The 118,690-nt window shown below is 43.6% G+C and overlaps 3 protein-coding genes across 3 annotated transcripts; 1 reads left to right on the top strand and 2 right to left on the bottom strand.

The window, feature by feature from the left end:
• Positions 1-7,785: 7,785 nt before the first annotated feature.
• Positions 7,786-19,486, bottom strand: RSAD1 (radical S-adenosyl methionine domain containing 1). The gene is made up of 9 exons (XM_056861914.1): positions 19,358-19,486; positions 13,852-13,985; positions 13,124-13,328; positions 11,629-11,994; positions 10,860-10,923; positions 10,482-10,629; positions 8,399-8,453; positions 8,007-8,110; positions 7,786-7,908 (listed from the first exon to the last, which is right to left on the bottom strand). The coding sequence occupies exons 1-9, from the start codon at positions 19,484-19,486 to the stop codon at positions 7,794-7,796; spliced, it is 1,320 nt and encodes a 439-aa protein (XP_056717892.1). The 3' UTR covers positions 7,786-7,793.
• Positions 19,487-30,046: 10,560 nt separating this feature from the next.
• On the bottom strand, positions 30,047-98,565 carry ACSF2 (acyl-CoA synthetase family member 2). The gene is made up of 16 exons (XM_056862369.1): positions 98,471-98,565; positions 82,823-83,018; positions 80,634-80,762; positions 77,733-77,786; positions 73,597-73,715; positions 71,064-71,226; positions 68,177-68,272; positions 66,465-66,613; positions 65,304-65,395; positions 62,362-62,438; positions 32,154-32,261; positions 31,843-31,994; positions 30,988-31,129; positions 30,674-30,784; positions 30,342-30,410; positions 30,047-30,245 (listed from the first exon to the last, which is right to left on the bottom strand). Exons 1-16 carry the CDS (start codon positions 98,563-98,565, stop codon positions 30,195-30,197), a joined length of 1,803 nt encoding a protein of 600 aa, XP_056718347.1. The 3' UTR covers positions 30,047-30,194.
• CHAD (chondroadherin) lies at positions 50,696-59,025 on the top strand. The gene is made up of 4 exons (XM_056862380.1): positions 50,696-51,481; positions 57,283-57,446; positions 58,384-58,530; positions 58,931-59,025. Exons 1-3 carry the CDS (start codon positions 50,696-50,698, stop codon positions 58,523-58,525), a joined length of 1,092 nt encoding a protein of 363 aa, XP_056718358.1. The 3' UTR covers positions 58,526-58,530; positions 58,931-59,025.
• Positions 98,566-118,690: the final 20,125 nt, after the last annotated feature.

Below are 118,690 nucleotides of genomic sequence, written 5' to 3'. Positions count from 1 at the left end.
TTCACATCACCTACTTGCCTAGTCCCTTTAACTGGAGATGCTGGGAATTGAACCTGGGACCTTCTGCATGCCAAGCAGATGTTCTACCACTGAGCCACAGCCCCTCTTGTTCTGAAACCCTCTCTTTTTCCCACATCTGTTCAGTTTTTACTGTGACTTTAGCAATATTCCCACTGACCCCCCACCCCAAGCCTCATCTCTCACTTGTCTCCCATTAGAATTTCTCTCTCTACTTAATTTGCCTCCAGCTCAACCCCATATTTCCTGTTTGAATTTCCTTCTCCCATATCTTCCTCATGTCTCGTGTCTTATCCACATTACAGTGTAAGCTGGTGGGTCAGGGACTGTATCTACTTATTGGTTCTACATTCAGTATCCAGCTGCTGCAGCCACCTGAGAAATATGAATTACTATTAGTCACAGTAAAAAACATTGGTATATTGCTTTAAGAAGCTTTGTACACATACAAGAGTGGATGGAAATCCTTTGTAAGAAGCTACAATTAAAGGAGCTATAATTATTCTCCTGCTTAAAGTTTCATTCCTGCCCTAGCAGTTTACTCTTGCCTCCCAGGGTGATTTTAATGGACTTTAACTGCTTTACTGATTTTAATCAGCCCTTATATAGATGCGTGTTTGTCTCTTTCTCTGCATTTGCAAACAACTGCAGTCTTACATGAAAGAGATTATACATAAATGGTATTGGTATGGCAGCTTGCCCAACTTCTGTGTAGTTGCCCTGAGTTGGATAGCTTATGGAGGCCTTTGCACATGGTCAGGAACACTGGTTGTTGCAGTATTTCTACCTACATATTTACCCTAGAACAAGAAGAAAACTGATTACATATCTTTTCCTCTTTACCATGGGAAAAGCAATGGCAAAGTGGAAACCCCTCTCCCCCCTTAGTAGCCACTTGGATTCCTAATTAAGAACTTCCAATAAACATCTGCAGCAGTAAACTGTCAAATGTATGACCATGGTGAATCCAAAGTTTTCCTTCAACTTGCACTCTTCTGCTAGCAAACTTCACATATTTTAATTATTTTATGGCTCACAGTTAAGTACAAAGTTTCTACCGACTTCATCACAGTCCAAGCTAGGCAAGGAATCTGAGCCCAGCATGGTGTATGTAGTGGTTTAAGAGTGGCAGACTCTAACCTGGAGAACTGGGTTTGATTCCCCATTCTTCCATGGGAAGCCTGCTGGGTGACCTTGGGCCAGTCACAGTTCTCTCAGAACTCTTCCAGCCCACGTGGAGGCAGGCAACGGCAAACCACCTCTGAATGTCTCTTGCCTTGAAAACCCTATGGGGTCGCCATAAGTCAGCTGTGACTTGACAGCACATTCCACCACCAAGGCTTGAAACGAAGTAGTACAGAAGGCTGTAGATCAAATTAGACAAGATGCTGGGAGTTCTGTGTTTAGACCTCCCCAGTGTGTATTTCTTTTTAATAGCAGGGGTTGGCACTCCATTGTGAACCAGGGAGGGGCTTTAACATACTTGAACATGTTAACACTTTCAGAGTACCCCACTGTTCTAAAAATGTTATATCTGCCCTCTTCTTTTGTTACCATTAATTCTAATACACTATGCACATTAATTTAATTTATTCTGATTGAATGAAATTACTTGCAGTAATCTGAATTTCATTAAAGTCCTTGTAATGTGCGACTGTAACATCCACCCTCCCCCACTGTCATATTTGGACAAACCTTGAACTCATTTAATACAACCCTCTGCAGTTGCATAAGTCCTAGTTTTAAGTAGCCCCTGAAATATATTCCCTCTGAATCTGGTATTTTGAACATGAACAGTGGCTTTTTGGAGCACGGCAGTTATCATCAGCCATGTGTCTAATTAACAATGGTTGAAAATTTCATCCTGTGTAGCTGGATCAGCCTGTTGAATCAGTAGCAGGATATGTCATCTGAGGACAACTAGGCCCTGCCCAGATCAATATGCTGCATTCCATTTGGTTGCCTTATTTTCCCTTCCTTCATACTAAGAGTACGAGAATGCTATAGTATAGCTTCATAGTGCATCTTTCATCTTCAGATCCCATATTCATTATCCATCTTTTAGTAGGTGGAGAAACCAAAGTCAACACTGGCTAAATTAGTAGCCAAGAACAGGCAGTGAGTCATCATGCAAGGTGGAACATTCCATATGCTTCATCTCCTACCAACTAAAATTCTGTCAGGATCCTTTTCTTCCTCATGATCCTATATAAAGCTGTGGCTCTTTCATTCAAGGTTTTGTTCTTCCTTATAACTCATGTAGGCCACTTAATATCTCATATTTTCTTTTCTTTACATATTTTCTTTTCTTTACATTATTATATATACCCACACATGAATGCGGAGGGGGGGACCGTGTCTCAGTGGTAGAGGATCTGCTTGGCATGCAGAAGGCCCCAGGTTCAATCCCGGCATCTCCCATTAAAGGGACCAGGCAAGCAGGTGATGTGAAAGACCTCTGCCTGAGACCCTTGAGAGAGCCGCTGCCGGTCTGAGTAGACAATACTGACTTTGATGGACCAAGGGTCTGATTCAGTATAAGGCAGCTTCATGTGTTCAATTTCCAGTCACATTATGCTTTTTCTTCCCCATTTTTATTTTTTCAATTTTCTTCATACGCTGCTCTTGTAGGCTGTAAATATTTTATCCGCAGATTACTATTGCTTGTTTTAACTATGTAAATATACAATACATAGATAATAGAACCACAGTCATTACAAGAATTGCAGCAGGTGCTCTGTTTTGTCAACCCTGATAGTGAGACTTCTCTGGTTCCTCACGATTGCTTTTGGCATGCTCTAACGCCAGACGTTAAGGTAAGAGCCATGCAACATTCATTTTTTTGCATTCTACACAAAGAGGCATATTTAGCCTTCTATGTATCGGTTTTCAACAGGTCCTGTTAACCAGAGGTGCTCTACAGAATGTAAGGGATATCTTTCATGTGCCTCCTCTGTTCTATAGCACTGCAGAGAAGAGGTTGTATAAAGCTCTATTTTGCTCTGTCTTCTCTTTTTGCAGTTTTGATCTGGAAGAACCATAAGGTGGGAGTGGAGAGGAGCAGGCAGCCTCTTTACCCACAGGACAGGTGACACAGAAACTAGGTTGGGGTCATGCTAGGGCTCTTTCCCCTCCACAAAGTCTGTTCTCCGTTTATAACTGATGGTCCTCTGTATGTTTTGCCATTTAAACTGGGGTATGGGGGTATTTAAAAACTCAAGAGGGTATCAGGTCTTGGGTGCTCCACAGGATATTTTATTTGTTTACAAAATGCATTCCTCACCTTTCTACTCTCATCAGAGCCACAAAGGTGGCTAACAGGTTTAAAAATACATAATAAAAACACATCTTTAAAACCATTAAAAGCAAACAGAAACACATCATTAAATCATTAAAACACATACATACAATACACATACATGAAAACAACAATTAAAACATAAAGCAGGAAGGAGAGATCACTTAGGGAGTGCCAAAAAAAACCCCTTCCACACTTGCTGGTGGAAGGCAGCAACAGAAGGGGACAGGTGAGTCTCTCTGGAGACAGTTTCTTCTTGCTATAACAGACTAGCATGGCTACCCTCCTGGAATTATTACCATGGAAGATTCGTCACAGCTTCTCATCTGAATTTGGGGCACACGGATGGCAAAAATCACTCTGGCGGATGACCTTCAATATGCGAGAGTCGGGGGGAGTGCAGCTGTGTTCTTTTGCTTGGACCTCTTGATGGATTTTCATACGCTCAACCATGGGACCCTTCTGAATTGTTAGCTAAGGTGGGTATTAGGGACACTGCACTCTAATGGTTACATTTCTATGCACTGGTTCCATAAGATGGTATGGAGACAACTACTTGAGCCCATGGCATCTGAAATATGGGGTTCCACATATTATCATCTACAGGAAACCACTAGCAGAAGTCACTCCAAGATTTGGACTGAGGTGTCATCAGTTTGTGCATGATGCCCAGCTCTTCAGTAGAGTAGGTGTGGCAGTGGATGTCTTGAACCAATTCTTGAGGCAGTAATGAGCCAAGAAATTGAACTCTGCTCCAGATAAGACTGTGGCGCTATTTGTCAATAAGTTCAGTTGAGGTTTGAACTCCTATTATAAGAAGCAGGTTCACAGAGAAGGTTGATCAGTCCTTTTAGACCTTTTAGGACTACAGATGTAGGAGAACATCTTGCCTGTAACAATAAGTACTTTTTAACCAGCTTTTTGTGGTTTGCCAGTTGTATCCCTTCCATGAGAAGTGAGATCTGGGCCACATTTATCAATGCTCTAATTACAGTCAGGTTGTGCTACAATGCATCCTGTGTGGGGCTGCATATGAAGACAGGAAGCGTGACATGGTTCAAAACACAGGAGCTAGGCTGCTGTGAATACTCATAGAGATCTCACCAGTTTTTAAAAAAATCTTCACTAGCTGTTAGTCTGCCTTTTGGAACAATACAAGTTGTTGATTTATCATGTATTTAATAGTGATGGGTGGTCCTTCCATATGGATTTTTAAAAAATCTTCAAGAGGCCACCCAGGGTAGGATATGTGTTTCTGCAAACCTGCAGTAATCTCCAGCTTTGCAGAAAGAACAGAGGTTCAAAATCATCCCTTTAGAACATTTTCTTCTTCTTATACCATATCATATTACAATTTTTACATTTTCCCCTATTTTTATCTGATTTAACCAGTGTTAATGAAATTAGTTGTGTGTCATTTTATCTCATCTTATCGTGATTTTTTCAGCTTTGGCTGGTTTGCCAGTTCTAGCCCTCCCTGGAGAGGCATGATTTGGCCAGTTACCCGTACTTTGCATTACAGTAGCCCAACATGGATGTAATCAATCTTATTTATTTACTTAGAAAAAATTTATACCCACCTCTCCAGGAACCTGTCCTAGACAGCTTACAAAATAAAATTAATAAAAACAAACTATTAAAAGATACTAATTAAAATCCAGCATTAGAAAAAACCCAGCCCAGCATAAAAACAGATGCATACATCTTAAAATAGATTTCCAGATGAAAATAGGGTTTAGAAATCAACCCCTTTATTAAAAGCCAGAAGAAATATTAAAGAGAAACATTTTGGTCTGGCGCCTAAAAGAAAGCCAGTTGAACCTCAAAGGAAAGAGCATTCCACAAGCAAGGTGCCACTACAGAAAATCCCCTGTCTCTACATCATTGAGTTATTTGCATGTGATAAGCTGCCTTGTAGATATTTATATGGAAAGGCATAGTATAAATATTTCAAATAAATAAAATAATAAAGAGAGTTATTTTAAAACCTATTATAGGTTATTTATTTAACTGCGCCAACCAAAATAACTACAGCCAGGAAGTCAATCTGATTTTCATTTCCATTGGATTCCCTGGGAAACACACTTCTGGGGTTCATCTTCCCTTCCATACCCAGCTGGAATGAAATGCTCAACGATTATACCCCTTATCCAAAGGATGCTCTCTCCAAAATCCCAGGCACATAAAAGAAGGAATTCTTATTCTATGGGCTATTAAAATTCTCACTTGTCCATCAATCACTGAAAGATGTGTGTGAGCTTTTCTCTCATTTCTTGGGATCTTCAACTAGGAAGGGTGAAGAGGGATTTTTATTTCTGAAAATTGTGTAGGTGAGGGGAACAGAACATTTCCACACACCTTACATTCCTATACTCTATTTCTTCCATAATTTTTATCGCACCCAGTAGACCTCCCACTGGCCAAAGCAAAATGTGCTTCAAAGCTCTCCCTTTGCATTCACATGCCTGTTTATTAAACTATTCCCACCCCCTCCCCCTGCTTGCCTGCACAGGCAGAAAAATCCTTTGTCTCCTGCAGGGCTGGCAGGCAGATTGGCTGTTTATCCTGGAGGGGTAAGCCTGGTCTTTCCTTTTCTCCACTATCTGTAGAATTTGCTATATGTGTGAGGGGGGAACAGCTGATATCATACAGCTAGGATAGATTGAGGGGCTTACCTCCTCTCCAATTTGTCCTGTCAACAAGTATATGCAAGCAAAGCTAGAATGTGCAGCCCCAAAGTACGAAATAGCTCACACAGACCTAGGACCCAGTCATATAGAGAATCAGCCCTCCAAAGCTGATGGGATGGTACAATGATTGGCATTTCTGGGTACAGCAGTTCCACTTTCTGCCAATCCTGTTTGGGAAGATTAGCCATCTTCTGATTAGACAGATCCCTGCCTGGCTCATAACTACTGAATCACTCTTTCTCCTTCCTGCCCAATCTGCCTCTCAGGAAAAGTAAACCAGACAGATAAAACATCAGAATTGATGTCAAAATGGAAGGTTTCCAACTGCTCCTGAATGTCAGAAATAATTCTGTTCAGACTTGGAGCATTTTCTGTATAAAACAATGAGCATGGGTCAGTTGAATCTTGATTAGTAAAATTCTGACCGCACGCCCCTAGTTATTACGGCCCTAGTTATTACAGTTATTATTGTAACATCCCTCTACCAAGCCAGAAGGTTCACATTCCTTCTGCAGGCATTCCACTGGTGTGGAATCTGTGCCAGTTTTCAGGAAGATGCTACCCAACATGAATTAATGATACATCATTCTATGACCTGGTTATTAGGATACTGACAATGGGCCAAGTTGTGCAAAGCCAGAAGGTCAGATCTGACATGAGCTGTTATCAAGCCCACGTGCAACGTCACATTCATGGTCAAAAGCAAGCCCAAACCAGGTAACAAGGAGAGGTGGAACAAGAACTACGATCAGATGCAGGTTATGGATTAGGTTATGATAGCTGATAAACAGAGGAAGCCCAGGAAATGGGCTAGATCCAGTTCGGAATCAATGCATGGTAGAAGGCAGAATGGAACAGGAATATGGAATTTGAAGCTTAAAGCCCATGGTTGCAACAAGAAACTGTAAGGTTGAAAGTAAAGCAAATTCTTGATTCAGGAATGTAGTAGGATGCTGAACAGCAAACTGCTCTCTAAGGAGCATTTCCTGCTCTTATGCAGAGAGTCACTAAGGAAAAGGCACATTCACTCTCCCAGTTGTGCTCCGTAGCACTGACCCATGGGGGAGGAGGAGGAGAGCTGGTTTTTATATGCCAACTTTCTCCACCACTTAAGGAGGAATCAAACCAGCATACAATCGCCTTCCCTTCCCCTCCTCACAACAGATACCCTGTGAGGTAGATGGGGCTGAGAGAGCTCTAAGAGAGCTGTGACTAGCCCAAGGTCACCTAGATGGCCTCATGTGTAGGAGTGGGGAAACAATCCTGGTTCTCCAGATTAGAGTCCACCGTTCCTAACCACTGCTCTTAACCACTACCCCATGCTGGGGATACAGTGTTCAAATCTTGGAAAAAGTGGATACAGTGTTCAAATCTTTTATTTTCATGATAAATTCCTGACACAAAAATACTTCTTTATTATGCAGTCATAAAGGAGAATCCTTTGTTAATGAAAACCAGTTCACATTTAATCTATTCACTATGTAGCCTGAAAATATTTCACACTTCATTTATTTCCTGCACAAGGCACAAAGGCCTCAAAACCAAACAATCTTACACATTGGTAACAAGAGGCAAACAATTCTTCAACTTCTATATCCGATGATATGCAAGCACTATCGGCTCACCAACTTCATTTAATAACTAGCATGTTTCTCTGAATTCAGTGTTGCACCTGAAAAACTGCCAAGATTGCAAGCAATGTTCAAACACACTCTTCAGCCTCCAGCTCAGAGCATTCTCTTTCCCTTCTGCACTGTTGCCAGTTTGCAGACAGCAATGTATAGGCTTCAGGTCCCACCTGATGTTTCTTCTTTTTCTGCCCAAGCTTGCTGAAGTTGGCTAAGAAGCGTCAGCAGTAGAGTATCCAGCGCAGCCAGACCTTTCCAAGAACACCTGAGGCCCCTGCAGAAACCATTGATTCCCCCCCACAAATGACATGGATTAATCTTGCCCAACAAACAACCACTATGCTTCCCCGAGACACAACGGGTGGCCCTTACCTGTCGTCTAGAATCAGCAAGTCTTGCTCTTCCAACTCTTTTACTTCCTCTGATTCCCCAAACACATTCCACAGACTGAAAGTGGGGGCAAACTGAAGCCAGTGCTGTAAGCAGAAAATCCTGTTGTCAACACTGCCTCTTGGTATTTTGAGAATTTACAGCAGTCTGGAGTTGTTTACTCAGGTTTACCTATTTCATTTCCCCACTGCACATAACTGGCTGCTATTTAGGTAGAGAAACAACAAGGATAAGTCTGACTAAACATTACAGGGAATGGGGGATAGGATATGACACAGGGCTGCTATTTTCAGCAGCAGCTGAACAATGAATTTATTTCTGAGGTTGTGGGGGTGGGGGGGGGGAAGGATATGGAGATCATAGTAGAATCTTACCTGATGTGAAATTCCTACATCCATACGGAGTCCAAGCATCAGAACCTCTTCTAATCTATAAAAGCAACACAAGACAAAGTGCCTAGAACTCTCCAGTAACATAAGAACAGTCGTTTAGAAATCTGGCTGGGTACATTTTCACCAAAATATCCCAAGAGGCTTTCTTTTACAGGAAGACACATGCAGTAATGAGATTTCACAATAATATCAATGTACTTGGCATGTATTGAAGTGCGCTAGAATGTTCAAAGCATTCCACATACTTTTTTCCAGTAATCATTACAACAGCTAACCTTGCAAGGTAGGCTGGTATTATTTATTTAAAACATTTATATGCTGCCATTCAAACCCAACTCAGGATTTCAAAGGTGGTGAATATTGAAGACGAAGAAGATGAAAAAGAACGGGCTTTTATACCCCACTTTTCTCTATCGTAAGGAGTCTCAAAGCGGCTTACAATTGCCTCCCCCACCCAACAGGCACCTTGTGAGGTAGGTGAGGCTGAGAGAGTTCTGAGAGAACTGTGACTAGCCCAAGATCACCCAGCAGGATGCTTGTGGAGGAGTAGGGAATCAAACCTGGTTCTCCAGATTAGAGTCCGCCGCTCTTAACTACTACACCACGTTGGCTCTTTCAAACATAACATTTAAAATACAAATATTTTATATATAAAACAAATATATATAAATACCTATAAACACACAAATAGGGAAGAGGGCTTATAAGAGTTAGTGAGAGAATGCAAACCAAGAAAGGCCAGCAAAAGACAACTACAGAGGTACACAGAAGAATCTTCCTGAAGAGGGAGTTCTGAAGTTTGGTGCCATGATCAAGAAGGCCATTTCTTGGGCTGCCACCCATCTAGCTTCAGATGGTCTGGGCATCTGAAGCAGGGACACTGGAGATGATCGGAATAGTCAGATAGGTTCATATGGGAACAGATATAGGCAGTCCTTAAGGTATGCTGACCCCAAGCTGAATAGGGCTTTAACGGTCAATACAAGCACCATTAAATTGGGCCCGGAAGCCAACAGGCAGCATTTTGTACCAACTGTAGCTTTTGGACTGTCTTCAAGGGCAGCTCCATGTAGACAGCATTGCAGTAATCTAATCCAGATGTTACCAGGGCAAGATCTTTCCTACCCAGGAACGACTACAGCAGGCTCACCATCCAAAGCTGGTGAAAGGTGCCCCTGGCCATCACTTTCACCTCTTTATCCAACAGGAGGCCCAGGCTGAGCAGCACCTGTTTTTTTCAGGTAAGTCAACCCCCATCCAGAACAGGAGACAACCCATTCCTAAATCAAACCGTCCCTATACTAATAAGCACCTCCGCTTTGCTCAGATTAAGTTTCAGTTTTTATCCTTCATCCATCCCGAAACTGCCTCCCAACCCCTGTTCACAGTTCCATAATTCCCTGGGATCTGCTAGAAGCATGAGATAGATGAGTGGCGTCTGCATATCTGTGGCAGCTCAGCCCAAATCTCTGGATGACCTCTCCTAGCGGCTTCACATAGGGGAGGGACTATAGCTCAGTGGTAGAGCCTCTGCTTGGCATGCAGAAGGTCCCAGGTTCAATCCCTGGCATCTCCAGTTAAAGGGACCAGGCAAGTAGGTGATGTGAAAGACCTCTGCCTGAGACCCTGGAGAGCCGCTGCCAGTCTGAGTAGACAATACTGACTCTGATGGACACAAGGTCTGATTCAGTATAAGGCAGCTTCATGTGTGTTCATGTTAAAAAGCATGGAGGACAAGATGGAACTTGCGGGACTTTGTAGACCAGACGCCAGGGGGCCAACAGCAATCCCCCAGCACCATTCTCTGAAACCTACCTTTGAGGCAGGACCAAAACCTCCACAAAACAGTGCCTACCAGTATTATAAACCCACATATCAGAGGAGAGGCTTTGGCTCAGCAGTTGTGGCAGGCCTAAGGCAACTACCGAGTTTATAGCAAAGCAAAAATTTGAAGTGAAGATTTTCCCAGGTTATCCACTAACATTCTAGCTTTCAAAAACACCATGGAAGTATATGGAAAATATATGAGAAACCCAACCTTGAAGCACTTCCCTGTTAGGCTTACCTGTCCAGTTTACTCAGTGCAGTCCGCTTTCGGGTCCCATGACCAAAGGCCCGCACCTCCTTCATCCATATATCTGGCTCCAGGGTCTGTATCCTGGCCTCTTTATGGGTTTTGCCATCTCCCCATGGCACAAACCTCCCATGGGCTCCTAGGACAGAGGCAGTAATCACTGTGATTTATCCCTCATCTCTAGATAAAATAGGCATGAAAAATAATCATTGTATGGCTAACCAGCAGTAGTTAATTGCTCAGAGATGGCTTGCAACATCGTTCCCAAACTCCTCCTGTTTATCTGCAAAGTACTTCAGGGAACCCAACCTAGGAAGCTGTTCTGACAATACAGCACTTGGTCTGTATTATCTCCCCATGCATACTTACCTGGTCCAAGCCCAATATATTGACTGCCTTGCCAGTAGGACAGGTTATGTGCACTAAGTGCTCCCTGGAGGGGGGGAAAAACATAAGAACATAAGCCTCTAAGAGACTGTTCTGAATGCAAGTATTACCAGACACTGGGCAGCCTTCAGTAACTGATTCCTAAGGACACTGAGCAGCTCACTTGGTCCAAAATTGTTTAAAGCTAAGCCTTCCTTTTTCTGGGAGAAGCATCCTCACCCACTCTTAGATGAGAACCTGGTGTTTCTTGTCTCCTTACTCACTCTGTCTTCCGCTACCAGCTAGGCCTCCATCAAACATGCTCACTTCTTGTTAGGGTACTCTCAGGGTTCCAGTGTATTAAGACAACATTGTTTATACCAGAGGTTCCCAGCCTTTTAGAGCTTGTGGAATTTTGGAATTTTGACACAGGGTGGTGGGCGCAAAGAAAAATGGCTGCCATGGAAGGCTGAGCCACACAGAGGAAGCCGAAGTACAGGTGAGAAGAGGGGTAATTTTAAAAACTGAGAAAGAAGAGCGAGAGAGAATAAACCACTGAAACAACATTATTTTAATCTGCCTTAGCCAATCTGATCTCCAGTGGCCCTGCTGGGCAAATGCCCCACCTGGCCCATCCACTTTCTAAAAACCATGTTGGGTACCCCTGCTTTACATTCATAATACCCCCCCCCCAATTTTAGCATCATGAACTACTTAATTGCTTTAGCTTCTTCCTCTTTACTTAGGCTACACAGAACAGGAAAAGACTTACATTTCTAGCAAAACTGGAGACCTCATACTGACGAAAACCTGAATCCTGCAGAATGTGCCGTGCACACTCATACATCTCTGCTACTACATCCACATCTGGCGTGGGCAGGTAACCATGGTAGACCTGTTTGAAGAGAGAGGTACCCCTCTCCAGGGTCAGCTGGTAGAGAGAGAGATGGTCATCACACACGGAGAGCAACCTCTGCAAATTCTGGACCCATGAGGTAACTGTCTGACCCGGGAGACCAAAGATGAGGTCAACAGATGTATGGCCTGGAAAGAGTCTCTTGGCTTCTTCTAAAGTTCTCAAGGCCTCGGATGCTGTGTGGTTCCTTCCAAGGAGCTTCAGGTCTGCATCATTAAGGGACTGTGTGGGAGAAAAAAAAGAGAATGTATGGCTCCCTTTTAAGAGGAATAATAGGAAAGTAAGAGTCTTGGGGAAAGGCATAAATTGGGTAGGGTATCTATGGAATAGCTAAAAAAAGTGGCCATTGTCCAGCCATCCAGTTGCAAAGACTTAAGGGCACTTAAGGTGCTGAAAAAAGATCCAGAGATGACACCAGGCACAGAGGAATGGAGTTCCATAGTCAGGAGATGACAGCTGAAAAAAGCCCTATCTTCATGGCCTCCGCACCTTTGAAGGGCAGGAATCAAAACGTAGGGCCTGTGACAATGAAGACAGCATCTATACAGTACTATATGGGTGGAGTTAATCTTTTAAATTCCCAGGTCCTAGCTGTATAGGGCTTTACATGTGAGAACCAGCACTCTGAACAGACGTGTTCCTCTGCATATAAACATGGCCTGCATTATACCATGCATAAAGCCAAGTTTGAAGCCTAGCTCCTTAGACTGGTGGAACTTCCTCCAGCCTAAGGTATAATACCACCCCTTGAATATGAGAATCAGCTCTGGGCTTGTGTAAAAGAACTAAGTGCCTTTATTTTCCTACTGTACCAACAATTTTCTATTCCCCATAGCTTGAAAGGAAAGTCTGAAAGTGGGTAGTGTCGGCTGTAAGATTAAGAAACAAGTGGGTTAAGACAGACAAGTCAGGGCCTCAGAACACAACATGCTACTTTACAGTCTCCCTTTCTTTCAGGGCTTCCCCTCTTGTCAAATTTAGATTAAAAAAATGGATATGGCAAGATTACAGATTCACCAAGGAGGAATCTTCCCACATTTGTGGCTGGGATAGTTTTACCTTCACCAGCTGCATGAGACCAGCTTTTTTGCATGAGTTATTCTGAGGTATTTGTCCTGTAAGTAGTATGTTATGTTATATATCAGTTTTCTACCTGTCTAGTTAAGATTCTGCAGTTGAGAGATGGTGGTTGAAGCAAGAGAGAAGGTGTGGCACTAGATGACATTTTGGTCTCTTTCAGCTTTCCAGTTCCACGTAATAAAGTTTATTACAATTTGAGTAAAAGAGTTTAAGCATAAGTTAGGCTTTCTTCAACATACAGTTTTAATTTTATTGGCACAGAGTTTCTCACCTGTATGCCAATGGAGAGGCGGTTGACACCAGCTCTCTGGAACTCTGCAAGGCGTGAAGCATCAGCTGAAGTGGGGTTGGCTTCCAATGTGATCTCTGCACCTTCTGCTAAATGGGCACATTGAGAGATGCTGTCCAGGACATCACCAACTGTGAGTGGGCTGGCCATGCTTGGTGTCCCTCCACCAAAAAATACTGAAGTAATTCTGCAAAGCCACGGTAAGAGACAAGGAGACACATGAGGAAACCAATGTTGAGCCACTGGGGTGTTTGCCAGGTTTGCCACAGAGAATAATTTTTTTGTCATGAAATTCCTCTGATTCCTATAGGTTGTCACTGAAATCGCTGCCTTCAGGGTGAAGAGCATTACTATAAAACATTCCAGTGGAGCAGCTGTGTAAGGTCTCTTAAAGCAAAATTAAACGAGTCCAGTGGCACCTTAAAGACCTATGAAATTTATTCCAGCATAAGCTTTCATGAGTCAGTTGAAGTAAACTCTGGCTCACAAAAGCATATGCAGGAAAATATTTTGTACATCTTTAAGGTACCGTTGGACTCCTATTTAATTTTAGAATTAAATGTGTTGGCCCCATTCCTGTAAGTTCTGACACAATAACTGCCAAAGGCTTAGTTATAAAACTCCACCTGCCATTCATTCCCAACCCTTCCAATCCCCAGCTATGAATCGTAACTTATAGAACTGTCCTTATCTCTTTGCGTTGAACCAACCTCTGGACTTGGCTGAGCTGAATCAAGGTTTTGGCCTCCTGAATGAGGCAGTCTCTCATTCCTGGCTCATCAATGCTACGGGGAATGTACTTGTTGAAGTTGCAATAGCTGCAGCGTTTTTCACAGTAAGGCCACTAGAAGGTCAAGAAAAAAAATAATTTTACTTAAACAGCAAAAAAGTCTTCTAGTGTTTCCATCCAGCTATGAGGGCCAACAAACACTCAACCTATGAAAAGGCAGAACAGCGTGCCTTTTATTTTATTTATTTAAATCTGTACCCTATTCTATCTTACAATTTCATAGTACTTGGCATGTTTTAAAAAAGATAACATTCAAAATGCAAAATATATTATATTACACTGTGGATATACCCCAAATCACAACATAAAGGTGATTCTAACAAGGTGGAGAGAACAGTACAAGCTACTTTGGGTCCCCACTGGGGAGAAAGGCTGGATTTAAATAAAGTAAGTAAATAAGATGTTGAATCTCTAGTTTGGCTTAAAGTTGAGGGGCTTTCTACAGCTCTGGAACAGCTTTAAAATACACCATATGTGTTACCTCACTATGTGGTTTTGGTCTGCAGATTACATACCGGTAGTTAAAGGGCACTTCCATTTATTTTTCAAGAATTCAGTGTGTCATGAGGTAATACATTTCAAATTTATAAACAGAAAATAATGTTCAGGCATCATCCCCAAAATGAATTATCCTCAGGGAAGGTGTGAGAGATGGTAGAAGTGCTGCTTGAGGCAAGATGGTTTTGTATACTTCCTGTGACAACGCCCCAGGATATTGTCAATCTAAAAATAAATCCAGTACAAAGCTTGGAGGGGTCCTGACCTCTTATTTGAATTAGGGGTGCATCGCAGTATCCATAATGCCATTCCAAGGCAGGCCTAATTCACAGAAAGTCAGCACAAGTGGTATTCTAGGGCCACACAGATAATGAAGCTAATCTCTGTGTGTGTAAAGTGCCGTCAAGTCGCAGCTGACTTATGGCGACCCCTTTTTGGGGTTTTCATGGCAAGAGACTAACAGGTGGTTTGCCAGTGCCTTCCTCTGCACAGCAACCCTTGTCTTCCTTGGTGGCCTCCCATCCAAATACTAACCAGGGCTGACCCTGCTTTACTTCTGAGATCTGACGAGATCAGGCTAGCCTGGGCCATCCAGCTCAGGCTAACCTACACCTGAAGCTAATCTACACACCCAAAAATATCACAAGGTAAAATCACATACTACACACTGCAGTAGGTGGAGAAGGAGGAGGCTTCACATCTTTGAAAGCTCTGTCATACAGGGGGGGGGGGGGAACTATCTGAACATGGAAAACTAACATGTTTCGGAACAAACTAGGCCAAATTCCTTTCTTCTGACCTAGTTTCTATGCCCAGGATTTTGGTTTTCACATAGGGAGCATTGAAAGAAGCAATTCCTCACCTTTAATCTGAAACCTTATGACTAAGAAGTACCAAGTAATGTTATGAATGAAGAGCTTGGCTCTTCACGAAACAAAACAGGAGAGACAACCAAAAGTGGAATAGTTGAAAAGAGTACTGACAGTTGAGTATGAGAGACCAATGTTCAGGATTCGGAATAAAATGCTGGCCTACAATGCCATCTGGAGTCTGTTCAAAGAAATTTCTCAGAGAGAAGTAATCTTTTGAAGGTGCCTGACACAGGGCCTCTCTTTATCTACTTTAAACTCCTACTCTCCCTTAACGATATCCTCAAGCGACTGCAGTGTCAAAACAGCTGCTCTTATTTTATGTTCTCTTTCACTCAAAGCAGGACGCTGACATGTTAATGAATTATTACAATCTTTTATTACTTACGTTTTTACAGACTATGGATAAAAGGCTGGCTGTAACAAAAGAAGTCAGCAGGGCTTACAACAGTCACATTGCTTAAATCAGAGGAACTGATTTGCCTGTGGGTAGTATTCAAATTTTGAAAACATGCCATGGGTACCTCCACAAAACAGCTGCCACGGGGCATCACCAACCACAACATCATCAATATCGGGGCTGGAGCCAATCACAAAATGTTGTAAGGGCCCAGGCCAAGCATTCTTGCGACAGAGGAAGCTACTTTTGAACAGGTACTCCCTAAAGATTCAAAGGGACTCCTGGGGCCTTCTGCAGCATCTCCTGATCCACTGAGGGGGAAGAAAACCAGGATTGGCTCTTTGCTTTGTGGAAGAGATGCTTTGCAGGAAGACAGATTAAGATACCAGGAAACACATTGGCAAACACAATGGCGATCACAGACTTATATTAACAATTTGTATAGGCTGCAGAAATTCTACTATTTAGTGCTATCCTTTTGTATAAGAATTGGATTTTTATTTGTCAATTCAAGGATTTTAGAGTGACCCTGCTACATATTTGCAATGATTGGGGAGGGGCTGTGTCTCAGTGATAGAGCATCTGCTTGGCATGCAGAAGGTTCCAGGTTCAATCCCTGGCATGTCCAGTTAAAGGGATTAGGCGAGTCGGTGGTGTGAAAAACCTCTCTGCCTGAGACCCTGGAGAGCCACTGCCAGTCTGAGTAGACAATACTGACTTTGACTGAGGGTCTGATTCAGTATAAGGCAGCTTCATGTGTGTTCGTGTGTGATATGAGTTTTTTTAAAAACTGCTATGGCCTAGAATTAAGGCACCTTATACAACCTATTCTAAATATTAAGATTCTTGACTATTCTCAAAATTACAGTAAGCAACTTAGGGAGCCAGGGGAAAAGGAAACAGTTTGAGTTTTTAGGAACAGGGTAACACCAGCTGTTGAGAATTCAAATCAAAGCTAAAACCTTAAATCTCAATCTAGACCAGAGGAATATACAAACAGTTGGTGTTGGTCTAAGATCTGGGAGACCCAGGTTTGAACCCCCACTCTGCTATGGAAGCTTGCTGGATGACCTCAGGCCAGTCACACACACTCAGCCTAACACCCCACAGGGTTGTTGAGAAGATAAAGAACGTAAGCCATTTTGGGCACCCATGGGGAGAAAGGCAGAGTATAAAGAAAGCAAATAAATAAAAAGGAGTACTGGTATGATGTGCTATCAAAGGTTTTTTCTTGTCGGCAGACAAACTACGGCAAGCTTGAATGTTTTCCGCAATTTGATCATATTTTTAAATAATTTTCAGAAGAATGGATCACACAACCTTCTTGCCTCGTGCCCCCTCCCCCCGCCATTCCACCTTGTAATCCACTTTCTGTATTTCCCTTCATGGAATGTCTAGAAGACTGGACGCACTGCTTCCCATAACGGTAAATGCTTTTTATCTCCTTTTCAGATTTAGAACAAAGGACTTTAGAGTAATAAAAAAGCAGCCCCCAGAAAAGAGTCCTGTTTAAGCAACTATTTTGAAGTCTACCCTGCTTTCTTCCTTTCATGAAAGGGGTGGGTGGGGTGGAGAGGTATCCCAGGACATTGCTGCCTCATATATCAAAGCAGTTTGTCTCCTAAGAAGACAGCAATATACCAATACTCCAATACATCTCCCCAAAGAACAATCGCATTTAAGACCAGGCTTCATTGTGGAAATAACATTATAAGTTACTGAGACATTTACAGTTCTGATCACTATCTTTCCTACCAAACGACTGCGTAGGGCTAAGAAGCACAGTCCTTTTTTGCTTTCTATGCAAACTACTGGCAAATCAGGCCGGACCCTTTGCCACTCACTCAGCCCATAGGGTCTTCCCTCCAGTCTCCCAGCACGTCTAGCCAGAGTGCTTGAGCTATAAAAGCAGCATGGGCTGAAGTGAGAAACAAAAATCCTCAGCGGGTCAGCTGAGATGGGAAAGAAGTAGGGTTGCCCGCTCCAGGTTGGGAATTACCTGGAGATTGTTGGGGTAGAGCCTGAGGAGGGCGGGGTTTGGAGAGGGGAAGGGACGTCAATGCCATAGAGTCCAATTGCCAAAACGGCCATTTTCTCCAGGGGAACTGATCTCTATTGACTAGAGATTTGTTGTAATAGCAAGAGATCTCCAGCTACTATCTGGAGGTTGCAATCCAAAAAGAAGGCACCTCCGTGCTAGTACCGTAGGTTAAGAAAAAATAGCATAGGAGTCTCCAAGTACAAAAGTATCAAAATGCTTATTGGTGTTTAAACATATAACATCTACAGAACACAGTGGGATACATAAACATAGATTTTTGAGAATATATACAATATATACACGTGTGAGTTTGATGCAGTCTCTGCAATACAAATTGGTGTTGAAATCTTCTGGGTATATGTCTCTCAATTGATCTTCAACAAGTCCATGAATGGTACAATATTCCCCAAAAGATGCTTTTTTTCTTGGGGAAAAGATGGGGGACGGCCATTTCAGATTCTTTTCTTCAGCCCCATTTAAAGTTCCATTTTCAGTTGTAAAATAATCAGTTATATATCACACACAGTATTCAGTTCCGCATAGGATACTCTTCAAAGTTTAACTATTTGGCTACACCGGAGTTCCCAACCTTTTTTTGACCAGGGACCACTAGGACTTTTTTGTTCGGTGCAGGGACCCCAAGGTTCAAAATAAAAATTCCGATAATTTGAAAATAAACTTTAATATAACTGTTAGTTAAACATTAAACTTAGAATAATATCTGAATATATATTTTTATAATAGAGAACTTTTAATTGAAAATATTAATTTATTATGGGTTTATAACTTTGTTTTGCGGACCTTAATTTAGTTCTCGCGGACCCCTGGGGGTCCGCAGACCCCCGGTTGGGAACCAGCAGGCTACACTTTGAAGAGTATGCTACGTGGAACTGAATACTGTGTGTGATATATAATTGAAGGTCAATTGTACTTGGAGACTCCTGCGCAATTTTTTCTTAAAACTATCTGGAGTTTGGCAACCCTAGAACAAAGGGATCAACTCAAGGGATTAAAATGAGGGCACCGGTGGCTACCTCCTGAGCTAACATCATTGGCTCACTACGAGAGAAGGGGAGAGGACGTCAGTGCGATTTTCCTATTAGCACTTCTCTCCCTAGGAACCCGCAGCTTTCCCCGCCGTTCTCTGCACCGGCAGGGAGAGGATTGACACCCTCGCTCGCCCCGCCCCCTGGCACATGCGCAGAGCGTGAAAAACAAGCTGATGCTGTAGCCCCTGAGCAGGCGTGGCCTGGTTTTGGGCTCGGGTGTACGCCGCAGAGAAAGGAGGTAGACCGTTGATGCCCAAAGCACCAAAGTTAGCATTAGCTAATTAGCATTAGCTAATTAGCATTAGCTGTTAACTACGAATTAGCATTAGCTAATGTTAACTACGAATTAGCATTAGCTGTTAGCTACGAAGCTGCTAGACTTTCAGGAATCCAGACTGAAGCCCCGAGCCTCAGAAGCTTTACTTCAGGGTCACTCCGGATCGTCCCGTCCGTTAAACGGCACGACGGGCCTCACGGCGCCTGCGCAAGAGTTTGAAAGGCGCATGCGCAAACCCAAGTAAGCTTGCTTTCCGCGATTTTCTCTCTCTACCAAGCGGGCGAGGACTCACGTGGACGTAGAGAGCGGCTTGCTTCTCCGGCGCCAGGGGGCGGAGTCGGGCCAGGCTCCGTGGCGCGGCGGGTCGGGCCCTGCGCAGACCCGCGGCGGTCCTGGCGCGCAGTTGGCGCAGGGTGCGCATTCTGCTGTCGAGCGCAGCTCCGCTGAGCGCGGCTTGCTCGGCGATTCCCCTGGAGCCCAAGACCCGCCCCTGTCTAGGAAAGGGGAGGGAGGAAGAACGGCCCGACGCCTATGGGGAGAGGGGAAGGCGCGTTTCCTCCCCTCCGCTCAGCCCCGGTTGTCGAAGGGAGGATTCAGCCCGACAGCGTGCGGACTAGTCACACAAGCGCATCTAAGCAACTTTTTAATTTCCTTTACAAAGAAACTGATACACGTTAATTGGGAGTCTCTTTGGGAACTAGTCTAGCTAGGGTTGCCAACCTCCAGGTGCTAAACCAAAAAATGCACTGATAAGTAGATAAGCTGTATAAAAAAGTAATACCGAGCTCAAGAATTTTCTATGAAAGCTATATTCTTAACAGTGAGTATGTGCAAAAGTGCTAAACAACAATAAAGCGACAAATGAAACTTAAAGATATATACAACAAATAAATTACAACAAGTCAAGGAGACACACAATAGCTGTACAAAATGCTGCAATGCGCTACAATGTTCTATGCGGCAACTAGGCTTGCAAGGTAGGTGGAAGATGCATAGTTATCACGGATAATGTCCGTAATTTTCGTTTTTCCTTTCGCTTCAGGTTGAAGTAGTGTGTAGGAACGAAGAAAGGAATGGGACGAAGAAAGGAACGGAACATGGTCCGGATGTCCCAAACGTTTTCACTGCCTACCAGGGCAGCTTCATCAGCTATTCGTTCACAAAAAGACAATGCTCCTAGAAGTGGAAAGATCATTCATTAAAATTTCATCTTACTCTGCGCAGACAAGGCTGTTCCACTATCAGATGCTTCACTTTATTGTTGTTTAGCACTTTTGCACATACTGTTAAGAATATAGCTTTCATAGAAAATTCTGGAGCTTGGTATTACTTTTTTATACAACCTCCAGGTACTAGCTGGAGATCTTCTGCTATTACAACTGATCTCCAGCTGATAGAGATCAGTTCACCTGGAGAAAACGGCTGCTTTGGTAATTGGACTCTATGGCATTGAAGTCCCTCCCCAAACCCCGCCCTCCTCAGGCTCCACCCCAAAAATCTCCCACTGGCGGCGGAGGGACCTGGCAATCCTAAGTCTCACTGAAAAGGCAATCATAAATACATTAAGTACTAACTGGAAGGGCATCCACCATGTATTTGTTGGATTTTTATCTTGCCTGTGAGCCACAGGTTGGCTCTCAAAACAGCTGGCAATTTTTTTTTTTAACCTGTACCTTACAATAGCCCTGGCCTGGATGGCCCTGGCTAACCTAATCTTGTCAGATCTTGGAAGGTAAGGAGGGTCTGCCCTGGTTAGTACTTGAATGGGAAGCCACCGAGGAAGCCCATGGTTGCCACACAGACAGGCAATGGCAAACCACCTCTGCTCATCTATTGCTGTGAAAGCCTCATGAGAAGTTGGTATAAATTGGTTGCAACTTGATGCCGTTTTCTATCACCACAAATACCAAATGCACCTCTGGGAGATGTGAGGTCAGGGTCTGATCCCTCTGATGGCCTCAGAGATGATAAGTGAAAACCCTACAAGGTCATCATAAGTCAGGTGTGACTTGATGGCACTTTACAGAGAGGGGAGGGGCTGTGGCTCATTGGCAGAGCATCTGCTTGGCATGCAGGAAGTCCCAGGTTCAATCCCTGGCATCTCCAGTTAAAGGGACCAGGCAAGTAGGTGATGTGAAAGACCCCTGCCTGAGACCCTGGAGAGCCGCTGCCAGTCTGAGTAGACAATACTGACATTGATGGACCAAGGATTGAGTAGAAGGCAGCTTCTTGTGTTATCTATCTAATCTATCTAATACTAATTGCTATATCATATATTATTGTATGTGTGCACTTGGTGGAGTGTTGCACAGGGCATACAGTAACAGCGCATTCCTGAGAGGAATGCCTGCGCCGGGCTTAGGCGGCAACCCGGCAGGGGGCTGTGGCGGCGGCCAGGGACCAGCATCCAGGCCTGCATGCTGGCGCTGGGGCCACACACGCCGGCGTGCGCCTTCCAGGTGCTAGCGTTGTGGGCCTTTGCGCCAGCGGAGGCCTTCGTCGGACTCCAAGGGCCTTTGGGTCGAGCCGCCGGTGTGGTTCAGGAATGGGCTGTAAGTAGTCATGTGGGTCTTGTGGTTGCTGGTAAATGTGAACGTGGCTTTCTGGAAGCCACAGAGTGAGTACCACTGCCTTAAATAGCTTCAACTAAGCAGCAGATGGCACACCTATATTATCTATTAGGCCTGTTGATACATGTAACCACAAGAGAGCAACCTTATCATTTGAAAGTTCTGCTTGGAAATAATTCTGCTGGCTTTCTCCCAAGTCAGAAAGCTGAATGGGATAGAAATCACATACGAAGGGAACAAAAACTAACCTTCCTTCTTTCTCTGAAGTAACTGATTTTCATTACAAGTTGAGAGTGGGATGATAACGGAAAATTGATTGTGAGGGAGAAGTGTTCAAGTGGGGAGTTCCACCACACCATGGTTAGTATTTTTGACTCCTTCCATAGGATCAGAAGAATCAGTATAAGGCAGAACTGTTTAAGAGGGCCTTTGGTTCGGCTTGTTGTGTTGTTTCTCACACTGGTATTTTATTTGTTTTAATAAATATTTCCAGCTGGTCCTGGAATAAATTGTGTTAACCTAACTCTGAATTGTTAATGAATAATTGCACTTCTTAATTATCGATCTATTATCTATGAATAATTACACTTTTGACACTTGTCAAAAGTATTTTAAAAATACTGAGCATGATCTCTAAATGTTTCAAATTCACAAGTAAATTCTTCAATATTTAAGTCCTCTGAATTTTTTTTTTGCCAAATGTGCTGCAGACACCATTAAGTCTGTGCTATTCTCGTTCTGTCTTTAGGAGGCAGTTGAAGATCGTTTTATTTAGGACTGCACTTGGTTAAGTTTACTAGTAGTTGTGAATTGTGATTTTTATGTTTTTATGTATTATATCTATGTTGTAAGCTGCCTTGAGCTCTGTAAGGAAAAGGCAGCTAATACATTTTTAAATAATAAAAAAATCACACTTTACAGTGAACAGGCTTTCCAAATGGAGTAATGGTTAATATGTCAAGACCAGATATCAGCATCTGTAAATTAATAGACAAGTTAAATTATGCAGGTACAGTAATCTGCCCTAGCTAACTTTGGGAGGAGATAGTTCAGAAGTGCCTCTGTATGCGGGCCTTTTCTCTATTCCAACACAGATTTAAAAAAACAGTTTCTCTAAAATTATGTTAAATATTAAGGCCGGCCTATGTATGCAAACAGCTCTATACCCTCTCCCTACACACACGTTTAGGTATGTAGCCATGCAACTATATGGTGAAATCCTAACAAGATCCAAAAAGTGAAAATACACAGTAACAGACATTTCCAAGATTGTGATATTTGGGGAAGCTGGAATTGCTGCAGTTTCTATGGATATCTTCCCCTCCATCCATGCAGTTGTGTATATGCAGTCATACATGGTAGCACTGAGACAGAAAAAAAGCATTGACTCAAATGTGTGAGACAGGAAGAGTGTGGGTTTCACACACTGGCAACAAAGCTGTGGACAGAGAAAATGTCCCATGGATAACGACAACTTTTCCCAAGACACCTTGGTGTTCATCACTAGAAATCCAGCCATGAACACTCAAGTGCCAACATTTAGACCAGTTCCTTCCTGATCTTTGTAGACCACAACATATCTATATCCCAGTTTTTCTTCAGTAGAGGGGAAGGGCTGAGCAATTCATCCACACTCTCAGGCCACACTAATTAAAAAACAATCCAAGCAACTGTGATTAGATGGGGTCCTGGTAACATCCTAAAATCGAACTGGAAAACTAGGCGAGACTGTTACGGTGGAGGCAAGTGACTTGATCCGCAAAATGCCTTGCAAATGTGTCACAGCGAGCTACCAAGAGTTCCAACTCAACTTCATCAGGGGTCAGATTTTAAAGCCCCCCCCCCCCCATGACTTGGAACAGTCCTTCCACATGGATTTGCCCAGACACAACAGTGGCAGAGAAGTTTGTCTACTTTGCTACCATCACCATTGCTGAGTATGCTTGATAATGAACTGAAATGCATATTCGGTCATGCTCATCCTAGGTTTCCTCCACCTACACTCTAGCCATCTTCCAGTTCATTTCATTGTTCCCAGCTCTTCAGTAAATTAAGGGGGTAAATGAGCTCTACGAGACTGAACAGGGGTGTCTGGGAGCAAATGTTGTAACACCTCAAGTGATTTCCTGACTCCAGAGGTTGATCAGGCATTAATAGGAGTGCATGCCATGCCGCTTGGAGCCAGTGTGATATAGTGGTTAAGAACTGCGGACTCTAATCTGGACAACCGGGTTTGATTCCCTACTCCTCCGCATGAAGCCTGCTGGGTGACCTTGGGCCAGTCACAGTTCCCTCAGAACTCTCTCAGCCCACACAGAGGCAGGGCAATGGCAAACCACCTCCAAATGTCTCTTTCCTTGAAAACCCTATGGACTACCCTAGTGGAGTCGGGACCTATGAAATAAACAGCTTATCCAGCTGCCACCCATATTATATGGTACAAATCACTGTGCTGCACCATTTGGGCCTGCACAGCTATATTTATTACTAGTCCTTCAAACCCCTGTGATTCCCAAAATGTTAATCCATGTCCTGTCCAATTTCTGTGTTTGCACACGGCCTTTGACATAACCAAATGTAAAGGGCTGTTTGGTCAGAGAGTTCAGCCATGATCACATACGCAGTTAAAGCAAACATCTCTTCAAACTTTTGACATGTTCAGAGCTGTGTGTTTTCCATGCCTGTCTTGTGTGAAATGGATACTGGGTGCAGAACATATAATCATAAATGCTGTGGGATGCAATATAGGATAAAGTATGTAATCTTCAAGGTCAATATGGCTGGAAGAACGGGAGAATAAATTAATCATTTTTTTCTATAGGATGTGTGAGCATTCTCACACAAGACCTCTATCACAGCAGCAGAAAAAAACACTCACATGCTTGCACCTATGGCAACTGCAAACATGCTTGCAACTACGGCAATTACAATTTTATTTGTTTACTTATTAAGACATTTCTATACCCCTTTTGTCCCCAAAGGACCTTACTGAAATTTCCGAACCATATCAAATTAAACAATATAATTTAAACAAGCCAGGCAACAAACAACTAAAACATCCTGGGTGGGTCATATTTGTTGGGCTAGCAATAACTGTAACCTGTTTTTCTTCCAAAAAAGGTGACCCATACATATTCAACTTAAAATATATATTTATACCAGCAAGAGAACATTTCAGATGTAGAGAAGTGCCATGCTATAATTGACATTTGACATCATCAAGTATCCGCCCCTGCCTTTCTATACCACATCCTGCAGAGAATGGGAAGAAATTCTCAATATGGAAAAACCAAACCAGATTGCAGTTTCTTCATTAGTGGCCTTAGATTCACATCTCCATTGCAAAAAGATTTGGGGGAAGCGGTTTCTGCTGATGCTGCATGAAGAAAGAGAAGTGGCGAGATGATGGGGGCTGACTTCCTTCTAGTAGTGACAGAGCGATGATCAACCTGATATTTCCCCAAACCACTTGATCCTCCTGGGAATTTCCTTCTCCCAGGCAAGCATTATAAAATAATGACAGCTGGAAGAAAAACAGCATCATCTATCCTTCCAGAGCAGGCAATGCTCATCTTTATGCTACAGGTAAGGAAAGAGGTCATCAGTGGGGCTGTGGGAGAATGGATATGAATTTGTTGGGGAAAGTAATTGTGACACGAAGCTGTTAAGACTGTAAAAGCACCTTTTTTGTTTGCATGCTGCCTGGAGAGGGTGAAATTACTTACGGAAGGGTTGATTTAAGGGAGAGATTCTTGGGAAATACTGATACTTTCCTACTGCCAGCATGACCCAATGCATGGCCATAACATGTCATGTGCAGTATCGGTTTACATGGCAAGATGACAGTGAACTTTGGATGAGTTGGAGTGGCTCTCATGCCTGTGTACTGTTGGGTTGTCTTTGGTATTAACATGCCGGTTATGCTGAGTATGCCCTAGGATAATCTCGCTATTAAAATCTCAAGAAAAGTTTGCCAGAGATCCGGCATGGTGAATCTTGCCTCTTGGCAAGGGTACAAGTACTTTGAAGAGTACAAAACTGGCCTAGCTCAGCCCAACGTGGACTAATTTTTTAAAAGAAACATAAAGCTTAAATAAATAAAAACGAATGAGGCCAATTTCCAGGTACTTTATCAAGGGAAACTACATGTTGTTCCATACTCTGCTTCACTATGTCACCCAAGGATAGAAAAGACCATAGCAATTTGCTTTCTCACCATTTGCACAAATGTCTTTAGATTAACATCTCGGGCATACACCATCAGCCACATCTCTACCATATGACAGTTAAAGCTTCTCTGGATGGGGCTACCATTCCATAGCCACTTCAGTGTGCATAGGCAGTTATGTATGGACTGGGGATGTGATGTGTATTACATAGCACAGATTTCATTCTAATATACTGATTCTAACTGGGATTTCTTATAGGGCAACAAATCTGTTCCTGGCTTTCTTCCTCACCAAGGCAGCAATTTCTCCCATGCAAGGGAATACAGCAGTGTGAACTCTTCCATGATAGTAGGTAACACAACCACTTGCAATTATTGCTGATGAACTTTAACAAACAAGTGTAGGTTTCTTACGGATGAGTTTCTTAACTGTATGCAATGGAAGGGCAATGAAAAGTGCACCGGTTGTCTTTCACGTTTTGGCTAAAAATATATTGCATATTTGAATATTGCAGTATACAAGTGATCACTTGTTCTGGAATGATAATGGCTGAATGCTCTGCTGAGGCAGATGAGTTCTAATTAGGAGCCATCTCACATATACTGGATGCCCATGTTTCTGGGCATGATTCAAATGGCTGGTTCTTACTTTAACAGTGCATTCCTAAGGAGAGTTACTCCAGTCTAAGCCCGTTGAAATGAATGGGCTTAGACTGGAGTAACTCTCCTTAGGAATGCACTGTTAGCCCCTAAACAGCTTAGGGCCAGGGTACTTGAAGGACTGCCTCCTTCCATATTGTCTAGCCTAATTAAGATCCTCTTCTGAAGCCCTGTTCTCTGTGCCTCTGCCTGCATAGGTGAGGAAGCAGGTGGCAACCAAAGGCAGGGCTTTTTCAGTGCTGGTATCTTGCCTTTGGAAAACCCTCCCTCTTGAGACTTAGCTGGTGCCTACCTTACTTTCCTACAGGCACCAGGCCAAAACATTTCTTTTAACCAATGCTTTTAACTGAGAACCTCCATCTCTTGTGGAATATGAATAGGCAATGGCTTTTCCCCAGCTAGGCTTTGGATCTTATTCCCCTCTCCGCTCTGTGCTCATTCAAGAACACCTAGGTTTCTTGGCTGATTGTTAGGATTGCCAACCTCCAGGCAGTATCTGGAGATCTCCTGCTATTACAACTGATATCCAACCGAGTTCAGTTCACCTGAAGAAAATGGCCGCTTTGGCCATTAGAATCTATGGCATTGAAGTCCCTACCCTCCTGTTCCCAAACCTTGCCCTCCCCAGGCTCTGCCCCAAAAACCTCCTGGCGAAGAGGGTCCTGGCAACCTTACTGATGGTGGCATGAGAGCTGTATGAATGAAAGACTGGGGGGAGAGCTTCCCCCCTCACTAAAATGTCCATGTGGAACCCTTTATCCAATATACAGTCGACATCACTGTTATAAAAGCCAGGGGCAAACTTGGAGGACCGGGCCCACCTCCCAATCTGAATGTAAGCCAATCTGAATGGCCCTGTCCATACATCACTTTTTTAAATCAATCTGAGCATGACCAAAACACACTGGGCTTTTATAGATCAGATAAATACAATATGCTTAAAAATTAATCATTCATGCACATTTCTGAGTGAAGTCCTGTCGATCTGATGAGGTTCTCTCTCTCTCTCTCTTTTTTTTCCAGTTACAAGTAAGGATCCAGAGTCTCAGCGGAGGCTCTGCTTCCATGGGTAGAGGCCACCCACAGCTGTAACATCCAAAACTGATGACAGGAAGATAACCAAGAAAACATGTCCTGACTCCGTCTCTTCCTACCCGGCTGTTACTCTAGAGATGGCAGCCTATGAAGGGAGCAAAGCAATTAAAGCCGCGTGCATAGGTTTTCAGTAGTAAGCCAATCTGTAATGGGAGTAGGACATCAGGAATGGTCACAGCAGTAGGGTCAACAACCACCTTGCAAAGCTAACAACAACAGCAGCAGCAACAACGAAACAGCTGGAGTGGTGCACTGCAGCCAGAGAACACATGGTTTGTCCATCATCTTCTGTGGCACAGTGTGGCATGGTTGGGAGGTGCCAAATGCTCCCGTAAAAAACACCATCCTTAGAGTTTTTTCCTAGGATTGGAATTTTGGCGTTTCTGTGATGTATGTGTAACTGTTGCAACCAGAAATAAACAGTTGTGAAATCTTCATATGTGCAAAGGCTCAGCTTCATGACAAAAATACACAAACTATCTGTTTCCCCAGTAACTATGAGCTGGTGACCTATATATGAATGTTCATGCAAGGGATGGAATAGTTGACTTCCTAAGTCCTTTTCTAATGTCCTTCATTCTCCTGAGCCAGCTGTTTCTTCCAAGGGCAGGTAGACTAGGGTAGCTTCAATGTACTGGAGGCTCTGAAACATCCTTTCCCCTTCCCTTTTGGTCACATGTTATTATCTTATGTTAACTCTGTTCATCTACTGAACTAAACAGAGGAAAGGATGCGGGTCAGATGTTACATTTAAGTAAGGAACAAAAACAGGAAGTAAACCAGCCCCATTGTCATATCAGGGTGAAAGAGTACTAGCTCTATCTTGCATGTTGTCCAAGCACTCTTAGTGCGTTTATGACCCACCCCAGTTAATGGATGAGAATTCCTATGACTGTGATCTAGGGCTGCCCCACAAAGAACAATGCAAAAGGAAGCAACAGTGCACAAAAAAAGGATATATTCTGTGGATGCACACAGTTGAATTAGCTATCTGCGTTCACAGGTTTCTAACAATTTAGATGTACATCAGGGGACCCCAATATGCCCATGGATGCCATGGTGCCCACCAAGCATGTTGAGAAAGTAGGTGGGGCCAAGTGGGGCTCTTGCCCAGCAGGGCTTCTAATTGGCCACGGGATCTGATTAGACTGTGCAGATTAAAATAACATTGTTTTAGCAACAGCTGCTTACCACAGTATTGGTTTTATCCTTTCTCCTATTTCTCAGTGTATTTTTAAAAAATTACTCCTCTTCTCCCCTGTGCTTGGGCTTTCTCTGCGTGTGTGGCTCTGCCTCCAGTGGCAGCCATTTTGTGGTTGTGCCTGCCACCCTGAGTCAGAATTCCAAAGGTGCCCGCAGACTGAAAAAGGTTTGGGACCCCCAATGTACCTGTTTCTCAACATAAATGGTATTTGCTTTCCCCTGGAATGCTTAACAATTTATGCCATAATAGCTCTGACTGGTTACACAAAATGATATTAGGAACACATTTGTTAATTTGCACTCTAGCATTATTATCCCTTTTGTATATCTTAAACCATAACATGTCATAAAATCACCAAGAATACAATACAATATGTGTAGGTGCTTGATGTAGGGGACAGCCCTCTTCATAATGTGCTGTAATCTCATCGGGGAAAAAGAAGGGGGAGAAACCTCTGATAGGAGACAGAGAAAAGAATGTGCAAAGCACCAGAGCTTACACAGTGTTTATCTAATCACTTAGCTACTCCACAAAGTTTTACAAAATAGTAGTAACAACAAAGGTTCAATTAAATTGCCAAACATGTATTACTAATTGAACCTTTGTTGTTATTACTATTTTGTAAAACTTTGGAGTAGCTACAAGTGATTAGATAAATGCCTTGTAACCTCTGCTGCTTTGCACATTCTTTTATCTGTAATATCATCAGGAACAACAAAAATTATCTTAGAGTTACCCTTCCTGGAAGGAAGATATGATGGGCTGGATCCAGTCTAAATTGGCAATATCTAATGATTCCCCCTTTCTGATGCAGATCCCCCCCAATATCATTTATCAGAGTCCCCTATCGCTCTGGAGCAGCATTTCGTGGTCATCAGTGAGTTATAGTAGGAATGGGGAAAAGTTCACTTCCACTGATGGGAAATTTAGTCTGGATCCAGACCAAATATAACTAGGTGCCATTCCCAGAGGGATGTGGAATGGTACAGTATAGCCCGATCTTGTCGAATCTAGGAAGCTAAGCTGGGTCAGTACTTGGATGGGAGACTACCAAGAAAGTCCCTGCAGAGGACGGCAATGGCAAACCACTTCTGCTTGATCACTTGCCTTGAAAACTCTACGGGGGTTGCCATAAGTCAGCTGTGACGGCACTTTACACACACCATTCCCTGAAATATGCACACTTTTTGTTGGTGACATGTGAGCGAATTTAGTCATTGATTTCTTTACACAAAGAAACACCCTCGATTAAAGGAAAAAAATGTTTTTTTTAAAGAGTATTATTTTCAGCAGATGTTGCTTGGCTGCATTTAGACTAGTGCATCTCAAAGCAGGCTGGTAATGGCAGCTTTCTAACAGTGCCTTGCTCAAATGTAAATAGAGTTGGCAACAGACTTGTTCATCTGGTGTTTATTTGGGATGTCTCTGCTGTTCAAAGCAGAAGGTGCTTCTCCATCCGCTGTCTCAGTTTGTATTTCTGAATCTAAGATTGGAACAGAAATGAAAGGAGAACAGAATTAATTTTGAGTGTGTGTATGTGTGTGTGTGTGCGCGCCTAAGGAACTGGGCTGTCACTCACCTTGCCTGAGACAGTGAGTGGAAAATCCTTCACAAACACAATGTACCGAGGGATCTTGAAATGAGCAATCTGAAACAGAAAAGCCAATAGCTAGTGCTGGCAAAATCTCTTACATGGGTGCTTGTAGTTCCTGTACTGTTAAACAGGGCTCAGAGCATACTCAAATCCAGAGCATTCAATGAAACCTAAACTAGAGCTAGATAATCAGTAAGAAAGTGCTGAAATACACTGACCTCTATAGACTTTTATCAACAGACTCCATCTGAAATCTAGTTTTCCCTTTTTTTTGGAAAAAGCATCATAAACACATACATATATCTGGAAGCTCTTACCTTCCCTTTGCAAAATGCTTTGACTTCTTCTGCTGTACACTCCTCTCCATGTTTCACTCTGATGGAGGCACAGATCTCTTCTCCCATTCGCTCATCTTTCACGCCTACCACCTAAGTGAGAGAGATGGAACAAATTGGTTCTTGGCAGCACTACTGATTAGGCTTCTTGGCACTCAAGTTCTTTTTTTTTCTTCACCTTTTCCTGCAGTTCAGTGGGTCCATGTGTTGTCTATCACAGACCTAGACACTTAAGTAACTTTAGTTTTTAAGTATCTACACAAACTGCAGTTGTCTTTCCCCAAAACCCGCCTCACCTGCACCTCCTGAATCTTAGGGTGGGTGTGTAGAAACTGTTCAAGCTCTGCTGGGTATATGTTCTCCCCTCCTCGGATAATCATGTCTTTGCAACGGCCTACAATCTTGCAGTAGCCATACTCGTCAAGAATAGCAATGTCCCTGTAATGATATCACAGTTATCCTAGTCTGACACTGCCATGACCTTCACCTTTTCCCACTCAGACGCTCAGTATTTTCAAGTATAATCCTCTCTGTTGTATAACTGGGAGATTGCAAATGGGCCTCCATGATAGCCACATTATGAAATACTAGATTATGCAATGAGTAAAGTTATTACATGGTAATGTTACACATGCAAAGGGACAAAGGCCCCCTTCGCATACACAAGGATGTGTGTGGGAGCTGCTTCCCAGTAGTACTTTCCCATAAGACAGCAGCACATGAAAATACATCAACTACATGGGAATGACTGATTGAACAGATCTTTCCCAATGAATCACCATTTCATCTAGGAGGATGGTGATCAGATGCAAAAGACCTATATGATTAGTCTTCCTCTTGTGGTTTTGTTATACATATACAGAAGTCACACGAATAGGAAACCACCACAGCTGTACCATTTATCATCTGATAAAGCAGCTCAACAACCGTCCTTTTTCTTCAAGTTCACCCAGGTAAAAACTTCATGTGGTAGATAAGTTGTTATTCTTCCCCGCCCTTCATTTTTCACAAATGCAGGACAGCATTGATTTCCTCAAGGACACCCAAGGAACATGTGGCTCTGAATTTCTGCCCAGTTCCTCATCCTGCTACCTCCACTAGATAACACTGATTTCCAAAGACTAGTCCAATTAACCAGTTTCACAACTTACCCAGTCTGGTACCATTTCTCATCATCAATCACTGCATTAGTAGTGTTGACATCTCCCCAGTATCCCAACATGACACAGTAGCCTCGAATCTGAAGTTCTCCTGGGGTGTTTAGTGGGAGGATTTCCCCTGTTTCAGAATCTTCAATCTTTGCCTGTAATGTAGAAGAAACCAATGCTTTAAATATGGAGCCAGGTTACAACTCTGGTAACAAAATGAGGGAGATGGATAGGAAGGAAGTTGGAAGAGGGTTGATGGGAGATGCAAAGATGTGGTAACGGAAGGCAACAGATTAGACTAGGGTATTAGTCACCTCTGTGTGGGGTAAAATACATCCCACAGTTTCTGTTTTCCGCCTAATATTGTCTTGTGGAAACCCCATGAAGGTGACGGGGCTGTTCTCTGTAGTTCCATAACCAACCTGCAAACAAACAGAAAAGCAAGGAAAACCCATGAGATAAAGTAAAACAACACATTTCCAAATATGAGCGAAATGAGCAATAACAAAAGGACAGAAGTTTTCTTGCTGTGCAAGCCAGTAAATCCTCCATCTCTATGCAGAGCAACATCTAGGCACCAACAATGTGGTGACTACCATTGAGGGCTGTGCGTTGTACCGTGCCCCAATAAATTCCACATTATTCAAGCAAAACAAATAATGTATGCACACTCACATAAACTGATTTAATTTGCAAATTTCATCTTGCTTTTGGATTGCTACAGAACGTCTTTAAGAACTGGGCTCGGGATGGGAGAATTGAAAAGTACCAGAAGAATGGAGGACTCGAAGAACAGAAGATATATAAGGCACAGAAGTGTTGTCACGACTGGCGGGGCCTGATGCATATGGTAATAGATTTAGGAATTACAAGAGACTCTGATCCATTGCCTTTAGGAAAGGTTCTGTCTGAGCTGGTGCAGGAAAAGGGCAGGGGGGCAATTTTTACATGGTCTGGGGCTTCTAAATAATCTATGAAGTAGGGCACAGGAATATACCCCACCATGAGTGTAGCTTTCCCCTCTTTTCATTCTGCCAGACACCAAAAGTATGTAGAAATCATGGTAGAATGCATGAACACATGAAACTGCCTTATACTGAATCAGACCCTTGGTCCAGCAAAGTCAGTACTGTCTACTCAGACCGGCAGCAGCTCTCCAGGGCCTCAGACAGAGGTCTTTCACATCACCTACTTGCCTAGTCCCTTTAACTGGAGATGCCGGGGATTGAACCTGGGACCTTCTGCATGCCAAGCAGATGCTCTACCACTGAGCCACAGCCCCTCCCAGGCCCATTTTATGCTGCAGAACTCATACTTGGCAATGGTCCTGAAAGCAATGAATTATATTGGTTTTGGTCCTCGTACTTTCATTATGTAGAGAAAACACAGGATGGGGCAGGCAACCTTTTTGGCCCAAGTGTTAGGGGTGGGAGAAATGCAAATGTACCTGCAAAGATATCACTATACTGGCAAACATGAGTGGGGTTGAGGACAGGGCAACTAGTGCCTCAGGGGTCCAGCTTGGCTGGGAGGTGTACATGTCCAGGAGATGATGATAGGCATTGTTTTGACAAAGAAATGCAAGATACCTTAATTAACACACAAGGAGACCTGATCTCAGAAATAAACATTCATTTTCTAAGAATGGAGCCACAAATCTCCTCAGGCTGCAGGCTGAGAGGAGATGAGTTTCCTTTCTGGAGACAAATAGGCAGGATGGAGATGACCATTAGTCCACCTGCCAGGAAGAGCCAAGATAGACAGCTATTTGGATGCCTGAAGCTGGACTATGAAGGTTTTGGAACATGTGCCTTGATTTGATTGGAGAAAATGATGGAGAGTGGTACACATGGGACTAACTCCCAAACTGGTGATAGGATCACTGGTTTACACTCTGGTTACTATGTATGGGTGTGAAAGCTGGACAATGAAGAAAGCTAACAGAAAGAAAGTGGACTCCTTTGAAATGTGGTGTTGGAAGAGAGTGTTATGGACACCATGGACCGCCAAAAATAAATAAATAAGTGGGTTCTAGATCAAATCAAGCCTGAACTGTCCCTAGAAGCTAAAATGACTAAATTGAGGCTATCATACTTTGGTCACATGCCGAGAAGACAAGAGTCACTGTAAAAGACACTCATGCTAGGAAAAGTTGAAAGCAGCAGGAAAAGAGAAAGACCCAACATGAGATGGATGGATTCTATAAAGGAAGCCACGGCTCTCAGTCTGCAAAACCTGAGCGAGGCTGTTAACAAAAGGACATTTTGGAGGACTTTAATTAATGGGGTCGCCATGAGTCAGAAGTGACTTGAGATTTAAAGTTGAGCAAAGTGAATTTCTCATAGTGTGCACAGCCAGACTGCAAAGCCATATAACTACAAACCAAACAAGTTGACCTGTGGAAACGCTGCATGTTAAGAAGAACTAGACCTAACAAGGTAATCTGTGCCTGTGGGAATCCTGCAATTTGCAGAGCATTGCCGGGAAGACATTATGCTAGATGGGCCTAGAGGGCTAGCTTGACTGGCCTGCAAAGACTTTCCTTAACCAAATAAACTCCCTTGGCAATTGGTTCCAAACCCTGCAGAGCCCTGGCCTACAGGTGAATATATCATTCTAATGGCTAAAATTACATGTTTACATCATTTGTGTGCTAGTTTAAATGCAGAGAAATCTATGGGTTCCCTTCAGTTTGAAGGACACCACAGAGAAGATAATCATATATTTGGTTGAAAATAATTTTAACCCACAACTATTTAGCAAATGGGTTCCCTTATTCAGAGGAACTACCAAGAATCGTTTTCAAATATTGCAGTTTTGGCGACAAGCACTTCTTTCTTGGAGAATTCTGAGCCCCTGGCTAAACTGGGAATAAGCATCTTAGCAGAACTGTTTTGATTCTACTAGAAAATTTCTCTTTGCTAATATTGTTTCAACACTGGCCAATGGATGTTTTCAAAATAGAATGAAATAAACATGTCTGGAGTCTCAGAAAGTGGCAACTTGGAGGCACCTTGACTCACTGGGCAGAGCTGGTCACAAAGATGCCTGGATTCTATTCCTGGCTCTGATACTGAGTGTTTGTACTGGTAGAAAATTCCTCCAGGTATATGAGGGGCAATTGTTTCCTGGTGATGTTGAAGGTGTGTGAAGTGATGTTCTACCACCTGGGTCACAGGCCCAAGGCCAAAAGCTGATGCACTTCCAAATTACTCTTTGCTGTAATAAGGAAGCCTAATTGGTAACATGTTCTATGTACTATGGATTATTGCTGGATGAGCGAATGACTCTGCATAAGCACATGTCCTCTTTGTATGAGCTACTCCAATGCCTGGGGCTGCATTTGCTAGCCAGGAATAAAATGTTTGGCTTGTACCTGCTAGAAGCAAGACAGAGCTGTCTGGGGAAAAGAGGCTACGGCATGTCTCCAGCTGCAATATGCAGCTTGCCTACAGATTGGGGTGGATAGTTCCTCACAATGACAGTAAAGATCAAATGCACTCTCACACACACACTCTTAAGAGACGTGAGAGGGGTCACCAAAGATGATCTACATATGAACTGCTGATCCAGGGTCTGAGATCTCTTGTACATCTGTGGCGGTGCAAAGTGCTATCAGGTAGCAACCAACTTACAGCAACCCTGTAGGGTTTCTAAGGCAAGAAATGAGCAGAGGTGTTGTGCCATTGCCTGCCTCTGCATAGCAACCTGGGGCTTCCTTGATGGCAGTGCCGGATTTACGTATAAGCTAAACAAGCTATAGCTTAGGGCCCCACTCTCTTGGGGGCCCCCAAAAAATTTAAAGGAAAAAAACAACTGGATGTACTTCAATTACTTTGATAAAATACATATTTTGTTATGTGCAAATGGCTTTAGATACCTATTAGGTCCATAAATTACCATATAGCATATATTCAACACAAAAAACAGCGACAATTTGTTGTTGACAAAGGACAGCTGGACGTATAAAAGGGCCCATTACCTTCAGTAGCTTAGGGCCTCATCAAACCTAAATCCGGCCCTGCTTGGTGGTGTCCCATCTAAGTACTAGCCAGGGCTGACCCAGCTTAGCTTCCTACATCTAAAAAGACTGGCTAGCCTGGGCTATCCAGGGACATCTTTACTATACTTAAAAGTAGCTATGGAGAGACCTGATATGCATTAGTCTGCCAGTTTAGAAGCAGAGCACAGTCCTCTCCACATATTAAAATGAAATTTGAATATACAGGAGAGCAGACCTAACTATATTTTTTTCCACCACATTATCTTGTTGTGCGGTTTTTTGTGTGTCTGAAGTACATTTTCACTTCAGCACTGCAAGTAAGGATGAGTTAGGAGGGGGGGGAAACTATCATTGACTGCAGACAGGTAAGCTGTGTGTGGGAGGGGAAGGGTTTAGCACCTCTCACTCACAAGCTCCATTTTTATTTTTAAAAAATACTTCCCTCCTTTCCTGAGATCCTGAGAGTTTACTTCACATGTCCCTGTGCCTGCTCTGAGAAAATGAATTTCTTACTGAATGGGTCCATTTCCTCTTATTAGCCTGAAATTTGAGAGGGGGGAATCCCTCGGGGCAGGAGAACAATTCCTGAGAACTTCATCCCAGTTGCAGCGAGAGAAAGTTCCATCAAGAAATGTGTTGTTCCACAGAAACAAATGGAAATATCTACCAAAATGACTTCTGAGTATGACCAGCTATATTCTCAACATCATTTCACTGTAACTCAAATACTATAAACCTTTAAAATGAAAATTTTAAAGACAGAGCTATTCCACCAGGCCTACAACTGAGGACAGCCGCAGGTGGTATTAAGGCTGGTCTCCCCACTCCCCCCCTTAATTTTATAACTGGGGGCGGTCTGCTGGCTTGGCTTTGGCATTTACTATGGTACAGCAGGCTCTGTATTAAATGGTGCTCCATCCGTTTTAATAACTTATGAGACTGTATTTTAAGGTTTAATATGTTTTATTGCTATATATATAGTGATTTTAATGTTTAATGTTGTTACCCACCCTGAGCCTGTACAAATCAATAAAATCAACAAATAAGTAAATAAATAAATCTCTTTGTAAATCCTGAGCATCACTGCATACTGCACTGCAAAGCTGCCAGCGTGTTGGACAGCCCTGCTGCACAAGTAGGGTTGCCAATCTCCAGGTAGTAGCTGGAGATCTCCTACTATTGCAACCGATCTCCAGCCAATAGAGATCACCTGGAGAAAATGTCCTCTTTGGCAATCGGACTCAATGGCATTGAAGTCCCTCCCCTCCCCAAACCCCACCCTCTTCAGGTTCCGCCCCCAAAACCCCCTACTGGTGGCGAAGAGGGACCTGGCAACCCTATGCACAAGTGCCTTCAGCAGAAGATGCAACGATATCACCGGCTGGGGCATATCTGCACAGCTTAACCAGAGACCAGTGAGACAAGAAAGGAATTAATGCATAACCCTGCAGATAGCGAGAATGCCATTATACTGACTTCCAGGTAAATCTGTCAAATCAATTCAATTCAGTTGTTTCCCCCCTCAAATTTAAGTTTCCCTCGTGGGAAATCACATGCTGAGAAATAATGCTAATTTTTAATGGTTCTGTAGTGCCAATGAAAAAAAATTAAGTTGTGACTGCAGCAATTGTTGTTGCACTTGTTGGGGGTTGTTGCTAGGGTTGCCAGGTCCCTCTTCGCCACTGGCGTGAGGATTTTGAGACGGAGCCTTAGGAGGGTGGGGTTTGGGGAGGGGAGGGACTTCAGTGCCATAGAGTCCACTTGCCAAAACGGCCATTTTCTCCAGGTGAACTGATCTCTATCAGCTGGAGATCAGTTGTAATAACAAGAGATCTCCAACCAGTACCTAGAAATTGGAAAGCGTAGTTGTTTCATAAGAGCATCATAGCGCTGCTAATCTTTTCTTTCTTTTTCTTTTTTTAAGAAAGGCGGACTGTGGCGCTGGCCTGCACTGCTTGGAGGTAAACAGGTAAAACTGCAGGAAATATCAGTGATCAAGCCAAACATGGGGGGGGGGGAGTTGTTAATGGCATGCCTCTGAACAGTGCACCACAGAGCTGCTACAAAGCACACATCGTTCCAAGGACATGGCAGAACAGCAGGGCAAAGATAACCCACACCACAGAAATGGTGCTTCTGTTTCACAACTAGGGTTGCCAGGTCCCTCTTCACCACTGGCAGGTAGTTTTTGGGGTGGAGCCTGAGGAGGGCGGGGTTTGGGGAGGGGAGGGACTTCATTGCCATAGAGTCCAATGGCCAAAGTGGCCATTTGCTCCAGGTGAACTGATCTCTATCGGTTGGAGATCAGTTGTAATAGCAGGAGATCTCCAGCCGCCACCTGGAGGTTGGCAACCATCTTCACGGCCAAATAGGATTTCCAGGTCCTCCTTAGCCACTGTAGGGGTGCCAGCTCCAGGTTGGGAAACTACTGGAGATTTGGGGGTGGAGCCTGGCAAGGACAGAGACCTCAGTGGGGTACAATGCCATAATGTCCACCCTCCAAAGCATCCATTTTCCCCAGGGGAACTGATCTCTGTGGTCTGGAGAGAAGTTGTAATTTGAGGGACCCCCAGGTCCCACCTAGAGGCTGGCATCCCTAAGGTCTGAACAAAGTTGCAAGAAATCATCTCAAACAATCTCAGCGCATCAGGGAAGAGAACTGTGATTTGTTTCCAGTGTAATCTAGAACCACTGTTGTAACTGCCTGTATGAATGATGGCAACCGTGGCCCAAAAAACTGGGGTGGAACCATCCTTCAAGTCTCTCAAAAAACTATCGCTGTACATAAAAAGTCCCTGCCTACAACAATTTCCAAAAATCTTTGTACTACAAATCTTTGTGCTCCCCCTGCTGGCTACAAAGCAGAAGCTAGTCTTTTATTACTAGGCCTATATCATGCCAGCACAACACAAATAACATTTATATTAAGAGCCACATTTAAATTCCATTCAGAATACCAGGGAGAAAATACAGCAATGTTGGATTGTGAGGAAAGGGCAAAACTGGCCAAAAACAAGACTCATTTCTGAACTTCAAAGGCAATGTAACAAACAGGACGGAATAAAATAATAAACCAAAGGAAGTACTTAGTACAAAGGAGCCAGTTACCAATCCCTATCCCCCCTTTGCCCTACGGGATGGATTTAATTATCCCTCTAATAACACCGAGTATTTTGTCTAGACTTGAAATGACCACTGAAGTTCTTTCCAGAATTTCCCTTGGCAATTTGTTCTTGATTTCCCCCCAATACTTTTGTCCCCATGTACATGGAACAAACCAGTTTTCTAGATGAGTCTCTTTAGTGACCTGGCTGTGTAAATGATCACAGGGGTTTTCCCCTTCACCCTAAATTTGAAAAACCCTGTGCTTCTGGGGCAAGAATCAAATAAAAATATGACAGATCTTCCATGAGGTACATCCAATCAAAGTAGCAACACCACTATTTGCTTGTCATTTCGTGTGCCTGGTCTATATATTACTGACAGGGATTTTGCCATGTTTTCTTTTATTCAGTTGCAGCTATTGGTAGTAGTAGACTGGGGTATTATCTGGATATGTACGGTGAACACAAATGGGTGAGACCATAATATTAACATTAAATTAAAAAAAAAAACCTGAACATTTACCACAAAGAAGGGGAACATCAATAACTGTTCTGAAGTAATTAACCAAGCCCTTTCCTGTCATGCAGTCATGAACTTTCATCGTATGTACAGTTTTGGACACAAAGTTCCTCATGAAGTAGTTCTGTTGATTCACATCTACAACCCCACCATGATGTGAAAGGGGCCTGCTGAAACCAATTGTTTGAAATGTTGTTCTATCCCTGTGCTAGATTGTGTGTGGAAGAAGGGGCTCGAAGAATCAATTTCAGTCCTGACTATGAGATTAAGCACCTCAAGATTAATCCCATCCTTCAAGCAACTCAAAGTGGCATACGCTGGTCTCCCATCCTGCATTTGACCCTCACAACGACCCTGTGAAATAGGTTAGGCTGGAAGAGAATAACTGGCCCAAAGTCGCCCAGCAAGCTTCTGAGCAGAGTGTGGACTCAAACCTGAGCCTTTCAGACCCTAGTTCAAAACTCCAACCACTAAATCACCAGCTCAACAGAATTAGTACTAAAAAAGAACTGATGGATTTACAGTTGAATGTGTACGTTGACGTGTGAAATAAATAGGATTACGAACAAAGTGTTTTGTCTAAAATGAGTGTGTATGTCATATTATCAGAATGTTAGCAGATTTGTCTCTGGAAAAGAGTAGGACTTTTGCAGCAGAAGAGGCCAATGCTATGTCTTCATGCCATGACATTTGCCACATATCTGGCCAGACCACCAAAAATCCAGGGCTGGTTTTGTTGGGCTTTTTTTTTTTTTAGTGCTGAAAACCAACCTCCTGTTATTTATTTATTTTTTCTGCCTTGGTGGTTTGGAGCTAAATTTTCTTTCCTGGGCTATTAGAATTCTTGTGGTTCATAAGCATTTCTCCAGTGCTACTTAAGCTTCAGAAGTGCCGCTTGGCAGCCATCACAAAGAGGCATGTGGCACCGACTTGCTATTTTATCAATGCCTTCAAAAATACCTTCACCGGCCTATTTGTCTGAAACTAGGTGGAAGAGACACAATTATGTGGAGGGTGGAGAGGAGAGAGTCACTTGCCAAATGGACAGACACTCAGAAGGACAGAAACGCCCAGTGGAGAGAGCAATTGGATGGGATGTGAATTGTCTGAATTGCTGGTGTCCTGCAGTAAAATAAACCTGGGGAAGCCAGTGCCACTAAGGCCAGTGGCCCAGTTCTGTCCTTCCCCAACTCTCCAGGGCATTCGCTGGACACTACTGCTGGCCTTAAAGCAATTGTGACTGTTGCCTACCCTCGCTAGGTTTGCTGACCTCCAGGGAGAAGCTGGAGATCTCCTGCTATTACCACTGATCTCCAGCCGATAGCGATCAGTTCACCTGGAGAAAACGGCCGCTTTGGCAATTGGACTCTATGGCATTGAAGTCCCTCCCCTCCCCCAAACCCCGCCCTCCCCAGGCTCCACCCCCCCAAATATCCCACTGGTGGCAAAAAGGGACTTGGCAACCCTAACCCTCACACATCCTGGGGAAGCTGGCTTGTACAGTTCTATTGAGTCCCTATTCATCCCCTGAAGTGTTGTGAGCTTTTCTTTCTCGGTGTGGCTCCTGGGTCTCTGACAGGGCTCACAAGAGAGAAATTCAGCTGATGAAGCTTTTATCCTCACCCTCTCTGGGCCTGGAAAAAAGCTTCACTTGCTGCATTCCTTTTTGGCCAAACTGCAGCAGTAAAGCTGGAGGAGCTGCACAGACCATCTAGTTCCTGAATGCTTCTGAAGGATATGCAGCAGGTTCCCTGTTTCGTGCCTTTGCAGCAATGCTGCAGAAGGCATGAATTCCAGAGGGGTATTAGTCTGCTGCAGCAAAAACAAACAGGAGCCTTGTGGCACCTATAAAACTAACATGTTTTCATTCTAGTACTGGTTTGTGCGGATTAAAGCTCACTTCCTCTGATGCATGTAGTAGGTCCTTACTTGGCAAACACACACACAAACAAGGTTTATAAAGGGGGGAAAAGTAGTAAACAGCAGGATCAAAGAATCCCCAAAAGCAGAAAGACTCATTATTGTAGTTTTCTGTTTTATTGGCGTCCTAGAGGGACTGGAGAAGGAGAACTATTGATCCCGTCCCTCTGCAAGATGGGTTCTTTTATCTAGGGTTTCCAGCTCCAGGTTGGGAGATACTGGGAGATTTTGGGGGCAGAGCCTGAGGAGGGCGGGGTTTGGGGAAGAGAGGAACTTCAATGCCATAGAGTCCAACTGCCAAAGCAGCCATTTTCTCCAGGTGAACTGATCTCTATTGGCTGGAGATCAGCTGTAACAGCAGGAGATCTCCAGCTAGTACCTGGAAGTTGGCAACCCTAGAATCATGACACACTTTATATTTACTTTATATATTCAAACAACTCACCAAAAATGGGGGTTGAATTGTCCATAAGCCATTGTTTCTGATTCTAGTCTACAGGTTTCAGCCACCAATCCAAATTGACACCAGATGCTGAGATTCAGAATTTAATAATTTTCAGACAGTGCTGCATTGTATCACCTCAGGGCTTGACAGATGGTGTGCAGGTAAACTTTTAATGACTATAAAAACATAGGGAAATGTGGTAATAAGAACTGGGTACATCCAAAACTAGTAGGACCAAAACAGTCCAGAGTGGTGACGCCACTGAAACACCCTAAAACCTATATTTATGCTGTTTGGAAAACGGCGTATTTATTTGCTTAGCCCACAGGAGCCTCTGTGGAAAGAGGCAGAGGGGAGTCCAGCCTTCATAAATTATTAACCACTTGATTCACACGCTTTGCACAGGAGCGAATGTTTGCAGAACTGTTAATCAATTAAGAAAGGGGATTGCAGGATAATCCCAGCCTCTTCTGAGATGTCCTAGTGGCGGCCAGCCTCAGGAGGCCTCCAAGATGAAGGACTGAATAGAGGCCCAGTAAATTGTGGTCTACGTTGCCCTGCAGTAGAAAGGGTACGGACACTGGAGGCCCTGTCGTTGACTCACCACATGCCACCCAGGAGAGACTGGCACAAACTAGGTAAACTGTGGATTTACGAGGATCACTGCTTGCCCAGTTTTTATTCATCTCCAGTGAAGAACTGTGAAATGTAATGGGCAAATAACTAAATCCTGCTCGGGTGCCATCGAGACGTTCAAAGACAAACAGCAGAGATCCCACAGGCTCTCCCTCAAGGCATAATGCCAACCCATGGCAAGGACCTGATGACCCCAGAGGTCTCCCCAGAGGTCTACTGGAGTCTCTTTCCTGAGATACCAGGGGGAACCCAAAATATTTTCAGAAGAAATAATTTCCCTTCAGTTAAAGTGGAACTAAAAGCCAGCCTCTGTCCTCAGCCCATAGGAATGTTCCAAATGGAAGTAAGGGGACACTCATTAAGCCAGTGTGGTGTAGCGATTCATGCTGGACCAGGAATGGGGGAGACCTGAGTTCAACCCCTCCTCTACACACTCACACTATACAAAGCTCACCAGGTGACTTCGCGCCACTCACTTGCTTTCCACTTAACCTTCCTCACAATGATGTGAGGCTAAAATGGGAAGAGGAGAACTATTGCCCTAAACATGCTGGAGAAGGAGTGAGATTAAAAAGTGATAAATTAGTCCCTGCGGCAGTAAATAGAAAGTGTCATGATTCTAGGGTTGCCAACCTCCAGATACTGGGAGAAAAAATAGACACCACTGTACAAGTAGCTGGAGATTTGGAAATCAGTACAGGAGAGAAAACAATTTAAACAAAGTGCAAAAATAGTTATAACCTACTACATGAATATAAAGACAACACAAGACAAAATGTACACAAAAGACCTACAAAAGCCATCCATAAATGTTCATATGTACAGTGAGAGTAATTTTTCAAAGTTGTCTCAGATATGAGTACAAATTCTTCTTTTGAAGGCAAATATCATGTAGTAAGGTAGAAGCCACCAGTTTATGGAGGATACGGCCGGTTAACTATTTAGCAACTAGTAAATTTCATTGCTGGAACTGCTACACTTTGTATCCTTACCCTCCGTGGGACGTGCACTAGTTCTTTACCCGTTGTGGGATATACAATGTAACCTACAATTTGAAAATGAAATATGTAGAAATATATAAAGGATGCTTATTGTAAGTATTTTTTAGATATTGCTTATTGATTAATGTTGTAGAATTTATGACCGGTATATTATGATTGTGATTGTATATTTTACATTATTTATAATATAGGAAGGACTGAAGAAGAATCACTAAATAGCTAAGAATTTGAAACGGCCATATCCTCCATAAACTGGTGGCTTCTATCTTACTACATGATGTTTGCCTTCAAAAGAAGAATTTGTACTCATATCTGAGACAACTTTGAAAAATTACTCTCATTGTACATATGAACATTTATGGATGGCTTTTGTAGGTCTTTTGTGTACATTTTGTCTTGCGTTGTCTTTATATTCATGTAGTAGCTTATAAATATTTTTGCACTTTGTTTAAATTGTTTTTGCTCCTGTACTGATTTCCGAAACTCCAGGTACTAGCTGGAGATCTCCTGCTATCACAGCTGTTCTCCAGCCGATAGAGATCAGTATACCTGGAGAAAATAGCAGCTTTGGCCATTGAAGTCCCTATGGCATTGAAGTCCCTCCCCTTATCAAACCCCCCTCCTCGGGCTCTGCCCCAAAAACCTCCCACGGGTTGCAAAGAGGGACCTGGCAACCCTACATAGAATCATAGAATAGAATCATAGAATCATAGAGTTGGAAGGGACCACCAGGGTCATCTAGTCCAACCCCCTGCACAATGCAGGAAATTCACAACTACCTCCCCTCCACACACACAGGGCCCAGAAGATGGCCAAGATGCCCTCCCTCTCATGAACTGCCTAAGGTCATAGAATCAGCATTGCTGACAGATGGCCATCTAGCCTCTGCTTAAAAACCTCCAGGGAAGGAGAGCTTACCACCTCCCGAGGAAGCCTGTTCCACTGAGGAACCGCTCTAACTGTTAGAAAATTCTTCCTAATGTCTAGAGTCTAGACAGAAACTCTTCTGATTTGATTTCAACCTGTTGGTTCTGGTCCGACCTTCTGGGGCAACAGAACTCAGCACCCTCCTCTATATGACAGCCCTTCAAGTACTTGAAGATGGTTATCTTATCCCCTCTCAGTCTTCTCCTTTCAGGCTAAACATACCCAGCTCCTTCAACCTTTCCTCATAGGACTTGGTCTCCAGACCCCTCACCATCTTTGTTGCCCTCCTCTGGACACATTCCAGCTTATCCACATCTTTCTTAAATTGTGGTGCCCAAAACTGAACACATGATTCGCACAGTCACTATATCCCTATGTCTATAGTTTTAATCAGTGAGGGGGGAAATCTTATGGCCTAAGCTGACAGAAACGTTTTGCAGCTCTACTCTTCCTGGCTCTGGAGAACTGTTGGCCTCAATTACAATAGGGTTAAAAGCTCCATTGGGTTGCTGTGTTAGTCTATTCTAGCAAAATGAAACAGAAGTCTGGTGGCACCTTAAAGAATAACTGCATTCATCCCAGCATAAGCTTTTGTGAGTCAGAGTGCACTTCTTCAAAAAGAAGGAAATAATTTTGTGCACATTCATAAGGAAAACTGAAGAGGGGGTGAAGGAGGAGGAGGAGGAGGAGTAGAGAGAGGCTTGGCGTAGATCCTGTCATAAATTTTTCAGGTGCATTCTCCCTGTAATCCCCCTCACCCCCCGTTTACTTTCCTTATAAAAGTGTGCAAAACTATTTCCTTCCAATATGCATCTGAAGAAGTGAGGTCGGACTCACAAAAACTAATGCTGGGATAAATGTTGTCAGTCTTGAAGGTGCCAGCAGACTTCTGTTTTAACGGCTCCAGACCAGACTCTCTTTCCAGAGAATCAGTTTTTAACGCAGTAAGGGCACACTTACCACCACACTGTAATGAGCAGTTGAGACATCTTCCCCTGACGTTGCATTTCTGTTGGGAGTATGTCTCATTTTCTTTGAACTGTATGCTCTTAGCATATCTACCCTGCTGTTACGATTGCCATGTGGGGTAGTACACAAGCGCCCACTGGGTATCACCTGTGATCTGAATTATAACAAGCAACACAACCCTCTCACATATACTTCTGTACTATTCTGTGGCCATTTCAAATTCTAGCTTTTGCCCATCTTTTAAAAACATTTTAAGGGAGTTTTAAAGGATTAAAAGCTGCAAAACTCATTTTAAAAGTTCTTTGTGAGCCTGTTACTAGGGAAACAACAGCATGGCTATTCCCCCCACCCCACCCCAATACTCTTCCATATCTTGATATAGCATGAGGACTGGTGAGATTTGTGCAAAGACAGAAATGCAACTGGGGCTGATGCTTACTGAGTGAGTGTTCAAATCTATATATCTAATTCTCAACTGTGCCCCCTATCTGTGGATACTTAAAGCCGCAGACAGAGGGCACACTTAGCCCAAACAGATGTTTCTTCAAACTTGGGGTACTTCCCAAATTTGCAGAAAAATCTGAAAACTAAAAAAGAGTGGGGTTTAAATCCCCCCCAATTAAAAAGTGTTCTCTGCGCATGTGCAGAGAACACATCTCCCTTTCTTGGCTGCCTCCATCCCGTCAGCCCGGCTGGGCCTGGAGCAGATGTCTCTGACCCCCCACCGGCCCAGCTGGGCACAGGGTGTACAGCCACCAAACCACTGCAGCAGCAGAGCCCGGGAGCCGCTCCTGGCCCGTCTGTGGCGGCAGAGCCCTGCTGCAGCCAGGCAGAAGGTGAGCGGGGAGAGGGGGAGTTGGAATCCCCTCCATGAGTTTCGCAGGCCCCCACTTGTGATCTCTAACTGTCAAGAGGAGACCAAGAGGATCTGAACTGGGAAGGCACATCTTTACCAGTTCAGTGTTGTAAGAAATATGATTTGCAAGAATGTTGGCAAGCCATTTGGTTATATCCTATTAGAATAGGGTTGCCAACCTCCAGGTATTGGCTGGAGATCTCCTGATATTACAACTGATCTCCAGCCAATAGAGATCAGATCACCAGGAGAAAATGGCTGCTTTGGCAATTGGGACTCTATGGCACTGAAGTCCCTCCCCTCCACAAACCCAGCCCTCTTCAGGCTCTGCCCCAAAAACCTCCCACCGGTGGCGAAGAAGGACCTGGCAACCCTATATTGGAAACATCCCTACAAATATCTCAAGAAGTTAGTGCATGACCCTGTCCCTAATAACTAAGACACTGACCATGAGCATAAATTAAGGAAAGGAACCATTCTACAGGATTTTAAAATGATGACTTATGGGCCATCCTCTGGGCAGAATAAACCAACCATCTAAATCTCTTCTAGTGAAAGTCCAAGAAAGATCTGACAATTTATCTGTCTGGAGTTATCTGGAGATAACTCTCTAGATTTCCTACTTCTGCACACCCAGAAGGTCAATAAAAGAAAATATGTGAGGAGGAATGGATTATATTGTCCTTACCCATGCTCATACTGGATGTGTGAAGAATCCCATGTCCAAGGGAAGGGGAAATGTATCCTGGAATGGTCTGAACTTTGCGCAAGTCTACGTGGCATGCTGTGGCTAATGCACACACTCCCACACGAATGACTGTACAATGGCTACAAAGATAAACCAGTGCATCAGGGCCAAAGGAGACTGGTCGGTGGCAGAAGAACAAAGATCTCAGTGCTGGACTGCAGTTCATGAGGATAGCTGGAAAGAGTGCAAAGGCTGAGAACCTGAGGAAGCTGGCATTAGAGAGCAGGAACTCAGAGAAGATGTGAGGTGATCAAAGGAGAAAGTCAAAAATTGACAAGAGGGCTAGCATACCAGAGAGAGAGGTGAAGCAGTCAGACTCTGCAGCCTGCAGAAAGGGAGCAAATAGAACACCAGAGGTAGAAACTCACAGGGAGAAAAGGGACACATGAAGAAGCAGCAGCTCTGGTAAGGACTGGGCTGAGTTTCCAGTACTGAGTTCTCCACTACCCCACTTCCATGGTAAAGTTTTAAAATATCACATAATTATTTTGCCAGCATTAAAAGTTGACCAAATCCTAACCTAAAATTAACACATGCTCCAAAACACAAAAATACCCTCCGACCTCAATTCTAGTCAAAAGTCCCTTTGAAATGCACGTCTGCAAAACAGAGGCTTGGCCACTGTCATCCAGCTAGCACAACACCTCACTGCGCATGCTCAGCGACACCTCCTCTCAACAATGGAAAAAGCCAGGCGGCCCTGTGAATAATCCCTCCTCTGTGCCCTAAGTCAGTCCTTGGATCCCCTCCCTTTCTTGAGACGGTCTCGCCTCCGTAAACACCCCAGGCAGCTGGGCATTGGTAGCCAGCTTCAGCAGGAGAAGCCTCAACAAGGTCACAGTTATACGTCCAGCTCCCAGCTGTTGGCCGCAGCCAACACCTGGCTAGAAACCAGCTCAAAATGTTCCATCCCCAGCTTCCACCCCCCCTCTCCTCCCTAGCCTCTCTCTTATCCTCATGATGTGTAAAGGAGAAGGGCCAGGGGTCTGGACCACCTCCTCTTCTTCTATCCATATTGTTGCTGCTGATCTCTTTAAAAATTCCCTGACCTAGGCACCAATTCCCCCTTTACCTCTGGGTTCCTTTCTGGGGGCGAAAGGTGAAAACTTTTTCTTAGAGTGCATATCTGGTCACGTAAACAGATACCGTGAACACCCCTGGAGGGTGAGTCCTTCTAACTTTCAAATTACACCCTGGAGAAGTAGAGAACCCCCATCTCTATGCAGTTCTTTTCATGCAGAGAGATTCAATATGCCTTATCGTCCAATTCCATTTGTTTGGTAAATTGGGGAGCACAATATATGAAGTATGCGGAAAGGAAGGATTTTGATGTGGAATGCTACATACCATGGATACGTGTTGACAAATGTTGACATCAGATCAACTTAAAAGACCATGTCACCTGATCATTTGGAAAAAAAAAGTTGCCATCAAGTCACAGCTAACGGTGAGTTTTAAAGGCAATAGCTGTTCAGAGGTGGTTTGTCATTGCCTGCCTCTGTGTAGCAACACTAGACTTCCTTACTATTAATTAATTAATTAAGCATATTTATATGCTGCCTTTCTCCTGGAACACAGGACTCAAAGTGGCTTACAAACATCAAAGGCATAGAAATCTAAGATGAGTACAATCACTTTAAATTCTAATACACCAAAACGTATCTAGTCTAATACAGTCCCACTTCCTTAGTGGTCTCCCACCCAAGTATTGACCAGGGCTGAGCCTGCTTAGTCACAGTTATACGTCCAGCTCCCAGCTGTTGGCCGCAGCCAACACCTGGCTAGAAGCCCAATAAGATCAGGCTAGCCTGGGAATCCAGGTCACGGTAAAGCCACCAGATAAGGAGTAAGCTCTGAGTTCCAAATCAGATCCTGCTCTCGTGGGAAAATATGAACAGCAATTTATAGTGTCAAGGGCAAGGCCAACAGAGACATTTTTACATGGGTTACAGGGCCACCCTAAGCAGAGCTGTGCCTTTCTAAGTCAAGTGAAGACAGTGGGCGTAGACGTTTAGGAATGCTCTATCTGTCATCAGAATCAGGGTCAAAATACAGATTACATGAGAGATCTTTGATCAGAGCTCCCAATTTTTTTCCTGCGTTTCCCCATGTTTAGTCAACATCCAAAAAACACGGGTAAAATGAATGGAAACGCGAGGGGAGAGCGAGGCGACCTCTGACAGTCGGAAAATGCATGCATAATCAAAACAAAGCCCTGAAGTAGCTGGCAGGGGTGACCACAAGGGAACAGCCATGCATAAATGGCCAATGTGTTTTGGCCCTAAAAAGCAGCTACGGAAGGCCCCAGCTGCAAGCAGATCCGTCTTTGCTTGCCTCCTTTCCCAGGAGGGCTAACTACAGTCTAGAAGGGAGTAGTCTGACTGGAAAAATGGCATGAAGGGAAATAACTGACACCCCCTTTAAAGTTGTCTTTAAAGGCAGTCAGTAACATGCAAAGGGGTAAAGGAAGGGTGGGCAAAGACCAGGTAAACCTATAAGCAGCAGTCCTGTGCCTGTTTGAACGTACAAGTAGAGGCTACTGTGAGTCAGGGATTCTCTTAAGATGGTTGCAGGGCATGGCCAGCTACTAGACTGGTGCTGATTGTCTAGTTGAGGACCCTGATTCCTAGTTGAGGACCCTAGTTGAGGTTCTTGAGGACCCTGACTCAAGGTAAGACCTTGCATTTCTGTAGCAAACATTAAAAGCACTTTTGATATGGCCAAAACTTTACCCACCAACCCTGGAGGGTAGATTAGTACCACTACCCTCATATTGCAGATGAAGATGCTGAAACGAAGTGGCTTGCTTATAACCACTTAAGGGAGTTTATGACAAAGGCAAGATTTGAACCAAGGGCTTCCAAATTCATGGCCCACACTCCCAGCCCTGACCCTTTGCCAAGTACAGGCCTCAACATTATCCTTGTGGCTTTATCTGAAGTGAACCAGGGTTATTTGCATTCTACGTTTCTCTTCTAAAAATGGGCAACCTATGGATTAGCTTCCAAAGATTTACACTAGACTGTATTATTTAATAATCAAGATTAACTGACACTTGGCCTCCAGGACTACCATGTGTATGAAGCTAGTATTATTGCAAAGAGTGGGGATCAATACAAACAAAGGTGCTCTTTACTGAGCAAGACACACAGAACTGAAGAGGGAGGCAAATTGGGTCAGTGGGGACATCCAGAGAAGCCACTCTGTCCCAGTGCTCAGCAGATATCCAGATTGCAGATACCCCCCCCCCCCAGTCTGAAAGGTGAAAGGCTACAGACTGGTTGGTCATACTGACAGGCCTGTATTATCAGCTACAGCTTAGGCTGCAACAAGGAGACAGTCACCATCACAGTTCTAAAGATGCTTGGCACATTTTGTTTTCCTTTCACACTGCTTCGGGGACATGAAGAACTCTCCCCCACAACAGACATGCAAATACTGGTCTCTCTGATTACTTGCTAGAGCAGAAAGCAGTCTTGGCATCAAAGCCAGGGGAGGATCCACCTCTACTTGGTGCCAAGGGGTTAAACTCACACCGAGTTCCTGAAGCCAGTTCCTTCCAAGTCAGAGTCTGCCTGCTGGCTGCGGTTAGTGGGAAGGGATTTTGTTTTTTAATAACATTATAAATAGGGCTGTGTTCAGCTTGCTGCAGACTCACTCGCTCTTTCACTCCCCTTTCTCCCTCCTTCTTTTGCTGCCGCCCCTCCTCTTCCCTGCACATCCATCCATGGACATGGACCGGTCGGACTTTTTGATCAAGCTCTTCGGCTTACTGCTATGCCTCCTGCCCATTCTCCAGGCATGTCCCCAAAACTGTCACTGCCACGGAGGAGACCTCCAGCACGTCATCTGTGATAACGTTGGACTGAAAAAGATTCCTAAGGTAGCTGAGCAGACCAGGCTCCTCAACCTGCAAAGGAACAACTTCCCTGTCCTGCCAACCAATGGCTTTAGGGAGATGAAAAATCTCGTCTCTCTCCATCTCCAACATTCCCACATCAAGGAGATCTCCAGTGGAGCCTTCCGGGGCCTGAAGCAACTGGTTTACCTTTATTTGTCCAATAATGACATCAGCATCATAAAGCAAGGAGCCTTTGATGACCTGACAGAACTCACCTACCTCTACCTAGACCACAACAAGATCTCTGACTTGCCCAAGGGGGTCCTCTCCCCATTGATTAACCTTTTCATCCTGCAGCTGGGGAGCAACAAGCTCCGAGAGTTGAGAGCAGGAGCCTTCCACGGGGCTAAGGATCTCCGCTGGCTCTATCTCTCAGATAATTCCATCTCCTCCGTCCACTCTGGGGCTCTGGACGATGTGGAAAACCTAGCCATCTTCCACCTGGATAAGAACCAACTGAGCACCTACCCACTGGCTGCAATGAACAAGCTCAGGGTGGTGGAGGACCTGAAGCTGTCGCACAACCCCATGAAGGTCATCCCAGATTTTGCCTTCCAGTCTTTTGGGCGCTATATGGAGACCCTCAGCCTGGAGAACATGAACCTTGAAAAGGTAAGAGTTCCTTGGCACTCCTCTCACCCTTCCCAGAATTACATATCCATTTGTTCATCCCATTTAATAACAAAATTTCATGATTGTGTGCCTACCAGTGGGGCAGCAGAACAGGGCCACCTCTAGAAAAGATAGGTCTCTGAATGCTCACTGGACTTCCTGAGAATACAAATAATTATTTTTGCAATTCAAAAGAAGTATAAGAAGAAACAAAGCTTCCAACTTGTCCTGATAAGGACTGAGCATGTCGACTGCCTTCTAGGAAGCATGAAATGTCAAGGAAAATAAGAGCAGGGAGGAGAAACAGGCCTGTTTGAGCCTTTTGCATCTTATGGTATTCTGGAAGATTTATATCTGGGGCAGTTTTCTCAATTGTTTACCTCTCCCCCATTCCTCACGGGGCTCAAACCTGTATATATAAGCCAGGTTTCAACATTCCATCCCAGTCTTCCAGCATTCCATCATATTGACCAAGATGCAGAAACGAGGGGTAAAGCTATGAAGACCGGAGCAAATTCTCAATGCTGGGTTCACCAGGAACAGGATTTAACTCCCTCCCCAACAAAGTTCTGAAATTCACCCGTTCCTGTCTTCCAAATGATTAAATTGCCATTTATTTCTACGGGGAAAAGTGCTGCACTCGTTGATACCATGACTCTGTCTTCACACATGCCCTAAACCATTATAATGAGAGGCCTTTGGCATGTTACTGCTGTGTTTAGAATACAGGGCTGGCTTGGTTCCCAGTTGCTGCCACCAAGTTCCATAAAATAAAGTAAGTGGGCTGCAGCCTGGGTCACAGCTGGTTTCTAATATCAGAGTCAGAGACAGCTAGTAGCAGGGGACCAGTTTAAGCTCCACCCCAGTGGTGTCCTAGAGTACATACCTTTGCATTATCCCATAACATTAATTCCTAGGAAGCCAAAGTAAAATTCTGCACTTGGGAACAACATTGTGATGGAAGGAAGCTCTACCTACCACCCCTGACCCTGGGCAGGCTACCCAAAAAGTTGCATAGTCCCAGCAGAACCTCTGGCTGAGTTCAGGGAATCATCTGTTATCTACTCCTCGGCACCTGAAAGCTTTGTTCAGCTGGGGAAAGAAGGCACAGGGCCTGTGTTGGAAAAGAAGGCCTGACCTTGCTGTATTTGAGAGAATGTCAGCAGAAGAGTAGGAACAGAGGAATATGGGTGGGGATATGGACCAGATCTCCCATCCCTCTCCCTTGCTCGACATGTCTGTATAAAGAACATCATTTTCTTCTTGTTCATAACTCTTTACTTTCTGCTGATGTTAAAGAAGAAGGGAAAAAAACCATAAAGTCTACAGGATGGTTGAGGACCTAAAATAACCCCTGGAGAAGCATTCGCTGTGAGCTAGTCAGTTACAGTACAAAGACACTGATTGCAGTGACTCTACAAAGAAGGAAAGGGCCACAGTTACAACAGAGACTTAGTTCCCCACTGAATATTTTTTATCATTAAGGTTGAAGATAAAATATCTTTGAAAATGCAGCCTCTCTCTAATTCTTCTAAATTCCATAAGACAAGTCTGTGTGAAGGAAAAGCACGACACCAATCATTAGTAAAATGGTAGTTAAGATGCCACTAAAATGTTGAAAAAGTAATTTGATCTATGTAAGTTCTGATCACTTACATTCTACTTTCTTAGATCTGAAATAACGTGTTCTGAAATATCACCCCCTCAATTCACCAAGCCACAGGGTCATTTTCTCCTCCAAGTTCCCGCTCATTATCACCTAAAGCCTTTTCTGGCACCCTCACTATCCTTAAATCAGCTGAATTCTAATGCTATCTGCCTTTCCTCTAGCCCACCTTGCTACTAATTTGAAATTCCTATTCCCTCCCACACCTTGTCCTGTATATCTCATGTAGTTTGCAAGTCCCCTGTTCAGGGTCTTCATTGATATGCCAGAACCAATAAATAGTTGTTTATAGTAATAACCACAATCGAGGCATCTAATTCTGAACTAGCAAAAGAAATGCTGCAATGAAAACTTGTGTATGTGAGAGAGACAGATAGACAGGGGGATGACCAGACAAGGAAACTGTGAGAAAACAGTGGCAAGTTCACATCCAAACAAGGCAGGCACTAGCAAAAGAGGGCACAATACTATTGTATAAACACCAAACTAATTATCTGTTCCTGGTAAGACTTAGGAGTGGGCGAATGCAGTGATCTCCACTGAAGAGATTATTAGTAGCAGGAACTAGTGTGTGTACCGCAGAGAGGTAGGCTGGGCTTACATCAGGACGTTTACCCTTCTCCTCCTGAACCTTACACTTCATAAAGAAGCATCTGTTTATTATCTCTCAAAAGAAACCCCTCACAGTATTCCACAAAGATGCTCTGTTCTGATCCTGAGAGCTGAAGGGACATTCAGGAAATGCAGAAAAAAGCTCCTCTTCTTCTCATGAGTCATGATGGCCCTGAGGTAATAGCATCATGCTTGAGGTGCTACTTGTAAACAGGAGGCAGCAGTGACATCACATTGGATGAAGTCTGTTCCTGGTGGGAAAGGGAGACCACATCAAAGAGAAGCAGCAGAATGGAAGACTTCCAGGTGAGCAAAGCATGCAGATCTCTGTGGGCTCTGGTACCCCTCTTTCCCAGGTGAATCAACACAGCAGCTCACAACAAGATGGTAACTCACCAAAGGGATGAAGACTGGCCAAATGAAGAAGAAAAAACATATCCTAGCAACATGAGAAAATCTCTGTGAGGTGTCTCTATTTCTGGCACACAAAATTACATAAATGCTTTTAAAATTACTGAAAAGTTCCACTGAGATCAGATATTGACATGGGATGCTGGGTTATAAAGAAGATACTGATGATAGGGCTAAGGAAAAAAGGGGATTTATTCAAGACTGAAGTAACGTGAACCCATTTTAATAATGGTGGAGATATTTTCCATCTTGATACTACCTCAGATATATTCTAAAGGTTCAGTGTTACCTCCACAAAGAGATTATCATGGATAAGAAAAATCTTGAAGTAGCCTTTAGACTTCATCTAGAGATGCCATGGAAAAACAAAAGATGCAGGAATTATATGCTTCTAAAGCAGATAATCTGGAGCCAAGACTTAAAAAAAATCAAAGGAATTATATGTTCGAAATATGCCTAAAAGTCATGGTGTCTTTCATCAGTCAAGAATTCTGGATTACGGTATAAACACTGCTCTTCACATTTATAAGCAGAACCTGGATTTGTCAGCTGTACGCATGGTCATAATGGTGAAGACCATAAAGGAGCTGTCCACAGAACCATATCCAAGTTGAATCTTCCACCACCCAGTTCCTGACAGAGTGCTATTCTCAATCCAGCCTCCATTGGTAAAAAGCTCCTGATTCTTCTTGCTTCTTCACCATCTAGCCTTGTATCCACTCGAGCCCAACTGGGTCACCTCAGCCTGCTTTGGAATCACAGCCACTGACTTCCACATATAAAACTCATGCTTCCGTCTTGCGTTATGCTGGTGGCATGGAACCTGCTATAGCTTGGCTCCCTCCCATGCCACTGGAATAACATAAGAAGTGCTGGGCCATATGAAAGCAGTCCACGCTGTAGCCTCTCCCGATGCCAGCACTACTACTAGCATAACACGACCCCACCTCACCCCTGCAACACACATGCAGACATTCCTTTCTGCTTCTCTAATTACTTTCCTCTTTGCTTACTTTCCTCTTGGGAGCCAGTGTGGTGTAGTGGTTAAAAGCAGTGGTTTGGAGTAGTGGACTCTAATCTGGAGAACTGGGTTTGATTCCCCACTACTCCACACGAGCAGTGGATGCTAATCTGCAGAACTGGGTTGGTTTCCCTATTCCTCCACATGAAGCCTGCTGGGTGACCTTGGGCTAATCACAGCTCTCTTAGAGCTCTCTCAGCCCCACCTACCTCATAGGGTGTCTGTTGTGGGGAGGGGAAGGGAAGGTGATTGTAAGCCAGTTTGATTCTTCCTTAAGTGGTAGAAAAAGTTGGCATATAAAAACCAACACTTCTTCTTAATCATTGATGGATGATCTTTTGTTCTCTTTTGTTTTAGCAAACCCACATGGTTTTCTACACAAAAGCAGGACCCACACATCATTTATTTGGGCCCACCACAACTTGTAACACATACACACAGGTTCCATCCTGTACACACATTGTCCTGAGTCATGAAAGAAAATGTTCTATTTTATTTTTGAAATGGCATGAATAGACCACAAACCACATCAGGAAATCCAACATCAAGAGAAGCTATACCCAAGAGAGAATATACAACTGAACTAGGTGAAGGTGTTAAGAATTCAAGTACCTGCACATGACATGTAAGGATCTCCAAGATGAAGCTCATCCCTTCCAAGCATCAAAGACTATTTGGACAACCACAAGTGGCTTATTTCTTCCTTCACATCTCATGTGTAAATTAGCCTTGCCAATAAGTAAGGTAGAATCTGTTGATTCAGTGATGGTCTACAGAAAAATTTCCACCCTTAGTTGTCTATAGCATTTAGATAGTCCATGGCGGTAATTCATTCAAATATAAGTCTAACCCAATATTGCTTACTGCCCAGTTACTGACAACACTGAAGTTAAAATAAAAGAGTTGACTATTTCACTGCAAAAGCACTATGCGGGCAGGAGTGGACACCCAGTAGCTAGCACCCAGAATCATCCAATTATAATCATACCTGGTGATGTAGTAGGTTGTAGAAATATTGTGATGACTTGGAAAACTTTCTGGTTAGATGTGGTATGTTATTTCCTCATTCCTCCAAAAGGAAGGAATGACTAAAATGGGAATGGCGAGTGCTGACAGATGCAAGGGGCTCGTGAAACTACTGTCAATAGATTTTAAGCTTAATCAGTGGCTTCTAATGCAGTTTGTGGGGATAGGTTTATGTTTCCAAGAATCCTTCCAAAGTGTATAAGCAATGACAGTGAGAATGAAGAGAGAAAGAAAACCAGCAAGAAGAGCTGTTCTAGTTCTTTCTCATTTCAAAGTTTTGCAAAGGACCTACATTCGAAGCAAACCCATAAAATATAAATTCTGCAGCATCCCAAGAAAGGGGAAAGAGAGAAAGGGGCGAGGAATCTGAGGAGCTGAAAATCTGCCTTGTTGTTTTGACTGTTCTTGAGTGCCAAGTGTACTTTTCCATTAAGAGGCCACAGGGCCCTGCCAAAGTCTACAGGCCCTCCAGTCTCGACAAATACTCTTCTCCAAGAACAGTTCCAGGAATGTGGCAACTGGGCACGAGAAGAGATTTCAGCTCTGAACACCAAAAGAATATCTGTACTAGCTGAAGAAATGTCTAGAAAGAGATGGGGGGTGGGCAGAGCAAGCCCTCTCAAAGGCCCAGAGAGGCCTGGCCCACCTGTAGATTTTGAGGCCCCTAACCATAATAAAAAAATTTTTTTAAAGAATGATGATGTCTGATGTACATACAAACATGTTGCAAAAACTTATAAAATGCCAAAAAATGTATAAAGGCCCTCCGTGAAGGACAGGCCAAATGGCCTCTCCCCCCACCTCTGCTGCCAATAGGCCCTGGGCCTATTTATAGAAAAGGTGGGCCCTGGACCAGAGCACACCTTTTCTATAAATCTTTTTAAAAATCTTTATTTGAGAAATACTCACATATTCTCCAGATGTAAAGAGGTACAAATGGTGGTTTGCCATGCTTAAAATTCACCCGCTTTAAAAGGTGAAAACAAATTGAGAATGTCCCTGTAAAACAAGCCTTGGCTTAACTCAGGGAGTTCCTGGTGATCACTGCTTGCTCTTCTGTTTCAGTTTTCAGATAAAGCATTTGCTGGTGTAACCACACTGAAGACTGTTCACATTGAGAACAATAAACTTCACAGTCTTCCTGGTAACTTCCCATTCAGCGGCCTTGAGGCACTCACCCTGTCTAACAACCCCTGGCATTGTTCCTGTCCGCTAGCACCCCTGCGCAGGTAAAGAAGTGCTTTGTTTCACTGAGTGCATTGGACTCCTCTGATCAGAGAACGTGTGCGGGGAGGAGGGCGTGTTGGTTAGTTAATGCATCAATGCCAACGCGTGGGATGATGCTGTGGTAATTCTTCCTACCCAGGAGATCTGCCCTAACAAGTGTCCTCCTGCTGCCTATGAGGATTTTTTTAAAAAAACTGTTCGTACCTCACTTTACTCCCCAATGGAGACCCCAAATGGTTTACAACTTTTTTCCCATGCCTGCATAGAATCATAGAGTTGGAAGGGACCACCAGGGTCATGAAGTCCAACCCCCTGCACAATGCAGGAAATTCCAAACTACCTCCCCCACACACCCCCAGTGACCCCTACTCCATGCCCAGAAGATGGCCAAGATGCCCTCCCTCTCATGAACTAAGGTCATAGAATCAGCATTGCTGACAGATGGCCATCTAGCCTCTGCTTAAAAACCACCAGGGAAGGAGAGCTTACCACCTCCCAAGGAAGCCTGTTCCACTGAGGAACCGCTCTCTATATGACAGCCCTTCAAGTACTTGAAGATGGTTATCATATCCCCTCTCAGTCTTCTCCTCTCCAGGCTAAACATACCCAGCTCCCTCAACCTTTCCTCATAGGAGTTGGTCTCCGGACCCCTCACCATCTTCATTGTCCTCTTCTGGACACGTTCTAGCTTGTCTACATCCTTAAATTGTGGTGCCCAAAACTGAACACAGTACTCTAGGTGAGGTCTAACCGGAGCAGAGTAAAGCGATCCTCACAACAACCCTGTGAGGTTGGGTCGGCTGAGAGTGTTTGTGTCTGGCCCAGCGTCACCCAGCAAGCTCCCATGGCAGATCGAGGATTCAAATCTGAGTCTCCCAGATCCGAGTCCACCATTCTAACCACTATGCCGCACTGGCTGCTTGCTTGTTCTTCTCTAAGGTGGCTGGAATCCACTCGCTCACGCCCTGAGGCAGCTTGTGCATCGCCTTCTGCAGCTCGAGGACAGCAGATCCGCGACGCTGCCGTACTCCGCAGCTGCAGGCTTCCCACCAAGAGGTCCAAGAAGGGAAGTCGCCATTAAAAAAGGTAATTGAGAAGTTTTCTTTTTCTGCTAAAAGCCACACACCCCGCTCAAAAAGCCTCTTTGGCCATATGTAACACTTTTTTAATTGACAATAATTATGCAGTCAAGGTATAATTTATTCTTGCTCGCTTGCTTCTAATCACTTTTAGCAGCTATGTTGTAGTTGCTTGGGAAATATTAGACTGGCAACATAGATTTCCCATTGTTTTTAAACAAGGAAGCGCTTTCCCCCCTCAGCAATATACAGCAACTCCATGGGAATGCCAGACAGAGAAGCTCACCAAATATTAGGTGGAGCTGGGATGCGTGAAGACACATATACAGTCGCCTGCTTCATCTGCTTGGAAGTCCTTTCTGTTGCTTATGGTTCACCCCTTCTTTTTCCCTCTCACAGGACCAAAGAACAGCTAGTCCAGGTGACTGGCTGCTTTAACCAATCAGAAAACTACTGACTTCTTCCAAACCCTTCATCCCCGAGCAGCTCCTTCCTTCCCTCCGAGAAACATATCCAGTCACATCCATCTCCTGCCAAATGCAGATGACAGGATGGAACCCGCCATTCAATTGTCCCCCCCCCCCGATATTATATGTATTATAACTTATGCATGACAGTGCTAAGACAAGCTATACTAGATCCTGCTGGTAAACTACAGTCATCTCTCTAGACCTAATTCAAGCTACTCAGTCTATTCCAAGGTTTATGAAAACAAGTAGGGAAAAAATGTTCTCCATATTCCCAGACCTGCAAATTGGTGGTTTTGCATTAGGAATTCAAAATTCTCCAGCACTAAAGTCTTTAAGCACCAACATATTTGACAATCAAGAAATTTAGAATACATTATTCATCAGTTTGCACAGGTTGCCAAGATCTGACTTTCCCAGCCCGGGACTAAAGTGATTGTTAGTGTAGGAGAAACAAGGTAATGCAGATACTGGGGAAACTATGGAAAGGCATGGGGTGGAGAGAAGAGAAAGGTCAGAGCGCTTAAACTGGTTTAAAAGTCAAGAGAACAGCTTCCACGGTGATGTGAAAGGTGGTTTCCCAAGAACAGGAAGCTGAAAAAACTGCTGTCCTAGGGAAATATGACATCACCAAGTACGCACGTACAAAATAAGGAACAGGAAGATTATCCCTGACACCCTGGAAAATCACTATCATTTCGTACCTTAAAAAGCACATCAGGCAGCAGTAAGATGACTGTGATTTATCATGAGGGGCTTACAGTACCACAATTTCAATTTAACTGCATTTTTTTTAATCCTGAAAGTTTATATAAATATATATTTATTCCTGTAACTGAGTGTAAATGACTCATAGGAGGATTAAAAAAAAAAAAAGCAAAGATGCCCTCCTATTCCTATGTAGAAAACAAATTGTATATTTTCTTATGTACAACTTCTGTATAAAGCTCTTGCTGCAAATATGAAGTGACCCAGTTTTCGTGTACTCCTCCATCTCCTTGGTACGGCGCATATTAAGGTTCAGGTATGATGACGACTCAATGAATACTGCTGAATTATGGATGTTTGTGCCCTGCTGTGGCCTCACAGGTTTAAAATTCTTGAAAAAAAGACATTTTATTCCAGGGTTCATGTGCATATGTGTGTGTGTGTTTGTGCACATACAAACACACTGTGATAAAAGCATAGCCTGCACAATTTTGGGAAAATGGCCTTGTACCTTTACCCAGAATCATTTACTGCAGCCATCTGGAGCATTAGCTACAGTCCTGAGGTTGCACAAACCACAACTGCTATTCTTAACTACAGCAGATGGCAGGAATGGCCGTTTCTCACACAGAAAATAGGTACTCTGCGGGCTGTGCAGTTACACAACATGTGGGCATCAATAGCCAGTGTGGGAGCACAGCACATTGCTCAACCCTAGAGCAAGCAATTGCCTAGGGCTGTGAATGGAAACTGCATGAATATCACAAACATGCCCCAAAGGACCCAAACAATATGGCACCAAATTCTATGTAGTGTGGTGCTAGCATTGTGCTCAGAAAGTTGCATGTGGTATTCAAGCTTTCTAGGAGCTGCATGGTATGTCAGAACAGCTCAGAGCTATAAACAGCACAATGCCCCCCAAGAACCTGTACTAATATTCACAGCTCTGTCGACAGAAGGTGGGGATGTGTGAACCATGTAATGATTGTTGTACGACTCCAGTATTAATTGTGGGATCCCAGCGCAGGGAGCTTTGTGTACACTCATCTATCTGGTCCATTTTTATCCTGCCTTTCCCCCATGGTACTTCTCTCCTCCATTTTATCCTCGCAACAACCCTGTGATGTAGGCTAGGCTGATAGACCATGACTGGCCTAAGGCCAAGAAACATGTGCAATATTTACCAGGTAGCTTCTCACAGGTTACTGTGCCACAGAAGCATAAGCGCCATCAGGAGAAGCCAACAGGAGAAGTTCTTGCTCTCTTGCCCATCCTACAGTTCACACTCAAATAGGTGGGAGTCAGAACATTTACCAGCCCTATAGATATGCTAGTCTAGTAACCACTAGGCTAGGTGTTCACGATCCATGATCACTGAGAGCTCTCCATTATTAATGGCACAGGACTATGAGGCAATGCACACCTTTATATGAAAGCCCTCTTGGTTAGGTACTGTGCACCTGTGAGAAATCACACAGAACGGTTTTCAGAAACTCACATACCCAGAAGCAAGAAAAGTACATGTGTGCGTACCATTTGGGGGGGGAGGGGTCAATGTAAGTATGAACGCCACCAATTTGGCTGGATCTGCATGGAAACATCCAAACGCTTTACCCAGTAAGGACTTTTTCTTAAGGGACTGAGGTATGAAGATTTGAAGCAGCGTACTCAAATGGACCGGGGGTGGGAGGAGTGAATTCCCGTTCAGTATAACCAGAAAATAAATGCAAACAATGTTCAGCTCAGGTTTTAAGAAAATTCCTTAAAGCTTTGACAAATCTCTTCTCATAGTATTTACCCCATGTTTCTTCCCCCACCCCCCAAATTATCTGTTGCTGTTCCTAGAGTTTGATTCCCCACTCCTCCACATGAGCAGCAGATGCTAATCTGATGAACCGGGTTGGTTTCCCCACTCCTACACATGAAGCCAGCTGGGTGACCCTGGGCTAGACACAGCTCTCTTAGAGCTCACTCAGCCCCACCTACCTTACAGGGTGTCTGTTGTGGGGAGGGGAAGGGAAGGTGATTGTAAACAGGTTTGATTCTTCCTTAAGCCGTGGAGAAAGTTGGCATGTAAAAACCAACTCTTCTTCTTGTTTGTCCAAAAATACCCCTGGGGGCTATTTTAAATCAGAAAAACAGTGAAGGGGGGAGCCTTTAAAATGCCTGCCCTCATGCCACAGTCTCAATCTAAATCAGGCTTCTGCACACCTGATAACTGAGTTTATAAAAATGTTGAGATCTCTGGACACAGAACTCCCAGAGTCCATCTGTTTAAGCCCTAAGAATCTCACAGAGAAGAACAGGAGCCAACAATAGAATCAGAAACAGCTGCACCCAAAGGCTCTACTGAAAAGCTCCAATTTTGCCTGGTGTGGTCATGCCAAAACACCACTAGAGAGAGAATGAAGCAAACTTCCCTTAGGAGGAAGATCTACAGTGTAATGCTAAGCCGAGTTGCGTCCTTCTAAGTCCATTGAAGACAATAGCCTTAGAATGGTGTGATTCTGCTTAGGACTGGATTATTCGACTCTCAGTGCCAGCACTGAGTAGGCCCTGACCCGCACACCATATTTCTGACCATGAGGGCCACACAAAGAAAGTCCTCCAAAGTTCATTACACTAAAGGAAACTGTGCAACCCAAAGTTGAAAACTGACATACCACCATCTCCTGCATGTTCATTTTCGTTATGATCTTCTTAAGAATTTCAGGAGGTGCTGGTGACCCTGCAATGATTCCTGCAAAATGGGGAAAAATAAAACAAAAACAAGCATGGCTTCCTTGCAGTCTTGCAGGGCCCTGTACATTTTAAATGCAGTTACCAGTATGGAGGATGGTTCCCATTCTTACTGTTCCATTACAAGATAAACCCAAATCTGAGCCTGGAAATTTCCCAACTTAATTGAGATTCTGACACAACCAAATCTGAACCAGTGTGGGTAGTCTCTATGAATCTGAGTGTAGCTTGTTCTCTATTGCTAGCAGCTCATGGCTCTCAGTTTTCATTTTTAATTATAATTCACAATTATATTATTATTAACAACAACATCAACAACTTGCTAGTGTGATGTTTGTTTGCAAAGATCTACTTTTGAACTACTTCTATTCACTTCGATATACGGATAGCTATAGAATGCAAGATTGCAGTGTACCTAGCATCTGCTGCCACACACTGGTAGATGTAGGAATAAGAAGAGAAGAAAACATAGGTCGTTTATTTATGCATGAGAACTTTCACTCACATTCTCCCCCAGTCATGGAGGTATGCATGAGTTTTCTGTTCATTAGAGATGACCTCGCTGCCAGCCCTCACAAATCCCGGGACTTTCCGTCCCTCTATTAGACTGATTCTTCCGTCTCCCCTGAGCAAAGCCTGGGTGAAATTCCCGTGCATGAGGCTAAGTGCAGGACATCCAAGCTTGGTTTCTATCACAGAAAGTATGCAGCCAATTACAAAGCAGCATGTAAAGAGGTGCTTCCTCAAATGCTTCCTCAGAGCTCTTTAGGAGCAGAAGAAAGGCTTTTTTAAAAACAAGGTTTAGATTTCTCTCTCCCCCCCTTCAGATTGCTCCATTTTTTGTTTTTCCTTCTTAAAATGCCTTTTTATGCAGCAGTTGGGTTTGGGGGGGGGGATTCCTCTCACAGTAAACACTACAAAGTAAGCCAATTACAAAGCAGCATTTTAAAGGGGCGGGGACTTGATTTGAGCTTGGAGACTGCTGGTGCATAGATTCCCAACAGGAAGGTGTGGGTCCAGCGAGCAATGAACCTCAGGTAAAACTCCCATGCATAAATGACCATGCTGTCCTCCTTGTGCTTTCAGCAACAACTAAGGGGGGGCAGGGAAGGAATCCTGGAAACTTTCAAATTATTAACAAGAAGAAGAAACACACATTTTGGATGAGGATTACCATCTGTTTACTGGTTCACACAAACACATCCTGCCGGTTGCTTTTCTCCACTCTACTATTCTTTCATACAAATATGTGAAGAAACATAATGGGGGATCTGATGGTTCAAAACTTAGCAAGCCTGATGGAATTAACTGAATTAACTGAATTAGATTATCTGTATTGCTTTTTATTAGAAAGTCTGTGCGCTGTATTACTGTGTGCCTTTTCCCAGTATTTTTTGTTTTGCTCTTTTTCCATGCCTTTTTTAATCCAACCACCTTTCCCCTTTTTTTTCTTCTTTCCCTCCCCCTTTTATAATACACTTTTCATAAGTACATTTTTGGGCTGTGTTTAGTACAATCTATCTTTCTTAGATATTTTGCTTAATCTTTTCCCCTGTGTGTTAGATTACATGGGAGCTACATAATTTATTATACGGTATTTTTCAGGGTTTTTACTCTGTTACTTTGTTATTGCTCTAGTACTGCACTAGGATACCTTCTCAGTGGGTCAGACTAGATGTTCTCAGGAGGTGCCTGAGTGGTAGCAGCTGGTTATGAGGGTGCTTTCCAGGGAACCCTTGGTCTGAGGGAGTTTCCCAGCAAGGAAAGGCACCTTCTTCCTTCTGTAATAGCCCATGTCAGGCCAACGCGGCTCAGGATCTATGAAGAACTATAAGCTGTTAAATTAGGGAACCAGTTTAGTCAGGTTGCATAAGCTTAGTGTGTTATTTTAATTCTGTTTCGCATCCTCCCTTGTCTGAAATCCTTTCCCACTTTCCTTTGTCCATGCAAGTAGTTATATGCAACATCCCTCTTTCCTGTTTTCCAAATACTTAAGAGCCTGTGTATCCTCAGATCACCCAAGTGCAAAAGGATCGGGTTATGTGTAGGTCAGCTTTCAGTTGAGCCAGGATGCATGTTTAGTTGGAGGAGGGATGGATGTGCATGACAGACAGCAGAAGAGGGGGTCTATCAGATTCTGCCTAAGATCTTAAAGTAACAGGCATGGTGGCAGCTACCTACTGAGCATGCGGGACTCTTGTGTCAAGGCAAGCAATAGCCAAACATTTTCAGGGAGGGTGGGGAAACAGGGTCTTCTGCCTCTGGTTTTCCCACAAACCTCCTGAATCAACATGCTACATCCTCAGAACACTTTCCTGGGTTGTAAGGCCCACTTAATAGACCTGAATAAGTTTCTGAGTAGACTTGCTTAGGATTGGTCACCAAGTTCCTTCAGACTTTGGGACTGAGTAACACCACGCTGCTTTGAGAAATTTAAACAGTCCCTGCAAGCTTCTGATCATTTAAATTGTTAGAGCTGTAACTATTTGATCAGTCAGAACCAATTTTAGTTGATGAATGGAAATTGTAAATAGTGAAACTATGCTATATGGTTACACTTCCTTATTTTGAAAGCTATTTTGGTCCTGGTCTTAGTTCCTGTAACAGGGGTTGAAAAGTTAAACATTATAGACAACTTTTCTTTCTAATTATAAATGGTAGCTTATGTTTGTTAGGTTGCAAGCCATTTTACACTTCTTTTGATAGCCCGAAAAGGCACATACATTGAGGGTTGGGTAATGTACTGATCAATGCAAATCAATAGCTTCAAATGTACATTAACTGGTTAGTAGAAATTACATTTAAGCAACTATCTTTTCAAAATCAGCTGAAATGTCTCATTTAAACATTTAGGTTCTACACTTACCTCCCCGAACACTTGAGACATCATAGGTGTCAAAGTCGGGCTGTCCTAGCATATCTATGAACATGGTTGGAGTGCCATATATGTGGGTGCATCTTCAAAGGAGGGATAAAGATGAACAAATTACAGTTTGCTTGGACAGGTACATGAGCACAAGTATGTCCTCCACCCAAACTAGATTTGGAGTATAATATTTCAATGTTACCTCCAATCTTGAGCAACCTCTCCTTGCAACTTTGGGAAAAATGCTTTCAAAAATGTAAATGCAAACGAGCATTCAAGCACTGCATGCATCTCACCAGATGTCCCAGCCCACCTGCAAAAACCACCCAAACACCTGGTCTTTATCAGCTTCCAGAAGTATACAAGAAGAAACCCCATACCCTCTGATATGGTGCTGTCAGATATTATGAAGACAATCCGAAGTCACACTGTATTAAACCCTGTGGTAGAAAAAAAGGCCTGATCTGGAGAAATATAAAAGTACTAAACACCCCTTGGGGGGTGGATATAGTCATGCTAACCAGTACAGCAACGACCAGGTATGAATGCAATAAAGCAGACTGAACTGAGGACTATGAAATGGCAAAACCATTTACTGCTTGCTTTTTCGAATACTCCCAGAAAGGATAGCGCCCATGGTAAACAAGGTGCTTTTTTTACTTTAAAAATGTTCACTGGCTGCAAATCAGCTGTTCAATCTTATTCTTCTAGGGCAAGCAGCAAATGTCTGAGATGACTAAACACAGGAACAATTTCAGAGTGATTTTGTGACATGCAAATCCTATTACCTTTCCATAATCACATGGGCAAAGGAAGAATAATTACAGGTCTTTTTTTTCTGGAGCAACTGCTTGCTCCTAGTTGCAAGGCTGTCCCATCCTTACTGAGGCACAGTTGTTTCCATATAATATCAAATCTCAGTCACGGACCTTAGATATTGCATAATATGCATCCATTTCTGATTCATTACTACATTCTTAGGGGAGAGAGAAAAGAAGTGTCAGCAGTTTGACACACAGAGGGGTGAGTCCATGAGGCTATGGCTATGCCTCAAAAGAGATGTTAACAGACCAGAAGCTGTGGCTGAATGGCGGCAGAAACACAAAATGAGTTCTGGTCCTGACAGTATTCAGATCTTTAAAGAGCGAGCCAGACACTTACTTCTCCTGCCCCAGTGCCTTCAGCGAAGCTTTAGACTCAAAGCTTAAAGACGGGAAGATAAGAGAGGCACCATGAATTGCCATCACCATGCAGCCTATCACAGAGCCCAGGCAGTGGTAAAGAGGAACAGGAACACAACAACGGGCTTGCTAGGGTCAAGGAAAACACAGTAATCAGTGTTGATTTTAACTATTCCTACGGCTTACTGTGACATATATTAAGTGATGCCAACAAGAGGCGAAATCGGAAAGAGCTGGGGTTATATGGATCAGGGACTGGGAGAAAAACAAACATTGAAGAGCTATACTTCTTCAGTGCCTATCTCGCTCTGTGAGTCACAGCTCACTTCTGAAGAGCTGAAGAAGTGAGCTGTGGCTCACGAAAGCTCCTACCCTGCCAGAAATGCTGTTAGTCTTTAAGGTGCTACTGGACTCTCGCTCTTTTCTACTGCTACAGACAAACACAGCTACCCATCATGATCTATCTCCCTCTGATAATAATAATAAAATTTCATCACTACACAATAATCCATATGTAGAAATCAACCTGAGCAATCAGTGATTTTCACAGAATATGAATATGAGGCACTCAGGCTAAGTGAATAAACAAGGCAACTAGAAAACTAGAGCCCCATGGCAGGTACACAACCCTAACTGTTGCTCTTTGTGGGGAAAATGACAGAATTACTAACCCTCAGTTCCTAGAGAAAATACTGAAAATGTTCAGATAACTGGCAGTCGGCATGGTGAGAAGTAGGGATCCCTAGCGTGCCACCCATGGCACCTGCTGACACCTTTCCTGGTGCCCCCCAAGTGCTTTTATAAAGCGGGTGGGGCTTTTACCCATGAGAGATTCTGATTGGCCACTGAAGATCTAATTTGTTGTGCAGATTTTTAAAAAAATGTTGCTGCAGCAGCAGCCACCACAGCACGAGGATTTTCACGGTGTAAGGTAAGCTGTGTGTATGCAAGAAAATATTTTTAAACAATAGGTTAATTTTAAAATGCATCCGGTTAAACACAGCCTCTGCCTGAAATGCTGAAGAGTTACCATTACAGTTATGCATTAACTTCGTTCCCTGACATTTTGTGGCTGTTTCTGCTTCCCGCATAGCCATTTTGCGGTTTGGCCTGCCACAGAATTCTAAAGATGCCCACAGGCTTTAAAAGGTTGGAAGAAGAAGAGTTGGTTTTTATACCCCGCTTTTCTCTATCTTAAGGACTCTCAAAGTGGCCTACAATCGCCCTCCCTTCCTCCCCCCCACAACAGGCACCTTGTGCGGTAGATAGGGCTGAGAGAGTTTTGAGAGAGCTGTGACTAGCCCATGGTCACCCAGCAGGCTTCATGTGGAGGAGCAGGGAAACCAACCCGGTTCACCAGATTAGAGTCTGTTGCTCATGTGGAGGAGCAGGGAATCAAACCCGGTTCTCCAGATTAGAGTCCACTGCTCTACACCACGCTGGAGACTGCTGGGGTAGTGGTTAGTGGGCTAGGCAGGCTCAGTTCCCCACTCTGCTATAGTCAAGCTTTCCCAACCTAACCTATCGTTGCGAGGATAAAATGGGGACGGCTATGGAGACTAATGTTGTAAGCCGCTTTGTGCCCTCAATGGGGATAAAAGTAGGGTACAAATATCTAAATTATTTAGGGGACATTATTCTTTAGTCAGAACCGCCAACTTCAATACTGAACAACAGATTCAGATGTTTTACCTCAGTATCAACTCCCAGCCTCATACCAATCAGGTATGCATTGTTCACAATGTTGTGGTGTGAGAGTGTGGCCCCTTTGGGGCTCCCTGTTGTCCCCTAAAGGAAAGAGAGAAGGCATTTATTCATTGAAATCCCACCCTGCTCCACCTTGGGGGCTGGCTACAATGCTTTAAAACCAACACATAACACAGCGCTAAAAGTAAAGCACATTCCGGTGAATGGCGGGTCGGCAGAGATGTGCCTATAAAAACGCATCTGGTTTCAAAATATTGTCGAAGGCCTTCACGGTCAGAGTTCATTGGTTCTTGTGGGTTATCCGGGCTGTGTAACCGTGGTCTTGGTATTTTCTTTCCTGACGTTTCGCCTGCAGCTGTGGCAGGCATCTTCAGAGGAGTAACACTGAAGGACAGTGTCTCTCAGTGTCAAGTGTGTAGGAAGAGTAATATATAGTCAGAAAGGGGTTGGGTTGAGCTGAATCATTGGGTTGAGCATCTGGTTTCCCTCTCTGTTTTGGAGGTTCTGGTCACGTGATTGGGACCGGAGGAGTAAGGAACCCTTTCCTAACATTCACACCCCTCTAATTTAGAGGCCCTTGTTGGCTGGCTGCTGCTGCAAAATCAATAGTGATGCAGATGTATCAAAGGGAAGAGCGACGAGAGGAATCCTGACTAGTCCCAGCCCACACCAACTTTGTTCAGTGTTTGTAAGTCTTGTTTAAGTGTTTGTCTCGCCTGTACGGATGTTGGACTGGAAAGAAGGTGACAAGATCTAAGAGGAGTAAAGAAGAGGAGCAGAGTAAGAAGCCGTGGTGCTTTTAAAAATCTCCCTTTGCGGAGCATGGGGAGAAGCATGACTGGAGATTGTGGCTGTGGCAAGCTGAAAGCTGAAGAGAGCTTTCTTAACTCTTTCAAGAGTCTGCTTGGAAGCTGTGGCTAAGCAGTGGGGTTGAGGAGAGTGGTGGGAAAAAAAGAGGCGTTTAACCAATAAAAGGATCAGAAGAGTGAAGCAGAAGAAGTCCCCCCCCCCCATTGGCTCCTTGCCGTTCCTGGATGGGAAAGTGAAAGTGACTGATAAGAAAAGCATTTCACCCAAGGGAAAACGAAGGGGAGGAGGGGGCCTGAGTACTTGTGTAAGTGCTGGGCACTCCTGCTCCCTCCAGGAAGAAATAAGGGTGATACTAAGGTTTTTTTTTTATGTAAAACACCACGAGACTTCGTGGAGGCCTATGCAAGCCTATGTCTACGACAGATTAGTGAAGCAAGCCAGGCGTATTAGCTAACGAAAGGATGACATCTAGTGGATTTTAGCCTACATACAGTCAGAGCTAGACACTTTGTTTAAACAGCAGCTCTTATTTTTGGGACACAGAAGCTTGGCATCTGGATATATTATATGAAAAAGTTATATTCCATAGATTGGTTTTTACTGAGCTACTGGAACAGTTTTTTGCCCTTTTTTCTTGCTTTCACCTATATCTTTTTTTTAAAAAGAATTCCAACAGCCAAAGACCCATTTGTACTTCAGAAAAACAGAATACCTGCCCTACACATCAATCCACAGTCATATTTAAGAAATCAGGTGCTGTAAAGGAGGTAATGTATTTCTCCAAAGGGGGGGAAGTAAAGTAAGGTCAAGACAGAGAGACAAAGAGGACACGTTACATGTCCAAGGAATGAGATGAAAGGTATGGTGGCAACAGGTAGGGAAGGGGTACGGGCTCAGGACTCTGTGCAGAAATCAGTCCAATTGTCAAGAGTGCTTACCTGTAAACAACACATCCTGCTCAATCCTAGCTATCTCAAAAGTCAGCTTGAGCAAGCTGATCTTGCAGTACTTCCCAGTGTCAGCCTGATCTACGCATGGAGGAGAATCTGGTCGTAATGAGGAGGCAGGAGGGGGCATACCACTTCAGGCTGCAGGGGAAGGATTACATTATTTGAAACAGAGGTGTGAGCCCTGGGGCATAAGCCAAAGGCTCTTGGTTCTCAGCCATGGCTCGCAGCTGGTTTCTTCAACGGAGCTAGCCTCTGCATCCAGGACTAGACCAAGATAGGAATATAGTTTGCTGTTTATTTGTTTTTGGTTTATTTGCATTGCATTTTTCAGTTGCTGTAAGCCATTTTGGGGAGAAAAGAGGAATATAGATATTCAAAGAAATGAATAGCACACAGTGTTAAGAGACTAGAGCCCCTATCACCCTAACTGTGCTAAAGGTTTATTTGCGGGGAGTTTTTCTGTGGGGAAACATTAACAATGTTACTTTCCCCACCCATCGTCTGAAGTGGTATAGCCCATTATACTGCCTTAGGATTCTACTACCTAACTTTACCACGTGTGTAGACCAGGCCTATGATCAGAATCGCAGCTTTGCCTACCAGGTCAGAAGGCCTTATTTTAAGTTTTTCCAAAGGTAGGAGGATACAGCACAGGATTCCCAGGTGGCCAAATGGTAAGCTGCTTGCTCCTGCTTCTTAGGAAGCTTCTACTAGCTAGGAACGTCTAAAGTAGGAAGACAGATGTCAACTAATCAATGAAAATGTACAGGTACAAAAGAAAATCTGGACAGATCCTGATGAGGATTGCAGATGGATTTTCTGTGCCTTAGACAGCTCCGTTTAATACATTTCCATCATAATACATTCCCTGCCAAGTTCCTTATTTGCCTTTTCCCCTCTCAAGATACTCCAGATTCTACAAAACCCAACTATTTTAAAAGAAAGGAAATTATCCCCAGAAAAATAAATATATCCAAATGTAGGGGATCCATATAACTGCTTGCAAGCTTCTCAGTTTTATGCTCCTGTGGCACACAGTGCACTATTCCTGACATGACAGCTTGTATTTTCTGAGCACAAATGGTGACAAAATGGTGACATGCTGTACCCACTGAAGTGAACTGGATGTTGATGGGCTCTTGGTAGGCCAGCGTCTTTCGGATGTCCTGCAGCTGCTTCTCGTGGCTGCTGTCTCCAGCCTGCATCACATCGGCTATCTGGAATGCGCCAGGCAGCTTGGAGTCCAGGGTGATGACGACAGAAAGCTCCGGTAGGCTGACGACAGCGGGCAGAATGGTCAGTAATAGGGTTGTGCAAAAAAAAAAAAATCGGTAAATTTCAGGTTTGGGTTTATTAGACCGGATTTTCTTTTTTTTTTTTTGTAAACCCAGAATAAGCTGAATACTCATACTGGTCAAGGGGTATTTTGGCTTTATTTCCGGGTTCACCGACAAAATTTGGGTCCATTATAGTCTATGGAGATTTTTTCGAAGCTCCTGTGGGGGCATTTTTGGAGTTCCCAAATTTTCAGGGTAACTTCATGGGACTCTCCCTGCAGGAACCTCGAAGTCTGGTGAAGATTGGGTCAGGGGGTCAGATTTTATGGAGTCTGGAAGAGGTTTCCCCCCCCTTCATAGAGAAGCATTGTAAACTTTACCATACTTCTCTATGGAGGAAGGGGGCGACCCCTTCTGGACCCCATAAAATCGGACCTCCTGTCCCAAACTTTGCCAACCCTTGGGGTTCATGCAAGGAGAGTCCCTTGAAGCTACGCTGCAAATTTGGTGACTTTACCTCCAAAAATGTCCACTGGGAGAATTTTAAAAAGACTTACTTTTCATAGTCTGTAATGGCTGCTTCCTCTCCAAAGAGTCGTGGTAAAATTAGGTTTCCCATGAATGCTTGCAATGGGCCTGCGTAATTGTGAATTTCCCATCTTCACCAAACTTTAAGGTTCTGCAAGGAGAGCCCCTTGAAGCTACCCTGAAAATTTGGGAACTCTACCACTAAAAATGCCTCCCCCAGAGCTCATTTTTAAATATTCCTAAAGGGAAAAGCCTGAGGAAAGCCGAAGCTGAAAAAAGCCAAATACCTATTTGGCTGATTTGGTGACAGGCTATCCTAATTCGGCTTTATTCCCGGGTCTTGGTATTTGGTAAAACTGAAACCCGAATATTGCCGAAATTGCTAATTTCAGGTTTATTTTTGGTTCGGCTTTATCAATATACACAACCCTAGTCAGTAACAGGGGGAAACAGGAATACAGACAACCTTGACTCAAGCAGAGAATCTGGGAACAGACTGCTGGGGGGGTGCGTGCCAAACTCTCTGAAATTCTGTTACTGTGGGAACGGCTTGATACAATTACACAGGTTAGATCTATACATTTGTCTAATTTGTGGAAGTTTTGGAGTGTTGCATACAACTTTTTGTTTTAAGATCTTTGTTTCCAACTATGCATTGCACCTGTATCATTTCTGTAACATTCTCATGGATTTGTGGTTCTGGATACATTTAACCACTTTTCACATGCTCTATATTTGATTTCAATTCTGTTTTTAATGGCATTGTTCTTTCTATTTATATTCATATAGGTAGATTCCCCCTGAAGAAGTGTAGATGAAACATTTAGGGGCAGTATATCTAAATAAAACAATTCTTTTTTTTCCATTATGTATTTACTTGCTTCGTCTTCGGTGTGGCCCCTTTTCTCCTGCATTTCACAGAATGCTGCTGCCAGGACGTTGGCTGGAGTGGGTTGTAGGCACAGTACCACTCCAGTCTTGGCCCGTCTTCACAGGCTCTCAGTTTGTTTGCAGGCACAATTCAAGGTGCTAGTATTGAGCTTTACAGTCTTATATGGCTTGGTAGCATGCCCTGCTTCAGATACCTTCTGAGATTAGGCTTGTGGCAACCTGGGAAAGGGTCTTCTTGGTCATGGCACCAAAACCCTAGTACTCTGTCCCCAGGAGAGACTCTCTATCCCCTTCTTTTGATATCTTCCAGCAGTGATCCCTCCTTCCTGCCCTATGTTTGAATTTGTGTTTATAGTTTTGCATGTGTATTTTAACTTGGTTTTAATGATGCAAGGGGTTGTTTTTTCAATGGTTTTTAAGATGTGTTTTTATTATGTATATTTTTAATCTGTTAGCTACCTTGGTGGCCCTGATGAAGGCAGAAAGACAGGATGTAAATTTTGTAAATAAATAGTCTTAAGCCTTCTGCATTATTGCCACTGGCAGTCTCACTGGCATAGAAGAAAATGTAGCAAGCAGTGAAGGTGCCAGAACTGGAGCAAGCTTTACAGCCATCAAGTTTCCCTGAAGCGCATGGCTCCTGATCACCCTCAGCTTGGCATTTACTCTGACACATGCCTGACAATTGGTCAAAACCATGCATAAGAGCTGGCCTTAGAAGAGGCCTGTGAGGTAGGGTTGCCAACTGCCAGGTACTAGCTGGAGATTTCCTGCTATTACAGAGATCAGTTCACCTGGAGAAAATGGTCGCTCTGGCAATTGGATTCTATGGCATTGAAGTCCCTCCCCAAACCCCATCCTCCTCAGGCTCCGCCCCCAAAATCTCCCACCAGCAGTAAAGAGGGACCTAGCAACCCTACTGTGAGGTGAGGAACAGAGTAGTACTTACTTTTTGCTTTTTAGTGCTCCAGGGCTAGACTGCCCCAGCTCCGGGCAAACTTGCTTCAAGAGCTCATAGTATTTCTGTGTTTTAAATTGTGTGGGAAACACCAGTGCTTTGCAGCCAACCTAAAGAAATGGGGGATGGGGATTAGGATATAGAAAGTATGTTGGAAATACAGGTTATACAATAGTACCACACTGGAGAGAAAATAGTGAGCAGAATCCCTCATGGCTCGCCGGGGATGGTGTGGTAATACACTAAGGGAAAGGTCCGCGGGCGGGAATGTACTCATTCTTCACATTACAAGCGGATCAGTTTTCCTTGGTCTTGCCATTATAGCCCTTTGATGCACCGAGGATTAATTGAAGGACAGTTGAACTGGAAGGGGTATGAAAGACTCTTATGTAATCAGATGGATCAGACCAGTGATCCATCTAGTCCAGGATTCTCTCTCACACAGTGGCCAACCAGTTACTTTAGAGGCACAACAACTGGGCATAGAGACCAAAGCCTTTCCCTGATGTTGTCCTCCCAGCACTGGTACTCAGAGGTTTACTGGCTGTGAATTTGGAGGTTCCCTTTGGTCACCATGGCAAGTATTTCTGTACTCCCAAGTTCAAACACAATCACTTGTATAAGAAAGATCAGAGTTCGATATGAGACAAGAGTGGCAGCCAGCATGCCACCTGTAACAAGATGAGACACAAATGTATCCATGTAAAATCAAGGAATCTGTTCCACTGTGTATTTTTATAAATGTATTGGTGCAAATCCTTCCCCAAACAAGTATGGTCATTACTGGACCCTTAATAGGAAATCAAACCTCATCAAGATGGAAAATGTCTTTAATCCAGTAGCAGAAGAACATTCTGTCTGAAACACCATTCGCAGTGGCAGCTATATGATGCATGAGAAGAAAAGCCCCACAAGCTTAAAATAAAAGCCCTTCAACCCAACTCAAGTTATTAGACAAGAACCATGTTTTACGATCACGGTATCCGAAACCATCCCATTTGCTTTTACAGAGGAAAACAATCACAGCCACTCATTCTAGCAGGCATTTCACTTGCAGGTGGCTGAATAGGAGCTCAAACAGCATGTTGTTAAATAGCTTCTTCTCAAGGGTTAAATTAGGCAATAACCATTTAGTCCTATGAAAGCAAGTCTTACTGGTTACAGTGGGAGCAGGAACAAACCAAGATTTTTCACTGTTGTAGGTGAATTAAAATGTTTTACTTCTTCCTCTCACCTGCTCCTCCACTGTCTCTTACCATGTACTTAGCAGCATAACAGCAGCATGTTAAGCAATAATAATTCACAAGAATTTGTTTTCTTATTTTCATCTTTATATCATCTCTTTACAACCATGAACCAGCCTGATTGTTACATCTCTCATCAAAGTTCCTGCTCTTAAGCCACCCCTGCCCCATATTCAATGGTGAAATGGGTTGCCAAGGACGGAGCCTTTTCTGTTGGGGCTCGTGGGTTATGGAATGTCTTTCCTACTACCTTCCATCTAGTTCCAAGTTTGATTTATTTTTCCAGCATCAGTTTAATTCCTGGATTTTCTTAATGCTTTTCTGAGGTGTGGGGTTCTTTTACCTGTCTGATATTACTGTTTTATTTTAGCAGCTATTGTCTCTATTGTTATCTGATTATTTATCTATCTAGTACATTTATTTCACCCATCCTCTATTCACAAGGGCTTTTGAGGGTGGTTAGCAGTAGGTGTAAAGACTGACTTTATGTTGACATTTATTTAGGTCCTGTGTTTTATTTTATTTTTCTGTCAAGTCACTGCTGACTTATAGTGACCCCTGGCACGGTTTTCAAGCAAGAGATGTTCAGCGGTGGTTTACTATTGCCTGTCTCTGTTTCATGACCCTGGTATTCCTTAGTGGTCTCCCATCCAAATACTAACCAAGGCCGACTCTGAGATCTGACAAGACTGGGCTAGCCTGGGCTATCCAGGTCAGGACGTGTCTTAATTACTGATGTTATTTGAATGGGTAGTTTTAACATATTGATATAATGTTTTGGAATTTTAATTTTTCATAAGCTAGTCTCTCTATTTCCAGACAACAGTGTATTACAAGTGTTTTAAATAAATTTTAAAATAAAACTAAGTAATAAGTGTACCATCTAAAGCGAGCTAATATCAGCTAGCTAGGGCTGCCAGGTCCCTCTTTGCCACCAGCAGGTTTTTGGGGTGGAGCCAGAGGAGGGCAGAGTTTGGGGAGGGGAGGGACTTCAATGCCATAGAGTCCAATTGCCAAAGTGGCCATTTTCTCCAGGTGAACTGATCTCAATTGGCTGGAGATCAGCTGTAATAGCAGGAGATTGCCACCCACCATCTGGACGTTGGCAACCCTACAGCTAGCTTATATTATACCCTTCTAAACCAATTGAAGATGATGGGTTTAGGGGAGTGTAGCTACTTCATATTGCGCCCAGTGCATATTAAATGCTTGGTTTAGATAAAAATTTGATTGGAAGAAGTCATAAATGAATAAACAAAAACAGCACACTCCACAGGTCAAACAGGAACTATACAAAGCCACCAGTTCAACAAAAGGCTTTCTTAAGAGTGATTCTGACCTTCTTATAATTTCCAAAATGTTTCCCACAGCATGTGGGAAAGCAAGAAGGCCAGCACACAGCATGGGAACATGAACTGCAGGATTTGTATTTGACCTCTTGTTGTATTTAAATTTGAAGCTCTGCGCTCTAAAGCTAAACAAGACAAACAAGCGCAAGGGACCTTTTCATCCTGGCAGGATTAATTTTTTTCCACAAAATACCTAAGAGTTTTAATTCCTCCTTATTAGGGATAAAAAACTAGATTGGCCTAATCTGTGATTATCTTCCCTGCCTGGCAATGACTGAAGTTTTCACGGAAATGAGGGCCTAACACAATACATTGTTAATGGTCAGATCAGGACCATGGTGCATGGAATCTTAAACCTTCCCCATACACTGTTTTTATGAATGGAAAAAAACCCTATTTACAAACTGGAGGAGGGTGGTTATTCTATACAGATCAAGCATGACCATTCACATCTGATTACAAAAGACTGCCCTCTACAAAGTACTGAAAAAACTTTTGCATTGCTACGTCTCCAACATGCCTCCAGCACTTCTCCAACCAGCTGCCCCTGGGAATTGCATAAGTATGGCATGACAGAGGCAGCCTTCTACTGTGTCTTGCCTCTGGTATCTGGAATTCACAGGTATACTACCTATGAACAAAGTGGTTCCATTTGGGTATCATGGTAATATCCACTGATAGACAAACCCTCTGATGAATTTGCCTAATCCTTTAAAAACAGCCATCTAAAGCTAGGGGCCCTCCTCACCACATCACAGAATTCGACAAAAAAGTTTTTGTCCTTCATCTATTGCCAGTGGACTCCGTTTGAAGAGCAAAACTAAAAGAAGAGTCTTGGGGTACCTTAAAAACTAAAAAATGTATTGCAACGTAAGCTTTCACGGCCTTGAGCTTTGCTTTATCAGATGCATGAAGTACATTCTCAGACAAGATTTTTCTATACGCAAAGTGGGGGGGGGTTGTGATTGATGAATGAAAAGCCCTGATTTGTTGACATTTCTGTGCAAAATTCAAAAGGACTTCGTGATAGTATAGTCATTATTCCTTAAAGCTTTGCATAGAAATGTCATAAACAAGGTCTTTTAAGCCTTTGCTTCCAACTGTTTTCTTCTTCTCAGCATATAAAAATCTTGCTGACTTTCAGTCCCTTCACACATCCAGTGAAGTGGACTCAGGAATGCTTATATTTCAAAAAACCTGCTAGGCTTAAAGTGTCCACAAAACACTTCTTTTGTTTTTTTGCTGCAACAGACCAACGCGGCTGTTACACAGAATTTGTAGTCCAGACGTTCCAGCATGGAGTGTGCACGTTTGTGTGGGAGTGTGAGAGAAATATTTCTCCACTGTACCCTTTACTCATCTTTTTTTCTAAACTAAAATGCTCAAAACACTTCAGCCTTTTCCTACTGCTCATCTGAGTTTCTTTTTTCCATACTTCCTTCCAAACCCAGTTACTATCTAGTCAGACCATCCAGCATTTTCAGAAACTATGTAGAGATTGCAGAAGTGTGTGACCGCAGTAGGTTTTTCATACCTTTTTCAGGACAAAATCCAGTTCATTGGGTTGATATGCTGGGTTCACGGAAACCTGGAAAAATGAAGCAACAGCAAGATGAATCAAATATTGTATCTCCAGAGCACATGTTGTAAGACAGGGTTCCCCAATGTGGCTTCTTCCACTGAGCTGTTCAGAAAGCGGGCAGGGCATTATGAGCCAGGGTTTGTTAACTGGCTGCCCTACGGTTGCCAACCTGGAGCTGGCAACCCTAGGCTGCCCACATTCAAATGAAAGGGGTTTTTCATCTTTGCAATAGCAGCTGCCCCTCCTGTGTGTAGGGTTGCCAGTTCTGGATTGGGAAATACCTGGAGACTTTGAGGGTGAAGCCTGAGGAGGATGGGGTTTGGGGAGGGACATCAATGGGGGATAATGCCATAGAGTCCAATGGCCAAAGCATCCATTTTCTCCAGGTGAACTGATCTCTGTTGCCTGGAGATCAGTTGTAATCCCAGGAGATCTCTAGCCATCACCTGGAGGTTGACAATTCTACTCCTGTGTCACCCATTTTGGGTTGGTGTTCACCACCCCCCTCTCAAAATTTCAAAGGTTCCCACAGGCTCAAAAAGCTTAGGGGCCCCCTGCTGTAAGACAGTGAGAGGTTGGGTTGAGAAGTCAGAGATGTTATATTATTGAGTTTGTAGAATGAAGTATGCAAATCAGGCCAGAACCACATTTTGTTACCCAAAAATACAGCTAGATCATTTGGTTCCAAACAGGTGGTTCAGTACACACATAAGTTTGGTGAATATTTTTTTTGGGGGGTGAACCATGCAAGCAATACATGTTTAGAAGTGAGAGGAACACTGCAAGGATTTTGTATACAATTTTTAGTGGGGTTAGGACCACTTCCTGCTTGGGATTTCCTGACTATGGTCAAAATATTGGTTCAAGCTGAAACATTTTGGGCTCAATCCCAATTCTTACAAGTGGACGAAATTAATGGATTCAGGTTGTCCCCTGCTTTACGTTTGTTCAGCACCCTCTCTCCATTTTTCCTGAAAAGTCTCTCCTGAGAATCCCAGATACCTTCATGAACAATATGCCACACAGTACAAGCGGTTGCAGGAAGAAGGGGCAATTGGGTGAAACCCCCATCCTACATACATATGTCCTCCTTGTATACGGGCATGGAAGAAAAGGATAAATAGAAGAGAGAAGGAAGATGGAAAGAAGTTATTTAGATATGAGAGAGAGTGAGAGAGAGAGAGAGAGAGAGAGAGAGAGAGAGAGAGAGAGAGAGAGATCAACCTATGCTATGGCAGAACCCATTATTAGAGAAGCAAAAATGTGGTTGTGCGATTTTCTAACATTTATAATATGACACCTATTTATACAAGTGCCTCTGATCATTCTTATCAAGGGAAGAAAGAGTCAAATGTCAAAAATCCCATCAATAATGGGATTATGCTTGAACTTCTATGAAAAAATTGTGGGTGAGCACCAAAAATGCACTTATGTCTTCAAAGGCAACACAAAAATTAAAGAAAGGCCAAAATACTATAGTAAAGTGGATTTCCAGCAACAGTTCATTTAATAACATGTTACAGACAAATTTAGAAGTACATTTCTGGCTGTCATGCACAATTGACAATAACAGAAGAGAAGCTCTAAAGTACTGCAAGTAACGCTTAAAAATCAGTCTTAGATGGATAGTTTCAGAGGGTAGCCTCGTTGGTTTGAAGTAGAACAGTTAGATTCGAGTACTATCTGATGAAGGGAGCTTTGACTCTTATAAATTTATACCCCTGAAATCTTGTTGGTCTCTAAGGTGCTACTGGACTTGAATCTAACAGTCTTAGATGGAAATGCTCTTTTGTTGGACCAATGCATATCGATGAGAAAGTATGCAAGTTTTTGTATTGCACATATGTCTTCATGAGGAAAAGAAAAGCTAAATCATTCCGTTCTATACAATTACTTTCTATAAAAACACAAACACTTTAATATTGTATTTACTTGAAATGAAGACAATCTTTTTTTACTCTTTTGAATTTACAGGGGTCATCTTCAACTCATGCAAATTTACCAGTATGTAAATTTGCCCCCATTCTATCACTTGCAGGCTGGGGGCTCATCTGCTGGGGGCTCATCCAAGTGGGTGCGCCTTTCATTAGCTGGATCCTGCAGGTTGGAAGCACTGTCGGGTGCACTTTCTCACTCTGTGCTTTGTGGTCAAGCGATCGGAAAGCACGGAGGGAGGCCGGCCTCTATGTCAGCTGGGGAGGAGGCTGGAAGCGGCCTGTGCAACCCAGTTGCTCTGGATACATGAGAAGGAAGTCAGGAAGATGGAAAGAGGGAAGAAAGCTGACCTGTGCTGCACAAAGCAGAGATGAGAAGAAGGGTTCTCAGGGGCTACAGACATACACGCACAGAAGAAGATCAAAACAACTTCATCTCAAACCCATCCAGTGACAGCACCAGGAGCATCAGTGACCCCAACAAGCATTGAGCCCCTGCAAAGGCTTCCACAGAGACCTTTACATGGTGCCAAGCTAGGGAAACAGGCACGAGTCATTAGCAATGGGTGAAAAGAACTGCTTTTCTCAGGGGTGCGATGTGTGAGCAGAAGGAGATGGCAGAAGTGGCAGGTGGGTGGAGGTTGAAGAGGAAGACAGAGGCTGGTGGGGGGCACCTCAGATTTTCTGGGTGGCTGCCCTCTTTTGGGTGGACATCTTAAATTTCAGATCATCAGCTTTTACATATTGGCTTCTGTTTATTGGGGAGGGGGGGTCATCTTACATTCAAAGTTGTCTTCCTTTCAAGTAAATATGGTACATTGGCAATATACATGCGAGTAGCTGCCACACGACATTCTTTATATATTCAGGCTCCTTTCCCCATCTGTGGGGAGCCTTTGGATAAAAAAGACGAACTCACCAGGATGATTCCTGCGTGGGCTGTGGCAAATTGCATTAGGGACCATTCATATTTGTTGGGACCCCACATTCCTAGTCGGTCGCCTTTTTTCAAGCCAAGAGCCAGAAGCCCTGCTGCTGCCTGCAGTACCTGGAGTATACGAAAGAAATGCAGTCTCAGCAACTTGAGTTAGTTAGAGTAATACCAGAGATTAAAAAATAAGGCCAAGGCCAATGGTGCAAAATTGGTAAAAATATATTTTATTACTCAGATAAAATTTCCTACGTGTTTTGCTCAAGAGGCTTCTTCAGGGGAATCTGTTAGTCTTGCAGTGGTTTTTCAAAGAACAGTAAGTGAACTTGGGTGAAACATGTATGGAATTTTATCTGAATAATAAAAAATATTTTTAACTATTTTGCACCATCGGCCTTGGCCTTATTTTTTTTTTTATCTCCTGTGACTGGTGCGGCCCTTTTATTTCTCCTGCTTAGAGGAATACAGCAAATGGAACTAAATGTTCAGGTCTACATAAAGATGATGCTGAAGGAGAGAGATCACAGCTTCCGGATGGGTTTGAACCCCTGCACCTTTAATTTTAGAGATGAAGTTCTGTTCAGGGCTGCGTCGTTTTTAGTTTTGATATCTCAATGTATGTCTTTTGAAACCATTTGCGATTCCTTTCACCTTTACAGCATCTAATCATGAGCCTTCAGAACAGAGTGGAGTAACAAGAAATAAATAATTACAGGACCTTGATCAATAGATTTCCTTGCTCCGTCTGAATTATCAGAGCAGATCTAACACTTCCCAGGATTGTTCCTGCCTTCCAACCTCATAGCTCATCACAGAATGGGCCCAGTGGTACAGAGGAAGATAGTGCAGTTATTTGGGGGGGTGTGTGTGAGCATATGATTTTGAAGATTTAAATATCAGTCTGCCCACAGAAGTTGTAATTTCTAAGCTGTTTTTATGGGCAGCCCCATGTACAGCACATTGCAACTGTTACTAGGGTATGGATGACTGGAAAGCTAGAGGACCAGTTCAGGTCTGTCTGGGCTGCAGCCAACACCTGGGAATCTAAGAGCTAGGCTAAGCTGAGCAGCAACTCCACGTTGTGAATCTGATCTTTCAAGGAGAGTCTGGTCTCATCTAAGATAGTCTTTCTGCTTCTAAGTACCCCATGATCATCACTGCTGTTTTGTCTGGACTGAGCTTAAGTTTATTTATCCTCACCCAGACGGTTACAGAATTCACACGCAGATTTAGCGTCAGCACTGTCCCAGCAAGAAAAAAATGGAGAGGAGAAATAGAACTGGATGTTATTTGCATAATGATTCCACTAAATTACCTAACTCCAAGTGACCCACCCTAGAAGCTTTACATTGATATCAAAAGGAATGTTTACTCTTGAAGAATCACACAGCATATCTCCTATGAAAAGGAGCAGAAATCCTTCCAAACTACCTTCTGTAACCTACATCCCTAGGTCCTAGATCCACTGGAAAGCAATACCCATCCTCTCCAATTCAGCAAGACGTTTCAGAAGTATACAATGCTCTTGAAAGCTGCCACATGGTGTAATGGCCTGCTTGACAGGATCAGGAAGGCTCACACACTACTATCACTTCTATAGAATATGCCGAACTGTTCAGGAGGGCATTTTTAGAAAGGGAATATTGCTGTGGTTTTAATTCCTAGATCATTTTATTTATTGCTTTTACTGTGTAGTTGGTTTTCGATTTTTATAATCTGTCTTGTATCTCTGTAAGAAAGACAGAGTACAAGTGAAGTAAATAAATAAAGGAGACTGAACAGGGTCACATTTCTGCTCCTCTCTTGATATAGTTCATACACTGGGACAACCAAAGCTGTGCCAAAACCCAGCTGAAAACCTGAATGAAATGGATATACTCAGCTTCATCAAAGAGCATCTGGTGCAGTCCAGCCAACACTCTCTCATTCATTTAAATCCAAAATGGCAACTTTGATGCCCGCCCAAAAGTTATTCAGATCAGCTGGGTACAGAGGTCACTTGCTGAGGAAAGGCTGCCTCGAAGTGGTTAGTAGACAGCCATCCTTCTTGACCCCAGTAACTTTCAAAACTGGTTTTTTAATGTTTTATTGATACATTATGATTTGATTGTATGGCAAATTGTCAGTAGGGGAAAGTTTGCAGTTTGGATTGAGTAAGAAGTGAATCATTCACTTACATCTTGTCTAAACTGGGCAAAAGTCTTCCGAACCCCATCTTTAAGAAACACCAAAGCTTCTCGCTCAGGATAACGGTGGGTTATCTCCTCCAGGCACTGATCCACAGTTTTGGAAATAAGTGGAATGTCTGTCAACCCTTGGACAGAGCTTTTGTTTGCTGTTGGTGCGGTAGGGGGTGCTTTAATCTGCAGAGCACTGTAAGAAAACAGGCGAAAATCAGAAATTATGGGAGGCAAATTTGTTCATAACTGGAAGAAGATAGAGAGCGAGGAGGATGGTCTTTGTTCTAACCAAATAATGATCGAGGTTACCAATCCAAATAATCACAAATATGACAACAACCTACTTATTATGGTCACACCATCCAATGTACCTTTAACAATTTAGTGTAATATTTGCTGCTGTAAACTTTATGCACGTTGCAAAAATGAGAATGGAGGAACAATGCATTTTGTCTGACGCTGGAGAGACGTTTGGACAGTTCCTAGCCTTTGTCTTTCCCATGAGAGGACACCACTATTATTATTATTTACATCTTGCTCTCAGAATACAAGTAGTGCAAACTGGCCCAAACACCAATTAAAGCTACATGCCTGCTCAGCACTGTTCTGTGTTTTAAATCTGAATGCTTTAAATTGGTGAACTGTGTATTTTAATCTGTTTTAATTGGACTACCCTTTATCTCCTTGGAACTTGGTTGCTACACTGTTTGCCGCATTGAGTCCAAGGAGATACAAAAGCACAGAAATGTTTTGAATAAATAAATAACTACATTTTAATAATTCTGTTTAACAATAAATACATTTTACACAGGATATTTCAGAGGTGATAAGACCTGAGACATCTGACATTCCCCTTATTTATTTTTGCAACCTCCAGCCTGATGAATATTTCTAGTGAACTTAAAAGCTTGCATGCATTATTGCTTTTGGTTGGTCCTAAGCATTACATGGATTTTGTCCTTGTTTAAAGAGAATGGAGTGTGCAGCAAATTAACTTAACTTGAATAGCACAACTCCTACAATGACTGCTGTTTTATAGTGCTATTTCATATTTGTATTAATATTTTGCAGGACTATTTCCCTATTTACAACCATTCATGGAACACTTTGGTTCTTACTTTAGGAAGCTGACAGTGTGGTAGTACCTGGATCCAAAGTTGTATTATTGTAACTATCTTATTGAACCTTTATCCTTTTGTCCAGAATATCTATGACCTCACAATTGTTGGCCTAAATTAAGATTTGTGCATGGGCTTGCAGCTAGCTAACTGCTAGCGGATGGAAGATGCTGGTGGAATGAATTTTTCCTCTTTCCCCAATAGACCCTTTTGACCTCCAGAAAAATTATTCCTGGAACTGTGAGAACCATATGGACAAAAAGTCGTGCAGGTTGGAAGTCTGCAGTGGGGAACAACTGGACAAAATCGCCATTCCTCCCTCTACTCCTTGTTGGACCTGATTCCTTTCCTCACTGTGTCACTCCCAACCTTTACAGATCTTTGCCCATGTGGATCTCATCATCATTTTGGGGGTGACAGTGCTGAAAACAGAGGGCTGAGGGAACGAGAATACAAGAGAAATCTGCATCACTGAATTTTGGGACTGGTTGGATATAACCTACTATATTTCAAATACCTGTAATGGATTTTTTTTTTAATGACTAAAGGAAATGATAGTTTCCTCAGCCATATTCATATGTGATTTCCAGCAATTTATTATCAACAGAACTTTGATATAATAGTTTCACCGCTATATTATCTACTTGAAGGAAATTATTTATTTTCATTGTAAATGCACTCCATTTGTATATTATGTTCTATGAATCCCCAGAGATTAAATATACAGTATGTATTGTATGGTGAATGACAAAATCACAAGATAAACATATTAGCTCAGTCTCAGAAATAGATAATTCATATATTTGAAATAATTAGCAAATATAATTAACCCCTCTGGAAGAGGTAGGAAGCCTAATTATAATTAGGAATAAAAACAATCGTACCCATGTTGGTAAGAGAATAGCAACGCCTTCACTTTGTTTGGTTGTGATCCTTGATCTGACATTTATTTTTTTTCCTGCATGGTTTCACAAAACCATGCTGTACGCCAGACAACAGCGTGTCCAACGAAGTGAGCTCTGACTCACAAAAGCTTGTGCTGGAATCAACCAGACTCCTATCTCCCCAGATAACAGCGGCATCTTCTCTTCTAGGCTACGAGGGGCCACATGTGAGACATAAACTAAAAGAATTCTGGGAGGACTAAGTACACAGGGGGTTAAAAACTGTATTATAACCAAAGCATAGCTTCTCTTACCTCCTTGTCTGGACATAACCAACAATTAGCACCAAAAGGAAAACTAACCCACCTTTTTCCACAGTGGGAGCCACAGCAGCTTACATGATTCTACTCTCCTCCTTTTGATCCTCACAACAACTGCTCATGAGGAGGAGTGGGGAATCAAACCCAGTTCTCCAGATCGGAGTCCACTGCTCCAAACCACCGCCCACTTCCTAAACAGGGACCAGAAAAAGTGTCGGCAGGAGCCCCTGCTGTATCCAAGATAAATATGTGTTTCAGCACCTGGTTTGAGCTGAATGTAGAAGACGTATAGTAGGTGCTCCATTTTGCAAGTTCCTCCCTACGAAGGATGTTTTTGATACCACAAGGCAATGCTGAAAAAGGGAATTTATCAAAAGCCTAGGTTCTGGACCTAAAATCTTGTGCATCCATTTCCCCTGGCTAATAAAATAATGTCTCTCTTTTTCTCTGTGTCTTAACTGAAGTAAATAAATAATAAATGTAGCTGAAGATGGGAGACAGATAAAATGTAGGTTGTTGAATGGCTGAGAAGGAAAGAATGAGGCAGGAAAGGGGAGAGAATATGAGGATTGCCAGGAGGAAAGAAAGAGCAAATAGTGTGGGGACGGGGAGACCATGGATAGTAAGGCGCCCCTGCAAGCCAGCTGTGCCCCTGTATTTCAGATGGGTCACCTGGCCTTTAGTAGTTTTTTTTTTTAAGCACAGCAAAGAACACACATTAGTTTAGAAGCATGTTAAAAATAATTCTGCACTGGTCTGGAGGTCAGAGGAAAGCATAGTGATGACATTAGCTTATCAGCAAAAGTCCACAAATTGACTTTGGCTGCAAATAGTAAAAGATAGTTTGCGAATTCAACCCTGGACAGGAAAAAAAAGTATGTTAGTATTAAACAAGGCAGCTGCACTGTCTTCCACCGCTTTACAGACTGAGGGCAGAAACTGCTCCTGTCACAGTGGAACTGTTTTCAGGAGAAAGTTAGGCAGTAAAGAAGGGCACAGTCTCCCACTTCCTATCCTCCTGTTTGTGCAGTTGCCATTTATTACTTTCCAGACCATGGCCCCAATCATGGCACTATGGTACAATGAACGCGATTGGGAGGGGTTTGGAACAAACAGAAAGGTATAAACCAGCAGGCCAATGTTAAACAAGATCAACTTTTACTATTTGGAAACTTCTGGACCGGCTAGGTAAATAAACCAGGGAAGATTTAAAAAGAAGAAGATTGCAGGGAGAGAAATCTATGCGTTTGGGTTTCCAGGCAATGTTCTCCTAAACTTTGGCAAGGGTAGACATAAGAACCTGTTGCATCATTGTGCGACTAGGACAAGTCCTAAAAGCCGCTGCCCTGGGAATTTCCCAACCACCTCATGACCTAGATTAGAGGTCCCTGCTGACACCTTTCCTGGCACCCACCAACCATTTTTTAAAAAGAAGGCAGGGCCAAGTGGGGCTTTTGGCCGGCAGGGCTTCTGACTGGCCATTGGAGATCTGGCTGTACACGTTTTTTAAAATGTTGCTTTGGCGGCAACAGCAGCTGCTACCACCACAGCACAAGGATCTTCACTGTGTAACTGAAGATAAGCTGTGTGTATTTCAGAAAATATTTTAGAACCATTCGTTACTGTTATGCATGACTTCCTGATGTTTTATGGTTGGTGCCACCTCATGCAGTGGTCATTTTGTGGTTGCACCTGCCACCGTGTGTCAGAATTACAAAAAAGGATGGGGACCCCCTGACCTAGGTAAAGCGTACCAAAATTACCAATCCAGTTACCACAAGGTAGAAAGGCTGTTTTGTACCTCCCCCCTCCCTTAACATTATTGCTGCTTTTAGACTGAACAAATCTTGCCTTGAAAACTCTATGGGGTCACCATAGGTTGGTGGTGGTTGGACAGGACTTTCCACCACCAGGGTTGCAGGCTGTAAACTCAAGCAAGTTCTTTTCGGTGCTCATAGCTAGAGGGCTTTCTCCCCCATCCTTCATATAGTTACAGGCTCTTTTCCAGGGCACAACCCATGGCCACCCATGGAAAAATGCAGTGAGAGGCAGGGCATATTAAAATAAGGAAAGATTAACAGGCTTGGTCAGTGGATTCTTAGGGAAATAACTGACCCTTGATAGACTCGCAAGGGGCGACAGAACCCAATGCCCTGTATCCAAATGTAGCAGTGGGAGGTACCTGAAGGCTAAGACAGTAGATGTATTTTTGTTCGAGCACGGCTGCTGTGCTACCTGTTGCCTAGTTATAGTCTGGTAAGGGTGGGAGGGTAGAGAGCCAGGGTGGTTAAGAGCGGCAGGCTCTAAACTGGAGAACTGGGTTTGATCCCCCACTCCTCCACATGAAGCCTGCTGGGTGACCTTGGGCCAGTCGCAGTCCTCTCCGAACTCTCTCAGCCTATGCAGAGGCAGTAGGGTTGCCAACCTCCAGGTAGTAGCTGGAGGTCTCCTGCTATTACAGCTGATCTCTGGCCAACAGAGATCAGTTCCCCTGGAGGAAATGGCCACTTTGGCAATTGGCCTCTATGGCATTGAAGTCCCTCCCCTCCCCAAACCCCACCCTCTTCAGGCTCTGCCCCCAAAACTTCCAATGGTGGCGAAGAGGGACGTGGCAACCCTAAGAGGCAGGATATGGGAAACCACCTCTGAACTTCTCTTGCCTTGAAAACTCTATGGGGTCGCCATAAATCAGCTGCGCACGCACACACACGGAGGGGGGGGAGGCTTTTTCTTTTCTTTTAACTGTGCAGCTGATTGTTTTCTGACCTGATGAGGGAGAAAAAGGGCAAAGGAACCTAGCTAGAAGGTGTGATGTGATTTTTATGGTATAGTTGGAGGGACAGAGAATTGATCTGTGATCTAATGCAGGCTTGTGTGTGTTAAAAAAAGAGATCCATGAGGATAATTACTTATTCGCCTTTTATTTATTTATTTATATTCCGCCTTTCACCCTAATGGGGACCCAAAGTGGCTTACATCATTCTGCTCTCCTCCATTTTATCCTCACAACAACCCTATGAGGTAGGTTAGACTGAGAGTGCGTGACTGGCCCAAGGTCACCCAGCAAGCTTCCATGGCATGAGTGGGGATTCAAACCTGGATTTCCCAGATCCTAGTCAGGAAGGATATGAGGGGAGTGTTTTTTGCTCAGTTTTTCCGCTGTAATCAAGGATGTGTGTGCCTCCCCCTTAGGGCTGCCAACCTCCAGCTGGTGGCTGGAGATCTCCTGCTATTACAACTGGTCTCCAGGTGACAGAGATAAGGTCACCTGGAGAAAATGGCTGCTTTGGAAGGTGAACTCTATGGCATTATACCTCACTGAAGCCCCTTCCCTCCCCAAACCCTGCCCTTCTCAGGCTCAGCCCCCCCCCCACGTCCAGGTATTTCCCAACCCAGAGGTGGCAACCCTACTCCCACTATATAATTAGCTTCCCTCCAGATGTCACACACATAGGCTGCAATCCTAAATACACTCACTAATAAGTCCCATTGAGCTCAACAACATGCTTATGATTGCACTACAAATCTCTCCAATCCCTCGCTGGATTGCCTGATATACTTTTTCTCTTCCCCCCTTTCTATTTGCTTTTTAACAACCAGCCTGATAAAGAACTCTGAAGAGCTTGAAAGCTTGCATACTATGCTGTGTTACATTGGCTGGTATTAATAATATTAATAAAATATGTTTTTTTGTTGTTGAATACTTTTTAAAAATACAATATTTTAAATTTCTCTCATGCACACAGTAAAATCTGAATTATTTTCCATGCATGATTTTTCCTTCTATTCTACACCTCATATTTCTGAAGATGTGTCAGAGGTGCTTTATTGTAATGCAATATTTGGTAACGGTTAAGTTGCAGTTCAAAAAGCCCATGAAAATGAGCCAAGTGTCCAGCAAACCTAGAGTTTCTAATCTAGCATAGGTTTATGTTGTTGCTCAGATTTTAAGTGCTGCTTTGGGCATTCATTCCAGCCTTCTCTGCTCTCTTTCTCATTGGCTAAATTTATATTGTAAGCTTCTTGGGGCAGAGCCTAAGTTTTTGTGTAGGGTTTTTTTTTGCTGATGTTTACGTTGCAAAGCACAATGCGCATTTATGGTACAGTAGTAGTAACAGTTTAGCAGGCTTCTTTAAACAAGTAATTTGCAAAGATTTTTAGAAAGCTTATTTTTTGGTTGGGACATTGCCAGAAGTTTTTAAGAACTGTACAGTGTGTTCCTATGCAGAGTTGCTCCATTCTAAATCCACTTAATTTAATGGTCTTAGGCTGGAGTAACTCTGCATAGGATTGCACTATCCCCCCAGCCTTTCTTTGACTTTTCAAGCCAGTCATGTGCTTATTTACTTGGAAGTAAACTGTCCGGCAGGCTTTGTTCTCAAATAAGCATGCACAGAATCATAGTGTGCAGTTTTTTATTAACAAAGCTTATTACTGTTATGTGTAGAAAATAAATTAAGTACAAAATTGAGGGAGAAGCCTAACTAGGTGGAATTAGTAGATCGTTGGAGGACTGGGTATGGATAGAGGTGGTTTGAAAGGGTGGTGGAGGCCGCAGTGTTTTCCCCTTAATAGAATCAAGCACATGACAATACACAAGTCTAGTGAACCAAGGTACTGAACTTTCCTTAAATTCATTTAGATGTTAAGAAAGTGATTACTTTGACGGTTCTAAGAGTTGCAAGGAACAAGGATGGGGATAAAATCAGAGTTGGTTTGCTCTGGCTCCACCCACCGTTTCCTGCCCTTCACACTAAACCCACTGGTCACCAGCCACCACTGGTAACATACATATAATCAAGTATGAGTCTGAAGCAAGAGTTTGGTAAACTTCTCTGATTTTATCTATGTATTCATATGTCATGAACATGCAAGTCTTTTAACTACTTTTCAGCAGCTCCCCAATACATGCTCCAGTGATGCAATCGTGAACCAGAAGAAGGCAAAACATTCTTCAAAAAGCACTTTTGAGTAGTCTGTGAAACAATCTAGAGATTACAATCCATGATTCCTACCCTTCATTCCAGCTAATGCTGAAAGTTCTGTTACATTAGCGACAACCAAAAAGAAAGCCCTACTTCTTGCTACAGAAGCTCTGAAGTCCCAAACTGAGGGAAGCTGGGGTACGGCCCACAAAGTTAGATGTCAGAAGACAAACAGGTTTATTTGAGGAGATATGCTGTTTAAGCTATGTTGACCCTAGATCATGAAAGGCTTTACATGTCAAAAGGAGCACCTTGAATTGAGCCTGGAAAACAATGATAAACTGGCTGCATTTGTTATCCATCTATACCCACCCAAAGGAAGCATGCAGCATTCCACACTTAATGCAGTTTCTTCACAGTCTTCTAGAGCAGTCCCATGAAGAGCATATTATTGTAGCAAATCTATGTGTTCAAGGGCTGACTACTGTAGTATGCTCTCCATGGGACTGCCCTAGATGACTGTGCAGTTAGTCTAGGTAGGATGAAGTGAATGCATCCAATAAAAAGCACTCTGAACTATTTTAGCAACCTATTTATCTTGCTAATAATGTGCTCGATCCAGGAGCATTATTTTTAAAAATACAGTTTTGTTAAAGATCAATGGTTGTTTGACACTTTTTTTGCCTCTGTAAATGCTACTCTTCAGTACCTTCTGTTCTTGGCATTAGCAGAATTAGGAACAGCCAAGAGTTCTAACTACCAGCTTTATTTTGCGAGCAGAGGCTTACAGAGACACAGATGAAAGGGAGAAATCAGGTAAATAAAGGCACTACTGCTATGAAATACTAATTCAGAGAAACTGTCCTGTTCAGGTGCCCAGCTCAGCAATCACAAATGTTCTGGCGTCACTGACTATGCAAGAATTTCAGAATCTCCTACATTCAGAGAAGCCTATTCTCCAGTTTCCATGGGCAACAAGATCTGAATCAGCAACTAGTAACTGGCAAAACTTGGACTTGGCATATGACCAGATACTTGCAGTGAAAACGATTAGATGAAAGCTGGGTGAAGAGAAATATATTACTAAGTGAAAATAGCTGCTCTTCCTGGTGAGATGTGTATCAGCAAGTCTGATCCTGCTATTCTGCATGTGCTTACAGGATAACAAGGTGCAAAGCAGGACAGGGCGTGTGTAACTTTTTATGCCAATGAAGATATTTTAATAAGTGAAAAAAGTGTTAGCTGCTCAGATTTCTTCTTCATTCAAGGAGCAGGAGCCTGTTCTTTACATCTGGTCACACTACTATTTGCATGTTAATCAAAAATAGCATGCTCTCTATCAAAAGGTTCTATTATGATTCTATTAAATCAGAATTAGCAAAGGAATTTAAGCTTCCAAATCTTTATCCTCTCCAAACCTGAGGCCCAAACTGCAGTACATCTGGGTCCACAGACAAAGAATAACTGAATGAGGAATGAACAAACACAGTTTTGGTATGAACAGTAACTAAAACATCTTGGACTGCAGTGTCTATTCCATATTCTAGAACTAAGATCAATGTGGCATTAGGGCAAGTCCTCAAACTACCAATTCTTTAACAAATATAAGGAACGAGTGATGGCCCCCTGAGACTCATGGGGGGGGGGAAATCCCATCTTCCCCTCCCCCCCAGTCACCAAGTTTGGTGCAGCTCCAGGCCCCTCCACCCACCTCCGGGGCCAGCCTTTTGGGGGAGAATTTAAACCCCCCAGTATATCTTTTTTTTAAATTTAAGATTATTCTTCAAACCTGGGGGGCTCCCCCAAGTTTGCAAGAAAATCTGTTTAGTGTTGGTCTTGCCCTGAACCATGGATTTAGATATCTGCAGATGGGGGCCGCGTGTCACTAATAGGTATATAGAGGCCTCTAAATCATAAATTCTGTCACTGTACAAATTACCATATTACATGACTGTAAGAAGCAGCTGTGTGGAGCCTCAGTATAAATCAGCTCTGGTCTTGGGTCCTAACTCTTCCTGTATCATTTCCCCAAATGAAAATGCCCCCTTGGGCCTGTTTTAAGCCCCAGTATGGCAAATGACAAGTACCTGGCTGTATTGTCTCTATTTCCCCCCCCTACAGGGGCTTAAAACAGCTGGAGTGGTGGGGAACAGTGGAAGGGAAGTTATACCCTTCCTCCCAATACTGCGGCTCTGCTTCAATATAGTCTTTATCTCCTTTTGCCTACACTTGCTTTTATTTAGAAAAAAAGCACTTAAAATACCACAGCATGATGCTGACAAAATATACACACGGCTCGTGGCTATAATCATCTGAATCCCACAAACTGAGCACTAACTGCTACTGGGATCAATTGTTTTAATATTTTGTAATCAGACGAGTCCCAATGAGAATGAAGGGCTATAAATGAAATAAATACATATATTTCATTTATAGCCACTTTTCTCACTGGGGCTCCAAGCAGATTACGAAGCATAAAAACGATTCAGTCAGACAGAAAAGACCTCCAACAAACAATGAAGTAGGACTAGGATTACAGAACTGAAGAACAATGCAAACAGGGAACTGTCAAAGGCACGCCTGTGCCATAATACAGAAAGCAGAAAACAATGCAGTAAAAGGAAGGTGATATATATAACAAACACTGAAATAGACTACAGCCCCTTCCCTTGTAAAAGTGACCTTCTGAGCTGTTTCATTATATAACAGTTCTAATTTCTTCATTAAAATGCCTTCCTGAACATTTCTGTTTTGCACATTCTGAGAAATCATAGAAGTGTGTGTATGTGGGGGGCTTCTCATATCAAGGAAGAAAGAGAAAGATGGGGAATACGGAGTCAAAGCTGCGGCAATTTTGTGACAAGGGAGTGAGGTGGTCATTGCTGACGTGCAATATTAAACATGTTTGCTTCTCCTGCTGATGATAAAATGACACTTCACCCTGGTATCTGGATAAAAATGTACAGTATGGCAAGGTAAATGTTGCACTTTCACCATTTGATTGTGCAGAGGTTAACCTAAACCTACCTGCACAGGTAGGCAAAGGGCTGCAGAATACTTTTTTATCTAGCTGTCAGTCCGCTTAGGATATCAATTCATATATTGATGGAGATAGCCAGAAAAACAAACACCCTTTCCTGGGGCCCCAGGAGAACTCCTCATTGAGGTCTAGCAGCTTGACACCCAGGCCAGAAGAATAAATTTCACATCTTCCATGGTAGAATGAGGGGCCTACAGGAACCGTTTTGCTACATTGATCTATCATTTAGAACACAGTAATAATTACTCAATATCAATAGGTACATCTAACTGCTTTCTGATTACTTCCCCTCTTTGTATATCACATCTCTACCAACTTCTCTCTCTCTTTCCCCATATTCCAGTTATTTTTTGTCTCTTTCAGTGCACCCTTCTAAGCCCACTGACATAGAAGAGTGTAACTCTAATTAGGATTGCTTTCAACTGAGCCCATGCATGCTTATTTGGGAAAACGCCCAAATTCAGTAGGAATTTATTCACAATTAAGTCCCACTGAATTTGCTAGAACTTGTTTATTTAGAAATATGCATAGATTCAGATAGGAAAAAAAAGAAATAGGTGTGTATAAATGGCCTCAAACACTCATATACATTCCGAAGGGAATGGGGACACAGGCGGTGTTCTCTTCAATCCTTCCTGTCAGAGGAAGAGAAGATAATGGCGGTAAACCACTGGCAGTGTTGGTGGTGCCAGCAGGAGCTTTTTTTCCAGCTTCCCCACAGCATCATGGTGCATTCATGCACATCCCAGGGTTTCCCTGGCTTTTCTCCAGCCTTTCTCAAACCTGCTTTGCTGAGAAGTTTTGGGGAAGATCACCGTAAAATCTGATCCTGTTCCTGCAGTGGCCATATCCACCTCTTACCACTGGGAGCTTTTTTTAAAAAATCAGCATTATATCGATACACTGTTATAACAATATGTGTAAAACATTGTGATTTCCCAGCTTTCATTTGTAAAAAAGTCCATAGCTCTTTCCATTGTGGAGATATAAAGGGAAAGGCATATCTGCTCAATGGAAAGGGCTAGAGACTTTTAAGAAATGAAAGCTGGGAATTCAGAGAACCCTTTACATTTGTTGACAGAATAGTATATCAGTATAACAATAATAAATTGCTGATTTAAAAAAAAAACTTGACCCAGGGGCTCTGGGGAAGAGGGAATAGAAATTGTTGGGGGACTGGGGCAGGGAAACTGCAGGAAAACCTGCCATGTGGAAGCCCTATTGCCACTGTGCTGTATCAGGAGCAGCAGCAACAGGGAAACTTTCACATGCCTGTCCTACCAACAAAAAGGAATTCCTAGGGTACAAAAAAATTAGAAATTATAGATATTAAAATGTGTACTGGAAATTACCATTACATGTTTGACATACCGGTAGTTGGGGTGGGGTATTCTATACTAGGGCTTCAATTTGTGACAAGGGAAGAAAGCGATTAACAAGTGTATTTAGCATGGAACATGGCCCCGCTGATCTTGCCACTAGATCCACGCCATACTAACATTATGACTAGACTACTGTAATACAATCTACATAAGTCTCCCCTCAAAACCAACTTGGAAACTACAGTTAGTGCAGAATGCTGCAGTTTGGTTATTATCAGGAACTGGGTGGTGTGTGCATACTATGCCCACTCTGCAGTCACTCCTTTGTCTGCTCATTATTTACCGAGTTCAATTCAAGGTACCGGGCATCACATACAAAGCCCTTCATGGCCTTGGATCCTTATATCTGTGGGATCCCATGCACTGCTGTGACAACATCACTCATCTGAACAGGGCTGCCTACTGGTGCCGCCATGCAAATGGGCAAGAGCAACAACGGCCTGTACACATGCATTCTCTGTAGCAGCCCCCACCATACAGAAACAGCCTGCCTGAGGAGGTGAAGAAGGCTCTCACACTTTTAGCTTTCTGCAGACTGTGTAAAACAGAACTGTTCAGGAGGGCATTCTTATAAAGCAGGGGTGGGGAACCTTTTTTCCGCCAAGGGCCATTTGGATATTTATAACATCATTCGCGGGCCATACAAAATTATCAACTTAAAAATTAGCTGAGCTCCATGGCCCGGGTAGGAAAGGGTTAACACAGTTTCTTGGGCAGTCCTAGCAGCTCCATAGCTAATTACACTTCTGCAAGGGGGGGGGGAGTTCCTTTTCTTGGCAAAACAAACTCACATCTGGCTTTAATAGAGGCTATTCCTGTCCGCGGGAGGGTGCAGATCACCAGTCTTAGATCCTTCTGGAGATCTGCCAGGACCCACAAAGGGCCAGACCAAATGATTTCATGGGCCTTAAACGGCCCCCGGGCCTGATGTTCCCCACCCTGTTATAAAGGAATGTGTGTGTGTATAAAGTGCCATCAAGTCACAGGCGGCTTATGGCAACCCAGTGGGGTTTTCAAGGCAAGAGACTAATAGAGGTGGTTTGTCATTGCCTTCCTCTGCATAACGACCCTGGTATTCCTTGGAGGTCTCCATCCCAGTTCTAACCTGGGCCAACCCTGCTTAGCTTCTGAGATCTGACAAGATCAGGCTAGCCTAGGCCAACCTGTTCAGGGCTTATAAAGGAATAGAGTTGCATTATAAAAGAATGATTCAGGAAGACAGAAAGAATAAGACTGCGAACTATACTGTGTGTGTGTGTTAAGTGCCGTCAAGTCGCTTCCGACTCACAGCGACCCTATGAATGAAAGTCCTCCAAAATGTCCTATTTTTGACAGCCTTGCTCAGATCTTGCAAACTGAAGGCTGTGGCTTCCTTTATTGAGTCAATCCATCTCTTGTTGGGTCTTCCTCTTTTCCTGCTGCCTATACTATACTACTATGTAGTATAAGGATTGCCTTTTCCCATATGAACCTACCCATCAACTGCAGTCATCTTCAGAGGCCCAGCTTTGGGTGCCTTCCCCATCTAAGGCTAAACAGGAAACAATACCAGAAAGGGTTTTCTCGGTCATGGCGCCAAAACTTTGGAATTCCCTCCTCAGGGAGATTCATCTGTTTCCATCTGTTGGTGTTGCCCACCAGGGGGTGAAGACTTTTTTTTTCATTTTGCATGCCTCCCAATAACTGTTATTGGCCCTCCTCCCTGGTTTTGGGGTTGGATGTTAGTGTGTTTCCACTGATTATTTGATAATTTTAAATGCTGATTATAATGTTCAAATGTTTTCATGTTGGCCACCTTGGGGACCCTAAATGGGTAGAAAGGCAGTATTAAAATGTATTAAATAAAATAATAAATAAATGCATTATCTGTTGCTGTATATTTTTTATCTTGCTTTTACTGCATTATACTCCTACTTACCTAGTATCATTTCCTGCACTGTTTAATGTTTCATGTTTAATATTTATGCCTTGTTTCACGTTTCTGCAATCCAAGTCCTATTACTTTGTTTATTAGAATTATCTTCATCCTACTGATTGAACTGGCTTATACTATGTAATCCACCTTGAGACTCAGTGAGAAAGGCAGACTATAAATACCATAAATAAATAAAATAAATAAAAATGATTAACATATTTTACACCACCTTTCCCTTGAAGCTCAAGGAGGTTTACAATTCCAGAAATTAAAAAACATAGAAGTTCCACTGAATTATAAGTATGACACACATTATTAACAGCCCCATCTACTGTGAATTGAGAAAAACAGAAGAAAAAAACACTTAGATGCACAGAGTTTTGCAACAGGACAAACCAGTTCTAACTTTGTACAGAAAGTGTGTATTATCTTCTTACCCAAGATTTAAAAACAACAGCAGCCAAATTGCTAGTTTCCTACTGGCTAAGTGTGCAAAAGTACAGACAACTTTTAAGCACGGACAGAACAGTTCATTTCCTGATGAAACTGCTGACCCAGCCGCACATGCGCTCCCTTTCACATGTTTGCCAAAATCATCTCTGATATCAGTAAATGTGCCAAGAAAAGTACAGGGTCCTGCCTACAAGGTAAGGGCCCCTTTCCAACAAGCCGCAATCTCAGTTTTCAACCAGGGTAGCAAAGAGCAAGGGAGCCTGCAAATACTAGAGCCCCTCGACTGCAGCTGGTGCTTTGTACTGAGAAAAACCAGTTTAGAAGTAATCAAAAGTGTGTTGTTTAAAAAGCAGATCCAGAGGTAATCATGACATTAAAACATAAGGTACGGGCTTCATCGGGCCGGCTTCAGTGCTCTCTTTCTACTTGTCGACTCAAGGTCAGTTGCTTCAACTCTGCGCTCCGGCCACTGTCCCCATAGAAAGTAGACGTTGGGGAGGGAATGCCAGACTTGTGCAGATGCTCTCAGGGAAGAAAGATCCTCCACTCAGAGCACCAGAACACACAAAAGGGAATCCTGTTTCTGAGGAAGGCCGACATTCTTCCACTCACCTCCTACTCTCCTCTGGGCTCTCTCTGCTACAGCAGCCTGTCGTCGCAATCATTTGGCATGTGCCCCCCCCCATCTCCAAACATGCGTGCAGACATAACAATCCCCTCCCCTTCCCAAGGGCACCGCTGCCCCTGACCTCCCTTCTCCTCTGCCCTCCAAATACCTGCATCCCATCTCCTCCAGCAGGTCTCCCTCCAAGCCCCCCTGTCCGCCCACCCCCTCGATTGCAACGCCGATCCTGACCGGGCATCGATTCATCCGTCGGTTGTTTTTAACCCCTTAATGTCTCGAGAAAACTTTTCCCGAGACACCCCCCCCCACCCATAGAAAACTTCAACGTAATCGGGATCCCTCCCTCCGCCTGCCCCCTTCCTCGCACTCTTCCCGTTATCCTCTTTTCTCCAGACCCCTTGCTTCCCTGCGTTATGTGCCACCCCCACCCCCGTTTTACTCCCCCCCCCATAAAAAGCCCGTCCTCCTCCATCCCTTGCCCCTGTACCTGAGTAGTCGAAAAGAGCAAGAGTCCAGGAGCACCTTAAAGACTGACACAAATATTTTCTGGCAGGGTGTATGAGCTTTCGTGAGCCACAGCTCACTTCTTCAAATATCTGAAGAGCTTTCGTGAGCCACAGCTCACTTCTTCAGATATCTGAAGAAGTGAGCTGTGGCTCACGAAAGCTCACACCCTGCCATAAAATAGTTTTGTTAGTCTTTAAGGCGCTCCGGGACTCTTGCTCTTTTCGACTACTCAGATATCTGAAGAAGTGAGCTGTGGCTCACGAAAGCTCCTACACCCTGCCAGAAAATAGTTGTGTTAGTCTTTAAGGTGCTACTGGACTCTTGCCCTTTTCTCTGAAGAAGTGAGCTGTGGCTCACGAAAGCTCATCCCCTGCCAGAAAATAGTTGTGTTAGTCTTTAAGGCGCTCCGGGACTCTGGCTCTTTCCTACTACTGCAGACAGACTCACACGGCGACCCACTGGGAATCACCCTGTACCTGAGACGATGAATGCCTCGGAAGCCAGTTCGGTTCCGCAGCACGGCCAAAACCTCCCGGGTCGCTCTCTTCAGCGGGCCGGTGGTGGAAGCCATGTGTGTGGTGGTGGTGGCGGCGGCGGCGCGCGCCTCTCAACCTCCCGGCAGAGCGCAGCTAGCGGCGCCTCCCTCCCATGCCGGCGCCTCCGGCTCACCCCCGGCGCGCGAGGGCCACCCACCCAGCGGCGCCGCCAGGGCTCCGGCGGCTCCGCCCAACAGCTGCGGCGTAACGGCGGAGGGGGGTCCGCCGCGTGGGAAGGAACGTTCTTGGGAAGGAAAGCCCGGAGCTGTCGTGCTCCGAGGACGGAGACGGGGGCGCAGGCGCCTGGGCAGGGGTCGGCCAACTCATGCGCCCAAAGAGCCAAATAGCAACAGTACAACGATTGCGATTTCTTTTGGGAGCCAGCTTTCTTACACTTAAACGATGTACGTAGGTACCCTGTTTATGAACTTAATAAACTTTAATTAAAGTTTTACGTCCTAATTAAACTATAGGTACACTGAATAAAACTCGATATCATACTTAATAGTGATCTTATTTATTGATAAAGATTAAATCGGGAGTCCCTGCCATTGCCCCCTCCCCGTCCGAAGTCCTCGTCTGGAGGCCTGGTCTACCGCCATAAAAGCCTATTGGCAGACCTGGCCTTCTGCCGAGTCCCATTGGGAGGCCAGGTCTACCCATTGGCTTTTTTGGCAGTAGACCTGGCCTCCGGAGGCCTATAGAAGCCAATGGGTAGACCTGGCCTCTGAAGGGGGACTTTCCCCTCCTTGGAGTCCAGGTCTACCGCCAAGAAAGCCAGTGGGTAGACGTGGCCTCCCAATGGGACTCAGCCGGAGGCCAGGTCTACCCAAGGAAGCCCCCCCCCCTGCCCAACAGCTGATAGGCGGGGGGGGGGGCAGGAACCACCGAGCCACCTGCCCAGCAATCGCAGGGCTAGAGGGGAGGCTTTAGCCTTTCAACCATTGAGGGTGAGGGAAAGGGGGACCTGGCCATTCTCCACGGCAGGGGAGGGGGGGAGAGATAGCACGCCCGCTTGCCTGCTCTCTCTCTCAGGAGTGCCGGCTCCGCAGCCCGGCTGCCGGTGCGAGCGAGCGCGAGAGCAGGGGCTCCAAACCAAGTTCGGAGAGCCGCACTCAACGGGCCAAAGAGCCGCATGCGGCTCAGGAGCCACATTTTGCAGAACCCTGGCCTAAACAAATTTGGGGCAGCTGCTTCTTTTCTCTCTCTTGGGGTTCATGCGCCCGCCTCCCCGTTTACATCCCCAAGTGGGGAATGGGGCGGGTCTTGATTTTTTATTTTTTATAACAGATGGGGGGCAGCCCACGTGGTGTAGTGGTTGAGCGCGGTGGTTTGGAGCAGAGGACTCTGATCTGGAGAGCAGGGTTTGATTCCCCTCTCCTTCACGTTAGCGGCGGAGGCCTTTTTGTACAGCAGCCGCACACTGGGTTGACATCTTCGTTGAGCTATCCACGACCACCCCAAGATCCCTTTCTTGGTCTGTCGCTGCCAGCACAGCTCCCATCAGTGTATATGTGAAGTTGGGATTTTTTGCCCCAATATGCATCACTTTACACTTGCATTGAATCTCATCTTGAATCCCTGCCCCAGGATGTGGTGATGGCTGCCAGCTTGGAGGGCTTTAAGAGGGGAGTGGACATATTCATGAAGGAGAGGGGTATTCATGGCTATTAGTCAGAATGGATACTAGTCATGCTGCATACCTACTCTCTCTAGTATCAGAGGAGCATGCCTATAATTTTGGGTGCGGTGGAACACAGGCAGGATGGTGCTGCTGCAGTCGTCTTGTTTGTGGCTTCCTAGAGGCACCTGGTTGCCCACTGTGTGAACAGCCTGCTGGACTTGATGGGCCTTGGTCTCATCCAGCAGGGCCTTTCTTATGTTCTTATGAGGCTGATCTGGTGAACTGGGTTTGTTTCCCCACTCCTGCACATTAACCCAGCAGGGTGACCTTGGGCAAGTTGCAGTTCTGTTAGAGCTCTCTCAGCCCCACCTACCTCACAGGGTATCTGTTGTAGAGAAGGGAAGGTGACTGTGAGCTGGTTTGATTCTCCCTTAAGTGGTAGAGAAAGTCAACATATAAAAACCAACTCTTCTTCTTTGGTTAAGTTAGGACTGGCCAGGGGCTAATCTTGAAAATTAAGTTGTCACTGAAATTTCAAAAAAAAAATTACCATTAAGCATGTATAATTAACAGCTGTCTCCTTATGAATTTCAAAATCCTTGGAAAGGAAAAGAGATTCAGTGAGCTTCTACATTTGGCACAGCTGGGTGACCTTGGGCTAGTCACAGTTCTCTTAGAGCTCTCTCAGCCCCACCCACCTCACAGGGTGTCTGTTGTGGGGAGGGGAAGGTGATTGTAAGCTGGTTTGAGTCTCCTTCAGTGGTAGAGAAAGTCGGCAATATAAAAAGCAACTCTTCTTTCCCCTCCAAACTTCGCTAGGGAGAAAGGGCATTAAAGGGGGCGGGGGGCCCTGAGGGGAAGCTCAGTTCTTTTCCCCGCGCCTATATTTTGTGGCAAGTACTACTTCCTCCCTCCAGTTGTAGCCATGAACAAGGCAGACTAGTGGGGTTTTTTTTAATATAATGTGTTCATCCGTTTAGTGTGGCACTGGAGCGAAGCTCTGTAAAAGGTTACATAAGGAAACTAAATACTGAAAGGCGGAAACAGAAAAGATAAAATCTGGTAGCGCCTTTCTAAACTGTTTACTTATGGAGCATACGCTTCCGTAGACTATCACCTGCTTCACCAGGTGTCTGTTGAACTGTGAGCTACTAGTGCAATCGTTTTGCATGAACACCAAAGGGAAGGCACACGAAGCTGTCAAGGGTGCGCATAGACTTATCATTCTTGCTAATGCGGCAAACAGTAATCCCTGTATAGGCCTCAATTAATACCGTCAAATTTCCAATATTTTATCCTTCTGCCACCTGGCAATCTATATGCTTGCCTGACTACAGGTGGTTGAGGATGGTAACTCTGAAGTCTCTGACAGAATGACCAGGGAAGTTCAAAAAAAAAAGATTGCTAAGGAGAATGGTTATCAGTCAGGGATGTTGTTTTTGAAGACGCAGCTGTTCTGGGATCCAGCATCTTATATTTTGGATGATTACAAATATGTTTTTGCTTACATATCCATTTTCCTTTCTGCATGTTGCTCCAAATAATGTTACGTGGTTCTGTGACAAAATCCAATAGGCACAGTTTTTCACAAAAGTCATCACACCATTGTGTGATGAATGATGGTTAGTGCAAATATATTTTTAGTTCTGTCGCTGTTACCTGCCTACTTTAGTACCTGTATGATAAGCTGAACTTCAGCAAATGACATTTCCAACATATGGATAGTGATGATAAACGTTTAACCTGATTAATTTGTCAATAATTACAACTACAGGGGTGGCATAGCAAGGAGTATGGTCATGCAGGGTTCGTTGTAGTCGGGGAGTCTCCCTTCTAAGAACCCCTCCTGCTGCACACACAACCCCAGAGCTGGCAAAGACCTTGGCTATTGTTCCACCACTCTGGTTCAAGGTCCTCACTGGAGAGGGTCCAGAGCAGCCTCCTAGCCCCCCAGGCAGCACCCCTCTTTATTCAGAGTATGCTGAATACAGGGCAGAAAGAACCCAGGTGGAGTGGTAGGGATCCCCTGGAATTACTCATCTCCAGACTACAATTCCCTTGGAAAAAATGGATGCTTTGGAGGGTGGACTCTATGGCATTGTACCCCACTGAGGTCCCTGTTCTCCCCAGGCTCCATCCCCAAATCTCCAGGAGTTTCCCAACCTGGATCTGGCAACCCTACCCCTCCATCCCCTGCCGGTGGCCAGGGGGGATCTGGCAACCCTACAAGAGTAAACATGGGGGGGAAACCAGATTAATTAACTAAATACTGTAATAATTGTCTCAAAAAAAGAGAGAACAATTGAGAAAATGGAGAAAAAACCAACACAATAGGCATGCTATATACACACAGTGCAAAACGCCCACAGAAAGAAGCCAGTTGTAAAACAATAAAGTTACTGGACCTCTAGCTCTGTTTCAATACCTGGTCCTATAAGTCAACTGTCCTCCCCACTGGTTGAAGGTCTTGGCTACCTAGGCCCAGGAAGAGAACAACATCCCTATGTACGGTCTTATATGCTCTCATGGCAAAACATAGGGCTGCCAACTCTCGGTTGGGAAATTCCTGGAGATTTTGGGGGTGGAGCCTGGGAAGAGGGGTGTGGGGAGGGAGCTCAGCAGTGCATAATGCCAATGACCAGCTGTCCCCAACAAGGTGCCCATGGGTGTCATGGTGCCCAACACCTTTCCTGGTGCTTGCCAAGTTATTTTAGAAAGTGGGTGGGGCCAGGTAGGACTTCTGCCCAGCAAGGCTTCTTATTAGCCATTGGAGATTTGATTGGCTGTGCAGATTTTTTTTTAAATGTTGCTTTAGCAGAAGCTGCCACCACAGCACAAGGAGCTTCATTATGTGATTGCAGGTAAGCTGTGGTAGCTATTTTATGGCTGGCTCTGCCTCCTGCAGCAGCCATTTTGTGGCTGCACCCACCACATTGTGTCAGAATTCTAATGGTGCCCACAGGCTGAAAAGGGTTAGGGACCCCTGCCATAGACTCTACACTTCAAAGCAGACATTGTCTCCAGGAGATCTGCTGGAGATAGTCGTAATGCTGGAAGGTCTCCAGGCAACCCTACACCGAGGTAAATACCTCCTGTAGTGACACTTGCATGTGCTGATCATGCAGACACCATGTTTCTGAAACTCACTTTCCATACACAGTTTAAATGTCATCTGTACTTTGTTCTGTATTGGTATGAGAATATATTGAGGCAATTAGCACTTTTATAGCTAGAACATTTGAGTGGTATGCACCTTTGTTCCACAAGGTAAATTTATCTCCTTAAGACAAATGTGCAGCTGCTACCGGAATATATGCCCCAAAACCACCTTAAAGGAAAATGTTCAGTTTTAAGGCTACAAAACCAGTGTGTGTGTACTTACTTACCATTAAATTCAGTGGGATTTGTGTGTGTGTTAAGTGCCGACAAGTTGCTTCCGACTCATGGCAACCCTATGAATCAATGTCCTCCAAAATGTCCTAACTTTTTTTTTTTTTGAATTTTTTTTATTGGTTTTTATAATATAAATTTTCCATGTTAACAAACAACAATATACGTAGTATTAAAAACTAAATCATAGGTAATGTTGTTATAATTGTTTAAGTGCTAAATAAAAATAAAAAATAAAGGAAAATTTATTGACTTCCCCATCACTTCCGTCCGCCTCTTAATAAAGTATTCTATCCCATCGTGATATGGTCTGATCTTAATTATTCTCATATCTCAATTAGGTTTCAATCACATTATACTATCAATATAATTAATTAATTACGTTTCTTTATGTTAACAATGTCATCTAGATCAGATTAAAAGGTATTCTTCCATTTTCCCCAGTCCTAGTTCATATTCACAATATTTCATCCACGCCTCCCATTCCCCCATAAATTGAACATTGTCTTTTTGATTTAAAATAGCTGTAAGTTTTGCCATTTCCACCAGTTCAAACATTTTCATAGTCCAGTCTTTTTTCCCAGGAGTGTCTGCCCCTTTCCATTTTGCTGCATAAAGCAGTCTTTTCATTGTTCTCCAGATGTCTTGTATTTCCAATTCCGAAGCCATGGTGAAGAAAGTTTTAGGTAAACATCCTTCGTTTTCGTCTTTTGCTTTTGATTTTTTATCCAAAATTGGGAGAGTAACACCATTGAAATCGCCCATCAAAAGAATCTGATCCTTTGCATACTGAGAAATCAGTTCATGTAGTTGTCCATAAAATTTAGCTTTTCCTTCGTTAGGTGCATATATTCCTACTACAATCGTCTTTTGCCCCAATATTTTGGTCTTGATAATTACAATTCTGCCTTCATTGTCTTTGTACAGTAGTTCAGGACTAAGGCTAGAATGAGCATATATCACAACTCCCTTTGTTTTTGTTTTAGCCGATGCAACAAATGCTTGTCCAAGCATTTGCCTATCCAGGTATTTTTTGTGTTTTGTTGCTATATGAGTCTCTTGCAGACAAATTAGGGAGTATTTGTATTTCTGTAGATATTTAAAAATTCTAGCCCGTTTGGTTTTTTCATTCAAACCATTCACATTCCAAGAAATTACTTTTGCCATGATGTAGTAATTATTGAAGCAAAATATTCAGTCTATAACACAGTGCCTCCTTCTGCTCCCTGTGGTGGTTCTTCTTCTTCTTCTTCCTCTTCCTTTTGTTCCAGGGTTAGTCCTTTAAGCTCTGTCTTGTATTTCCTCAGGAATTTTCCCACATCCGATGGAGATAAGATTGTCATTTTCATTTCTTTGTAGGTGAAAGCCAAGCCTTGTGGCATAATCCAAAGATATTTGATACCATTAGCTTTCAAAACAGACACAAATTCTTTGTAATTATTCCTCTGTGAGAGTAAATGTCCTTTAATAATATTAGAGGAATATGTCCTTTAATAATATTTAATATGTCCTTTAATAATATGTCCTTTAATAATATTTAATATGTCCTTTAATAATATTTAATAATATTAGAGGAATATCTCCTGCTGAAACCGGACTGTCATAGTGGATCTTCATGATCCTGTCCTTGATCCTAGTGTCATAAAAAACAATCATGAGATCTCTTGGTTTAGATCTTTTCATTCTAGCAGGTAATGGTATTCTGTAAACTCTGTTAATGGCTTGGTTCAATTCTTGTTCTTCTATTTGAAATAAATAAGCCAGATTTGGGACTACAGTTTCTTTGTTGTCTCCCGTCATATCTGGAAAATTGCGCAGACGAAGGTTGGCTTCTCTAACTCTCATCTCCATCATTGCTATCTGATCTTTAACAGCTGTCTGATTAGTTTGTATTGTTTCAATCTGCTTCTCTTGGCTTGCTAATTTTTTCTTTGTATCCTTGTGTTCTTCCATCACTTTCTTAACTGATGAATCCATTGCTTGCATGTCCATCTTCATAGTATTCATTTGGGTCTTTACAACTTTAAGGTCTTCTGTAACCACAGCTAGCTTTTGGTTAATAGCTTGAGATGCTTGGCCAAGATTTGTCATCATAGCAGTCAGCTGTGTCATTTGTGTAGACATCTGTTCAAACTGTTTAGTTGTTGCCTCTGTTTGCTTGGCTAACATGTCTTGCAATTTCTTTTCCATGGTTAAGGTTTGTGTCGCTTCTTTCAGTTTTGTATAAGCAGGGCTATGTAATGAGCCAGAACGGGGTCGGGATGCAGACATTTACATTGAAGTAAGGCTGGTAAAATACATGTCCTCAATCAGGACCCTCTGATTAGTTGTTGATAGAAAATGTTTCAATGATCAGCTTAATAATTTTTTCGCTTTAAAAAGACCCCTATTTCACTTTAAAACAGCTTTTTAAAGTTTTGAAATACCAGCGAGTTTTGCCGGCCGCTCTAGGTCGGGTCAATCAGGAAGTATTCCGGAAGTTGATTTCACCGTGGACCTTCTACCACCTCTTCTCGATGGTTGTTCCCTTCAGGAACTATTTCTATGTTACTCGAGTGCGACGTGTATCCGGTCCTACGAGTTGCTTCTTGAGCGTCTAGAGGTGAGGTTCTTATCTTAAAGTAGTCCTTATGGTGGTTGTAAGGTGGTGGAGGGTAGAGTCTTATGCCGAAGTTGCGTTTTGGCGATTTCTTCCCTAGGTGCCCTCGCAGGACCGGCGTCCAAAACTCCGAGGGACTTAAAGAAGCTCCCTCAGAGTATTTGGGAGGTCAAACTGCTTTTGCGGGCTGCAGGGAGTTCCTGCTATCCGACCCACTTGCAAGGATCGGGTTGGGATGCATATAGCATCCCAGGATTAACGCAAACTTGGATTTCTCCCAGGACAGCGTGGGGAAACGTGGCACTCACCCCAGCGGCACCACCGGAAGTCCCAAAATGTCCTAACTTTGACAGCCTTGCTCAGATCTTGCAAATTGAGGGCTGTGGCTTCCTTTAATAAGTCAGTCCATCTCTTGTTGGGTCTTTCTCTTTTCCTGCTGCCCTCAACTTTTCCTAGCATGACTGTCTTTTCTAGTGACTCTTGTCGTCTCATGATGCGACTAAAATACGATAGCCTCAGTTTAGTCATTTTAGATTCTAAGGTCAGTTCAGGCTTGATTTGATCTATAACCCACTGATTTGTTTTTTTGGCAGTCCACAGTATCCGTAACACTCTCCTCCAACACCACATTTCAAAGGAATCTATTTTCTTCCTATCAGCTTTCTTCACTGTCAAGCTTTCACACCCATACATAGTTATAGAAAATACGATGGCATGAATTAATCTAGTCTTGGTGGCCAGTGACACATCCTTACACTTCAAAATCTTTTCTAGCTCCTTCATGGCTGCCCTTCCCAGTCTCAATCGCCTTCTGATTTCTTGGCTGCAGTCTCCCTTTTGGTTGATGGTGGAGCCAAGGAATAGAAAGTCTTGAACAATTTCAATTTCCTCACTGTCAACCTTAAAGTTGTATAATTCTCCTGTAGTCATTACTTTTGTTTTCTTGATGTTCAGCTGTAGTCCTGCTTTGGCACTTTCTCTTTTAACTTTCAGCAGTAGTCGTTCCAAATCTTCACTATTTTCTGCCAATAATGTAGTGTCATCAGCATATCTCAAATTATTAATGTTCCTCCCTTCAATTTTCACTCCACCTTCATCTAAATCTAATCCAGCTTTCCTAATTATATGTTCTGCATTTAGATTGAAGAGATAGGGAGATAAAATACATCCTTGTCTGACACCTTTGCCAATTGGAAACCATTCCGCTTCTCCATATCCTGTTCTAACTGTGGCCTCTTGTCCAGAGTACAGGTTGCGCATCAAAATGATCAGATGTAGAGGCACACCCATTTCCTTTAAAACCAGCCATAGCTTTTCATGATCCACACAGACAAAAGCTTTGCTGTAATCTATGAAACACAAGCTGATTTTCTTCTGAAATTCTCTCGTATGCTCCAGTAACCAGCGTATATTTGCAATATGATCTCTAGTGCCTCTTCCTTTTCTGAAACCAGCTTGAACATCAGGCATTTCTCGTTCCATATATGGTAACAGCCTTTGCTGTAAGATTTTGAGCATCACTTTACTTGCGTGAGAAATTAATGCGATGGTCCGATAGTTGCTGCAATCTTTGATGTCTCCTTTCTTGGGAATTGGAATGTAAATGGATTGTTTCCAGTCTGTGGGCCATTGTTTTGTTTTCCATATCTGTTGGCATATTCTTGTCAAAATTTTGATGGACTCCATTTCTGTGGCTTGGAATAGCTCTATCGATATCCCATCTGCTCCTGGTGATTTGTTTCTCCCGATTGCTGTCAGTGCAGCTTTCACTTCACTTTCTAAAACTGTAGGTTCTTCTTCAAATGATTCTTCTTGGAAATAATCTGTTATCCTTTCATCTCTTCTGTATAGTTCTTTAGTGTATTGTTCCCACCTTTTCTTTATTTTGTCCTGTTCAGTTAATGTATTTCCATGCTGATCATTCAGCATGCCTAACCGTGCTTTAAATTTCCCTTTGATTTCTTGGATCTTGTGGAACAGATTTCTTGTTCTTCCTTTTTTGTTGTTCTCTTCTATTTCTTTACACTGGTTATTATAATAGGTCTTTGTCTCTACGTGCGAGTCGCTGGAACGTTGCACTTAGACTTTTGATTCTGTTTGTCATGTTCTACTTTTGCTTCTCGTCTATCTTTGGCAATTTTAAGAGTTTCCTCAAACATCCATCGAGGTTTTTCATTTCTTTTGGCTACAGGAATAGTCTTTGCACATTCTCACTTGATAATATCTCTAGTTTCCCCCCATAGTTTTTCAGGTTTACATTCACTTGAACTCAGTAATGTGAATCTGTTCTTTACATGGTCTTTAAACTCTTCAGGAATATTGTTTAGATTGTATTTTGGTGCTATGAATGTTTTGGTGTTTTTCTTAAGCGGTATCTTGATTTTCGATATTAACAATTCATGATCTGTACTGCAGTCGGCTCCTGGTCTTGTTTTGGCTGAGAGAATAGAGCTTCTCCATCTTCTGCTTCCTATTATGTAATCTATTTGATTTCTATACTGGCCGTCTGGTGATGTCCATGTATACAATCGTCTATTTGGTTGCCTGGAACATGTGTTTGCAATGAACAGATTGTTGTCTTCACAGAATTCTACAAAGTGTTCACCTGCTTCATTCCGTGCTCCTAGCCCAAATCTGCCAACAACATTTGATTCTGCTTTATTTCCTACTTTTGCATTCCAATCACCACCTATGATTATCAGCATATCTTGTTTAGGTGTGTGATCAATTTCTTCCTGAACACTGGCATAAAAACTTTCAATTTCTTCCTCATCAGCATCTGTAGTTGGGGCATAAACTTGAATGATGCTTATGTTGATAGGCTTTCCCTGAAGTCTGATTGATATTATTTGGTCAGACTTTGCATTATAGCTCCTGACTGCCTTTGCTACATCTCGCCTCACTATTAAAGCAACTCCGTTTCTTCTCTTTTTGTCATTCCCTGAATAAAACACTTTGTAATTTTCTGATTGAAAATGTCCTAATCCAGTCCACTTTATTTCACTTACCCCCCAGGACTGAAATGTCCATATGTTCCATTTCCTGTTTAACAATTTCAATCTTACCCTGATTCATGCTTCTCACATTCCATGTTCCTATTATATGCGTCGAACAGCATCGGACTTTCCTTTTGCATCTATTCATGTCAACCACTGAACGTCCTTTCGGCTTTAGTCCAATCGCATCATTAAGAACAGCGCTACTCGTACTTGTCCTCTGCTCTACCCCAGTAGCAGGTTGAGTGCCATCCGACCTGGGGGTCCCATCTTCCAGCACTATATCTTTTTTCATTTTGGATTGTCTGATCATAGGGTTTTCAAGGTAAAAGTTGGTCAGAAGTGGTTTACCAGTGCCTTCTTCTGCACAGTACTAACCAGGGTTAGCCTTAGTGGCACTGCCGTTGTCTACAAAAGATCCTCCGCCAGTGTCACCTTCCACTACTGCTGCTGCCCAGTAGCTAACCTTCAGGGATTCCTCTGCCCCCATCCCCATTGGAACTGCCTGTTCTCTTCTGCGGATGTGGCCATTGATCCCTTAAGGGGGTGGATGCATCTTCGTCTGGTGTCTCAGCTGTGACCATTCCGTCTTGAGTGACTCTGCTAGGAGTTTAGTCTCTTGACAGAGTCTAGACCCCTTACGGTATTGCTCTCAGCTTCTCTGACACACACAAACCTCCTCACCACGTTAAGGCGTGCATCCAGAAGAGGCAGTGGGATTTACTTTGGTGTAAATATGGCTAGAATCAGGTTACAAGATTTCTAGTTTCAATATTTAAGATTGTCTTTTGATGGTTTTCTTTATGTGCAATCTCATCATTAGACAATGGGTTTATTTTTTAAAAAATTAACACACACACACATATGTATATATACACACCATTACATGAAGACAGGTTGTTTGTATTCTTCCAGGGCATAATCAGAATCAATTGCTCTGTTGTCTGCAGTGAAGATGTCAGGCCATTATTCCTTAACTGAAGAGAAAGAATTTTTCAAGCCTGAATGTCCCCAGTCCATCTTTTTTAGGAACAGAACACATCATTAGGGAAACAAGGCTAAGCATCCGCATGTGGAAAAGACTAGGTTCTCAGTCTTTCACTGTTCTTCCATGGTCTGCTATCATATGTGTGGTCAGGGGATACATGTGCCCATTTGAATTCATCCTCAGATTCACTTTAGAGCACCTGACCTTCCACCACTTCACCCTGCTAAGCTAAAGGAGTTTTGCATAAAGACTTATGTTTTGCACCTGGTGTCTACACAAATGGTAATAAGGAATTGTTGAAAGAACTCCTAGCACAAGGTTGGAAAAAACATTGAGACCTTGAATATGGTAAAATCAGAGATAGTTGATAGAGGAAAGTAATTAGCTCTCTCAAGCAATAATGACAATATCAAGCATCACTACATCAATGAGTGTTGGACTAGGATCTAGGAGACCCAGGTTTGTATCAACACTTTGCCATGGAAGATTGCTGGATGGCCTTGGGCCAGTCACACAATCTCTTCCTAACCTACCTCACAGGATTGTTGTGAGAATAAAATGAAGAAGAGAATGACATAAGCCACTTTTGGTCCCTATTGGGGAGGAAAGTGGGGTGTAAATGAGTGAGCGGGCAGTGATGGAAGGGCCAGTGGTAGGGTTGCCAACTCTTGCTATTACAACTGATCTCCAGCTGATGGAGAACAGTTCACCTGGAGAAAATAGCCGCTTTGGCAATTGGAGACTATGGCATTGAAGTCCAGCTCCAAACCCCACCCTCCTCAGGCTCCGCACCCTCCTCAGGCTCCGCCCCAAAAATCGCCAGGTATTTCCCAACCCAGAGCTGGCAACCCTAGCCGGTGGGGAAAGAAGGAAGATGAAGCAGGAAAGGCAGCAGCAGGGGGCAGAAAACAAAAGCAAAACAGGAACCAGTGGGGGTGAGTGGGATTTCCTCTCTCCCACATGTTCCTCTGTCAGGGGCATCTCTTGGACCCAGAACTCAGACCTACAGACCTTCATCAAATTATTTCCTCCTCCTCTATGGATAGACCGCTCTGGAGAATAGAAACTTTGGAATGTGGGTGTGCAGGGTGTTTATCTGATTGGGGTGAATTGTTAATATCAAAAATCAGAATAAAGCTAAAGAAAACCAGCAAAACATTCATAGTGCCAAAATTTAATCTAAAAACTTTCCTGAAGAGCCTAAAGACCACGCACAGAACAGATTTGCATTACTAAGTATCAGGTTCTGCTGGAGTCGGGTCTGAATCCAAGGCTGTCTCACCCTCCAACTCCAGGTTTGCTTTTAGTTGGGTAAATGCCCTAGAATAGAGCAAGAGGAGGAGGCATCTCTTCACCCAGTTTCCCAACTCTGCCCTCTGCCCACCTGCCTTGGAATGGATCTGGCTCTTCCTCCCTGGCCGCTCCTGGCCAGACCCTTTAAATGCTCTGCCAAGGGTGGACCAACCCTGGGCTCAGCCAATCCTCCCTCCCCAATCCAGCCCTGGTGAGTGACAAGCCCCGGGGCCAATGGATACTTGCCTTGGACTTCTTTAAATAGCTGTCTGCCCTGCCAGACCTCTTCTAAAAAGGCCAATGCTGCCTGTTCTCCCTGCTCTTTTCTCAGAGTTCCCCTGGGTCATCTCTGGTAGGAACTCAGGTGGGTTGGCTTCTGCTGGTAAGCATGCCTCTGAGAACCAGGCTGGGCTCCTTCAAGTTGGCTGACTCCTGAGTAGACTCTGCCAAGGCCATGCCCTGCTGCAACCTGACACGTGACTTCCCCAGCCTTGAGGCTTTCTAGTACAGCTTGCCATCAATGGGGCTTGCAGTCCCTGGAGTAAGTTTGGGGGCGGAGGCGCTGACCCTGGACACTGTTCAACTGAATGCAAACCAAAAGAACAATGGGTTGAAAACAGAGACATTATCAAGGAAGAATGCAGAAAGACTATTCCTGAAGCCAAAACAAATGAAAAGGCTTGATGGATGACCAATGAAACTCTTAAAATTGCTAAAGATAGAGGAGAAGCAAAAGTAAAAGGTGACAGAAATACAATCGGAAGTCTAAATGCAGCATTCCAGCCACTTGAACTATTATAATAACCAGTGTAAAGAAACAGAAGAGCACAACAAAAAAGGAAGAATTAGAGATCTGTTCCACAAGATTCAAAAACTCAAAGGGAAATCTGAAGCACGGTTAGACATGCTGAAAGATCAACACAGAAATACATTAACTGAACAGGATAAAATTTAAAAAAGATGGGAACAATACACTGAAGGACTAAACGGGAGTGATGAAAGGATAACAGATTCCTTCCTTCATTAGAAGAAGAACCTGCAGTTTTAGATAGTGAAATGAAAGCTGCACTGAAAGCAATTTGGAGAAACAAATCACCAGGAGTTGATGAGATATCATAGAGCTATTTCAAGTCACAGAAAGGGAGTCCATCAAAATCTTAACAAGAATATGCCAACAAATATGGAAAACAAAACAATGACCCATAGACTGGAAACAGTCCTCTATATTCCGATTCTAAATAAAGGAGACATCAAAGACTGCAGCAACTATCAGACCATTGTGTCAATTTCTCATGCAAGTAATGCTCAACAGATTATGTTACCATATATGGAATGCGAAATGCCAGTAACATTGGTTACTTGAGCATATGAGAGCATTTCAGAAGAAAATCAGCTTGTGTTTCATAGATTACATCAAAGCTTTTGAATGTGTGGATTGTGAAACGTTACGGTTGGCTTTAAAAGAAATGGGTGTGCCGTAGCCTCTCATGTTGATGCTCAACTTGTACTCTGGACAAGAGGCCACAGTTAGGACAGTACAGAGAAACAGAATGGTTCCCAATTGGCAAGAGTGTCAGACAAGAATGTATTTAATCTCCCTATCTGTTCAATCTGTATGCAGAAATTGGTGGAAGGACCATTAATAATTTGAGATATGTAAGTGACACAATATTACTGGCAGAAAATAGTGAAGACTTGAAATGACTCCTGATGAAGAACCAAGAAATCAGAAACAGATTGAGACTGGGAAGGGCAGCCATGAAGAAGCTAGAAATGATTCTTAAGTGTAAGGATGCGTCACTGGTGACCAAGATCAAGATAATTCATACCATATTATTGCCCATTACTATGTATGGGTGTGAAAGTTGGACAATGAAGAAAGTTGACAGGAAGAAAGTTGATTCATTTGAAACGTGGTGTTGGAGGAGAGTTTTACAGATAACAAGGACAGCAGCAACAACAAAAAATCAGTGGGTTATACATCAAATCAAGCCTGAACTGACAAAGCTAAAATAACTAAACTGAGGCTATCGTACTTTGGTCACATTATGAGAAGACAAGAATCACTTAAAAAGACAATCATGCTAGGAAAAGTTGAAGGCAGCAGGAAAAGAGGAAGACCCAACAAGAGATGGATTGACTCCATAAAGGAAGCCATGGTCCTCAGTTTGCAAGGCCTGAGAAAGGCTGTTGACAATAGGACATTTTGGATGTCATTAATTCATAGGGTTACGATGAGTCAGAAGTGACTTGATGGGCACGTAACACACATACACAGGGCGTTAATCAATAGCCTGAGTTCACAAGTGCCTGGGGGAATTATGGCCAGGAAGCTTAGCACAGTTTACAGTTTCAGGCCCTAGTAAGCCTGTGAGAAGCCCAGAGATAAAAGAAAGAACAAGAGAGCTTTGATTTCCTTATCAATAAGCGTCAAAAGTAACCTTATGCACTGCACCTACCAAAAATCCTCCCCAGAGGCAGACCCTAGCCCCAGTTGACATAAGCCAATCCTAGGAAAGGAAGAGGAAAAGCACATGAGAGAGGTCTAAAAGTAAGGAGCAAGGAGCACCCCTTTGTTCAAAGTAGCCCTTTCTCCGTTGGGACATCCAGCTCAAGCTGACTCAGCCCTTCCTCCACCACAGCAGCTGGGCTAGCCCTAGCTAACCTCTGTGCATGTGGGTGTGCCTGAGTAAAATCCAGGGCAGGCTCCTCCCTTCCCCCCTATCTTCTCCCAACTGTAATTTTAAATAAGCCCTTTTCACTTTTATGACTGGGTGTGTGTGGTAATTTCAGGGTTTTGCCACCTCTCCTGAACAAGGGGCTGATCAACCCTGGTCTAGGACTGAAAGCAGGGCTGTTGGGGCTAGCCAAATGCCCCCTTTTGATATGTAACACTTGTGGGTCTCTGCTTGTATTGTCAATGCTAGAATGTACACTAAGATATTACTATACAACATGCCCACCCATGATCTGCAACATGTACCCCTCCAGATGGGGGAGGCAAGATACAAAAGCAACTAAGAGAACCAACCAGGGGTGATAGCTGCCTAACCATGCAAGTTACTGACCAAACTCCAGATCCAAGACAGGAATCCCAGACTTCTGGACAGCCAGTTATCCAAAAGATAGTTCTGGGGGAAAGGTAAGAATCATGTGATAGCAGTTTGGGGCTTCAGCCATTGCACAAAAGTGGGTGAGTAGCAGATCAGAAGTTTTGAGACAGCAGTAGTCTTGGAGAAGCAAAAGTTCACTTTGAGGACAGACTCTGGCTTCAGTTACAGGGCTGGAGGTTGAGTGTTAAAACAAAAGATTTTCTCTCCTGGCTTGGAATATGGGGAGGCAGTCAGGTAAGCTATGCTATCCTGCCTGATTTGATAAAGGAGGAAGATCCAGGTAGTGTTTATTTATTTATTTGTACTTATATCTCACCCTCCCCCTGCCAAGGCAGGGGTTAGGGCAACTCAACATCATTAAATATAAACTCAGCCATACATTCATAAACATATAAACACTGATAAAATTAAGATCTAATAAGATGATACATATCTAGACTGTCTAAAAACAATCTAAAAAGTGACAGTGCCTAAAGATTTCACAGCATCCTCTCTACATTTAAAATTATAACTTTAAACAACTAGTCCGTTACCAGCTGCCTGGAGAAAAAAAAAAGTCCTGCCCTTTAACAGAGGCTAAATGGGATCTTTACCAGGTGGTGTAGTTATTTACCTCCATGCCATGAAAAGCTTTAGCTGCCTATTTTCCACACAGTAAACCTCTGTGAAAGGAATAGGACATTTTTCTCCAGGCCTGTTGGCAACCATTAATCCAGGGTCCTGAGAACATTTCCAAACCAGGAAAAATAGAAAAGGTCTGGGGGGTAGGGTGTTACTATGTTTATGAATGTCAAGACGGGTTCTGGGGTTCTCCCAGAATTACAAATTATCTCCAGATTACAGAGGTCAGTTTTCCTGAAGGAAATGGCAGCTTCTTAGGGTGATCTGTATGGTATCACATCCCTGCTGAATTCCTTCCCCAGACACCATCCCCAAACCTAGAATTTCCCAAGTTACAGCTGGCAACCTTATCAGCTAGCGTTTTAGTTATTTGACTGAGCTGGGATTTGGGGTGGAAAGTTCCAGCCTGTCTACATAAAATCACCATTAACTTTTTTAGTGGGAAGAGACCCAGAAAGAGCTTGCGTGCTAAAAAGAGAGATCCTTTCTACTAAAATATTCCTGATTAATCATCTGACATCTACATAAAGGGAGAGAGAGAAATGTATGTACGTGTCTTATGCTACTGTCCATCCCAGTTAGTGTGAGGAGGTTATGTGAGGTTATACCTCTTTCTGATCTGCCCTCTGTTGAGAGCAGCCTTTACCTTGGAGGTGGCCCAAAACTCCTTTCTGGGCCTCATGTATCTGGCAGAGAGGAACTGGTCTAAGTCACCAAGACAGAAAGAGAAAAGCTGATAAAACCAGGAGCTTGATGACAGCTAGGCCACATCGTACATTGTTTTGTTTCTGTTGTACACACAAACCTTTTAATCTGAAGAAGTGAGCTGTGACCCACGAAAGCTCATACCCTGCCAGAAATTTTAAGGTGCTACTGGACTCTTGTTCTCCCCTTTAATCTAATTTAGAGATAAGCTTGCTTTACAACTGATTAGTTTCAATAGGCTTAATCAATAACTGCTTAAACATATTAAAATCTATGTTGGATTGTGTGGCTTAAAATTTTAACATGTGAGGAAGATCATATTTGTGCTCTGCATTGTTTTTTAAAAGGATTTAAAAACAGTTCATGCATCCAGCTGTTAACAGCTGTAAATCTGGTGCCTTTCATGACTCCTTTTCAAAAGGGGCACACAAACTGAGAGCCTTTCTATATTTTGGTAAAGTGTGGTGGCAAAAAAGCATGGGCATTCTCGGTAGGGAAGAATGTACTGATTGGGTCAAACTGTTATATTTTGCGTGCTTTCCTACTCCTTAAGTTTTAAGGTCACAACCGTCTCCCCCTCCCTTCAACACATACGCACCGACCCAGTTCCCACAGGGACCCTGCATGGACCTTTACTCCTCAAGTTGACGGCCTCATTCCTGCCTACGCATTCCATAGAGATCACGATGAGTTAGTCTGTCAATAGCAGTAGAAAGGAGCAAGAGTCCAGTAGCACCTTAAAGACTAACAAAATTTCTGGCAAGGTATGAGCTTTGGGTATCTGAAGAAGTGAACTGCGGCTCACAAAAACTCCTACCCTGCCAGGAATTTTGTTAGTTTTTAAGGCGCTGCTGGACTCTTTGCTCCTTTCTACTACACACTCCATAAGGAGAGCTAGTGTAATGCCTAAAATCATTATATGCTATGGGAAATGTATTGGAAATGTATGCTTTATGCTCCGTCTGCATACTCGCACTTATAAAGATGCTAAGCCCAGGATATAGGGGTTAGCATCTAGCACAATACCATGTGAGAGCACATGTATGTAATTGACATGCAGCGCCAGGTATAAGGGGTAAAGTATTGATCCTTGAAACAGATGCCCTAATGTGTAATCATTTAAGTTAGCATGAGTCTGGCAGACACCATTATGAGCTGACAGAATGAAAGACTACATTGCTTGCCTGGTACGGCCTTTCACCAGTAGAGAAAAACAGTCTCTTACCTTCATCCTTAGGTCACAAGACCTAATGCTTGCTTAGAGACAGCTTTGACCAATATCTAATACGCTATGCTAATTAAAGTGAAGTAGACAACCAACGTGCAGTAAATCGACGTAATGGTAACACCCCTGACCCAAAGTTATAAACGTTGTTGCAGTCCTTTGTTCTGGTGTGCGAATTGTCCTGCGCATTTGGGCAGTTTTCACCCGGTGTGTATATTGGGCCTAATAAACTGCTTTGAAATATCAACCTCCTACTGTGTTATTGTCATTGGGAATTGATACAATAACACAGGCACTTCAGTAGCTGCGTTGTATCTTGAAGCGTTTATTCTGGCACAGGATGGTGCTGCTGCAGTCGTCTTGTTGGGGGGCTTCCTAGAGGCACCTGGTTGGCCACTGTGTGAACACACGTCTGGACCTGATGGGCCTTGCTCTGACCCAGCAGGGCCTTTTCTTATGCTCTTACTGGTTAATCAGTCGGCACGGCACGGTTCCACCGAGAGGCCTCTTGTTCCTGTTGTTTTTTCCTTCCGCAGAGACGTTAACACGGCGGAGCCTGCACAATTTTCGGGAAAATGGCCTCGTACCTTTGCCCAGAATCATTTACTGCAGCCATCTGGAGCATCAGCTACAGTCCTGAAGTTGCACAAACCCCTGCACCAAAACAGACATCCCAGGCCGCTTCTGAACCGCTGAAGCCTCCAGGGGGCGACGCCTGGCCCTCCTTCCCCCGCCGCGCGCGAGCCGCTCTAGCCGCCGCGGCGCTCTTGGTGGTTCCTCTCCGACCAGGCCGAGGAGAGGAGGGTCCCGAGAGGAGGCGGGTGCGGAAGTGGCTGGCACCGGAAGGCGAGCGGGCAGCGCTGCTGGAGGGAGGGGGGCGAGTGAGTGAGTGAGTGCGGAGGAGCGGGGGGGAGTTGTCTTCTCATAGGCGGCGGTAGCGGCAGCCGCCCCTCCTCAAAGGGAGCCGCGCTTCGTTTCGGGGCTGCCGGAGCCCCAGCGGGGAAGCGGCTGCGCGCCTGCGCCCACCAGCCTCGCTTCCCTACCCCCTCCCGGAAGGCGCGTGGAGCCTGGACTAGGCAGGTAGGTGATGCGAAAGACCTCTGCCTGAGACCCTGGAGAGCCATGGAGAGGGGCTGTGGCTCAGTTTGTAGAGCATCTGCTTGGCATGCAGAAGGTCCCAGGTTCAATCCCCGGCATCTCCAGTTAAAGGGACTAGGCAGGTAGGTGATGTGAAAGACCCCTGCCTGAGAGCCATGGAGAGGGGCTGTGGCTCAGTTTGTAGAACATCTGCTTGGCAGGCAGAAGGGTCCCAGGTTCGATCCCCGGCATTTCCAGTTTAAGGGGCTAGGCAAGTAGGTGATGGGAAAGACCCCTGCCTGAGACCCTGGAGAGCTGCTGCTGGTCTGAGTAAACACTACTGACTGATGGACCCAGGGTCTGATTCAGTAGAAGGCAGCTTCATGTGTTCATGTGACCAGCCTGGCAGGGGTTTTTTTGGGGAGCTCCTGGGCGTGGAGGAAAATGCCACGTGTGTGGCGACATTTGCTAGAGATAGCCGAGGGAGGGCGGGGCTGCCAACCCTCCAGATCCTTACTTTGCGCCGACA

Source organism: Euleptes europaea, chromosome 1 (assembly GCF_029931775.1).
Source record: "Euleptes europaea isolate rEulEur1 chromosome 1, rEulEur1.hap1, whole genome shotgun sequence".
NCBI lineage: Eukaryota > Metazoa > Chordata > Lepidosauria > Squamata > Sphaerodactylidae > Euleptes > Euleptes europaea.
The sequence above is the reverse complement of the archived record's forward strand: the minus strand, read 5'-3'. Positions and strand labels throughout refer to the sequence as shown.

What these genes read in the sequence shown, in the direction of transcription:
- RSAD1 (XM_056861914.1), bottom strand. Translation starts at nt 19,486, where the DNA reads ATGCGCACCCTGCGCCAACTGCGCGCCAGGACCGCCGCGGGTCTGCGC. An exon ending in ATATATTGGGCTTGGACCAG is followed by an intron (nt 10,630 to 10,859) that starts GTAAGTATGCAT and finishes CCTCTGTCCTAG; the next exon opens with GAGCCCATGGGAGGTTTGTG. An exon ending in TTGCTGATTCTAGACGACAG is followed by an intron (nt 7,909 to 8,006) that starts GTAAGGGCCACC and finishes TGGTTTCTGCAG; the next exon opens with GGGCCTCAGGTGTTCTTGGA.
- CHAD (XM_056862380.1), top strand. Translation starts at nt 50,696, where the DNA reads ATGGACATGGACCGGTCGGACTTTTTGATCAAGCTCTTCGGCTTACTG. An exon ending in AGAACATGAACCTTGAAAAG is followed by an intron (nt 51,482 to 57,282) that starts GTAAGAGTTCCT and finishes CTTCTGTTTCAG; the next exon opens with TTTTCAGATAAAGCATTTGC. An exon ending in CCGCTAGCACCCCTGCGCAG is followed by an intron (nt 57,447 to 58,383) that starts GTAAAGAAGTGC and finishes TTCTTCTCTAAG; the next exon opens with GTGGCTGGAATCCACTCGCT.
- ACSF2 (XM_056862369.1), bottom strand. Translation starts at nt 98,565, where the DNA reads ATGGCTTCCACCACCGGCCCGCTGAAGAGAGCGACCCGGGAGGTTTTG. An exon ending in TGGATTTTGTCCTGAAAAAG is followed by an intron (nt 73,716 to 77,732) that starts GTATGAAAAACC and finishes CCATTTCTTTAG; the next exon opens with GTTGGCTGCAAAGCACTGGT. An exon ending in TCAACATCCAGTTCACTTCA is followed by an intron (nt 68,273 to 71,063) that starts GTGGGTACAGCA and finishes TCTTTCCTTTAG; the next exon opens with GGGACAACAGGGAGCCCCAA.